Source organism: Prinia subflava, chromosome W (assembly GCF_021018805.1).
Source record: "Prinia subflava isolate CZ2003 ecotype Zambia chromosome W, Cam_Psub_1.2, whole genome shotgun sequence".
In the NCBI taxonomy this organism is placed as follows: domain Eukaryota; kingdom Metazoa; phylum Chordata; class Aves; order Passeriformes; family Cisticolidae; genus Prinia; species Prinia subflava.
In genome coordinates this window covers 4,277,545-4,421,055 of record NC_086282.1, presented here as the reverse complement: position 1 = coordinate 4,421,055, position 143,511 = coordinate 4,277,545, and the positions used below count along the sequence as shown (strand labels likewise).

The following is a 143,511-nucleotide window of genomic DNA, read 5'->3' as shown; positions in this document are numbered from 1 at the left end:
CACTGTTACTGTACTTTATCACCTCAGACTTTCTCAAATCAGGGGGCTTTCACTGCACTGTGCACTTGTAGCTGAAGGGCTGGACTGGCAGCTAAACGTATGAAAGGTTCTATAGCCTTGACTGAAGAAGTCCTAGTTAAATGCTGGAAGAGGCACAAACTGCTTTCCACCCTGCAGCTCAGCCTAGCTAGGCTTTCCTGTTTCTGAACACAATTTAGCCATGCCTGTTTGTGCATTTTTATCAATGGATAAATTATGTTCTTGCCTAATTAGGTATGTGCTAAACCTTCCCTGATTCATGACCTACATCACAGGTGTGCATACACTTGCCTTCAGATTTCATTGAAAGTCTGACTGTAGTACTGTGGGATGTACATCTGGCAGAATCCTTGAGGTTCTTTCTCAGGGTTGTTGATTCCCTGAGATTCTCCTTGGGGTTGTTGTTCCCCAAGGTAATAAGGGTTCCCCCGAGGTTGCTGTTCCCTGGGAGTTTCCTCTGGGTTGCTATTCCCAGAGGTAATAAGGTTTTCAGTCTTCTCTTCGCCCTTGGTGTTTCACACCGAAGCCAGAGAAGACAAGTTGAGTCCAGCAGTTCGTGTTATCAAGCTGTTTATTCTTAATTATCTATCAGTTCTTGTCCAGCTTTGCAAGGTGTCCCCAGCAAAGCAAGACACGCGGCTGGACTGGCTGGATCAGAGAGCCCCGCACCTTAAGTACGGTACCCTTGACCCAACCACTGTCTGAGACGTACTTTTTATTTACAAAATTTTACCAATACCTACTACCTATACTAACATGTCAGTTCTACTCTAAGCCAATCTCTAAAACCCAACTCAGCAGAAGATGGGGGACGAGAGCAAGAACAAGGAGGACAGGGGCCACTCCCCAATTCCTCCATCTTGCCTCTTCAGCCCCATATACTAAGAATCCTAATTTCTATATTTATATTCTATAATAAACCATCCACTACTTATTTTAAATTCTTAGGATTTGTGATTCTTCCTGTATGTGAGTGTTCACTCCCATGGACAGGAATCAGAGTCAGTGTCCTCCTGGGATCTGTGTGGGTCTAACTGACCCCCCTGTACAGATCCCAGACCCCCCTGTACAGTCTTCAAACCCTCCAGGGCGGCCAGAGGGATATCCTGGAATCCAACAGTTCCTCATGTAAAGTGACATTAATATGAACTTTGTACAAGAAAGTGTTTTAAGTACCAGTCATGAAGAGATGTGTCTAAACCAACAAGCATTCACAAAGTGTCCCCACATAGGTGTAGATCTCTTCAATTTTACAGGCCTTGCTGCTGCTGACCTGAGTTGTATTTCTCTAGGGAATGGTTCCCCCCCCCCCCCCCCAGAGACCCCTGGAGTCTGTAACCATGTAGTTTAACCTTTCCTCCCTTTCTTGACCCTATTGGCTGAGGTCCAACTATCTCTCCTTAGCAGGAGTCTAGATAAGGCCCTGTCTTTCCTCGTTCGTCCTCTTTCCCCCTTGGAAACCTTCAAGAATAAACATCTTGGACTACATCTGGGGGTTAGAGCTTCTTTTGGAATCTTTTTCCTTGTCCCTGAAATATTTCTCCAAAGCCCTCTAAGATCTGAGCTAGCCTAGGAACTCCAGGGGGCTGCAGGGGGAAAATTTCAGTTGGCATCCAATCGTAGGTTTTTATCAAATATTAAAAGCCCACGCAGAAGCTGGAGCCCATTTCTGGGGGTCTCCAAAGCTCTTTGGGAGGTTCAACTACCCTGTCACCTATCAGCTGCTTTTGTGTAACTATAAGTGTTGGGGAAGGGTCGGTAGCTTGCTTGGCACCTGATGCAAGTTGACCAAGGGCAAGGACTCCTGACGCTGCTGGCATGACATCCATGGTCCTAAAGGACAGAGGTAAGCCCCCTCGTGTTGCAGTTGCCCCGGGGAATAACCCCTAGCTGGGGGGGAGTTTTACCATTGGAATCGTGGAAACTGCAGCTGTGGGCGTGCTAAGACCCAGCGGTTGTGGGTTTGTGTTAAACGCGGTTTGGTTTTTTTTTCCTTTCCTTCTGCCCGCCGGAGCTCCATGGTGACGGAATCTGTGTTTTGGGATGAACACAGAAGAGGACAGGTCCCAGAAGCCAGGCTAAGGTGGCGGGACATCCCCCAGTGCCACCGGACCTGGGAAAAAGCGGCAAGAGCCACACCCCCCGGCACCGTGGTTCCCCCCACCCGTCCCTGCTTTCTGGGTTACAGTGGGGATCAGGAACAATCGTGCAGTGTTTCTTTTGTGTCTGGAGGTAGATATTTGACAAATAGCTTTTAAAATATCAGAAATATGGAAGTTCAGCTATCTGTTCACCAAAAGAGTATATTAAAACAGCTTAAAAATATTTTAATTAATGTTACAATCCTTAAAAAGTTACTAAGACATTTTGTCTGCTGGCTGTCAGCTGAGCTTCCAGAGTCTGCTTTTGAAAATATGGATTCTGTTTCATTTTGGGATCAAATTGGACAGTTACTGACTTTGAAAGTCGAAAATGGTGATAAAAAAGCTTCTCTATTTATTCCAATATTTTTACAAGCTCGCAAGCAGCTGTTAGAAGCAGAAAAAAGCAGACAGCCACAGATAAATTCTCCAAATAATCCTTTTTCTGATTCCCCTGCTCCCCCACAGTATCCTGGTTCTGATATCAGAATATCCCCCCGTACCCTTTTACCACACCTGGTTTTTCTCAAGAACACAGTTCTGACTGCTCCAAAGGTGAAATGCCCTCCTCCCAGAGCCCTGGCAATGTGGCAGGCTCCCTGGGAACTGCAAAACACGTGCTGGAGGGCAATGGTGAATGCCATGTGCTTGCTCCTTCTTCCCATAATCCTTCCTTCCCCCCAATCCCCACCCCTACTCCATATCCCTTGCCCAATCCCTTTGTGCCTTTGGCAGTCCCTCCCCATCCTTCCTCCCAGGGCCTCCCTCGGAGCTGCTGTGGGAGAAGGGAAGGGGGCGGGCCCCGTGCAGCCTCTAGCCCCAGTGGCGATAGGGGTGGGCAACCCTCAGCCCACAGCCCCGGCAGGGGGGGCGATTTCCTCACGGCAAGGGGACATGAGCAGCCTCTCCCGGGACCCCAGGAGAAAGGGAGAGAGCTGCCTCGTGCCAGACCCCAAGGTGTGGGAGAGAGTATACCCCCTGCTTCCCTGGGCACTGGGTGAGCAGCAGAATTTTTAGGAACTCGGAAAAATGTGGATGAAAGCATTCCCTCTCTAGCACCTGTCATTTATCTTGCTAAGAGAAATGACACAAAGCCTTATCAGCCGTTATCCTATTGAAATAAAAAGGAGATCTGTAAAATACAGCGAGAATTTGGGAGATCCAGTGAAATTTTCAAAGGAATTAGGGCAACCTTTAATTCATATGAGATGGTACCCAGCGACATCAAAGACTTATTTAGATGTCTGTTATCTCCCTATGAGTATGATCTGTGGGAAAGCATGTGGAAAAGAGCTTTGCAAACAGTGTTACATGAGATTCAACAAACTCCCGGTGAAGCAAAAGACAGTGATGGACATGATATCACACCTGATCACCTGTGTGGTGAAGGTTTCTGGCACTGTCCAGAAAAACAAACTCAAGTGTTATCAAAGTCAATTTTAGATAAGATCTGTAAGGTTGCAGAAAAAATGTTTTACTAGTTACCAATAATTGAAGTTAAAGGGCAGTTATGTTAACATTAAACAGTTTCCTTAAGAGAATTTCTTGCAGTTTGTGGACCGTCTGAGAACACAAGTGGAAAGACAAGTACAGGATCCAGTCGTGCAGGCAGAATTGATGAAGGAGATGGCTCAGAGGAATGCTAAGGAGACCTGTGTAGAATTATTCTTAGCCTTCCCCTCGAACCATCCCCAGTCTGTCACAGATGATAGAAGCTTGTACCAGGAAAGCAGAACTATTCAGTGCACCTGAAAGGAATCCAGGACTGGCACACACACAGCCTACGGCAGCTGCGGTACCAAATCCAAGGAGGCAACCAATGTCACCAGACCAGCTGCAGCACATCAACTGCCTCTGCTGCAAGAAACCATCACACTTTGCCAGAACCTGCCCCTAAAAAACAGAAACAGAAGTTCAACAAACAAAAAAACTGAATTGACAGTGCGTACCTGCTGTTAATAAAACTACAGGCAAAGATATAAATATAGCGGGACCCACACTGGCAAATGCCTCTCTCTTAACAAAAAAGGTGGAGGACGGGTCACACGGTGTGGGGATGCAGAAAAATAAAAATGTCAAATGTTCAACTAACAAGGTTTGGTAGCTGCGAGGCCAATTTAGGCTTGTGACTACCAAAGCTTTTCATTTCAGATCTACTGATTGGAAAGTGATTACAGTAGACCTATCAAACATCTCACAGGACCTGACGGTTTACCACATGGGACTGGACAGTAAGTATTTTGTTATTGGGGACACAGCACACACACCCTTGGAGACTGAGGTAGCTCCCATGACCATTAAGGGAAAGATAGCAGGCCTCATGTTGTTAGCACCCTGCACACACCCACCATTTTACCTGGTAGAGGGGCAAATTCTTGCCCAGGCCATTCCCATTCCAGCAGAGATCACAGCAGAAGGAAAATCACTGGAAGTCTACTGGGCAGAGGTGGTGGGAGAGCATGAACCCTCTATGGCATGCAACCTAGTCTGTGGGTCAGACTGTCTCCATGTGGAGGGCGTCCTGGACACAAGCGCTAACATAACGATTATACCTAAGACCATGCGGCCATCACATTGGGAGTTACAGCCTGTGGCTGGCAAACTTCAGGGCATAGGAGGAATCACATTGGCAAAGACTTCAAAAAGCATCGTGCAAATTGAGGGACCAGATGGAAACATGGCAAGTGTCCATCCATTCATTGCAGACTATAAGGCCCCCCTGTGGGGGAGAGGCACCATGTCCCAGTAGGGAGTCCAGTTGGTCATTCCTAAGACACCCCAGGATTTTTTAAAATAGCCACTGTGGAGCGCCCTACCCAAAAGTTAAAGTGGTTGGAGAATACCCCAAGGTGGGTAGCACAGTGGCCTTTGAGTAAAGAGAAGCTCAAGGTGTTTGAGGAGCTCATGGAGGAGCAATTGGCTCAAGGACACATAGAAGAGACAACAAGCCCCTGGAATTTCCCAATCTTTGTGATAAAGAAACCGGGAAAGGACAAGTGGAGGTTGCTCCATGATCTAAGAGAAATTAATAAAATAGTAGAAGACATGGGACCCCTCCAACCAGGGATGCCCACTCCAACAATGCTCCCCCGAGATTGGAAATTGGCTGTCTTAGACATCAAGGACTGTTTTTTCCAAATTCCATTGCACCCTGAAGATGCCCCAAGGTTTGCTTTCTCAGTTCCCACTGTCAATAGACAGGCCCCAATGAAGCGTTATCACTGGAGGGTCCTTCCCCAGGGTCTCAAATCGAGTCCTTTCATATGCCAACAATATGTAGCCTCATTACTGTCTCCAATAGGCGCACAGAGAAAAGAAGCCATCATCCTTCACTACATGGATGATGTGCTTGTGTGTGCCCCCAATGACCCTATACTCCAACACACGCTTGACCTAGTGGTTAAAGTTTTAACCTCTGCTGCATTTCAATTGCAGGAAGACAAACGTCAAAGGATGCCACCTTGGAAGTACCTGGGCTTGGAGATCCCTGCGCCGACCGTTGTTCTGCAGAATTTAGAAATTGACTGCAATTCCAAAACCCTAGCAGATCTCCACTCCCTGTGTGGGTCTTTGAATTGGGTAAGACCCTGGCTAGGCCTCACAAATGAGGATGTAGAACCCCTCTTCAATTTATTGAAGGGGGAGAGGGACCTGGCTTCTCAAGGGAACTGACCCTAGAGGCAAAGACGGCAATCAAAAAGGTACAGAAGGCCTTGTCAGAGAGGCAGACTCATCAGTGTGAGCTGTCACCATGAGATCTTCCTAGTTTGCTGAGCGTTCATACTAAAGTAGAAGCGTGCAGCTTCTCACACTCGTTAATGTAAACAGAAGATCGTGTTTTGTAACTATTGCCATTGTTATGAATTCCTTCTCCAAGAGAAGGGGGGTTAAATGACAGCCTCCTTGACCAATGTGGGTAAGAGGTGGGAATGCCCACTCTCCAATCCATGGTCACCTTGCTCAAGTATAAAATAGGAAGGAATAAACAAGCCGGGGATTTTCTGCCCTGCTGCTCTGATCAACCCAAGCTCCAGCTCTGTGCATGTCTTTCTGGCTAGGCTCACAGCGACTGTGAGTCAATTGTGCTTTTCCATTTCATTGTTCTAGGAAAGCTGCCACATTTCCATGGTTTGATTTTCCAATGGATCGAGGAGCAGAGAGAGTCACTCTTGATCATAGAGTGGGTCTTCCTCTCTCACCAAAGATCCAAGACCATCACTGAGCCATAGGAGTTGATGGCTCAGCTGATTCGGAAGGCCAGGGTGAGATTGTGTGAATTGGCTGGTTGTGACTTTGCATGTATTCACCTCCCAGTCAGACTTTCAGAGGAGGGAAAGAACTCTCCTGAGAGATTGACCAAAGAGATGTTTGAGCATTTGCTCCAGAGCAATGCCAGTCTCCAATTATCTCTGGACAGGGGGACAAATATCAGTCCATTCCCCGTCCCACAAGTTGTTAAATGAGGAATTCCACCTCATTCCTCGTGAGGAGTCGGAGATCACTCAAAGCTCTCACAGTTTTCACGGACGCATCCAGGGCTACCAACAAGTCGGTGATGACTTGGAGGAATCCATGGACTCAGCACTGGGAAGCTGATGTTGAGTTTTTGGAGGGATCCCCCCAAGTGGATGAACTGGCTGCAGTGGTAAGAGCTTTTGAGAAGTTCTCAGTTCTCAGAACCGATTAATTTGGTAACAGACTCTGCCAGCGTGGTGGGGGTAGTGTCCAGAGGGTAGCAGGCCGTGTTCAAGGAAATAGAGAATGAACATCTCTTCAGATTGCCTTCAAAGCTAATTTGTTTCGTTTCTCATCGAGAGCATCCATTCCATGTTTACCCTCACTTTTCTGAATTGTTCACTTGAAAACATGAGTCCACCTGTGGTACGTCATTTTAACAGTGGCAATCAGTTCAAATTGTCTCAGCGTCCACCTGTCTTGATTAGGGATCCAGAAACTTGGAAATCAAAGGTCCCTATGAACTCGTGACCTGGGGTTGTGGCTATGCATGTGAGGCTACTCCCTCAGGCGCTCGGTGGATTCCCCAGAAGTGGGTGAAACCTTTTGTCCCCAAAAATCCAGCTCAAGCAGAAGGGGATGAGAAGCAAGTAACCGATGCTTCAAAGAGAAGACGCTGCCGGATGGAAGAGAAAGAATCTTCCTAGGTCTTGATTCCTTCTGGCAGAAACAGAACCTTTTAACATGTTTTAAAAAATGTTTATTTTTCCCTTCTAGAGAAAACCTACCTCCCACTCAACCCTAGGATGAACCCCATCCAAGCTGTCATCCTGCTAATGCTGAACAGTCTGGCAGCTGCATGGATCATCCCTCAGCCGCGTCAGAACGTCTGGGTGACCCTGGCACAGACACTTCAGCAAGAAAACATATGTTTGTCCACTACAGCAACAAAGAATCCTATGTCCACCTGTCTGGTAGGAATTCCATTGCAGGCTGGAGAATTTCCAGTAGGTTTGAACAAATATAGGTCCAACGAAATTCCAGAGTCGCACACCCCCTGACCACACAAAGATCATCAGAAGCAAGCTGTGGGGATCGTGAACCCCTTAGAGGAGTGGTTGCGAAGTTTGCCCAAGAAAGCTCAGGAACCCCAAGAGTTAGGGTTATTGGGTTCTTCCCCTGCGACATACTCCATACATTTTTCTGTCCTCCCAAAACCTTCTAGAACTAATGAGTACCACCTCATAAGACAATATCATGGAGAGTTTACTGCAAAAAGGTGGTATCATAATATAAGCCATATTGCAGCAGACAACCCATCTCACTCTAGTCCCAAAAAGCCTCCCTAAGGGATTGTTCTTGATTTGTGGGGATCGGGCATGGGCAGGAATTCCGTCTTGGCTTTTAGGAGGGCCATGTACCATAGGGCGGTTGTCCGTATTGACACCCAACCAAACTTTAATTGGTGAATGGACTCACAATAACAAATTGGCAAACAAAATTCAAAAGAGGAGTGCTGACAATTTGAACACAAATTGTAATTCAAAAATTTTTCATTGAGCAAAGTCAAAAAGAGTTGCTGTGTCCCTGTTCCTTCTGTGGGTGGCAGCAGCCAAAGCTCTAGGTGAATTGGGCCATCTAGAGTGCTGGGTGGTCAAACAGGCAAACTTGACATCCATCACCATCAGCTCTCTCCTAGAAGATGGGGAAATTACTAGACAGGCCACCATCCAAAACCACACCACTATTGATTTTCTTTTGTTACTGCATGGACATGAATGCCAGGAATTTGAAGGACTGTTGCATGAACCTGACCTCAAAAGCTCCAAACATCCATGCTGCCCTCCGAAGCATTAACAACATGATCGGACAAGTGAAGCAAGAATCTGAAGACTGGATCAAAGAACTGTTCAAGGGTTGTGGATTTCTATAGTTAAAACAATTTTGTTATTTCTTGTTATTCTTTTCCTTGTAACAATAGCGTTCGGGATCCTACGTTGTTTAATTTTCAAGGCTATCAATAGCCTCATACCTCCTACCTCAGAAGTCAACCACATAGAGTTGGCAAACCTAAAGCAGTCTGACTTCCCTACCAATCGTAAGTGGTGGGAAAACCCACACTCCATGTCAAAATGAACCTAATGGTTATTTTGTAACCTTGTTAAACAGAAATGGGGGAGATGTTGTATTTCTCTGGGGAATAGTTCTTCCCCCCCAGACCCCCCTGGAGTCTGTAACCATGTAGTTTAACCCTTCCTCCCTTTCCTGACCCTATTGGCTGAGGTCCAACTATCTCTCCTTAGCAGGAGTCTAGATAAGGCCCTGTCCTTCCTCGTTCGTCCTCTTTCCCCCCTGGAAACCTTCAAGAATAAACATCTTGGACTACATCTGGAAGTTAGAGCTTCTTTTGGAATTTTTTTCCTTGTCCCTGAAATATTTCTCCAAAGCCCTCTAAGATCTGAGCTAGCCTAGGAACTCCGGGGGGCTGCAGGGGGAAAAATTTCACTGCGTTACTTTCATAAAGCTGTGGTCATCTTCCTTCTTAAAAGGAATGACTGATCATTCCTGTGGTGGCAGTCCGTTTTCTTTTGCTTGTGTAAATCACTGAGGGTGCATGTGTAAATATTTCAAAGTGAAATAACAGCATTTTTTCCCAAGTCCAGAATTAAATGGATAAGCAAAATTTATCTCATTATTTGTTTTAATCAGGAAATGCTAAAGGCTTTTGTGGTTTATCCTTATTACTCTCATTCTGAGATATTTCAGAAGCTGGTGTAGATTGGTGTTAGATTAAAGCTGAGTTAATCTATCTGCATGTACTCACGTGAATTTTCCTCCCACTCCGGCTTATTTTCCAGTGCATCCCAATTCACCTTTTGTTCCAACAACATGTCCCATTTCGCTCCACTGTCTAACATAAATGGATATCTTTTCTTACCGGGTCCCCTTTTCACTTCCTCTGATGGTTGTTGTAATGGTTTTCTGTACAAAGTACAGCAAAAATACTTTTCTCTTTCATGGGAGGGTTTCTCTTTCCCCCTGTTTCCCCCAGACTACTTTTTCTAACGTACCCGCTGTCCCACCCCGAATCTCTCTCAGGTTTCCTTGGGCCTTATTCAAGGGTCCAAGTGCCAGCCAGAGCTCCAACCGGTGTATGACTATTGAATTTATTCTTCCCTCCCTCCTTTTTCTTACCCTTCTTTTCTTTTTCCCTAAAAGTTTGCGTCGGAGGCCAGGATACAGGGTTGGTATGGGTGTGTTGTTCAGGACTGGAAAAGGGGACAGGGTTCTCTTTCGGAGGTCCCTTTGGGCAAGAGGGGGTTTGGGGCGGCCGCAGAGCTAGAGGCTTTGCATAGTTCTTGCACGGCTGAGCTAACACCGCCGCTGAGGTGGCCGAGGAAGAGGTTGGATCCTGTGTGGATCCCGAGGAAGGAGTGGGGGTAGGGACAGACAAAAGGGGTGGTCACTGGGCAGGGAGAGAAGGGGCTCCTCAAGGGATCCCGCCTCTCTCCTTTTTTTTCTTCTTAGTCATTTTTCTCAGGATTCAACTTAATTCGAGCACTATTCCACAACAGAGCATATTCCAATTCATCTGGCTCTTTTATTTTCTCAGTTTTTACTTATATGCACAGAGCCTCACAATCCTATTCATCAAATATACCAAACACAGGCCATATCAGATTCGATCTTACTTCCTTCCCTTCCCAAACCTTTGTGCATACATAGACTCATCTAATTCCCTTCTCTCCTTGTTCTTGACATACCTACACAGAGCCTGACAAGTCTATTACTCGAACGTGCCAAACATCGGCCAAATTACATGTTTCTCTATCTCCTTCCCTCCTCACACTTCCACACAGCAATAAATTATTCTTTCCTTTTACTTCCCTCTCCTCACCAGACACTCTTACCAACAACCATCCCAAGGAGCTTCCCCTCGGGATCTCGGGAGCCATCTCCACAGAGGCTTCCCTCAAGAGATCTTCCTAACTTTTACTAAAATATGACCCCATCACATGCTTCCCTCTTACCCCACCACTACCCTTGCGGGACAATGGAACCACGGCTTTAAGGTCCGCACTCGCTTCGTGATTTTATCACTTCTCATTCACACGCACATTCGTACACTTGGTCACCCCACCCAACCACATGATACTCACGGTCTCCTTTTTTCACGTGGGTTCTTCGTGCAAGTCGATTTTTACGAGTGAAAATCAAAAATACCGCGGTTCCAGAGACACTCCCCTTTAGGTCCCTGCCGAGTTCCCAGAGCCCTTCCCCAAGCTAGCTTGGCCTACCCTCCGCTGTTGGGGTTTCTTTTGTTTATGGGTTCTTGTTAGCCAGTTGGTTCTGCTGGACTTACCCCGATCTGCCAAGCCGCTTGTAAAAGCAGGGCACCCCTCGGTCAGAAACGGGGGATCTGCAGATCTCCCAAAAGTGGCCCCACATTGGGCACCAAAATTGTTATAAATGCCAATACAGTAGTCCAATTAGAAATATAATTTTTGGTTTATTACAAAGGATTGAATTACAGAATTTCGGCAAAACCTTCCCAGCCGAGTTACATTGATGATTGACCCGGGGAATCGTCAAGGGTGAACTGGGACGCAGTATCTGGCACACTCCCATCCCCCCTGAGTTCACAAATTGGCCTTGTTCAGGGCTTAGATTTTATACACTTTATTCCTCCTCTGGCAAAAATTTCCTCATAGTCCTTTTGTTTCCAAGCTAGTTATTCAAATTCATAGTCGTCTCCTGCTGAACTGAAAAGAGTTTCCTGCTCCTTTTTAAATTTTCAATGTTTGGTTTCCCATGAGTGAAGAGACACCAAAGTTTATGAATGGAAAGAGTTCATCTCTGGAGATTTTGACCATGATTGTGCTCTGATGGTGGTGCTCCGATGCTCTGATGATGGTGTTCCGATGGCTGATGATAATGATCTGATGGCTCTGTCGTCCATGGGGGAAGGACTGATAGCTTATCTTAATATGTCCTCCTTTCTGATGCCAAAGAGAAGGCCAGGTTTTCCCATAAATCCTTTGTCTCCTTTCTAAATGGAAATTCCAGGGTGGTGCCTGCCTCCGTCTCAGTGAATTCCAAGGCAGACTAAGACTATATTCTCATATAACATATATACAGTGGTTTTTCATAATTTCTAACATGTCATAACCCATAAGAACACGAATTAACATCCCATATTTTTCACACTTGTCATCTCTTCTCTGCATTTTCTCTTTGGAGTCTGACAAGGCATGGATCTGTCATGTCATTACTGGATGAGGGACAGAGTGGTGGAAACTCGCAGGAAAGTCCTGTGAAGGCTTTTGGAAGTGCCCTATAGTACCCTCAGCTAACAGTTGCACTGAGGATGTGCAGGTTACACATCTATAGATCAGTGTGTTTAGCAGAGAAGGATGGTGTGTTTTGGTTGTGAAGTGGAAATCTGAGTACCTCATATAAAAAATAGCATTCCTGATAAAGACCCTTGCAATGACTGGTTATTGATCTCTGGAAAACTGCCTAATCTTACACAGATAACATTGTTCTGGGGCATAGAAAGCAGTTTTAGGAGTGTTGTTGCAGTAACTTGAAGTAATGGGAAAAAAAAGATTTTTCAGAAAAAAAAAAGTCAATTTTTTTTTTGTCAGAAAAAACGTTATTCATGTGTGGAGATAATTTTAGGTGTTACCCTGGTTCTTTCCAGATGTAGTTAGAACTTAATTACTGTTTAACCTCTGTTGATTTTTTTTTTTTTTTTTTTTTTTGCTTTAAAACTAATTTGATTAACAGTGGAGAATGGAAAGCAATTGTGCTTTCACTTGTGTGTGTATACACATTGATAAACCCCCACATACAGAATAGGTATGCACTGGGAGGAAAAAGGTAACTCAATACTCCTTTTGAGTGCTTTATTTAAAGCAGAAATAATGATATTGTACAAGAAATAATCATTACTGGATGTCTACTGTAATGGTAATAATAGCTACTGTAAAAGTTGAAACAACTATAGCATGTTTACTGCATATGACAGCAGAAGGCTTTAAGAGTAGTCTTGATTTCTGTTCTGGACTGTCTGGGAAAATTGCCTTCACGAGCAGTGAGACCACATGTAAGCAGATGGTTAACACAAGTACATATGGACTTCAGAATTCAGCTAAAGTCACACAGCAGATAAAGTTACTGCTTTACATTGATAAGAGGAGTGTCACCATGAGATTTTACTAGTTGCTGAGCATTCATATTAAAGTAGAATGTTTGCACCTTTTCACGCCCCTTTCATGTAAATACCAGCTGTGTTCTATAAACATTGCCATTGTTTTCACATTCCTTGCTGGGACAGACAAGACTGTGTGACAGTCCCTTTGACCAATGTGGTTGGGAGGAGGGAATGCCACTCTCCAATCCATCGGCACCTTGCTAGAAGTATATAATAGGAAGCAATAAACAAAGCAGGGGATTCTCCCTGCTGCTCTCTGATCTCCCCAAACTCCGGACTCCATGTGTCTTTTTCTGGCGAGACTCACAGCCACAGAGGAGCCCAATTATATTAGCAGAAATGGGGTCTAGATACTAACAAAGGCAAAAGTTAGGACTTCTGCACTGGTTTTGTAGCTTCCAGAGTGAAAAGTCTATAGCAGTATCTGGAATGTAAGGTGCTTCTTGAATGAAGCAGCTACTTCTCAGTTCCCTTACAAGAGGAAAATATTGTTTTTCCGGGACTGTTAAAGTTTTCAGGGTTTCTTCTTTTGAAGTCAGCTTCTAACAGTTGTTATAACCTATTTGCAAGATGATCAGACTGTAATTGTTATTTACAGAGGGGAACGGTGTAATTGTCCTTCTGTGAGCAGGGTTAGATGTTGAGAATTTCCAAGACAATATGTGACAGTGTAAGATTTCCTGTTGAAGATGACTCAAATCAAAGATTAGGAAATTAAGAATTTTACAGTAAGTTGTCTACTGTCTTCAACTATAAACATTTAGCATTTTCATTCTGGATACTATTTCTTACTAATCCTTTATTTGGATTGAAGATTGGAAACCTGACGTTAAGTCTTTGAGTGGTTTGTTTGTGATGTGTGAGTGTCAACCCAAGAGGGATCAGTGGAATTTTTAACAGGGGACAATTCAAGAAGGTTAAGAAGGTGCATCCAGTCAGTTTATCAGACAGGCTTTCTTCTTTATTCAGCCTTTTGTTTAATTCAGCCCTAGACAGATGAACTGGGCTGAGAAGTAGTTCAGAAATCATGATCTGGCCATAAGGAGAAATATAATTAATTTTTGCACAAAGTGTGTAAATTGTTATGTGAGAGTAAATTTTAATACCTGTAACATGTCTTCCTCTGCTGAGTGTTTTGGATTTCTGTTGAGAAGCTAAGGGGGAAAATCTTGTTTCTAACATTTAAGACTAATTTGTCTGCAGTGCTATGCACAGTCCTTGTAATTAAGAAGTTCAAGGCAAATTACAAGTGGCTGCAGAATGCCTTTCTCTATTTTTGTAAGGAACTTAAAGTCTGGGTGGAACATCTGTTTCCCCCTTCCCACAGCTCATTTCAGAGATTATTATGATTCTAGTGAAATCTCACAGTAACTGCTGCTGTTCAATGAAGATGTTTCAAACACCTACATAAAACCTAATTGCAGCTTCTGCCACTTACTGCCTCTACTGAAAAAAAAAAAAAAAAAAAAAGAATTTCAAAGTTTTATGAGCTAAAATGGGAGTTTCCAGTCTGAGTTACACTTACAATAAGAAGTTGTGGCAGAAAATACTTAAAAACATGGAATTTTCTAGGTCATGTCACATATGCTGAGAGATTATTGCCTTTGCAAATATGACTAAGCTTTTGCCATTCATTTCTGTCCTCAACATGAGGACTGCAGAAATTGTGGAGTTTAGAGGGGAGATATATACACAGAGATACTTTGGTTTGAATCCCTTTCTCCTGCACAGATTCTCAGTGTAGTTTTTGAGAATCAAAAATTCAGACTTGAAATACATTGTCATTTCTGTGCAGAGATTAATTTTCTGTATCTCTACAATCCAATAAAAATTCAGATGTTGGTGAGAAACAGTGATGGGTGCATGCCATCTGAAATTTCAAACCATCTAACTTTCCATTTTTTGCCTCTCCCTGTGACTGGGTGCAGCGTCCTCCTCTGTGCAGAAATGTTTATAGAGTGCTTAGAGTGATGACAGAATCTATTTCTGTGTTTAGAGCATTTTTTGGGCCCAGACTCCTTGAAAACAAGTGAAAGGCACCTCTGTGATCTGGGCTGACCTCTGGCTGGGCGAACAGGTTGAACTGAGGTTGAAGATGTTTTTGCAAGTGAAGACTTTTTTAGAATTAATGTCCTTTTCCTCAGCCACCAGACTAATCACTGCATATTTGTTACAGCTTCTCTTTGCAAAGAGACTAATACTACTTGATGCAGCTGACTGCCGTGAAATACAGAGGTGTTTTCATCAGTTCCTGGAAAAAAAACCTGACAGTTCAGTTTGTCTTCATTTCAGTTGGTGTGAAACCGTGTTGGTCTGGTGAAATCAACAGAATGGTTGTTAGGAGTTACCATCCCTGGCTTTCTGGTACTTGCCTGTGCAGCTGAGATGCCTTAGCTGTGAGCACTTTTGGTGTTGATTTAAAGTAATTGCTTTTTTTGACACTGACCTGGATTGGGACTCCTTTTACAAGCATGCCTATGAGATAGGAGCACAGTAACAGCTGTATATTTAAATGTCAGTCACTCTAAGGCAATGCCACTGAAGCTACCAGTACAATTTCATAAGACAGATCCAGAGGGCAAGCAATGAAAGCTTCTTGTCAGAATGCCTCCAGTCATTATGGTAAAATCCCTGTGAAGAAGGTTCAAGTCCCCATGGTCTCAATCCCTTACTATGAAAATGGTGTTTCAAAGGACAAAGTAGCTCTGTTAATTTACTGTCCTGAAATGTTTATAAAGATGCATCTTTGATGGGGGGATTTCAAACCAGAAAACTATATAGAAAAGAGATAGTACCCTGAAGAGAGAGATACTATATTTTCGTGAAGATAGCTATCTACATACACATATATTCTAAGGTCAACATTTGAAGAGCTCTTTGCCCAAAACTCAAATCTGTTGCTGCTTATAGAAATGAAATAGTGTGTTTATCTAAGCCATTGAGATGTAATTTCAGTTTATACTATGTTAGTACAACTAATCCTTTCACTGATGTTCAGCTTCTGCCAATTCAGTCAATGGACTAATTGTGTGAAGGAAAACATACAAGCACAGCAGTGTTTTATGTACTACATCTCACCACTTCCTGACCCTGTCTCCCTGCACACTACCTTCTTACAGTCTTCTAGCCAGATCTGTTGTACAGGTAGAAATGCCCAGATTAATTTTCCCTGCTTTGACAATCTCCTTTACATTTCAGGAGGCCAACATTTTTAGTGCATCCATAGGAAGTGTCTCCACTACAGGCTTTCACCACACGAGAGAGACTGAAGATGTAGGCAGCTGACAAATGTGAAAGCAATGAAGAGGTGTTCTGAGGTTGACAGTGCTTTTCATAGGACACGCATTTTCTGGGAAAGGCATAAGAAGGGAGATAAACAGGCTATGATTTTGGCAAGCTGAGAGGAAGCTGCAGCAGACCAAGATGTTCCAAAGAGATCACATCAAAAAGGTAAGGGTGCCAACTTCATCCTGTCCTTTTCTCCTGCTGCCTGAATATTTTCTTGAAAATCAGCAAGTCTTCCTTTGAAAATGCTGACATTTTCTGGAGAATCCTACAAATGCTATAAAAATAATTTAACATTACTTTGAAAAAAATACAGTACTATTTTTATGGCTCATTCCAGCCCCCTCAATTCCTGCTTGAAGTTGTTTTTTTTTTTTCCCAGAAGCTCTGAAAACTGATAAAATAATAACAGTCCAAACATCAGAAATATCTCTGTGTAACTGCTGCATATGGAGTAATAGTCAGTCAAGATGGGGGGGGGGGGGGAGAGCCACAGAGCAGTTTATAAAAAGTCCTACATAAGACTTTGATTTGAGACTAGAAATAACAGAAAATAACTCTGAAAGTCTTATTCTTAGTCAAACTGTTTTTGCTTAAGGGTGTGCCAGCAAGGATGTATGCCTAAAAGGACTGTGACTCTGTCAAAATAGTGTCATGATGTCATGCATGCATGCAAGGGGAGATCATCAAGGGGTTAATTTGAATCATCAAGGGGTTAATTTGATTGTGTTTGTGTCTAACAATGTGTAATCTAAGACGTTACTCAGCCTTGACCTAAGTGTACAGTCATCTGAGTAAATGATGAAGTTCCTTGCACCAGCATGGGTTTGGGCCAAACTCAAGGGATTTTGAAAATTCCTCTAGTAATGTTCTCAGCACAATTGTTTTAATGTAGCTTGTAGCTAGATCAATATTCAACTTCAATCATCTAATTTTTTTTCCCTTTTCTATATATACTTGAAGAAGCTTTATTAAAAATTATAATGTTCCCAGTTCTACCTTCTCTGTGGTCTTTAGTCTTGGGCAGACTGGAAAACACAGTTGTACTGTACATTTTTGCACAGCTTTTCACAATGTTATAAGAAACAGAAGAGAGTCTTGAAATGTTAAAATAGTGTGCAATGATGACAGTTTCAAAATTGCAACAAAGCTTCTGCTAATTTTGAGTAAAATCGGTCTGTGTGTTGCTGGAAAATATCCTCTTCCTCATTATTTGGTTTTTATGGGAGCATCTGGTAGGATATGTCAAACAATGATAGTTGCAGTAATTGGCCTTGATAACAGTTTTTAGTTTTCTAGTTATAAGATTTCTCCTCTGGGTCAGGCTTCATATGTTCAAATGGACTATCTTTGTCACCTGGTGTTTTGGAAAAACATGCCTGGAAGCTAAAATGTATGTGGTGGCTGTGAGACTGAATGAAACTTGAGTGAACACTCCAAGATTTGAGAACATCTGAAGGGCCATCAATGCTTGGATGAACTGAGCACTTCAGCATCTGACTACTAGACACTTAGTAATTCTGAAGCACGGGAGTCTTTGAGGCCTGGACTAGTTTTCCATAGGCAATGGCCCAAGCCGTGTTATTAAGGCTGAAAGGTGTCGCCATGACAATTTACCAGCTGCTGAGTGTTTCATACTAAAGTAGAAGTTTGTACCTTCTCACGCTCTTTTCATTTAAACACCAGCTATGTTCTATAAACATAGCCATTGTTTTCACATTCCATGCTGACACAAGCAAGACTGTGTAACAGTCCCCTTGACCAATGCGGTGAGAGGTGAGAATGACCACTCTCCAATCCATGGTCACCTTGCTAAAAGTATATAATAGAAAGAATAAACAAGGCAGGTCTGCTTCTGCCCTGCTGCTCTGATAAACCCAGAACTCTAGCTCCGAGTGTCTTTCTGGCTAGGCTCGCAGCGATAGAAAGGGATACTTATGGGATGTTCCACATAAAGATCTTGACATCTTTAGGGTCTTAGCCCAAGCACTTCACAGCTTTAAGATCCGCTAGAGCAGCTGAGAAAAAAGTTAAATTAGAACACTAAATGGTCTGGACTGAGTGACCAAATTCTAACTTGTCTGTCATTTATCTTTCAGGTCCTCAGGCTCCATCAGCCACCATCTGTCGGAGTCTAGAACATCCCTCTGACCACCCTGGAGGGTTTGGAGACCGGACAGGGGGGTCTGAGATCTGTACAAGGGGGTCAACCAGCCTCACACAGAGCCCAGGAGGACACTGCCTCTGATCCCTGGCCATGGGAGTGAATGCCCACATTGTATGAAGAATCACAAGCTGAGAGAATTCAAAAGAAGTAGTATTTAGTTTATCATAGAATGTAAATGTAGAATCTAGGATTTTTAGTATATGGGGTTGAAGAGACAAGATGGAGGAATTGGGGAGTGGCCCCTGTGCTCCTTGTTCTTGCTCTCGTCCCCCATCTTTTGCTGAGTTGGATTTTAGAGATTGGTTTAGGGTAGAAACGACATGTTAGCATAGGTAGTAGGCATTGGTAAAATTTTGTAAATAAAAAGTACGTTTTGGACGGTGGTTGGGTCAGGGGTACCATACATAAGGTGCGGGGCTCTCTGATCCAGCCAGTCCACCCCGTGTCTTGCTCTGCTGGGGATGCCTTGCAGAGCTGAGAAAGAACTAAGATAATGTACCCTGCCAGGGAGGCCTGGCAGAGCTGAGAAAGAACTGAGACATAATGAAGAATAAACAACCTTGGAAACATGCACTGGCGGACTCAGCTTGTCGTCTCTGCCTCCGGTGTGAAACACTTAGGGCAAAGAGAAGATGAAAAACCTTATTACCTCGGGGAACAGCAACCCCGAGGAGACTCCCAGGGAACAGCAACCTTGGGAGAAAACCTTATTACCTCGGGGAACAGCAACCCCAAGGAGAATCTCAGGGAACAGCAACCCTGAGAACCGTCTGGTCACATTGCAACAACATAGGTGTTGCTATGAGGATCAGGAGGTGTCCTGTCTGCTTCACAACTTGTCTTTTGGTCCTCATGGGTATACACCAAAGAGCTCCATACAGAGGCAGAGCACACATTTCAAGAGAGCTGAGAAACCAGTTCCTGCACGTACGTGCATCTCTGTAAGAGTACTCCAAGACCAGAGGCCTCTGTGTCACTGCATGGATATAAGAACTGTTGCATGTATGGGGTTAGACTCTGCTTTTTGAGATATGATGTTCCGACGAGGATTTATTCTATTTCTTCCTCAACTTGTAAACCTGCTGGTGGTGGCCTGTTGCTCAATGTCTGTTGTTTATACATTGGCTTGCACACCCAAGGGTGACAACCACCAGCTTACCTTACCCAGGGTGCACAGTCCAACTGTCAAGGAGGGATATGAAGCCATTCTGCAAGAGCGAGAAAAGCAACACCGCAATTACATCATCAGCTTGAAGAAACAAATTGCCCAGTTGAAGGCTGAGCTCCAGGGCAGGACTGAGCAGCTTAAGAACATGCAGAACCAGTATCCAGATTCCTTGGACATTCAGCTTGACCACAGTAAGCCAGAGAAGGCCCAGGCCAACCTGTTGGCTTTCCTCTGTTCCCAAGTAGACAAAGCAGAGGTGCACAGAGGTGTTAAGCTGTCCACAGAGTATGCGGCAGTGCCCTTTGAGAGCTTCACCCTCCAGAATGTGTACCAGCTGGAGACAGGGCTGACACAGCACACAGAGGAGAAACCCGTAAGGAAGGACTAGTGAGATGAGTTGATAGAGGTGATCGAGTTAGTGGGGAGCTTGAACAAGCCAGATGGGGTCAGCAAAGCAAAACCCCATGTATACATAGCCTCCGACTTTGTTGAAGGTTTGTATGCAGCGAACAGGTTAGAAGGTCCACACGGTGTTTGGGAGGAGTTCTGGTGTGACTGAGTTCCTGAGGGAGATGGGAGCTGTGTCAGAGCATAGATGTCTGGGATGGTGTTAGTGCTGTGACCTAATGATGCTGTCTCAGGCACAACTGCAAAATGGCAGTTTTCCTGGGGAACAGGACTTTGTGACAACAAAGCCTGGCAGTCTCCTGTAGTGACACCAATGTGTGCTCACAGCTCTCTAGTCATGCATTTGCCTCAAAATTGACAAAGCAAGGAGTGACTGACCAGGCTGCAATCCCAGATCTATTTCCAGTGTTAACATTGGCAACTGCAGTTCAAATACATGCTGCCATTCTCCTCCTTTCTGTTTGTTGTTTAGTTTATCATTTCAAAATACATTTCTACAGTTTTAATAGGTGCTGAACAAGCATGTATGACTGTTTGGCACTAGCTCTTCCATGCAAGAGGGTGAGAAGATAGATGTTTCCTGCCACACATTGCTTAATATCAATTAAGCTGTGAGCCTGCCTTTATGCACAGTCAAGAGTCTGACTCAGTACCAGTGCTGTGCTTGGGGAACAAGTGCAGAAAGATGTGGGGAAGAGATGCACACTAGTGCTGGCTCTGTGGAGGTTCATGCACTAATGGTCTTGCTGGCTTTCTTATACCATGGTGAAATACTCCAGAGGGAGGAAGCCTTTCACGTGACTCGGAGCTCAAGAAACTGGAGGCCTGTCTGCACCTCAGTCTGAGCTCAAGGAACCTTCCTTGTGTCCTCCCCTGCGGGGCAGGCCCTTGCTTCTGTAGGTGCAAGAGAACAAATTCTTATTCTCACTCATCAGTGCAGACTGATTTGTTTGCAAATGCAGTGATCCATGTATTGAGGCTGGAAACAAAGAGACTTGGCAGAAAATTTCCCTGCCAAATCCCTTTGGAGGTCTCTGTCACCTCTTGTCACTCTCTTTTCCCCCAACTTCATTCTCCCAAGAGTGGAAAAAACTGCCAATCAAAGGACAAATCCATTGCTCTGTGTAACTTCAGTATGTGTAGCAAGAACTGAGTTATCTGTTCCAGTTCTGCATTTCAAGTATAGTTTCAACTCTGAACTTGTTTTGGAAACAGTGCTGTGCAGGTTCTATTGCCTACACAATAAGTGAGTAATAAGCTGGATTCTATGTCAGCTTCTGGCAACTGAGTATAAATCCAGCAACACAGCAACCATGAGTCCATTAACCCAGCCACCAAGCCAGCTGTTTTCATTTTCTGGAACTGCCATGGGCAGCTGGAGATTTCTGAGAGTGCCCAGATTTGCACTGGAAGTAACAGCACTTACCCTCTAAGTGTTTTCCAGCTGCTTTAGCAATAACAGCACACAAAAGCTGTGTGCCTCTCTAATGTTAAATGTGGGCCTACCACTCTCATCTTAAGGTTGATCAACTGGAGAGATGTGCTGGGATGAAAATCAGGTATTCAGGGTCAGCAACAGGATTTAAAATCTGAACTGCTGCTGTCAGTATGTGGGATTTGTGTCCTTGTTTCTGCTCTATTCAGAGATGCCTTTGACACCAGCTTTACTCAAGTGTGTTGCTGATCCTGAGTCTTGCTAGAACAGTTGTGCACAGTAATCTTGTTTTCTTGGGCCTCCTGTGTGGATTTTTCTTTTCTTGTGGATCACATCTGGCACCTGCTATCACTTTTAGTACTAGTTCATTGCTAGCATATGCAAACAGGCAGGGGAGTGGTGTTTGCAGAGGGAAATGTTTCTTCAAATACTTCTTGCATTTAAGGAGAAATGTTTTGTCTCTGTGGCTGGGGTATCTTAAAATTAGTGTTGCATCCTCTGCAGTTTCTAGACAGAATTACTTGTGCGTGGAAGTTAGACTATGACCCTAGTTAAACTCCTTCTCAGCAGATTTGCTGTTACATATTTCGATAAGATTCTCAGTTCTCCTTCCAGAGTAATAGCTGACACGTAGTGGAATTTTCCATTCCCCCCCCCCCCCCCCCCTTAATCAAAGCCAAGAGAGCCACACCTTCTCCCTGGAGCTCGAGATATATCCATCTGGCTGCTGCTCTGCTTAGCTTCTCTCTTGACAGAGGCACTTGAGCTGTTCAGCTGCTATAATGCTCCCCTCTCCCCCTTATTCTTCCCAATTATGTACCAAGTTCACTAGCTTTCTGCCAAGGGGAGTCAGTAAGAAACAGCATGGGAAAAAACCCAGAAATTTCCGTGTATTATAAGCAGGCAAATGACTGTTCTGTTTCCAGTAGAAAAACAGTTGCTCAGAAAGCAGGATAAGAGGTCTGGTCATTAATTTATGTAAATAGCAGCACAGCCAAATAGATCTGGGATTCGTTCATTTTCTCAGAGATGGAGATAATAATTCAGAGACTCTGACAAGCCTCAGTAGTGTGTTCCATAAGTGAATGGAATCACTGCCTGATGATATTCTTTCCTAATATGAGCAGTTCCAGAAAATCCCTGGATTGCTTAAGAAATGCCCTGCCATAACACCTTCAAATATGCTGCATCATAAGTTTTCCTACTTGAAGTATGTGGCTGTCTAGTGACTGGAATTTTAATCAAGGTCTCAGAGGCAAATGAAAAAGGAGTAGCTTTGCTTTCTCAAATGGGCAGCTACTGGTAGTGGTCTCTGATGGAATTTTGCCATGGAAGCTTATTGGGAGAAAGGAATGATGCTTTTCATCAAAGGATAAAATGTTGTATTTGTCAGCATGTGAAGGGGGAAGACCACTGTATTACTGAGTTAAAAGGGGGACAACAAATTCTGATAAATCCTCATAGTGGTTCCTACATTGTCTAACAGAAAGGAACTAATGAACATGAGTCCAAGGAGTGTTTCTAGTGACACTCAGAGACTTGAAGCCTGTAGTCTGTGGAACTGAGGCTAGAATTGTCATCTACTCAACAGTATTTTGTTAAGAATATATGGCTGTTTGCTAGTTACACATTTCATGTAGATCCACGTAGATAACATTTGTTTGCCTGCCCTGATGAATAGACATCAGGTGTTTTCCATTTCTTTAGAGAGCCCTGGGAGTTGCTGCTCTGAAGACTGGAGACTTACTGCTCTTTCATCAGTTCTTCAGCCAGGCCATTTTTGCTTCTCAGTTGTCCTTTCCTTCATCTTAGGGCCATTCTATCTGCTGACACAGAGCTCCTGTTTACTTTTTTACATTGGGTTTTAAAGGCTTTGACTTTTCTCCCTGCCTCTGAAAGGAATGGTGCATATTCTGAAAGATATCTGTTGTAATGGAAGCAATAGATGATCAATTAACTGTTTTTTATCCATAATGAATATCTAGCCTTTCCAAGGCTTTCATTTCAGAAGGAATCTTTTAAGGAAAAGGGTTTTTTGTTTATTTTTTTGAGACTACTTTTTTCCTCTCCTCATAGCTCATATCTTGGAATTGAGGCTCCTTGACACATTTCCCTGAATCATGTAGAAAGTCCTGGTGGCACAAATAAAGTAGAGCCTTTGGAAAGGGAAAAAAAATGTAAAAGGCAGGATGTTCTGCTGGGTGAGTTGCCAGAGTGACTCAAGACATTCAGACTCATTTCCAAGGCTCACTGCCTGTCCTTGGACAAATCACTTTGTTCTCTGCTTCTAAAAGAAGATACTTTAAAAGGAAAGAATATGCTTAAAAATGGAAAACAAATAGTTTAAATATGCATCAAGAATAGCCATATTTAATTAGAGGCATGAAACTTGCATACAGTTCTCTTCAGTATAAAACATTAGGATTATAAATTTTGGATTACCATTTTGCACAAGGAAACCTTGCCTTCACCTAAGCTACTTGTTTTCAGCTGTAGTAGAAGTACTACACAAGAACAAAACTACAGCATTAGAAGCAGCCTCTGTGTGTATAGCCCTAGGAGGGACCCCAGTCAGGTCACAACTTGCATTCTTATTTAAGGTACTTCTTATTTGGCAAGGCTTCCTTTATTGTGCAGTATATCTCTCCAGGGAAGTGGCATTTGTGGGGTCATTGTTCCTTGGCTACGGTAGGTAGAAGAGAATGTAAAAGCAAAAGCTGAGATGTGTAGTAGATACTATTTGATTTGTTAATTTAATTTAGGGGTTTTTTTATTATGAAAAATGTCAGTTCACTATTTCAAACAGGTGAAACAGTTCTATCAATTTATCTCTAAAGAGAATGCAAATCAGATTTAATTTAGAATTTTGTTCAACTGAATGTTGAAAGGGTGCCTTTCTAACACAAACGTCTTTGGTAAAACCTGTGTTCAAAAACTGCCTGAGCAAACGAGTGCACTCAACAATGCACTCAGATCATCAGCAGGCTTTCTGTAAGAATAAATGGGTGAGCAGAATTCAAAGGCCCAGATTTCTATTCTCTGGCCACCAGGAGGAGGAAATCAAGAGACTATTGGGTAACAATCCAGATGAGCTCCAGTTCAGTAATAGGTGTAGTTCATGGTCTGCAGCTTAGGCAGACTTTATGAAAAAACTAGGAGTCAAGAGGGGTAAAAGATTAGCAGTAAAAGAATTATGGAGCTGCTATCTCCCTAGATTTATTTGCTGTGCTAGAAGGATAATTGGAGTATTTGTTGAATCAGCTTATATTAAAAATACAACATGAAGTTGTCTTGGTTTGGAAAGACAACTATCTGTCAGGGAAAACTGCAGTTTCCCTTGGAATGGAGAATGTAAAAACCCCCTCCCTCCAAATTATTACAATTTTGCAATTAGGAGCTTTCAGGCTAAAATATGGGAATAGGAATAACAGTTGTTTACTAGGAATATTAAAAAATACAAATGCAGTAGTACAAAAAAACAAACAAGCAAGCAAACAAACAAAAGTCCTAGAAAACCCTGATGGAGTCAGGAATACGACCTGACACCCTGTTGTCAGGGTGTTGGAAGCAGTCCAAATGAGTCTTCCTGGAGTAACAGATGTTGTTCTGTGAACTAGAGATGATCTTGTAGAAAAAAAAAAGGGTCCAGTGGTGGCAAGATGGGTCCAGTCTTCCTCCAAGAATGCAGTGGAAAACTGGCTAAATTGGTGTTTGGGATTGCTTGTTTTATCCCGGTGGAAAGGCTTTGGCTCCTCCCACTGAGTGGAGCATCTCACAAAGGAATGAAGTAATGGTATCAGTCATGTGAGAGGCCTTAAATGGCCCATTCACAGGTGATGTCCCTCAGAGGAGGATGGGTGGAGGAAGAGATAAGAAGGCACTGCTTTATCTGGTGTTATCAGTTGTCCCATTAACAGAAAACATCTGCCCCCTTCCCCCCCTAGAGTTACAAGAGATAAAGAACAATATCTCCCAACTGGTTTCAACAGATGAAAATAGAATACACATTTTTGGTTACATTTTTCAACCCAAGACAGAAGTGAATAACAAATCAGTAAATCTGCATATATTATTACCCACTTGAAGTGTTCATTAAGAATAAAACACTTGGAGAGTGATAGTGAAGATAAGACAGTCCATGGAACTCTCTCCAGATGAAATCGCTCCTCATTAGTATTTTGATTATACCAGTGTAAAAGCTGCAATACAAGATGAAGAGATTATGTCACTTTGCTCTTTGAAGAAAACTTTGACCCAGACCTTCCAAGAAATAGAGACAGAGCTGATAGTCTATGGATCAGATGCCCAGCAATGTTACACATCAGGGAATAACCAAGATTTTAAAAATAAAGCAAGCCTCATTTTGGTCTTGTTTTTCACAACCAGAAGAAGCTATGCTTCCTAGCCAGATGGAGAGGAAAAGAAAAGAAAAGAAAAGAAAAGAAAAGAAAAGAAAAGAAAAGAAAAGAAAAGAAAAGAAAAGAAAAGAAAAGAAAAGAAAAGAAAAGAAAAGAAAAGAAAAGAAAAGAAAAGAAAAGAAAAGAAAAGAAAAGAAAAGAAAAGAAAAGAAAAGAGGAGTTTTTTCAAGACATTTGTGCTTGTCTCAACTTCTGCAAGAGATGAAAGGCATTGCAATTATACCCTTGTACTGATTAAGTTGTTAAGATGTTTACAGTGGCTTAATGAGTAGTTAGAATTAGCATTAATTTTTCTTTTTTAAACCTAATGGATTTGCCAGGGAAAAAGCTTTATTTCAGTATACACTATAGAGATTGGAGTATCATTTAGAGTGGGTAAAATCTATAGCCTTTTGCCAACTTGATCTCATTTAGGATATTGTAGTATTTCAGTGGGGCATGATCAAGGCCATTATAGTTCCTGCTGGCCCTCAGCATGAACCAAATCAATTTCACCCATCAAATATGGGTGCAAGAGTTCCTTCCATATAGGAAATAAATACATGATTGTATGAATTAAGTATCCTGGTCTAGCCTCTGACAAACAGTAGTGTCATCCTTGCAGACCATTACTTGACCAGGAGTGGACTTTCATGAAGAAAAACTCTTGAGAGTTGAGTAAGAAGAGAGTTTTGTCCTGACTGCCAGTGAGTGAAGTTGATGGCTGGGGCCTGGTTGGATAGCTTTATCAGGACACGTTCCAGAAAACCTCCCAGTGCTCATCAGGAAATTGTCTTTCTGGGAGATGGCCTAATCCCTCCTGTTGCAGAGAGGCAGACTGCCTTTGCAGTCCCTCTGCATCCCATTACCATGCATGTCTGCAGTGTGCAATTGGAGCAGTCTGAAAAATAAGGACAGTATGTCTGCTGAGTTATACTGACTGAGCAGTTGGTAACCTTCAGGGGTTTGTAACTCAGCCAAGCCTTGGAATGTGGCTGCAAGAATACCAAACAGCTCTTGCAACCCAGGGCTGTGTCCCTGCTACAGTGATGGCCTCCTCCGAACGATGGTGGACTGTGTATTGGTTTAAAAGTAAATATCTCATTGCCTCTGCTGCATTTCCAGCTTAGGTGTAGCAACTTAAGACTTTCTCCTTTTTTCCCCCCAGGAGCCCATCTTTAATCTAAAAATCTCTTTGTTTTTGTTTTCATGCAGGGATCTACCACAGGAAAAAAAATAAAGGCACATTGTACAAGCTGACTTTCAAAGGAGATGCAAAACATCAGTTCAAGAAGATTGTTTTTGTCATGATCATGTGGCAGCCTTTTGCTTGTCTTCTTCATGTAGGAAGAAGACTTATATAGATAGAATAATGTAACCACAAGTAATTGAAATTTGCATACTGAAGATATTTTTGTTAATCTAAACCTTGTTGGGATTTTTGTGAGATCTGTGAGAAACAAAGTCTGTGACAGGAATGCTAGTGTGTGAGTACACAGATCAAGCTCTGAACGTAGATAGGCGTTGTGGTGGTGGGTTTTGGTTAAGCTGTTTGGAGTTCTGTATTTCAATGGTTCCTCCCTGTTTCCCCCTGCTCGAAGGGTCGGGTGCTGCCCAGGCATGTCCCCCTTTTTGTGTACCTCTCCTACCCCTGCCCTGTCCCTAGAAGCTTCGGTCAGCTGTCCATCTTTCTCCTGACCCTGCCCTATGTTATGGAAAAACCCCTGTCCATCTGTCCTGGGATCAATCACCTGCTTGTTCCAGACCCCCCACCCCTCGGGATTAAAAGCAGGTGAGGGCTTTGTTCTTGGCTCATTTTCGTACCCCCTCTGGGGGAATAAAGGTCTCTGAGAAATAGTATGAAAAGGAGTCTTCTCTAGTCCTTGCTCTGAAGTCTAGGCACCGTAACACCTGTTGCTGTAGAAGAGCAGCCTTGTTCTGCACCATTACCTGAATCTGCTGGCAGATTCAGGAACGGCTCTTGGCACAGCCGGGAAGCAGAGCTAGCTGGGATTTATCGGCCGTGTTGTGAAATGCAAAGTTATGTTTTGTGTCAGGGAAATGAAGAAAATCTGTGTAGTTGTAATTGTAGAACACGGCCATGGGACAGTTATAAAGATGAGTTCTAATAAACAACCGAGGAAAGCATGGAAGGAAGTTTTTGAATAAATCTTTTGCTTGCAATTACCTATTATAAGTCTCAAGCTATTCTGTAATAAGTGTATTTTAATTAAAACTTTAGAAGCTTGCTTTGTATTAAAGAATTCTAAACTGTAGTTTTAGAATGTAAAAAGGCTTTTAGACAAAAGAAGGAAATAAGAAGGGCCCCAGGCCTTTCACAGAAGGTTGGGAAACATCCTGGATACGAAAAAAGGATTTCAGCTCACTGATTTATGGTTCTTGAAGAGGGAAATTGGACATCACTATCGAAGATTCATAGACCTGGAAAATAGAAACTGGACCCCCACATCTGGAAGCTGGACCCCACCACCTGGGATACATATCCTGGATGTGCATCCTGGAATATTGAAATATCGAAATAGATCACAATAGCGTATAGAACTGTACAGGAATCAAACATGACCACTATGGATTTATGATTGTTAGGTATTGAATAGTGACGTTAAAAATTAGAAATGGAAACTGCTGAGAAAGCTTATGAATATGTATGAATATAGCAAATAAAATACCAGCAAGTCCAGGAATCAGTGTGCAATCGGAAGGGAAAACCCCTACCACTGTACCCAGTGCTGCCTTTGCTCACACTTTACCACGCTAATTAATTAATCATTAAATTGAAGTGCTGCTTGATATATTGGCCGTGTAAGCGTCTCATTTCTAACAATTTGGTGGAGGATGCAGGAATCTCAATCCATTGAGGCAGGCCCCTGATCACAGGGAGGTGCCCCACCTTGGAGGCTCTTGCCTCAGGTTGCCCTGAGTGACTGGGGAAACTTTCAGGGAAAAGGAGATCCTTGAGGTAAATTGTGAGCAAAGAACTGTGAGCTCCCGGATAAGACTGCAGTAAAATTCACCTGTAATAACTCGTGCACAGAGACCCAGGCGAGAAAAGGAGGCTTTAAGTATTGCTTGGTTAGGGGGGATAAAAAACAGGTGCAAACGTGAAAATGCGAGTGGTGTGTGTGTGAGACGTGGCCTGGCCACAAAGTGATTGTGGAGTTCTTCTAACCTCGGTTCTGTTTCCCCGCGAGGGGACCAGCAGGTGAAGGAACGAAGCGAGTGGAAGTAAAAGGAATTCTTTTATATAAAAAGATCGGGGGCTGGATGCGGCAATAGTTGGGGAGGATTTTTTCATAGTAAATCAGAGGCAGGAAGTGGTACTGATTGAAGGGACTTTTTACTAAAGAAATCCTAGACAAGTGAGAAAACAGGAAGGCCTTTTATTACTGAAGTCAGAAAGAGTGTGGTCGAGGCAAGTGAGGGAATACCTGTTTCTTAGGATGGGTCAATGCCAAGTCAAGGACCATGGGGTTGGTATAAACCAACAGGAAAATAGAAGTACTAAAGGTACTGGGAAAAGAGGGAGCTTTTTACTGGATATACCACAGGACAGTCCCCTGGGGTTAATGTTAAAATTTTGGGATGAATGCGAATCCAGGAAAGGAAAAAGTAAAGAGAAAATGATGCAATACTGTATGATGGAATGGACTAAAAAAATTATACGACCTGATAATTTGGACTGGCCAATATACAGGTCATCTGAGGGGTGGATCTGTTGAGCCCTGAATGCCTATGTAAATAAAAAAGATCCAATTAACCAAGAAGAGATTATGCTGCTTTATGGCATGGGTCCTGGTCTTCTCCCCTCTATGCTTTAAAAACCAAAAAGGAGAAGAATCCGTGGGACCCCTTAGACCACCTTCCCCCCCCTTATCTACCACAACCAGCTGCCCCACCAGAGGTGCCTAATCCAGCACTCCCTGCACCTCAAGCCCCTACGGCACCCCCTGTGCCTCAAGCCTCTATGGCTCCATCTGCTCCCCCAGAGGTACCTAACCCAGTACCTCAAGCCCCTATGGCACCTCTTGCACCTCAAGCCCCTATGGCTCTGCCTCGTTGTCTTGGGTTGAAAAATGTAACCAAAAATGTGTCTTCTATTTTCATCTGTTGAAACAGGTTGGGAGATGTTGTTCCTTATCTCTTGTAACTCTAGGGGTAGAAAGAGAGCAGATGCCTTCTGTTAATGGAACACCTGATAACACCAGATAAGGCAGTGCCTTCTTATCTCTTCCTCCACCCATCCTCCTCCGAGGGACATCACCTGTGAATGGGCCATTTAAGGCCTCTCACATGACTGATAACATTACCTCATTCCATTGTGAGATGCTCCACCCAGCAGGAGGAGCCAAAGCCTTTCCACCGGGATAAAACCAGCAATCCCAAACACCAAGATAGCCTGTTTCCACTGGATTCTCAGAGGACAACTGGACCCTTTCTTGAGGATCATCTCTACTTCAGCGGAGCCACAACTGTCACTCTGGGAGGACTTACTTCGGGCTGCTCCCAACACCCTGACCAACAGGGTTTCAGGTTTGCATTCTGACTGTCAGTGGTCCTTTGTACTATTGCATTTATCTTATTTTTATTTTATTCTTATCTTTCTTGTTGTTCTTTCTCTCTCAAATTAATTGTATTTCTGACTTGGAGTCTCACTGGTTTTGCTTTCAAACCAGCACAGTCGTCCTCCAGATTCACCACTTGCACATAGAACAAGAAGCAGGGAGAGGGTTCGGGCAGAAAGGTGCAAGGACAGTGATGATGAGACCGAAAGGGGTCAGTTGTATCCATTAAGGGAGGTACCAATGGCAGGAAACCAAAGGGGGGCGGCTATTGGATATGTATCAGTACCACTGAACACTGGGGATGTGAGAGCTTTTAAAAAAGAAATGGGGAGATTACTTGAAGATCCCCTGGGTGTGTCTGATAGACTAGATCAGTTCCTGGGACCCAACACCTACACCTGAACAGAAATACAGTCAATTCTGGGCATTCTATTTACCACAGAAGAAAGACAAATGATAAGACAGGCTGGTATAAGGATTTGGGAAAGAAATCATCAGCCGGGACCCCTGGGAGATGTGAAATGGCCAAATGTAGCCCCTAACTGGGATCACAGTAACGATGACCATAGGCAGAATATGGTAGATCTTAGGAATATGATTATTCAAGGGATAAGGGAAGCCATCCCTAGAGGACAAAACATCAACAAGGCTTTTTGTGAACACCAAAGGAAAGATGAGTCACCAACTGACTGGTTAGAGAGATTGAGAAAAAATATACAGATGTATTCATGCTTGGACCCTGACACAGTGGTGGGAGAAGCATTAATAAAAACCCAGTTTGTAGCAAAATCGTGGGGAGATATAAGGAAGAAACTAGAAAAACTGGATGATTGGCAGGAGAGGGCATTGCAGGAATTGCTGAGGGAAGCACAGAAGGTTTATGTGCGTAGAGATGAAGAAAAGGTAAAAGCAGAAGCTAAGGTTTTTGTGGCAGCAGTTAGGGAAGCACAGAAGTTTTATGTGCGTAGAGATGAAGAAAAGGTAAAAGCAGAAGCTAAGGTTTTTGTGGCAGCAGTTAGGGAAGCCCAGAAGGGGGGTTCATCCCCAGGGAATACTAAGACAACCCCTATTGGGACAACAGGGGTGGGCTTAAAGAAACCTGAAAATCTTACCTCAATGACTTGCTTTTACTGTGGGAAGAAAGGACACATAAAGAAAAATTGTAGAAAATGAGAGGTGGATCAAAACCTGTTTGAGCAGGAATAGAGATGTCAGGGGCTCTATATATTGGGGACGAGAACATCTCAGGAGCCCTTGATAAAATTAAAAATACATCCCCAAGAAAAATTTACATTTTTAGTTGACTCAGGGGCAGAACGGTCAACAGTTCAAAGGCTACCAAAAGGATGCAGAATTAGCCGAGAAACAGCTCAAGTAATCGGAGCAAAGGGGTAGGCCTTTAAAGTCCCCATTATTAAAGATGTATTAGTAGAATCAGAGAAAAAATAGAAATTAGCAATTTGTTTTTAGTTTCAGAAGCCGAATGTAATTTGTTAGGTAATGATTTAATGTTGGCATTGGGAATAGGCATTAAACCTCAAGATAGTCAATTACAAGTACAGCTGTACAAGCTGACTGACTAAGATGAGGAGAAAATATGCCCTAGTGTATGGCATACCCCTGGGGAAATCGGTAAGCTACCTATTGAACCTATAAAAGTTACCATTGTGAATCCCAAATTCCCAATAAGGGTAAAACAATATCTCTCAGGGTTGCTGTTCCCTGAGATTCTCCTTGGGGTTGCTGTTCCCCGAGGTAATAAGGTTTTTCATCTTCCCTAGCCCTAAGGGTTTCACGCCGGAGCCAGAGACAACAAGCTGAGTGTGCCAGTGCATGTTTCCAAGGTTGTTTATTCTTCATTATCTCTCAGTTCTTTCTCAGCTCTGCAAGGTGTCCCCAGCAGAGCAGGACATGCGGCAGACTGGGGCAGATCAGAGAGTCACGGATCTTTTGTACCATTTCCCTGACCCAACCACCGTTCACAACATACTTTTTATTTACAAAATTTTACCAATACTCACTACCTATGCTAACATGTCATTTCTATTCTAAACCAATCCTTGTAATACAACTCAGCAGAAAATGGGGGAAAAGAACAAGAAAAACAAGGACAGGACCACTCCCCAGTTCCTCCATCTTGCCTCTTCAAACCCATATACTAAAAATCCTAGATTCTACATTTGCACTCTGTGATAAACTAACTACTACTTATTTTGAACTCTCTCAGATTGTGATTCTTCATACAATGTGGGCATTCACTCCCATGGCCAGGGATCAGAGGCAGTGTCCTCCTGGGCTCTGTGTGAGGCTAGCTGATCCCCTTGTACAGATCCCAGACCCCCCTGTCTGGTCTCCAAACCCTCCAGGGTGGCCAGAGGGATGTTCTGGACTCCGACAAATATCCTATCCCCCTGGACGGCTGACAAGGACTTAAGCTGGTGATTGATGATCTGGTGAAACAAGGAACTTTGGAACCATCTATGTCACCACACAACACACCTATACTCCCTGTAAAGAAAAACAATGGGAGCTATCGTTTGGTCCAAGATTTAAGGGCTGTCAGTCAGTGGACAGTCACTCGGTTTCCTGTTGTGGCTAATCCTTATATTTTACTGAGTCAGATATCCCCTGAATTTTTGTGGTACAGCGTAGTGGATTTGAAGGATGCTTTTTGGACCTGCCCCTTAGAGCCCTTAGCTTTTATTTCCAGGACCGTCAGTTGGAGAGTTGCCTGACCGCGCAGCAGAGGGGTACGGGTGTCTTCCCCAAGGGAAGGGGGGGGCACAGGGTGCACGTGGCGGACCCATCGCGGGCTGCCAGGAAAGCTGCGGAGTCGGCTGCATACCCCGAACGGAGTCCCTGGGCTTACCTTTTGCTTTTGTGTTCTCATTTTACTGCAAGGGAGGGAGGATCAGTGATTCTGTAGATGCAATGGGAGCCAAACACTGCAGAATCCAGAGAAGTGTTTGTCCAAGTTAAAGATTCCCTGGTGGTGGGAAAAATGCATTTTTCTCGGGCTTTGTAAAAAAGTTTATTCGCTGGTTGTTTCTTCATTTTTTAAGTGTTTCTCCTAAAGATGTTAAAAGTCCAGCTTTTTGGAATGTTGTGAATTCAAAAATGATTGATTAAACCAAAAAAGGGGACTCTTCTGGGGATGGTTTCTATTCTTTGCTTGCTAAAATCCAAGCTGTAGTGAGTGAGCAAGAAAGGGAAAAAGACACAGAGAAAATGAAAAACAACCAACCCAGTGTTCCCCAGTTCCTTCTAATATCCCTCTTTCCCAAACCCCTTGTCCCAATCCCTCTTCCCCAAAGTCTTCTCAACACCCTTGCCCCTGCAGCAAAGTGCCCGCTGCCAAAGAAATTTCCCTAAAGCATCTACCTATTTCCTTTGTCCCAGTTCAAAATCCCCAAATTGAATCTAGTTTGACTTCCACCCTCCAAAATGCCTCCTAAGGTGAACAAAATGGCCGAGGCCTCATGGCTTGGTCTCAGCCATGTGCTCCTTCTTCCCACAATCCCTTTCTCCCTGTCTCCTCCCCTCCGACCAACCCCTTCCTTTCACCTAACCCCTCCTACCTTCTGGGTACCACCCCTTCCTTTGAGTCAGCCCCTTCATCTCCTCCCCTTATGTCAGTCAACCTGACTCCTCCCCTGGCTCCACCCAGGGTTCCACCCCCCAATGACATCACTGGGAATCTCTGTCCCCATTGGCGACTCTGCCCATGTTTCTGCCCCCCTTTTGTGTAGCTCCGCCCACCAACTTCCTACTTACGGTTCCCATGGTCCCACATCCGGTTCCCACGGTCCAGAACCCAGAAGTGACTGGCCCAAAAGCCTAAACCCACAACAAGAATTAGAAGCCATTCCTTTTGCTGCCCCTGTTACATACAGTCAAAGGGCAAACCATCCAAAATGGGAACCTTTCTCTTACCAAAGCAAAAAGGAGCTTTGCAAACCTCAAATAGACTTTGGTAGAAAAAGTGAATTTTTTAAAAGCTTATTAAAAGCCACTGTTTCATCAAATGTGTTCATTCCTAGTGACCTCAAAGATTTATTTTCATGCCTCCTTTCCCCACAGAATATATTCTGTGGGAAAGGACATGGAAGAGGTTGTTAAAGGACCTCCTTCCTGAGCTTTTGCAAATCTCCAAATGTGCAGTTGATGCACAAAACCACCCAGTTACAATAGACCATATAAGTGGCGAAGGAGATTGGGGTCAAGCACGCAAGCAAGCTGGAGGTATACCTCAGCCTGTTCTCCAACGTGTGAAAGGAGCTGCTGAAAAGACTTTCCAAATTATGCCTGCCAAAGATGCTAGACAAAGTTATATTTCTATTAAACAGTCTTCTTCTGAGCCCTTCCTAGATTTTATAGACAGACTTCGTGCTGTGGTGGAGAGTCAAATAGAAGTCCTAGAGTTACAACAAAAGATGATCCTAGAAGTGGTGCAAACCAATGCCGATGAGGTTTGCAAGAGAGTCATCCTGGGAGTCCCTGTTCATCCACCACCGTCCCTGGATCTCCTCATTGAGACGTGCACGAAACGAGCCATCATAGACCCAGAAGAATTGCGAAAAGGACCGGGGCTCGTAAGCAAGACTGCAGCACCAGCCACCATCCCACCTCAACCACCAGTGGCTCGGAGAGTCACATGTCACCAGTGTGGGCGGGAGGGACACATAATGCGGTTCTGTCCTTTCAAAAATAAAACATCACATATACCAAGGGGGGAGAGGGGAGGAGGAGGGGAACCTGCTCCAACATCAAAAAGCTAAAAGGGGAGCATGAACCTCTACTGCGCTGTTACATCCCCCTGGGGAAATGGTTTCTTCTCCCTCAGGGACCCCTGGAACCCCTGTCATGTAGTCTGACCCTTCCTTCCCCTTCTGACCCCATTGGCTGTGTGCCAGCTTGCCCCTCCCTCAGAAATCCTGAGAAAAGACCCCTGTCCCCCGGGATCGCCCTCTCTCCTGGGACACCAACCTGGAATAAAGATCGCTGCAGCAAAAAAGGGTGAGAGCCTCTTTTGAATCCTTTTCCTGTCTCTCTTGATATAATCCTCTTAGGCCTGAGAAGGACTGAGCTAGCTTAGACCCTTGAGGGGAATAAGGAGGGTTATTTATCAATTGGCCCCCAACCTGGGTTTAAATATAGAAACCCATGCGGAGCTGGAGACCTTTCAGGGTCTTAGAAGCTTTTTGGGAAGTTCAATTACCCTAGCCACTTTGGCCACACTTTGTTGCTATAGGTGGGTAGGGATAAGCTCGTAGCTTGTGATTTTGCCCAGTCACGAGTGAGCTAAAGACAGGACCTTCAGTTGCTCCTGACTCAGCATATGCTACCACGGACCAGGTAAAGACCTCCGTTTGATTGGTACCGCAAACTGGGAGGGCGTAATTTTACCTTTGCAAGTAGCAGCGTGTGACTTTAGGACCCAGCGGCTAGGATTTTTTTTCTCTTTTTTTTTTTTTCTCTTTCGTTTCCGATTGCCGCGGCCCGCCGGCCCGTGGAGCGGCTCCGCACAAGGAGCCCGGGTTTTTGGGGAAACCCTGGCCCGGCCACGTATCCCATCAGCCAAGCAAGGCTGCAGGGACCCCCCGGTGCCACCGGGGCTGGAGAAACGGCGCGAATACGCGACCGCAGCCCCCGAGTTTTCCCCGCCTGTTCTCTCTGGTTATAGGAGACACAGGAGTCACATACAGCTGACTGAAGCAACTGGAGGCTGGATTTGAGCAAATAGCTTTCAGTAATATCGAATCATGGGCATACAGCTATCTGCTCCTCAAAAGAGTGTATTAAAACAACTCCAGGACCTTTTAATTAACGTTAAAATTTCCAAAAGGCTACAAAAAAAATTTGTTCGCTGGTTAGAACATGAATTTACTGAAGCTGAATTGTTACAGATGGATACTGTTTCCTTTTGGGACCACGTGGGTACTGTGATTACAGACAAAGTACAGGATAATGATCACGCTGCTTCTGTATTTATTCCCATATTTTTACAAGCTCGTAAACATCTTCTAGAATAAAGAAAACCTACCCAGGAGAAAAAACTTCCCCCAAGTCCTCCTCTCTCTGATCCACCTTTATATCCGGGTTTACCTTTGTCCCGGGATCCTTCCAAGAAAGACAGTTTCTCTCCGACTGATCTCGGTGGGAGGGCAGCGGCGGCCCGGGGCTCCTGCCAGGCTGCAGAGCCCCTGGGGGTCCCTCTCCACATGGCAGATAACAATGGCGGCTGCCATGTGCTCCGAGCTTCCTCCCACAACCCCTTCTCCCCCCTACCCCCTCCCTCTGCCCCCGCCCCCGCCCCTGCCCTCTATCCCTGTGCCAACCCCTGCTGGCCTCCGGCAGCCCCGCCCCACCCCTCCTCCCCCTGCCTCCCTCCCGGCTGCTCCGGCAGCACGGAGGGGGCCGGCCCCTCCTCCCCCTGCCTCCCTCCCGGCTGCCCCGGCAGCACGGAGGGGGCCGGCCCCTCCTCCCCCTGCCTCCCTCCCGGCTGCCGCGGCAGCACGGAGTGGGCCGGCCCCCCCTCCCCACACAGCCACGGCGGGGGGTATGATTGCCACACGGCGGGGGGAGGGAGACAGCCTGGGTTGCCCAGCCAGCACGGAGAGAGCATGCCCCCCCTCCCCAACCCCCAAGGGACTGCAAACGCTGTAACTTCAGTGTCCCCAGGCACAGGGATACCGGCAGCAGTTCCCAGACCCTTGGCAAATGCAGATGAACACATTTTCTCTGTTGCTCCTGTTACATATGTTGGTAGAAGGCAAGGTTCCAGGCAATAGCAGCCGATCTCCTACCAAGATAAGAAAGAGCTGTGCAAAGTACAGCGTGAGTTTGGGAGGGACACTCCCATCTTTAAAGGGATGTTTAGAGCCACATTTGATTCTAATGAAATGGTTCCTAGTGATATTAAGGACTTATTCAGATGTCTGTTATCTCCCTCAGAGTATGATCTGTGGGACAATATGTGGAAAAGAGCTTTAAGAACAATTTTACAGGAGATTCAGCAAAACCCTAATATGGCTAAGGACACAGAGAATAATGATATTACATTTGAACATCTGTGTGGTGAAGGTGCCTGGGCTTGCCCCAAAAAACAAACCTGAGTGTTATCCAAACCAATTTTACTTAGGATTAGCACTGTAGCAGAGAAAATGTTTTATCAGCTACCATCAAGGGAAGGGAAAGGAAGTTATGTCAATGTTAAACAATTTGCTACGGAGAATTTCTTACAGTTTGTTGATCGTCTGAGGACACAGGTGGAACACCAAATACCAGATCCCGTGGTGCAGGCAGAGCTGATCAAAGAGATGGCTCAAAGAAATGCTAATGAGACCTGTCGTAGAATTATCCTCAGTCTCCCCTTAGACCCTCCACCTACTCTGTCCCAGATGATAGAAGCTTGTTCCAGACGGGCAGAAATGTTCTGCACATCTGAAAGACATCCTGGACCAACACACCCACAGCATACAGCCCCTGCAGGACCACACCCAAGCAGGCAACCGATGCCACCAGACCAGCTGCAGCGCATCATCTGCCTCCGCTGCAGGAAACCAGGACACTTCACCAGATCCTGCCCTCAGACCCAGAAGCAGAAGAAATCCCACAAACAAAAAAACTGAATTTACAGCGCGTGCCCGCTGTTGACACTACAACGCGCAAAGATATAAATATAGCGGGACTCACATTGGCAAAAGCTTCTTTCTTAAAGAAAAAGGGGGGGGAGGGAAGGTCACGGGGTGTGGGGGTGCAGAAAAATGTAAATGCTAAATGCTCAACTAACAAAGTTTGGCAACCACTTGGCCGTTTTAGACTTGTAACTACCAAAGGTTTTCATTTCAGATCTACTGAGTGGATGGTTATAACAGCTGACCTGTCTAACATCTCACAGGACCTGACGGTTTACCACATGGGATTGGACAGTGAGTATTTTGTTATTGGGGACACGGCACACACACCTTTGGAAATTGAGATAGCTCCCATGACCATTAAGGGAAAAATAATAGGCCTCATGTTGTTGGCTCGTTGTATGCACCCACCCTTTTATCTGGTAGCGGGGCAAATTCTTGCCCAAGCCATACCGGTTCCAGCAGAGATCACAGCAGACGGTAAATCACCAGAGGTCTACTGGACAGAGGTGGTGGGGGAACCTAAACCCTCTATGGCATGCAACATTACGTATGGGTCGGAGCGCCTCCTAGTGGTAGGAGTCCTTGAAACGGGCGCGGACATCACTATTCTGCCACAAAGCATGTGGCCTTCGAACTGGGAATTACAGCCGGTGGCAGGCAAACTTCAGGGCATAGGAGGAATCACAATGGCAAGGATTTCGAAAAACGTGGTGCAAATTGAGGGACCTGATGGAAAGGTGGCGAATGTCCGTCCTTTCGTAGCAGATTATAAGGCCCCCCTGTGGGGGAGGGACACCATGTCTCAGTGGGGAGTCCAATTGGTCATTCCTAAAACACCCCAGGATTTTTGCAAGTAGCCACTGTGGAGCGCCCTACCCAGAAGTTAAAGTGGTTAGAAAACACCCCCAGATGGGTAGCACAGTGGCCTTTGAGTAAAGAAAAGCTCAAGGCGCTGGAAAAACTCGTGGAAGAGCAATTGGCTCAGGGACATATTGTGGAGACAACAAGCCCCTGGAATTTCCCGATCTTTGTGATAAAGAAACCGGGAAAGGACAAGTGGAGGTTGCTCCATGATCTAAGAGAAATTAATAAAATAGTAGAAGACATGGGACCCCTCCAACCAGGGATGCCCACTCCAACAATGCTCCCCCGAGATTGGAAATTGGCTGTCTTAGACATCAAGGACTGTTTTTTCCAAATTCCATTGCACCCTGAAGATGCCCCAAGGTTTGCTTTCTCAGTTCCCACTGTCAATAGACAGGCCCCAATGAAGCGTTATCACTGGAGGGTCCTTCCCCAGGGTCTCAAATCGAGTCCTTTCATATGCCAACAATATGTAGCCTCATTACTGTCTCCAATACGCGCACAGAGAAAAGAAGCCATCATCCTTCACTACATGGATGATGTGCTAGTGTGTGGCCCCAATGACTCTATACTCCAACACACGCTTGGCCTAGTGGTTAAAGTTTTAACCTCTGCTGGATTTCAACTACAGGAGGACAAGGTTCAAAGGATGCCACCTTGGAAATACCTGGGCTTGCAAATCAGTGCAAGGACTGTTGTTCCTCAGAGCTTAGAAATTGGTTGCAATCCAAAAACGCTAGCAGATCTCCACTCCCTGTGTGGGTCTTTGAATTGGGTAAGACCCTGGCTAGGCCTCACAAATCAAGATCTAGAACCCCTCTTCAATTTATTGAAGGGGGAGAAGGAGCTGACGTCTCCCAGGGAGCTGACCCCAGAGGCGAAGACAGCAATCGAAAAGGTACAAAAAGCCTTGTCAGAGAGACAGGCTCACCGGTGTGAGCCAAAGGTGCCTTTCCAGTTCATTGTTCTAGGAAAACTGCCACACCTGCATGGTTTGATCTTTCAATGGATCGAGGAAGAGAGAGATTCACTGTTGATAATAGAGTGGGCTTTCCTCTCCCACCAAAGATCCAAGACCATCACAGAGCCACAGGAGCTGATAGCGCAGCTGATTCGGAAGGCCAGGGTAAGATTGTGTGAATTGGCAGGTTGTGACTTTGCATGCATTCACCTCCCGGTCAGACTTTCAGAGGAGGGAAAGAACTCTCCTGAGAGATTGACCAAAGAGATGTTTGAGCATTTGCTCCAGAGCAATGCCAGTCTCCAATTATCTCTGGACAGCTACAGGGGACAAATATCAGTCCATGCCCCGTCCCACAAGTTGTTAAATGAGGAATTCCACCTCATTCCTCATGATAAAAGGAGTCGGAGACCACTCAAAGCTCTCACAGTCTTCACAGACGCATCGGGGGCTTCCAACAAGTCGGTGATGACTTGGAGGAACCCACAGACTCAGCATTGGGAAGCTGATGTTGAGTTTGTGGAGGGATCCCCCCAAGTGGCTGAACTGGCCGCAGTGGTAAGAGCTTTTGAGAAGTTCTCAGAACCAATCAATTTGGTAACTGACTCTGCCTATGTGGCGGGAGTAGTGTCCAGAGCGGAGCAGGCTGTGCTCAAAGAAATAGAGAATGAACATCTCTTCAGGTTGCTTTCAAAGCTAATCTATTTGGTTTCTCATCGACAGCACCCGTTTTACGTGATGCATGTGAGGTCACACACTGATTTGCCAGGTGAGATCGCAGAGGGGAATCGCCAGGCAGACTCCCTTGCTGCACCAGTTGAAAAGGCACATCTCCCTGATGTCTTCCAGCAGGCAAAACTGAGTCACCAACATTACCATCAAAATGTGCCAGCCCTGATCTGACAATTCCAGCTAACACAGAGCCAGGCTCGAGCCACTGTAGGTACCTGTCCGAACTGCCAGCTCCAGGTCATGCCATCGATGGGCATGGGGGTTAACCCCAGGGGCCTGGGCAGCTGTGAGGTATGGCAAACAGACATCACACACATTCCTAGTTTTGGTCGCCTCAAATATGTTCATGTGAGCATTGACACATATTCAGGTGCAGTGTATGCCTCTGCCCACGCAGGAGAAAAATCCATACATGCCAAGCAGCACCTAGTGCAAGCCTTTGCAGTGTTGGGAATTCCAAAAACAATCAAAACTGATAACGGCCCAGGGTATGTGTCCAAGGAGTTCCTAGAATTTGTCCAGCAGTGGGGAGTGGAGCATAAAACTGGCATCCCTCACTCCCCCACAGGTCAAGCTGTGATCGAGCGTGCACACCAGACGCTCAAACAGGTTCTGGCTAGGCAGAACTCCTTGGCTTCATGGATGACACCACAGCAGAAGCTCTCCAAAGCCATGTTCACCATCAATTTTCTGAACTGTTCATTTGAAAACATGAGTCCACCTGTGGTACGTCATTTTAATAGTGGTAATCAGTTTAAATTGTCTCAGCGTCCATCGGTTTTGATTAGGGATCCTGAAACTTGGGAAACCAGAGGTCCCTATGAGCTGATGACCTGGGGTCGTGGCTATGCATGTGTGGCTACTCCCTCAGGCCCTCGGTGGATTCCCCAGAAGTGGGTGAAACCTTTTGTCCCCAAAAATCCAGCTCCAGCAGAAGGGGATGAGAAGCAAGTGACTGATGCTTCGAAGAGAAGACGCCGCTGGATGGAAGAGAAAGAACCTCCCTAGAGGTGGATTCCTTCTGGCAGAAACAGGAACCTTTTTAACATGTTTTAAAAATGTTTATTTTTCCCTTCTAGAGAAAACCTACCTCCCACTCAACCCTATGATGAACCCCATCCAAGTTGTCATCCTGCTAATGCTGAACAGTCTGGCAGCTGCATGGATCATCCCTCAACCACGTCAGAACGTCTGGGTAACCCTGGCACAGACACTTCAGCAAGAAAACATATGTTTGTCCACTGCAGCAGCTAAGAACCCTATGTCTACCTGTCTGGTAGGAATTCCATTGCAGGCTGGAGAATTTCCAGCAGGCTTGGACAAATACAAGTCCAACGAAATTCCAGAGGCACACACCCCACAACCACACAAAGATCATCAAAAGCAAGGTGTGTTCGCCATGAACCCCTTAGCGGAATGGGTGCAGGGTTTGCCCAGGGTAGCTCATGAACCCCAGGAGTTAGAACTATTGGGTTCCTCCCCTGCCACATACTGCATCCAGTTCTCTATCATCCCAATACCCCCTAACACTGACGAGTACCACCTTATAAGGCAGTTCCGGGGAGAATTTACTGCAAAGAGGTGGTGTCATAATATAAGCCACATTGCACCAGACAACCCATCTCACTCCAAACCCAGAAACCTCCCTAGAGGATTGTTCTTGGTTTGTGGGGATCGGGCATGGGCAGGAATTCCATCCCGGCTTTTCGGAGGGCCATGTACCATAGGGCGATTGTCCGTGTTGACACCCAACCAAACTTTAATTCGTGAATGGACACACAAAAACAAATCGGCTGACAAAATTCAAAAAAGGAGCGCTGACAATTTGGACCCAAATTGTAATTCAGACATTTTTCATTGGGCAAAGTCAAAAAGAGTTGCTGTATCCCTGTTTCTTCCGTGGGTAGCAGCAGCCAAAGCTCTAGGTGAATTGGGCCACCTAGAGTGCTGGGTGGTCAAGCAAGCTAATTTAACATCCATCGCCATCAGCTCCCTCCTAGAAGACGAGGAGATTACCAGACAGGCCACGATCCAGAACCGTGCTGCTATCGATTATCTTTTGCTATTGCATGGACATGAATGCCAGGAATTTGAAGGACTCTGTTGCATGAATCTGTCCTCAAAGGCTCCAAACATCCATGCTGCCCTCCGAAGCATGAACAACATGATCGGACAAGTGAAGCAAGAATCAGAAGACTGGATCAAGGAACTGTTCAAGGGCTGGGGATTCACTGGGTGGTGGACTTCTGTAGTCAAAACAATTTTGTTACTTTTTGTTATCCTTTTCCTTGTAACCATAGCATTCGGGATCCTACGCTGTTTGATTTTCAAGGCTATTAATGGCCTCATATCTTCTACCTCAGAAGTCAACCATATAGAGTTGGCAAATCTAAAGCGATCTGGTCTCCCTACCAACCATAAGTGGTGGGAAAACCCACACTCCGTGTCAAACAGAATTTGAGAATTTCACTCTGTATCTTTTTAAACAAAAAAAGGAGGAGATGTTACATCCCCCTGGGGAAATGGTTTCTTCTCCCTCAGGGACCCCTGGAACCCCTGTCATGTAGTCTGACCCTTCCTTCCCCTTCTGACCCCATTGGCTGTGTGCCAGCTTGCCCCTCCCTCAGAAATCCTGAGAAAAGACCCCTGTCCCCCGGGATCGCCCTCTCTCCTGGGACACCAACCTGGAATAAAGATCGCTGCAGCAAAAAAGGGTGAGAGCCTCTTTTGAATCCTTTTCCTGTCTCTCTTGATATAATCCTCTTAGGCCTGAGAAGGACTGAGCTAGCTTAGACCCTTGAGGGGAATAAGGAGGGTTATTTATCACTGCGCGACAAAAAAAATGGGACAGGTTGCCAGGTTGTAGAAGTTGAAAAAGAGAGTGATTCTTTAAATGTGCAAGATGTTCAAAAACCTTCAGGTTTCATTACCACAAAAAGTAAGTGTGATCCTTTTAGGCTTGAACTTACTTCTCCCATGGTCTTTTCTTCACCTGACTGACACACAATAATATTTGACCTTGAACAGGTTTCCATCTTACACCAGGCTGACAATGACTATCTTGTTGGAGACACAAAACACACACCCTCTGAGATCAAGATTGTTCCTGGCATTTTACCATCACAGTCAGAGCAAATCGTTCTCTGGGCACGTTGTGTCCATCCTCCTTTTTTCCTTCCTAAAGGTCAAGTAATAGCCCAGGCAATTCCAGTTCCTGGTTTACTGCCATCAGCACCCAAACCTCATGATGATACTGATCTTTCTGGTCATTGGGCTAAGGTTATGGATGAATAAAAGCCTTTGATCTGGTGTGTGCTCAGAAAGGAAGGAGACCTTGTTCAGATGTGAGGAAGGATGAACCCAGGGTCAAATGTAACTCTTATTCCACCACACAAATGGTCATCACACTGGGAGCTGCAACCCATGGCTAGCAAGGTTTCAGGTGTTGGGGGGACAAAATTGGCCAAGAGATCAAAGAGCATTGTTCAAATTGAAGGACCAGACAGTAAATTGGCTTCTTTACGTCTATTTATTGTCAATTCTGGTTATACCCTCTGGGGAAGAGATGCCATGTCTCAGTGGGGGGTTGAATTACAAATTCCAGAAAAACCCCAGCATTTTTAGTTGCAGCCACTGAAGAGTACCTCATCCAAAACTGAATTGGCTGACATATACTCCAGTTTGGCTGGACCAGTGGCCGCTGAACAAGCAAAAATTGAAGGTGCTCAATGAGCTCGTGGAGGAGCAACTAGCTAAAGGCCACATTGTCAAAACTAACAGCCCATGGAATTCTCTGGTGTTTGTCATCAAAAAAACAGGGGAAGACAAGTGGCGCCTCCTCCAGGATCTGCCAAAAATCAATGAAGTCATTGAGAATATGGGGTCCCTTCAACCGGGTATGCCATCTCCTTCAATGCTCCCCCAAAACTGGAATCTAGCGCACACAGAGCACACAATTATTTAGATGAAATGGGACAGCACAAAGCAGCCTTCATAAAGTCAGAACAGTATCTGCTGCGTTGGCCCACCTTCCTCCATCTTGCACCCATGCTGGGAGCAAGTAGTCTGTCCCAAGCATCCCCCTGCTTCTGAATATGGCTTGCCTTAAAATTGCCAGAGACAGAGCTGGCTGGAGCCCCACTGCAGTGAAGTCCCCATGCACTTTCAGTAGGAGGAGCTTGCAAGGAGCTTGGAGCAGGGGGAGGAGCTGTAGGCAGGGAGACATATTGCTCTTCAAGGACCTCAAGGCAACAACAGAGCAGATCATGGTCCCAGAAATGCATTGTCTGCAGCAGAGGCCAGGAGCAAGAGTCCTGGGGAGGGTGCAGTGACCAGGAGTTGGTGTTAAGTCTTCTCATTTCTATTTTGTTTCTCTGATTATGTAATACTTTCCCTATTAAAAATGTTAACCTAATTCTAGAAGGAAACATGAAACTGCTGTTCCAAATAGGTATGGATTTTGTTTAAGCAAATTACTTTCTTGATTTAAAAAAAAGTTTTTAGAGGACGTGATCTGACTTGAGCAATGCTTTCTGAGTAGCCCCCTGATTCTTTTCAGCTCGGCAGCCAAAGGGTCTTGGGCTGTCCTTGAGCCATGGAGGTGGCAGCTGAAGAGAGAGAAGAGCTTCCTGGGACATGTCACATGAGAATCCATCAGCAGAATGCATGCAGCAGCATGTCCATGCTGCTCTGGCTTCTCAGGAGTGGGATTGGCTTTGCTATTGTAATAAATGATTAGCCAATTTTAAATTAGTACAGGATTTTATTAATAAATTAATAAACAGAATTTCAAGAAAGCCAACAATCAAGGATCAGTGTTGAGCCCGGGATTGGCACTGGGTGAACCTCAGCTTCGGCTTCTATTGCACCAAAGCCCCCTTGGTTCACAAATTCAGTCTCTGGGTTCTGCTTATATACAGTTTTTCAGCAGGACAGAGTATTACTTCATACTCTCTTTGTCTTTCCAGTTTTTCTATATTCATGTAGTCTTTTTCCCTGCTGCTGGGTCAGTTGAATAGGTCTTCCGAGAAGAGATGAATATCTGATTCGGTTTCTGGGAACTGTGCATTGAAATGCACACCCCGGATGGTGGGACAAGATCCATATCAAGCGTTGATCGCTGGGTGGTTCTCAGCTTCATCTGGGAGGTGGCCCATCTTCCTTGGAGCCTCCCTCCTTTCTGTTTCAAATTCCAGCCTTTCCTGAGTTCCCAGCAGAGTTAATTCCAATTCCCGAGTTTGTTTTGTCCCCGGACCTGAATGACTTTTTCATTTATTTTATAAGGTACAACTCATTTTATATCACATATGTATTACAAACATGAATTATCCCATGCCATTTATCACACTATGGCATTTACTTAAAAGGACGTGATGTGCTCTGCCATGTGCCATGGTGACAAATCGGTCCCTCCTTCCATGCCTGGGGACACAGTGTGTTGGCAAGATGGAAGGATGCTCAGCAAACAAGTTTCACAGTACTGATGCAGTTTTGCAGAGTTGGATCTCATAACATTGGTTGTAAGAGAAGATTTATAATGCTGTATCCCAAAGGTACCCTTTAAAGCACCAGCTATTTTAACACTGGGAAATGACATAAGCATCTCGAGAGGTTTGTGATATTTCTGCTTTAGCAGTCACTTCATTAAAGATCTAGGAGCTGGAAATCCTTGTAATCAGTCATATACTGTTCCCAAAGTCTGAATCAAAGCCATGTTACTGACACCTGGCTGGAAGTGGTTTTGCAGATGCTGTTCCAGCTGTAAGCAGTATATTTACAGCTCAAACCCAGTGAAACCAAAGAATGCAGTAATGGCAGAGAGACCTCCAAACAGGTAATTGGCAGGACTGGTAGAGGTCTGTCGGAGTCCAGGACATCCCTCTGGTCACCCTGGAGGGTTGGAGACCAGACAGGGGGGTCTGGGATCTGTACAAGGGGGTTAGCCAGCCTCACACAGAGCCCAGAAGGACACTGCTTCTGATCCCTGGATATGAGAGTGAATGCCCACATTGTATGAAGAATCACAAGCTGAGAGAATTCAAAATAAGCAGTAGTTAGTTTATCACAGAGTCCAAATGTAGAATCTAGGATTTTTAGTATATGGGTTTGAAGAGGCAAGATGGAGGAATTGGGGAGTGGTCCTGTCCTCCTTGTTCTTGCTCTCGTCTCCCATTTTCTGCTGAATTGTATCACAAGGATTGGTTTAGAGTAGAAATGACATGTTAACAAAGGTAGTAAGTATTGGTAAAATTTTGTAAATAAAAAGTACGTTTTGGATGGTGGTTGGGTCAGGGAGACCGCACATAAAGTCCTGGACCCTCTGATCCAGCCAGTCGGCAGCATGTCCTGCTCTGCTGGGGACACCTTGCAGAGCTGAGAAAGAACTGAGAGATAATGAAAGAATAAACAACCTTGGAAACACAGACTGGCAGGCTCTGTTTGTCTTCTCTGGCTCTGGTGCTGGATCTTTTGGACAGGAAAAGCTCAAAAACCTTACATACCTCAGGGAACAGCAACCCTGAGGTGTATCTCAGGGAAAAGCAACCCTGAGAGAGGTCCTGTTAAAGTTTCTACTGTTTGCAGTTTTTTCCATGGGAGTGCTAGGTGGGAGCTGGTTTTATGGAGGAATAGAGATGGGAGTCGCCAAAAATAGCAACAACTACGTGAGGGGATGTGGGATGCCAAACCAGAGCTTTGGGGCTCTGCCACTCATATATAAGATATTCAGCCTGAAAGCCATAAGGGTAAACACAATTCAAAGGCTAAATGATTCTTCAAAATGCAAAGTCACACCTCATTTAAATGTCCTACTGGAGAGCAGCCTCTGCTCTGTGCTCCTGTAAATCATCTACCATGAACAGGAGAAACAAGTCTGTGAATACACATGAAAGTGCCATAGCTTTGAGAAGAACTGGCATGAGCTCCTGCTCATGTGTGCAGCGGGTGACACATAGGACACAACAGACTCACAAGACACTCACACCTGGCCATACCAGTCCTGGTTCTCACCATCAGTGCTGCCAGCAGAGGGAAAGTTTCTCCAAGAAAACAATAGACAGACACAGAAAATCATAGATATGGGTTTCACCAAGAAATCAAACAGGACAGTGTAAATGTGCTCATTTTCAGGGAGGCAGCTTATTCAACCTACTGCACACATGTCCACTGTAAATGTGACAGCAACTGTAAACTAAAAATAACCCAAGAAACCCAACAGTGAGGAGGAAAGTGAACACAAGAAAGGCTGCTTCAGGGTACAGGCTGATGACCTAAGAGGATTTCTATTGTCATAAAGTAGTTTTCTCCTTAAAAGGAAGATAAGACCACTGCTCAGTAAATGGTGGAACTATATTATTTTGAGTCAAGAGCTTCTCCTTGGAGATGATTATTTGTTTAGTGAGAAGTGGCTTCAGAGACACCATTGGGAATTCTTTTCTCTGATCAAGAGGCTGGACTGTGAGAATACAACTGAATTTCCTTTCACTTGCCAAACTAAGCTTTGCAGCACTAGGAGGCTCAGGTTTTTCTGGATTTCTCCAGTTCCAGCCACTCCAATGCCCTAAGCTCTCTGCCAGACTTTATTAAGGGGTTTCTGATTTTTTCAGAAGTGAAGCAAAGCAGAATTGCAAAACCCACCTGAAATCAGTGCAGCCAAAAGTAATCACCTCCCCAACCTTGCTCTGAGTACACAAGCCTTCATGGGTTAACTGTTACACATTGGTTCATAACATCCACTTGTGTCAGAAAACATTTATGTTAGCAGCTGCACCAGCAAGGTTAGTACCAAAATATCCTTCTGTTCATTTGTTTGTTTTTTTCCTGTTCTTTGGGGGCTTTTTAAAATCCTTATCCTTTTCTAAATAGGGAAGTGATTAATTCCTCTCTTTCTGTTTAATTTTGCTTCAGCCAACCTTTTTTTGGTTGGTTTTTTTTTTTTAGGCAGAAGGAAAACTTCTAGTTTGAGTACAACACAAGGAAAACACAACTGCACAAACACAGCTGCCAAAAGACAGAACCAGACCTGTTTGTATCTTAGAATTATAGAATGGCTTGAGTTGAAAGGCACCTCAGAGATCATCTAGTTCCAATCCCCCTGCCATGACAGGGCTACTACAACAGGTTGCTCAAAGCACCACCCAGCTTGGTCTTGAACACTTCCAGGGATGTTCCAGTGCCTCAATTTCTTCCTAATAGATAATCTATACCTGCCTTCTGTCAGGTAGCCATTCCCCCTTGCTCCATCACTCCATGCCCGTGTCCAAAGCCCCTCTTCAGCTGTCTTGTAGCCTCTTTATGTACAGGATTCTGTGTAAGGCTGGCATATAATGCTTGAAAGAACAAAACCAACGAAGTCACCACAACATAAACCACCTTGAAATGACCTATAGCTGAACTGACTTCCCCTGTAAGGTCCCAGATTTTGCTGGAGAGGGCAGCAGTTATCTTGTAGCAGGTATGAATGGATGGCAATGGAAAGAAGGAAAAATAATTTGACACAGCAGCAGCCACTGAACAGTCTGAGGCTGTAGGGCTCTGCTTTCAAGGAAAATGTATCTTCCCTGCTAGAACAATGTGCAAACATTTCTTGGATCATCTTCCTATATCAAAATTACTGAGGGAATTAACAGTGTGGTAAAAAGGGTGAGAGCTTCTATAGGTTAACACACAGGATCAGATACTCAGCCAAACTCAGTCACTGTAAAAAAGATTTCTCTAACTTATAAATACCAATTTCATTCCAATTAATATAATATAATTATATTAAAGAATTACAAGACAGAAATTTAGGCAAAACCAACAATCGGAAGTACAGCACCGATGCCCAGGATCGATGCTGGGTGAACCAGTTACAGCCTCTATTGCGCTGTAACCCCCTCGTTCACAAATTGGTCTTTTTTGGGGTCCTTGTTTTATACAGTTTATTTGGCCCACGGCAGAGGATTTCTCCACAGTTCTTTGTTTTTGAGGTGTTTTTTTTCACATTCATATCCTCCCTGCTGAATGGGGCTTCCCGGCAAAAGAATGGGTGTTAATTTCTTCCCTCCATTGTATGAATGGGAGACAAATTTCTGAATGGAGAGGCATCCCCCTGATAGTGTCTCTGGTGATGGCTTGGCATTTCACAGTTCTGCTGCCCCTGGAGGACTGATTTCGATCTTGATTTGCCTTTCATTCTGATGTCAATAGCGGAGTCACGATTCCCGGCAAGGCATTGTCCTTCTCTGAATAGTGGTTCCTGGGTGTTGCTCGACTTGAGATTAGCTGGTTTCATGCCTGACCTGCTTGCATTTTTATTTTACAGAACATATTTACATTCTACATACACCAAAACATGAATTAATGTACCATATTTATTACATAACCATGACACTTAATTTGATTTACTGTTCTGCACAGAAGGAGGTGCTGGGTGGTAAATCCCAGAGCCAGCACCCCAAGGCACAATCTTGGGCTATTAAGTCTTACTTAAGTCACTACTTGGCTTAAGTTGTTATTGGCTCCTCCTTTCTCTACTTCACATTAAAGCCATTGTGTCCCAAGAAATCATAGCCCATTTTTGGTGAGTGGCGGTCTTATTGTAGGGCGAGGTGCTGTCACAATCCGATGGACGGTTGTGATGGTTCATTTTGATTTCAAAGTGCAAAAAGAGGCAATGAGAACTTAGTTCAAGTAAAATCAATGTATCTTTATTGATACACACAATATGCGATAGAAGAGAAGGGAAAGAAAGAGAGAGAGAGAGAAAAGAGGAAAAGGGGGATCATAGCTACCAACAGCAGACATGAGTCCTCGTGACACTGGAACCAATAGACCACCTTCACAGTCCTCGTGGCATGAGTCAATAGATATGTCTTGTCCGTCGGGGAGGCCTCAGAGACTCTCCTTCTCGGGATGATTATTATAGTTCTTTTTCAAGGCAAGGGGCAACAAGCCAAGGAGGAGGGGAGTCCTCATGAGTACCGCAGGTGTTCTTCCACAGTGAAGGAGTGGGGCAGGCTGGGCTTTGCAGCAGGTACAGCACAGTCAGTCAGAGCAAACACAGCCTCCACAAACATGGCCCAGGAACCGTAACAGCCCCCCATTGTTCCTGCACAGGTTTCTGAGGAGGGCGTCTTGGTCCAATGGGTGCACCTGCAGGGAGAAACCTGGGTCCCACCTCAATCAGGCCAGAACTCCTGTGCTGCGGCCCAGGGGTGTTTTTCCCCTTCAAGAACTTGGACCATCAATTTTCTTCCACATTACTGTGATTATTGTTCCCATTGCTTAACCACTTTGTTCTTTATCTTGTTTGGAACCTCACTCCAGTTATTCATCAAGGTGATGAGAGGAAAGTTAATGTCTTTACAAAAAAAATGATGGATGACAGTATTGGTGTTAACGTCTTTGAAATGGGTCTTAATGTCTGTACTAACTTTGGGCAGCAGGTTTGTTGCAAAGACTGGATAGCTTGACTCCTGAAACAAACAAGTGGGTCTGCACAAGCCTGAACTTCTGAACTTTGGGGTAAAATAGTAGGTACAAGGAAAGATTAAAATGTGGTAGGTGGCTTGGGAAGGCTGTACCTTCCTATTACCTCAGCCAATGGGGAAAGGAAGAGGGCAATTTGCGGCTGGGAGTTTAGGCTAGAGGCCCAGCCTTCCAAAACCTCGAAAGAGAAAACTTTGAGGGCTTGTGCCCTGGTGGACTCTCTCCCTTTATTTGAATAGTTACAGGACTCCTCTGTCTCCTTTATGGACATAAACTTCTGGCGTTTGTGGATTTTCCTGACAGTGGGAACTGGTATGGGGGCACTTGTGGGGAATCCCACTGGAGGTTGAAGGTCTACTTGCATCTACTTGGTCCAAGAAGCTTAGTCCATCTTGGACAACATACAATTATGTCCGTTCATATTTGAGTTTTGATTGTGATTGATTTGTGGCTCTGTCAAAAGCCAAGATCATTTGAAAAAACACAAGCTGTAATGAGCCAGAGCAAAAATGAACTGGAGCTACAGACCAACCGAACATGGAAACAAACTGGAGCTGCAAATAAGCTGGAGCCAAAATGAAGTCGGGGAAGGTGAAACCAATTTGGAGTCTAAAACATTACAAATCTCAAGCTATTCTGTAATAAGTCTTTGAATTATAACTTTAGAAGCTTGTTTTGTATTAAAGAATTTTAAACTGTAGTTTTAGAATATAAAAAGGCTTTAAACAAAAGAAAAAAGTAAGAATGATCTTAAGACTTCCTCACAGAATGGTGAAAAACATCCTGGATACAGAAGAAGGATTTCAGCTTGCTGATTAATGGTTCTTGAATAAGGGAAACTGAACATCACTACCAAAGATTGATAGACCTGGAAAATAGAAGCTGGACCCCACATCTGGAAGCTGGACCCCATCACCTGGGATACATATTCTGGATGTACATCCTGGAATATTGAAATCTGAAACAGATCCCAGTAGAGTATAGAAACTGAACAAGAACCAAACATCACCACCATAGATTTATGATTGTTAGGTATTGAATAGTGACATTAAAAACTGGAAATAGAAACTGCTGAGAAAAGCTTATAAATATGTATGAATATAGCCAATAAAATACCAGCAAGTCCAGCAGTCGGTGTGCAGTCGGTAGGGAGAACTCTCACCACTGTACCCAGTGCGCTGCCTTTGCTCATACTTTACCATACTAATTCATCAATTACTAAATGGAATTGCTGCTTGATCTATTGGCCGTGTCAAGCATCTCATTTCTAACACGAGCTCCCCGCAGCATCTCTGTGTGGGCTGAGCAGGTGGGTGCTGGCAGGGCTGTGCTGAGGGCAGGCAGCAGCAGCATCGTCCTCGGTACTGAAACATGAGATTGGAAACTAGAGGTTATTAGCCATAGAAATTAGAAGGTATTTTTTAGGAATAGGCATTCAGATGAGATGTGTTGCTTAATATTTGCTGCTCTTTGTTCTGTATCAGTTGCCTAAGGAGGGAAAATACAGATGTGCAGGAATAATAAGGAGGAAGGCAAGGATGTCTGACAAGGGGAAGGATGTTTACCAGAACAGGAGACAAGAATACAAGATGACCAGAGATACTGAGATAACGAGGCTCCTCAGGCCCCAGGACCAGATAAAGACTGGTTTCATAGCTTGGACTATGACCAGAGGATCAGTGAGCATGCGCAAGGCAGTGGGGTCAGAAGTTCATCTCGAGAGGAAGACTTCTTCCTTCATCCGGGAGACCCCCGAGACGACCACCAGAGACCACTGTGCAGGCGCAAAGGACTGATAAGCTAATTAGCATACAAAGCGGAGAGGGGGGGAGCCAAAGGATGAATATGCATGAGGGTATTGTGAAACTTGCTGCATATGTAACATTCTAGAGGATAAAAGAAAACGGGAGTGAGCAAGGGGTGCACATGCCTTTGGGAACTATCCCACATCGCTTCCAGTGCTGAATAAACTACATACCTACTTTAAAACTCACTTCGGCTCTGAGTTTTAGAGTTTTTCCACAGGTCAGTGCAGGCATCCTGGCGTCTTCCTAGGGTATCCACACCCGGCGCGGGTCGCTCGGGCATGAGTGGCTCCGGGCGCAGCCAGTTCAAGCTATTCTGCTGGGTTACAGCAGAGCCAGCGCGGGGCCGAAGGATTTGTCCTGCCAGCAGTGGCTCGGGAAAAGAGCTGGAGAGAAGAAACCAGGTGAGGCCAGGTGGCAGGAGGGTTCGTCACTGGGGGGACCTGCAGCTGCTCCCCGGGATGGGACCCCCGGGAAGGGCCCCTCAGGCTCCCATGCCCTGGGTGGCGGTGCCCCCTGGTGACTGTGGCGGGTCTGTGCGGAGCAGTGGCGCTGCCGTGCCCCTGTCCCACACCAGGCACTGCCTGGCGGCCCCAGCACAACACCCTGCCCACACCCATGGAGGTGCAGCTCTGGGCTATGTGCAGCAAGGTTGCATGAGGATGAGGCTGGCCATCCACTCCTGGGGGGCAGCACCAGAGAGACAGCTCCGGGAGGGACACTGTTAGGAAAACGAATCCACGATGTCAGAGGTTTATGTCCAAAAAGGAGACAGAGGAGTCGTGTGACTTTATTCGAATAAAGGGAGAGGCCATGGGAATTTCCCATCCGGTCTCTCAGATTTTTGGGGGAGGCAGCCCCCTTTTTTATCCTAAGTTCCTGGCTGCATCACCCTCTTCGTCTTCCCTATTGGCTGAGGTACTCGGAAGGTACACACTTCCCAAATTGCCTATTCTATGCCCCCCGCTAGTACACACCCCCTTTTGTTATGTAAAAGAAAGAAAAAAAATAAAGCTATTCATAATTCTACTACGTCTTTGTTCTTTTTCTCTAGGTTCAGGAATTTAACATGTCCTTGGCTAAGCAACAGTCCGTGTTGATTAGTAACATTTTCTAGAACTAATAGTTTCTTCTGTTACTTCCCTATCTATAAATTCCTGGCCCTATCTACAGTTCACACGGTCTGTTTGTAAAGACACATTCATCTTATTCCTTTCAGACACCATGCCTGGGATGGACATCGTAGCTGGAATATGGACACTGTCGTTTGAATATGGACATCACAGCTGGGATATCACATCCCCAAACATGCCCCAAACACAGCAGAAAGACCCTCCCACCCTCCTACCCTCACCTTCAACCCACTAATAACCAGCCACAGCCATAAAGAATTGGTGAAAAACCAGCTTTGCCACTGAAGTCACTTGAAGCAAAAAACAAGTTTTCCACGGCTGGAAAGGTCTCATGGAAGAGTCTCATGTCTCCACCCAGACATGTCCTTCTCCATGGTCCCTCTAGCCATGCTCCTCCCCTCCCACCATGTCCCCTGTGGCAGCCACACACTCCTCTGTATGCCTCACTCAAGACAAGCACCTTTCCATGCTGTCCCTGGCCATGTCCCCCTGAGCCACCTCAAGCCACATTTACCCCCATGTCCTCTCCCAGCAGTGTCCATCCCATGCCCAGCGAAACAGACTCCCTCCTGCATTTAGATCTCAAAACTGCTCTGCTGCCACTTTGAGCCACAGAGCCTGTGCTGCATTCCCAGTGAACAAGTACCAGGTTGACCGCATAAAGGGCCCCCTCCTGTCTTATTTCAAGTAATTTGTCCTGCTCTAAGACAGCTGTGGTTTACGCTGGGGGACAGGAGGGGCTTCACCCCAACTTAGAGCCAAGGTTTGGGCACTGTGAGCTGGGGAGGGTGCGGAGTGTTTTTTGCACACTCTGTTAACTCCTTTGGGAGAGAGAAAAACCCCGGTTCCTGACCTATTGTTATGAACAAGTTTCCCGGTCAAAAAAAAAAAGGCTGGGCTGTCCCTGTCCTAGCCCCGTGGCGGGACAGCTCCGTCCCCCCCGGGAGCACGCATTGGCATGTTGGGAGAGCTCTGGGAGTGCGGCCCCCCTCCTCCTGGTTTGTGCCATCACCCAGCCTTTTGGAGGAATGGGGTTTTTCCCTGTTTAACCCCCACACCCCAGCCAGTTTGAGTAGGGAGGGAAGCTGCCCTGAAGAGGAGTTGCCTGGCAACACTTTCCTACCTCATTAAAAAGTGAAAAGGAGCAGCTCGGGCCTTAATTGCCTGGTTATTGTTCTTTGTAACTACCTCCCTCAGCAGGAGTGCCTCTGCTGCGACCAGGACAAATGCATATGCATTTGTATATGCAGATAGGGCCGCCTGGTGGATCCTGGGAGGGCTTTTTGGGGAAACTGCACCCCGGGAAAGGAAGCTGGATTCGTCAGAGGAGAATTGGATAGTGCCCTGGCCGAGCGGGGAGTGGATGCACCCTCTGACCTGGTTTGAAGATTTGCCATGACCTGTGAGGAGCCTGAATGGAATGGGAACTGGCCAGGTGAGCTGACTGATACAGACAATGGGAAGCTATCGAGAGTTTTCCCTGAGGGCAAAGAGCTGACTTTGCATGCCAGTGTCAGACTGCTCACCGCCCTGCTTGCTGATGGTTGACCAGAGAGAACTCCTAGCTGTTCCTATGGGAACAAGGACTTGCCATCTACTGTTTGCAGTGGAACGATGAACTGGGACAGCACCTGCTCCTTCGGATGGCTGCAGCAGCGTGGAAAGCTCCGATCAAACACTGCAATCCTTCTGATGACTTTAATAATGAGCTGATCACTTTAATAAAGAGCTGAATATTAATAAAGGCATATGCCCTGTTCCTTTCACTATGAATGCTCCACAATGCGGCTGCAAGGGATGTGTGGGAAAAGGGAGAGCGGCAGCCAGGGGTGAGGGCTGGGGCGATAGGAGCTTCCCTGGGAGGCTGAGACCTCACCCAGGACAAGCACTGGCCCTGAGAGCTGTCCCTGCGCGGGGGGTGGCAGCAGCGAGGCCCCACGGGAGCAGCAGCTAATCTGGACCCCAGGCAGGCAGCACGGCGGAGGCTCAGAGCTCTGCCCCGCTCTCGGTGTCAGGGCAGCGTGGCCGTGCCCATGGAAACACCCCGGGGAGGGGAACAGGGAGCAGGAGCAGGGGTGGCCGCGGAGGGGTTGCCAGGGGTCCCCCAGGGGACAGCGCCTTCGCCCAGGCTGAGCCGCGTGGCCTGTCCCCGCCCACCTCCCTTTGCCTGCCAATCAGGTCTCTTTGCCCGCGAGCCTTGGTCAATCGTGACCCGCTGCCTCCAGGTCCATGTCCGCCCATTCATGGGACCCACCCTTTCTGAGGATGCTGGGCTTGGCAGGACCCCTGGGACCCTGTTCCCCCAATAGAGGGGTCACTGTCCCTGGATGAGGTGAGGGTCCTTAACATGAGGGTCCCCCTTTTCTCTTCCAGACAAGTGGCCTTCCAGTGCCAGCTCCTTCAGTCATCCTTGGGACGCCCATCCTCCCCACAACTTCCCTGGCTACGCGATGAGCTGATGTCACTCCAAGATGCTCCAGGGGGTCTTTTCCAGATGCTCCCTGGAGACCCATTCCCTGAACAGGTGACGGTAGTGTGGTTATCAGTGCTGGCCCTCGCCTTCTCCTTGGTTTGTGAACCCCAAGAGACTCTGTCGTTGGCTGAGATGACCCTGCGGCGCCTGGCTCCCCGCCTGCTCCTCTCCCTGCGCCTCCTCGGCCCCGGCATTGACATCCTGCTCTGTCCTGATGCTACTGATGGCCTCCTGGACCATCTCCTGCCCCATGGGCATATGCTTTTTCTCAACGAACATTTCCTCCAGGCAATGGACCGAGAGCTGGGTATCAAAGCATCCCGCTGAGCTACAGATGACATTCCTGCCTACCACCCCCAGATATTTTTGGGGGATGAGAGACAAGGGACGGATCTGAGATGGTCGCCAAGCCTGTGAAATACAAAGTTGTGTTTTTGTCAGGGAAATAAAGAAAATCTGTGTAATTATAAGTGTAGAACACGGCCATGGGACAGTTATAAAGATGAGTTCTAATAAACAACCAAGGAAAGCATGGAAGAAGGTTTTTGAACAAACTTTGTTTGCAATTACCTATTATAAGTCTCAAGATATTCTGTAATAAGTGTCTGTTAATTATAACATTAGAAGCTTGCTTTGTATTAAAGAATTTTTAACTGTAGTTTTAGAATGTAAAAAAGCTTTTAGACAAAAGAAGGAAATAAGAAGGGCCCCAGGCCTTTCACAGAAGGTGGGAAAACATCCTGGACATGAAAGAAAGTTTTCAGCTCACTGATTTATGGCTCCTGAAGAGGGAAACTGGACATCACTATCGGAGATTGATGGACCCAGAAAATAGAATCCGAACCCCCACATCTGGAAGCTGGACCCCACCATCTGAAAACCATATCCTGGATGTACATCCTGGAATATTGAAATATCGAAATAGATCACAATAGCCTATAGAACTGTACAGGACAAAATATGAATTTATGACTGTTAAGTATTGAATTGTGACGTTAAAACTAGAAATGGAAACTGCTGAGAAAAGCTTATGAATATGTATGAATATAGCAAATAAAATCCCAGCAAGTCCAGCAATCAGTGTGCAGTCGAAAGGGAAAATCCCTACCACTGTACCCAGCGCGCTGTCTTTGCTCACACTTTACCATATTAATTAATTAATTATTAAATTGAATTGCTGCTTGATATATTGGCCGTGTCAAGCGTCTCATTTCTAACAAGCCCCAGTGGGATGGATGAGAAACACAGTTCAAGAATAAAGAGCAACAAGCCAGCTAAGAGCAGGGTTTAAATCCATTTATCCCCCAATACCATCATGGGAGAGCTCACAGTCATCCCCATAAATCCGCCTGGAGCTGGGACAGTGCCAAGTTCCTGTGCTATTTTCCTGCACTGCATTCCTGCACCATGTGCACGACAGCGAGTGGAGGCTGCATGTGGCCGTGAATGGACGCTAAAAGAGGGACCCTGGGTTGTGGTTACCTCAGCTGGGCACTGTGGGGCAGGCAGGGGGTCCCCAGCAGGGGAGACATGGCTCTGGGATGGGACCTTGGCAGGGTACTTGGGGCAACCAGGGGTGTGCATCTGGCCATGGGTCATTGGGGTCTCTGTGTGGGGAATTAAATAAATAGGTGGTGGGGCAGGATGTAGCCATGTGCCTGGCACAGCAGGGTGGTTGTCCCTAGATGGTGCTGCTTGGGGCCAGGGGACCTGTGTGATACCCTAGGAGACGGCAGGAGCTGGCACCCACCTACCCAGCTCTGCAGGGTGCAGTGGGGAGCAGGGTCCTACCCTAGCACTTTCTGGGTGCTGGGAAATCCAGGGAGCCAGGAGCTGGCATGCACAGCTCTTCCACCAGTGTGCCAGGAACAGGCTGGGCACTGCCAGGCCGTACAGAGGGGTTGTCAGGGCCAGACCCCAAAGTGCTTTCCCTTGTAACTGCACCAGTAAAGCTGGAGCACTTGAGGAGGGGTGCTGGGCACTGAGCTTCAGCCATGATGGGTCTCTGGCTGTGCTGGGGGATCTCACTGTGTGCTGGAGGTGTGGGAGCATTGGAGCCCACTGTGGCATCTCACCCTTAAGGGGAAGGGAGCACTGTCTTGACATCCCATGTGATAGCAGCTGTCACATACTGCACCCACAACTGTCTTGAATACAATTAAAAGCCAGAGACGTTATCCTGGAGTGTTTAAATGTTGTTAGCAATTAACTGTTGATGAGAATCAACTGGAATGTGAATATATGGGCCATTATTGTGTATGCACAATATCTTTCCCAGATACCCCACTGACCTGGCCTGGGCCAGGCACCATTTGGCTTCTGCTTCTCTGTGATGTCCTCCTGGAGCAAGAGCAGCACCACTCCATCATGGTGGGTTCCTGTACTGCACAACCTGCTGGATTAGATCATCCAGGGTGAAGCAGATCAGCTCATTCAGCCCTTTCCTACAAGAGGCATCAAAGGAGCATCCAGAAAGGCAGAGAGGGAGGCACTCCCTACTTGCAGCACCCCCAGCTAGGTCCTGGCCAGTCTGGTCTCCAGGAAAAGCAGGGACACTGCAGAACAACACAGCGCTCATGAAACACGTGGGGAGAGGGAGGCAGAGCCCACTCCAAAACCATCTCAGGCCCCAGCTGCTGGCACTTTGAACCTCCTTCACATCCTCTGCTCAGTAGCTTATCTGAGCTGGCTCTCATTAACCATTACAGCTTGGGTGTGGCTGTGGCTGGAGGGTGGAGGTGCCAGGGCTCCTGGGCACCAGAGCACACAGAATCCTGACAAGTACGGCTGCAACGGGGACCCTGGGTGGCAGAGCTGTCCCTGCAGTTCCACAACCTCCTGGTACTCATTAAAGGGGCTGTAGCTGGGGGAGAAGTGCAGACAGCTGGGAGAAAAGGTGGTGCTGGGCTCCTTTCCTGACTCATGGCTTGGGCTTAGTGCATGGCCAGCATCTACGTTAGGGCAGTATCCTACCAGGGATCAGGGCATGCTCCTGTGGCAATGGCAACACCTCTGCCATGTGTGATCTGGGGTGGACTTTGCCTGATGGGGCACTGCCCTGGGCACAGTCCTGGCACAAGATCCAGTACTGCCCCAGGCAGTCCTGGCATAGGAGCCAGCCAGTCCCAAGGTTGTGGAGGCTGCCAGCAGGGAAGACAGCCAGGGCTGTGTGGACCCATTGTCAGCCATGGAGCAGGAAGATGCAATCAGGCAGGAGCTGGGAAGCCTCCATGGCATCCCCCTCTGCAAGAGCTTCATCGAAGGCTGGCCACAGGTGAAGGCTTTCCAAGCCCGTCCAGACGACCTGCTCATCTCCACCTACCCTAAATTGGGTGAGTGGTCCTGGGGAAGGGTTCAGGGGGGATAGGTTGACACCAGCCTTTGCAATGCTGTCCCTGTGCTGCAGGCACAAGGTGGCTGAGTGAGATCATGGACATGATCTACCACAATGGCAATGTGGAGAAGTGCTGACGGGATGCCATCTACAACCATGTGCCCTTCCTGGAAACGAAGATCTCCAAGGGTCTGAGTGGTGAGCTTTCCCAGCCTGGCTGCCTGGCTTGGGTGGAGGGGGAACAGAGCCAGCCTGAGGGTGAGGGTGCTGGGGCTCACACCTCTAAGTCCCCTGTGCCACAGGCATTGAGCAGCTGGAGAATACCCCATCCCTGCGGCTGGTAAAGACCCATCTCCCAGTCCAGCTCCTCCGGACCTCCTTCTGGGAGAAGGACTGCAAGGTAACATGGCAGGTGGCCCCTGTCTCTCCCCATCTGGGTTGGTGGGGAGGAGGCACCACTCTTGTACCTCCCAAACACATCCTTGGCTCTCTCCAGATTATCTACATGGCTCGCAACCCCAAGGATGTTGTCATCTCCTACTACTACTTCCACCAGATGACCAAGCTGCACCCTGATCCTGGCACGAAGGCTGAGTTCTTGGAGAACTTCATGGCTGGCAAAGGTGTGGGCAGAGCCACAGGGTGCCCTGTGGGAGAAATGCTGGTGGGAAGGACATCCCCTGCTACCCACCTTCTCAGTTAATCCCTTGACCATATCCCACAGTGGCCTACGGGTCCTGGTACGACCATGTGCATGGATGGTGGGAGAAGAAGCAGAAGAAGATACTCTACCTCTTCTATGAAGACATGAAGAAGGTGAAGGTGGGATGGAGGAGAAGGAGCTCTGACTGCCCCCCAGCTTTTTTGGCAGCCCCCTCATGTCAATCACCCTGCAGGACCCACGGTGGGAGGTGCAGATGATCTTGCAGCTCCTGGGAAAGGAGTTGGCAGAGGGAACAGTGGAGAGGATCCTGCACCACACCTCCTTCCGGGAGATGAAGAAGAACCCTGCTGCCAACTGAGACCATGCTCCCCACCTTCATGGATCACAGTCTCTCCCCCTTCCTCCAGAAAGGTGGAGTTTGGCTGGTGGTGGAGGATTTGGGAGGGATGTCCCTGGATTGTATTTCAGCCCCCATCTGTGCCTACAAATATTTCATGTGTGTGAAGATTTGCTCAGTTATTTTCTTGCCCCCAGGGATCTCTGGAGACTGGAAGAACCACTTCACTGTGGCCCAGAATGAGCGCTTTGACCAACACTACCAGGAGCACATGGCAGGCTCTGACCTCCACTTCCAGATGGAAGTGTAAGGGGCTTGTCTCCCTTCCCAGGAGGACTGTGGAAAATGGAGATTCTTGCACTAATTCGCTTTTCCTCCTGCAATAAATTGTTATAAATGGAGGTTGAGTCATTGCCTGCAGGGAAAATGAGGGTAGGGCCTGAACCCCCTGAATTCTAGGCAGTGTCCAGGAACACCTTCATGGTCATTAGGAGAGAGGGTGGGCACACAGTGGATTTTTAGCTAGTGATGGTCAGGCATCACCAGGAGTGGCTACCCTCCCAGAAACCACCACTGGCCCCTGTCAGCTTGGGCTGCCCCAGCCTACCAAGGTTCTTGGAGGGAACAAAGATCAGTGACAAGGGGAAAATCCCCAGAGCACCAGTGAATCCAGTGCTGCTACAGCCCTTGTGTGCACAGCTTTCATGCCTCTGGGTTGTGGCAAGTTTCTTGACAGAGCTGGTGGTGGTGAGGCTCTCCTTGGCCCAGCTGGAGCTTGGCAGCCCATGGTCTGTGGAACGAAGGTGAAGGGAAACATCTCCTTGCTGGCTTGTGGCCAGGCTCAGCAACATCGCTGTCCTTGCTGGATTAACACCCTGCAACCTCCAACCTGGTTGCACCTTGCCCTTGCTCTGTGGGATGCCTAGAGCAAGCCAGTCCCTGTCCCACTGGAGGCAAGGGTGTGCTTTGGAGCCCCAAGTTCCCCATTTACGCCCCATTTTTTGCTGATTCTTGAGATTCCAAGATTACAGCTTCTTGGCAAGACAGCCTCATGGAGTTCTATCCCCAAAGAGATGCAGCCCAGATCCAACTGCTAAAGAGCAGCAGTGCTATAAGGGGACCTGCCTCACAGAAATAAATCCTTTTTACACATTCATTTAAATGCCACTGGGGATGTCTTCCACTGGAAGATGTGCTTCCCCAGCTCCTGGCTCTACCTGCCCTGTTTGCACATGCAGCCAATTTTGCTGGCATATGAACAGCAAAACACCTGAACACCTGCCATGACATGCCATCTCACCAGGAACTTGGCTCTGGAGACAAATCAGGGACGTTTTTCTCAAGGCTGCCAACAGCTGAGCTGCTGGCCCTGCCAGCTACTCTCCTGCCCTTCCCACTCCCTCCCGGCTAACGTAAGGAAGAACATTTCACCACCACTGGCACCTTTAAACACTTTTTCCCAGGAGCACTTGGGCTTTGCAACCCCGCAAACTTTGGACCCGTATTTGAGTGGAGTAGGGCTACGACCAAAGCCTGAACCCCACATGATACTCGCAGTCTCCACATCGGTGTGAAGAACTGGGGATGTCCACGCAGGTGACTCTTGGACTAGGACAGGGTGATGTTCAATCTCCCGGGATGTGGGTTGGGATTTCCTCCCTGTGTTTACCTCTGCAGGTGGAAGGGGAAGCTGTGATTTCCACTCCCGCTGCCCGTGTGCGTCCGACGGGTGCTGAGCATGGACAGCTCATCACAGGCATCTGGGGACCGTCCTCATCCCCACTCGCCCCTTCCCTGCTGTTGTAAATATAAGCCAATTTTAATTAATAAAATAATTTTTATTAATTAAAGAAATTACAGAACAAAATTTAGGCAAACCAGCAATTGAAAGTGCAGTGCTGATAACCCGGGATCGGCACTGGGTGAACCTTTGGACACAGCCTGTAGCGCACTGAGTCCCTCCCCTGTTCACAAAAATCAGCCCATTTCGGGGTCCCCTTAAATACGCTTTATTTTGCCTGCGGCCCCCAAAGTTCTTTGTTCTAGTCTGCCACCCCGTCTTCTGAATAGGCTTTCCGGGGAAAGATGAATAATAACTTTGGGTTTTCGTTCGGCCATCCCGTATCACTGCGAGCCTAGCTAGATAAGGACACTCAGGAGACAGAGGTCTGGGTTTAGAGAGCAGCAGGGCAGGAGAGCCCTGCCTTTGTTTATTATTCCTATTATATACCTCTCACAAGGTGACCATGGATTGGAGGGTGGTTATTCCACCTCTCACCCACATTGGTCAAGGAGGCTGTCATTCAACTTCCCCTTCTCTTGGAGAAGGAATCCATAACAAGGGCAGTATTTACAAAACACGATCTTGTGTTTACATTTACGAGCATGAGAAGCTGCACACTTCTGCTTTAGTATGAACGCTCAGCAAACTAGGAAAACTCAGGGCAACATTCCCGTCTGCAGAATAGATTTTCTGGGGAAAGATGAATAATAATTTTGGTTATTCAGAGTGTCTGAATAGGGAGTCGAGAGGGTGAGTAGAGGTGGGTCCACTCCGATATTGATGTCGAGATATGTATCTCTTATTAATGGCTGGTCTTTCTTGTCTTTCTTGCCCAGAGAGGGTCGGTCCACCCTCCTTTCTTATGGTTAATGGCGGTGCTTCTCGCTTCTACAGCTCCACCTTGGGTTTCCCCAGCAGCAGCTTTTGTTCTCTTTGAAACATAATCGCTACAAGCCTGGGCTTACTGGTTTCACTGCAACAAGCCCAGGCTTGTTCTGTTACATTTATTTTTATATACCAGTAACCTTATAACACAAACAATCCCGTTTTATAACTATAACACAAATTATCTCATGGCATTTATTACACCTGCACTCCTCCCGCCACAGCACCGGGACGAGGTCTCGCTCCAGGCTCCTGTTCCAGGGCTGTCCCCCACCTCCCTGTGCCTCCATCTTCCATGCAGGGGAAGGAAATTAACAAATCCCACCCTGTAAGCATCGGGCAAAGCTTTGCCTTCTCCCTGCCAGAGCACCCGGAAAAGACACAAGTAACCAGGGGGCTTTGGCCCCGGGCGTTTCGGGGTGCCCTGGCCTCATAAGCAGGGGACTGCGGGGGTGGGTATGGTAGCTCCATGTCCCTGGGAGGTGGAAGCAAGACACCAAGCCTCTCTCCAAAAATCACAGCTTGGGAGTTTTGCAACTGGCATGTCCAACTTTTCTGTCCTGGGTGGTGAGTGGAAAGGCTTCCTAGGGAGAGAGTCCTGATGATTTATTAAAATATGAATATTGATCTAATATCAATATCCAACTGTGATGGACAAAAAAACTCTCTAACAGTTAAAGTTAGAAAATGTATGTTTAATGCGACCCTGGGCAGTGCATGGGATAGCTCCCTAATGCGCACTGCAAAGATCACAGGTAATTACAAAGCCTTTTATTTACAAAAATGTTGAATACACGAAATACAAATGTATATTCATACCCCTGTCACTTCCTCTTCTCCGCTTCGTATGCTAATTGACAAAAAGGCTATTAAGCATGCGTAGTTTGTTCCCTGAAATGGATCAGTGGTCCTTTTGTGAGGAGTGGTCACCAAAAGGAGGAAGTAAAAGGAGCCTTCCTTGTTCTAAACTTTCAACCTTTTCAATGCAGATGTGATTGATGGATGGTAGAACTCCCTGTTGCCTGTTTTCCAGGGCTATTTCAGTGGGTTTCTGGAAACAGGAGGTCTTGTGTTGTATTGATTAGTTTCTCTGTTTGACAAGCAATGAGTTATTAGATCTGGGGTAGCTTATCTTAAATCCGGTTTCTTGTGACCATCCTCTAACTTTTAACTGATTTCAGGAAAGCTTATCTATTCATTTCAGCTAAATCAGCAACATCTATTGTTAACTGTAACCTTAGCTTTTCTCAAAGCTTCAAAATTAGTGTCTCACTGAGAGTCCTGCTGCTCGTTCCTGTCTCTGTCAAACCCTAACTCTGAAAAGAACAGGGCATATGCCTTTATTAATATTCAGCTCTTTATTAAAGTCATCAGCTCTTTATTAAATTCATCAGCAGGATTGCAGAGTCCGACAGGAGTTTTTCACGCTGCTGTGGTGATCCGACGGAGCAAGTACTGTTGCAGATCTTCACTCAGCTGCCCCCAGTAGGTGGCGAGTCCTTGTCTCCACTGGAACAGCTAGAAGCTATCTCTGGTCAACCATCAGAAGGCAGAGCGGTGAGGAGTCTGTTACTGGAGTGCAGAGTCAGCTCTTTACCCTCAGGGAAAAACCTCAAGAGTTTCCCGTTGTCTGTCGCTTAAGCTGGCTGGTTCCCATTCCATTCAGACTCCTCATAGGTCATGGTGAATCTTCAAACCAGGCCAGGGGGTGTGTCCACTCCTTCCTTGGCCAGGGCACCCTCTAATTCTCCTCTGATGCATCTAGTTTTTCATCTTGGGGTGCAGTTCCTCTAAAAAACTCTCCCAGGATTCACCGGGTCGGTTTTATTTGCATATAGAAATACATATGCATTTGTCCCGGTCGCAGCATACGGTATCCTTGCTGAAAAAGGTAGTTACAGCGAACAATGACAGGGCTATCTAGACAGGATCTGCTCCTTTTCACATTTTAATGAGGTAGGAGAATGTCACAGGGCAGCTTCCCTTCATCCTCAAGCTTGCTGGGGTGTAGGGGGGTACCTCTAGCCTAGCCTGGAAGGGGGTCAGCGGCTTTATAGGGACAGCAGCATCACCCCAGCTATGGGGTTTCTCTGCAAAAGAGAAAAACCCCCATTTTTCTAAAAGGCAGGGTGACAGCACAAATTGGGAGGAGCGGGGGTTGCATTCTGAGTGCTCAGAGCTCTTTTAATATGCTAATGGATGCTTCACATTTTCCTCTGGGGTGATGGTGCGGCTGTCTCAGCTGTCTCGCTATGGGGCTAGGACAGCGATAGCACAACCCCTCCTGACCGGGAAACGCTGGGGGTTCCAGTGCTACCCCCCCATCCACTCTGCCCAGAGCCTGGCCGTGGCTCCTGCCAGCAGCGACTGCGCCCGTCAGGGCCACACGGCGCGGCCGTGGCTGCCCGGCGGCTGGTGCTCCAGAGACACAGCTCTGCCCCCCTCCCAGGGCCACAGCAGCAAACACGGGCAGCTTTTTTTTTGAGCCCTCATACCCACTGGGAATTCATTCATAACAACTTAAGCCCCCTGAAAGCAAGGCTTCCCAGTCTGCCCTACAACGGAGAGATGGAGAGGAAAAAGCAAAGAGAAAGCAGCCTGCAGCTCCAGCCAGGAATGCCCCTGAGAGTTTTAACACCCAGGAAAAGCACTGCTAGCTTGGTATGGGCAGCTTCCCACTGCCACTCTGACCTGAGCTGCCCAGTGATACAATCCTGTTACCCTCAAAGGGTCTCAGCTAGCTCAGCCCTTCTCAGGCCTAGTAGGATTATATCAAGAAAGACAGGAAAGGATTCAAAAGAGGCTCTCTTACCCTTTTAGCTGCAAGTCCTTTATTCCAGGTTGATGTCCCAGGAGAGAGAGCTCCCGGGGGACAGGGGTCCCTTTTTCTCAGGGTCTCTGAGGGAGGGGCTAGCTGGCACACAGCCAATGGGGTCAGAAGGGGAAGGAAGGGTCAAACTACATGACAGGAGTTCCAGGGGTCTCTGAGGGAGAAGAAACCATTTCCCCAGGGGGATGTAACATCTCCTCCTTTTTTTGTTTAAAAAGATACAGAGAGAAATTCTCAAATTCTGTTTAACACGGAGTGTGGGTTTCCCACCACTTATGGTTGGTAGGGAGACCGGACCGCTTTAGATTTGCCAACTCTATATGGTTGACTTCTGAGGTAGAAGATATGAGGCCATTAATAGCCTTGAAAATCAAACAGCGTAGGATTCCGAATGCTATGGTTACAAGGAAAAGGATAACAAAAAGTAACAAAATTGTTTTGACTACAGAAGTCCACCACCCAGTGAATCCCCAGCCCTTGAACAGTTCCTTGATCCAATCTTCTGATTCTTGCTTCACTTGTCCAATCATGTTGTTCATGCTTCGGAGGGCAGCATGGATGTTTGGAGCCTTTGAGGACAGATTCATGCAACAGAGTCCTTCAAATTCCTGGCATTCATGTCCATGTAATAGTAAGAGATAATCGATAGCGGCACGGTTCTGGATGGTAGCCTGTCTGGTAATCTCCTCGTCTTCTAGGAGGGAGCTGATGGCGATAGATGTTAAATTAGCCTGCTTGACCACCCAGCACTCTAGGTGGCCCAATTCACCTAGAGCTTTGGCTGCTGCTACCCACGGAAGAAACAGGGATACAGCAACTCTTTTTGACTTTGCCCAATGAAAAATGTCTGAATTACAATTTGGGTCCAAATTGTCAGCACTCCTTTTTTGAATTTTGTCAGCCGATTTGTTTTTGTGTGTCCATTCACGAATTAAAGTTTGGTTGGGTGTCAACACGGACAATCGCCCTATGGTACATGGCCCTCCGAAAAGCCGGGATGGAATTCCTGCCCATGCCCGATCCCCACAAACCAAGAACAATCCTCTAGGGAGGCTTCTGGGTTTGGAGTGGGATGGGTTGTCTGATGCAATGTGGCTTATATTATGACACCACCTCTTTGCAGTAAATTCTCCCCGGAACTGCTTTATAAGGTGGTACTCGTCAGTGCTAGAGGGTTTTGGGATGACAGAGAAATGGATGCAGTATGTGGCAGGGGAGGAACCCAATAGTTCTAACTCCTGGGGTTCATGAGCTACCCTGGGCAAACCCTGCACCCATTCGGCTAAGGGGTTCATGGCGAACACACCTTGCTTTTGATGATCTTTGTGTGGTTGTGGGGTGTGTGCCTCTGGAATTTCGTTGGACTTGTATTTGTCCAAGCCTGCTGGAAATTCTCCAGCCTGCAAAGGAATTCCTACCAGACAGGTAGACATAGGATTCTTAGCTGCTGCAGTGGACAAACATATGTTTTCTTGCTGAAGTGTCTGTGCCAGGGTTACCCAGACCTTCTGACGTGGCTGAGGGATGATCCATGCAGCTGCCAGACTGTTCAGCATTAGCAGGATGACAACTTGGATGGGGTTCATCATAGGGTTGAGTGGGAGGTAGGTTTTCTCTGGAAGGGAAAAATAAACATTTTTTAAAACATGTTAAAAAGTTCCTGTTTCTGCCAGAAGGAATCCACCTCTAAGGAGGATCTTTCTCTTCCATCCGGCGGCGTCTTCTCTTCGAAGCATCAGTCACTTGCTTCTCGTCCCCTTCTGCTGGAGCTGGATTTTTGGGGACAAAAGGTTTCACCCACTTCTGGGGAATCCACCGAGGGCCTGAGGGAGTAGCCACACATGCATAGCCACGACCCCAGGTCACAAGCTCATAGGGACCTCTGGTTTCCCAAGTTTCAGGATCCCTAATCAAAACCGGTGGACGCTGAGACAATTTAAACTGATCACCACTGTTAAAATGACGTACCACAGGTGGACTCATGTTTTCAAATGAACAGTTTAGAAAATTGATGGTGAACATGGCTTTGCAGAGCTTCTGCTGTGGTGTCATCCACGAAGCCGAGCAGTTCTGCCTAGCCAGAACCTGTTTGAGCGTTTGGTGTGCACGCTCGATCACAGCTTGACCTGTGGGGGAGTGAGGGATGCCAGTTTTATGCTCCACTCCCCACTGCTGGACAAATTCTAGGAACTCCTTGGACACATACCCTGGGCCATTATCAGTTTTGATTGTTTTTGGAATTCCCAACACTGCAAAGGCTTGCACTAGGTGCTGCTTGGCATGTATAGATTTTTCTCCTGCGTGGGCAGAGGCATACACTGCACCTGAATATGTGTCAATGCTCACATGAACATATTTGAGGCGACCAAAACTAGGAATGTGTGTGACGTCTGTTTGCCATACCTCACAGCTGCCCAGGCCCCTGGGGTTAACCCCCATGCCCATCGATGGCATGACCTGGAGCTGGCAGTTCGGACAGGTACCTACAATGGCTCGAGCCTGGCTCCGTGTTAGTTGGAATTGTCGGATCAGGGCTGGCACATTTTGATGGTAATGTTGGTGACTCAGTTTTGCCTGCTGGAAGACATCAGGGAGATGTGCCTTTTCAACTGGGGCAGCAAGGCGGTCTGCCTGGCGATTCCCCTCTGCGATCTCACCTGGCAAATCAGTGTGTGACCTCACATGCATCACGTAAAACGGGTGCTGTCGATGAGAAACCAAATAGATTAGCTTTGAAAGCAACCTGAAGAGATGTTCATTCTCTATTTCTTTGAGCACAGCCTGCTCCGCTCTGGACACTACTCCTGCCACATAGGCAGAGTCGGTTACCAAATTGATTGGTTCTGAGAACTTCTCAAAAGCTCTTACCACTGCGGCCAGTTCAGCCACTTGGGGGGATCCCTCCACAAACTCAACATCAGCTTCCCAATGCTGAGTCCGTGGGTTCCTCCAAGTCACGACGGACTTGTTGGAAGCACCCGATGCGTCTGTGAAGACTGTGAGAGCTTTGAGTGGTCTCCGACTCCTTTTCTCATGAGGAATAAGGTGGAATTCCTCATTGAACAACTTGTGGGACGGGGCATGGACTGATATTTGTCCCCTGTAGCTGTCCAGAGATAGTTGGAGACTGGCATTGCTCTGCAGCAAATGCTCAAACATCTCTTTGGTCAATCTCTCAGGAGAGTTCTTTCCCTCCTCTGAAAGTCTGACCGGGAGGTGAATGCATGCAAAGTCACAACCTGCCAATTCACACAATCTTACCCTGGCCTTCCGAATCAGCTGTGCTATCAGCTCCTGTGGCTCTGTGATGGTCTTGGATCTTTGGTGGGAGAGGAAAACCCACTCTATTATCAACAGTGAATCTCTCTCTTCCTCGATCCACTGAAAGATCAAGCCATGCAGGTGTGGCAGTTTTCCTAGAACAATAAACTGGAAAGGCACCTTTGGCTCACACCGGTGAGCCTGTCTCTCTGACAAGGCTTTTTGTACCTTTTCGATTGCTGTCTTCGCCTCTGGGGTCAGCTCCCTGGGAGACGTCAGCTCCTTCTCCCCCTTCAATAAATTGAAGAGGGGTTCTAGATCTTGATTTGTGAGGCCTAGCCAGGGTCTTACCCAATTCAAGGACCCACACAGGGAGTGGAGATCTGCTAGAGTTTTTGGATTGCAACCAATTTCTAAGCTCTGTGGAACTACAGTCCTTGCACTGATTTGCAAGCCCAGGTATTTCCAAGGTGGCATCCTTTGAACCTTGTCCTCCTGTAATTGAAATCCAGCAGAGGTTAAAACTTTAACCACTAGGTCAAGCGTGTGTTGGAGTATAGAGTCATTGGGGCCACACACTAGCACATCATCCATGTAGTGAAGGATGATGGCTTCTTTCCTCTGTGCGCGTATTGGAGACAGTAATGAGGCTACATATTGTTGGCATATGAAAGGACTCGATTTGAGACCCTGGGGAAGGACCCTCCAGTGATAACGCTTCATTGGGGCCTGTCTATTGACAGTGGGAACTGAGAAGGCAAACCTAGGGGCATCTTCAGGGTGCAATGGAATTTGGAAAAAACAGTCCTTGATGTCTAAGACAGCCAATTTCCAATCTCGGGGGAGCATTGTTGGAGTGGGCATCCCTGGTTGGAGGGGTCCCATGTCTTCTACTATTTTATTAATTTCTCTTAGATCATGGAGCAACCTCCACTTGTCCTTTCCCGGTTTCTTTATCACAAAGATCGGGAAATTCCAGGGGCTAGTTGTCTCCACAATATGTCCCTGAGCCAATTGCTCTTCCACGAGTTTTTCCAGCGCCTTGAGCTTTTCTTTACTCAAAGGCCACTGTGCTACCCATCTGGGGGTGTTTTCTAACCACTTTAACTTCTGGGTAGGGCGCTCCACAGTGGCTACTTGCAAAAATCCTGGGGTGTTTTAGGAATGACCAATCGGACTCCCCACTGAGACATGGTGTCCCTCCCCCACAGTGGGGCGTTATAATCTGCTACGAAAGGACGGACATTCGCCACCTTTCCATCAGGTCCCTCAATTTGCACCACGTTTTTCGAAATCCTTGCCATTGAGATTCCTCCTATGCCCTGAAGTTTGCCTGCTACCGGCTCTAATTCCCAGTTCGAAGGCCACATGCTTTGTGGCATTACGGTGACCTGAGCTCCCGTGTCGAGCACTCCCGCCACTTGGAGGCGCTCTGATCCACAGGTGATGTTGCACATCATAGAGGGTTTAGGTTCCCCCACCACCTCTGTCCAGTAGACCTCTGGTGATTTACCGTCTGCTGTGATCTCTGCTGGAACTGGTATAGCTTGGGCAAGAATTTGTCCCGCTACCAGATAAAAGGGTGGGTGTGAACAACGAGCCAACAACATGAGGCCTATTATTTTTCCCTTAATGGTCATGGGAGCTATCTCAATTTCCAAAGGTGTGTGTGCCGTGTCCCCAATAACAAAATACTCACTGTCCAATCCCATGTGGTAAACCGTCAGGTCCTGTGAGATGTTAGACAGGTCAACTGTTATAACCATCCACTCAGTAGATCTGAAATGGAAACCTTTGGTAGTTACAAGTCTAAAACGGCCAAGTGGCTGCCAAACCTTGTTAGTTGAGCATTTAACATTTACATTTTTCTGCACCCCCACACCCCGTGACCTGCCCTCCTCCCCCTTTTTCTTTAAGAGAGAAGCTTTTGCCAATGTGAGTCCCGCTACATTTATATCTTTGCGCGTTGTAGTATCAACCGCGGGCACGCGCTGTAAATTCAGTTTTTTTGTTTGTTGGATTTCTTCTGCTTCTGCGTCTGGGGGCAGGATCTGGCGAAGTGTCCCGGTTTCTTGCAGCGGAGGCAGATGATGCGCTGCAGCTGGTCTGGTGGCATCTGTTGCCTGCTGGGGTGTGGTCCAGCAGGGGCTGTATGCTGTGGGTGTGTTGTTCCAGGGTGTCTTTCAGATGTGCAGAACAGTTCTGCCCGTCTGGAACAAGCTTCTATCATCTGGGACAGAGTAGGTGGTGGGTCCAAGGGTAAAGTGAGGATAATTCTACGACAGGTCTCATTAGCATTTCTTTGAGCCATCTCTTTGATCAGCTCTGCCTGCACCACGGGATCTGGTATTTGGTGTTCCACCTGTGTCCTCAGACGATCAACAAACTGTAAGAAATTCTCCGTAGGAAATTGTTTAACATTGACATAACTTCCTTTCCCTTCCCTTGATGGTAGCTGATAAAACATTTTCTCTGCAACATTGCTAATCCTAAGTAAAATTTGTTTGGATAATACTCGGGTTTGTTTTTCGGGGCAAGCCCAGGCACCCTCACCACACAGATGTTCAAATGTAATATCATTATTTTCAGTGTCCTTAGCCATATTAGGGTTTTGCTGAATCTCCTGTAAAAGTGTTCTTAAAGCTCTTTTCCACATATTGTCCCACAGATCATACTCTGAGGGAGATAACAGACATCTGAATAAGTCCTTAATATCATTAGGGACCATTTCATTAGAATCAAATGTGGCTCTAAACATCCCTTTAAAGATGGGCGTGTCCCTGCCAAACTCACGTTGTACTTTACATAGTTCTTTCTTGTCTTGGTAGGAGAGTGGCTGGTATTGCCGAGAACCCTGCCTCCTGCCTACATATGCTACTGGAGCTACAGAGAAAATGGGTTCATCTGCATTTGCCAAGGGTCTGGAAGCTGCTGCCGGTCCCCCCGTGTCTGGGGGTACCGGGGTTACAGTGTTAGCAGTCCCTTGTGGGTTGGGAAGGAAAGGCGTGCTCTGTCCGTGCTGGCTGGGCAGCCCAGGCTGTCCCCCTCCCCCCGCCGTGTGGCAATCATACCTCCCGCCGTGGCCGTGCAGGGTGGGGGGGGCGGCCCTCTCCCTGCTGCCGGGGAGGCAGGAGGAGGAGGGGCCGGCCCCCCCTGAGCCGCCGCAACAGCCGGGAAGGAGGCAGGGGGAGGAGGGGTGGGGTGGGGCTGCCGGAGGCCAGCAGGGGTTGGCACAGGGGTATGGGGTGGGGGCGGGGGCTGAGGGAGGGGGTTGGGAGGGGAAGGGGTTGTGGGGGGAAGGTCGGGGCACATGGCAGCCGCCATTGTTATCAGCCACGTGGAGGGGGTCTTCCTGGGCCTCTGCCGCCTCACAGAAGTCCCGGGCCGCCCCTGCCCCCCCGGCGAGATCATGAGGAGAGAAACTGGCTTTGTTAAAAGGATCCCGGGACAAAGGTAAACCCGGGTATAAAGGTGGATCAGAGGGAGGATTACATGGGGTAAGTTTTTGCTCCTGGCTGGGTTTGTTTAACTCTAACAGATGTTTACGAGCTTGCAAAAATATTGGGATAAATACAGAAGCGGCGTGATCATTATTTTGGACTTTATCTGTGATCACCGTACCCACGTAGTCCCAAAAGGAAACAGAATCTATCTGCAACAATTCAGCTTCAGTAAATTCATGTTCTAACCAGCGAACAAAACGTTTTTGCAGCCTTTTGGAAATTTTAACGTTAATTAAAAGGTCCTGGAGTTGTTTTAATATACTCTTTTGAGGAGCTGATAGCTGTATGCCCATGATTCGATATTATTGAAAGCTATTAGCTCAAAATCCAGCCTCCAGCTGCTACAGTCAGCTGTATGTAACTCCTGTGTCTCCTATAACCAGAGAGAACAGGCGGGGAAAACTCGGGGGCTGCGGTCGCGTATTCGCGCCGTTTCTCCAGCCCCGGTGGCACCTAGGGGGTCCCCGCAGCCTTGCTTGGCCGAAGGGATACGTGCCCGGGCCGGGGTTTCCCCGAAAAGCAGGGCTCCTTGTGCGGAGCCGCCCCACGGGTCCGCGGGCTGCGGCATTCAGAAACGAAAGAAAAAAAAAAAAAGAAAAAAAAATCGCCACCGCAGGGTCCTAAAATCCACCCGCTGCTACTAGCAAAGGTAAAATTACGCCCTCCCAGTTTGCGGTACCGATCAAACGGAGGACTTTACCTGGTCCGTGGTATTATATGCTGAGTCAGAAGCAACTGAAGGTCCTGTCTTTAGCTCACTCGTGACTGGGCAACCACAAGCTACGAGCTTATCCCTACCCACCTATAGCAACAACATGTGGCCAAAGTGCCTAGGGTAATTGAACTTCCCAAAGAGCTTTTAAGACCATGAAAGGTCTCCAGCTCCGCATGGGTTTCTATAATTAAACCCACGTTGGGCGCCAATTGATACAATCCTGTTACCCTCAAAGGGTCTCAGCTAGCTCAGCCCTTCTCAGGCCTAGTAGGATTATATCAAGAAAGACAGGAAAGGATTCAAAAGAGGCTCTCTTACCCTTTTAGCTGCAAGTCCTTTATTCCAGGTTGATGTCCCAGGAGAGAGAGCTCCCGGGGGACAGGGGTCCCTTTTTCTCAGGGTCTCTGAGGGAGGGGCTAGCTGGCACACAGCCAATGGGGTCAGAAGGGGAAGGAAGGGTCAAACTACATGACAGGAGTTCCAGGGGTCTCTGAGGGAGAAGAAACCATTTCCCCAGGGGGATGTAACAGCCCAGAGCTGGCCATGCCCTTCCACTCTCCCTGCACTGCCACTTGCACCCTAAAATCCCCACAGAAAACAGGTGCCACCTCCTGTGATGCCAGCAAGCAGGGCATGGTTTCCTTCCTATGGCCAGGATGGCTGGGTTCAGCAGGAATTTTGGGGCCCCCAGGGAAGGAGGTGGCCTGTCTTGGTTTGGAAAGACAGCTATCTGTCAGGGAAAACTGCAGTTTCCCTTGGAATGGAGAATGTAAAAACCCCCTCCCTCCAAATTATTACAATTTTGCAATTAAGAGCTTTCAGGCAAAAATATGGGAATAGGAATAATAGTTGTTTACTGGGAATATTAAAAAATACAAATGCAGTAGTACAAAAAAAAACAAGCAAGCAAACAAAAGTCCTAGAAAACCCTGATGGAGTCAGGAATAGGACCTGACACCCTGTTGTCAGGGTGTTGGAAGCAGTCCAAATAAGTCTTCCTGGAGTAACAGATGTTGTTCTGTGATGATCTTATGTGAAAAAGGAGTCCAGTTCTGGCAAGATGGGTCCAGTCGTCCTCCGAAAATTCAGTGGAAAAACAGGCTAACTTGGTGTTTGGGATTGCTGGTTTTATCCTGATGGAAAGGCTTTGGCTCCTCCTACTGGGTGGAGCATCTCACAAAGGAATGAAGAAATGTTATCAGTCATGTGAGAGGCCTTAAATGGCACATGCACAGGTGATGTCCCTTGGAGGAGGATGGGTGGAGGAAGAGATAAGAAGGCACTGCTTTATCTGGTGTTATCAGTTGTCCCATTAACAGAAGGCATCTGCCCTCTTTCCACCCCTAGAGTTACAAGAGATAAAGAACAATATCTCTCAACCGGTTTTAACAGATCAAAATAGAATACACATTTTTGGTTACATTTTTTCAACCCAAGACATGGCCCCATGATGCTGTTAGCGTAGGAAAACATATGACCACACAAAGGCAATCATATGAAGTTCTTTATTTGAGCGCTCGGGACACAGGGGCATGGAATGCCCAGATCTTGTGCCCAAGAATACAGAATTACTTTGTGATTTTATAGCTTCAAGTTATACATATGTTAACTAACATCCACCCCTAGATACTGGTTATCCTATTTCTTACTTACTATCTTAAATCATACCTTTGCTTTACCCTGAGTTATACTTGATTTGGTTAAAACAATGGTTCTCAATTATCTCCTGGACTGGAGTCACACTTGATTCAATTAAAACAATAGTATGAGGCTGGTTGCAGAAAGCTGACGTTTGTTCCAAGGCCAGGCTGCATCAGGTTTCAAGCCGTGCATCTTCTACCTTCCCCCCACCACCCGCAGTTAGCTTATACAGAAATTATTATTTTTTAACTCTCCACTATCAATGCTCCTTGCTGCCAGCCAGCCATGCCCCATGTCCTTGTCCCCAGCAGGATGGCAGATTTGGACACCTACCTGCAGCAGCCCTGGCGCACCATGCATGGCATGCCCATGGTCAGTGCCTTCACCCTCAACTGGGAACGAGTTGACAGTTTCCAGAGCTACCCTGAGGACATCGTGGTGGTCACCTTCCCCAAGTCTGGTGAGCATCCCCAGGCACCAGAGAGGGGCCGTGCTTAGGGAGGTACCAACCTGCAGATGCCTGGCCTGGGACCAGGGGCATGCCAAAAGGCAACACTGGTAGATGGTGACCCTCTCGTGCCTGAGATGGGGCTCCAGTGGGAATGGCAACAGCTGGACACCCGATGTCTCCCTGCCAGGCACCACCTGGGTCAGTGAGATCGTGGACACGGTCCTGAAAGGTGGTGATCCAGAAAAATGCAAGCAGGATGACATTGTGAACCAGGTGCCCATGATGGAGTGTGCTGCTCCTGGGAAGTTGCCAGCAGGTAGTGGAGTGGCAGAGGGTGGTGGATGGGGACATGTTTGGTTTTGTATGGGAGGGCACCACAGTGGGATCACTTGTGGGAGAAATCCTTACAGGCACAGAGCAGCTGGAGGCCATGCCATCCCCTCACATCATCAAGACCCACATCCCAGCTCACATCTTGCCCAAATCCTTCTGGGAAAACTGTTGCAAGGTAACAGGCTGGAATGAACATACTGGGAGGGATCCAGCAGCCATAAGGGGGCTGCCTGCCCCGTTGGGACTTTGCAAGTCCCCGCATGCCACCAAGGTTTTGCAGATGATCTATGTGGGGCTCAATGCCAAGGACGTGGCTGTCTCCTACTACCACTTTGATTTGATAAACAAGTTGCTGCCGCACCCTGGGACATGGGCCCAATACCTGGAGGAGTTCATGTCTGGCAGAGGTGGGACAGGGCACCCCTGGGTGCATGTAGGGGACCCTGTGGGGGACTGTCACCCACTGACTGCTCTCCCCATGCAGTGGCATATGGTTCCTGGTACAACCATGTCAAGGGCTACTGGGAGCGCAGGAAGGATCACCCCATTCTCTACCTGTTCTACGAGGACTTGAAGGAGGTGATGGGGTGGGGTGGATGGTGGTATGGGGTCTGGGGGTGGAAGAAGGGGTGAGTGTTGGCCTGTGTCGCACAGGACCTCTGCCGAGAGATTGCCAAGGTGGCCCAGTTCCTGGGGCAGAAGCTGTCGGAGGCGGTGCTGGACACCATCACCTGACACACATCCTTCAAGGCCATGCGGGACAACCCTGCCACCAACTACAGCAAGGTGGCCTCGGACATCATGGACCACAGCATGTCCCCCTTCATGCGCAAAGGTGAGCGCCTCCGGAGGGCCTCTGGCGCACTGTCCTCCCCTGGTCCCTGCTGAGCCCCATCTCGCCTGGCCACAGGCACCACCAGAGACTGGAAGAACTACTTCACTGTGGCCCAGAACGAGTGCTTTGACCAGGACTACGCGCAGAAGATCTCAGGCACAGACCTGTGCTTCCGCACTCAGATCTGAGGAGACATCACCGGACACCCCTTAAATCCGCCCTGTGCTGTGATGACACTGCTGCCATTCCTTCCTCTCCCCTGACACTGCTGGAGAGAAATAAAATGTGCTCCCTGACCCTGCCATGGTGTGCTCACTGCCCTGAGCCTCTGCTGATCCAAACCCAGCTGTCCCCCTGGGGCTGCTGTCCTCTTCTTGGATTGGGGACAAGCCGGTGTCACCCCTCAGCCTCTGTGGTGAGAGAATTGCCAGCAGCAGCTCATGGGATCGCAGAAGGTTTTGACAAAACTGCATGTGGGGAAGGTGTTGGGTTTCTCTCCACCCTCACACATTGGGATGTGGTTTGGAACCTGTGGGGGAGAGCGGGACTGGTGGAGCTGGAGATGTCCACTGTGGCCCTGCCTGCAGGTCAGTGGCTGCCGGTTTCTCCCTGCACTCGCTCCTCCCTCCCTGCAGCCACAGCACTGGCAAACATTCCTGTCCTCTCCTCCCTGTCTCTGCCTGTAAAAACTGCTGCCGTCACCCTCCTGTTGTCACTGTCCTGGTGTCACTGTCCCGGCGTCACTCTCCCGGCGCAGAGCAGCAGGTCTTAGGTGAGACGGGTATCCCTGGGTGCTCTGCCCATGCTGAGCTGCACAGAGCTGCATATGCGGGGGCCCAGGGTGGTGGATTTGGGGTACTTTGGGGTGCAATCCACACCCCTAAATCTTCCCCTGATCTGAGGTCTGCTGCAATAACCCCAGGGACCCAGTTCCCTGCTCCCCAAGGGTGCTGAGGCAAGGGGAGAGGTGCTTGCTCTGGGTGATGCTGGCACACTGTGGGCACCCCTGCCCTTGCTGGGGCTCTGGGTGTGCTCCTGTCCCCACAGTTGGGACCCCTGTTCCCTGCGGTGGGTGCAGCGATGGCCGCGGTGACCTCTGATCTGTGCCCTGGTGCTCTCACTGCCGCTGCCTGGGCAGGAATGGTGCCAGGTGACAAGGCTGCCTTGGCCATTGTAGCCTGCCTGGTCTTTTCCTAGCTCCTTCCTGCCCCAGCAACAAACTCCCACTAAAACAAACCATTGGCAGGATTACTGGGAAAGTCACAGGGAAAGGCTTGACATGGGAGCACGAACAGCTAACATGCGTGAAAAGGTGGAATGGAGAAAGCAACTGCTTTTTCGGCTGGTGAGCCATTAGATGAGTCCCATCATGTCCATACCCATGGGATTTGCAGATTTGCCCATCACCATAGCACACAGCTTTCCCAGGGAGGTTGGACAGACATTGGCAAGACAGGAGTGTGCCACATCTGCAGGGAGCTTGGGCAAGTCTGCTGCTGCTCCTCACTGTAGAGCTGACAAGGATAGGGTGCAGTACCTATTCTTCTACCGACAATGCAGATTCCCAGCAGGGACACCAAGCTTAGCCTGAACCTTCTCTCATTTCTTTAATGTTTTGGCTTTGCAGAGTGGAAATGGCTCCCATGTCAGCCACCCTGATGGCTGTTGTTTACCTGCCAATGTTCCCCTGCAGAATTTCAGCAGCAGTGAAGAGAGTTTGTAGAATCTTAAAGTGAATCAAAAAAATCCAAGTGCAATGCTATAAACCTAGCCCTTTTTTTTTCATCCTGTGGTAACAGTGCAGAGGTATAAAGATACAATTTATTCAAGAAAGATGGTCATGGTGAGGCTATTTCATCTCATTAACTTTTGCCGGAGTTTCCCTATACCCCTGGGGATTACAAGGCTTTTACTGAGTACACGCACATGTGACTTTGCAGACTTGCCCAATCCTGTCACTTCTGCATGTAGGGATGAGCCAACTTTGAAATTTTCCCAATCTAGTATCCTCCCTTTCCCTTGCCAACCTCCCCACTATCCAAAAGAACAACAACAAAAAAAGATAGTCAAGACTTTTAACTCTGCTTTCAGACCAGAAGCTGCTTCATTGCATTAAGTGAAAGGGAAAGCACAGAATCATTTGGTGCTTCTTCAAGGCAAAAGCTTCCCTTTTCCATCTTGGCCCTGAATTTCTGAGGTGCTGTCTGGTATCAAGGTTTCCTAGAAATCGAAGTGCCATGCACACTGCAACCCCCAGCCAGCCAGCACAATGGTGAAGAGACCCGTGTGTGGAAAACATCAGTTTGCATTGCCTAACTTTTGCATGAGGGCCTTAGCCTTGAAAAGCCTGTTGTTTTTTAACAAGGCTAGAGGTTGCATCACTGTCTGCAGCACTTCTGTTAGTAATGTTAGATGTGTGGAATACAAGCACTTAACACCATCTACTTTCTTCTGCCCCGCTTCTTTCTCATTTGCTGGATTTTGTTCTTTAATCCTCTAAAAATGCTTATCTTCTCTGATCTGGGTAATCTGTGTATCATCTTTAGAGCTGGCTATGGAAACAAGACAAATTTAACTCTGGTTCCCCTAGCAATTGCTCTCATTTGCTATGGAGGAATTTGATACTAAGGGGTTGGAAACAAAAACCAAATTCCCATCTAAATTTTTATCCAGGGAAGTGGTCACAGCACCAAGCCTGAGGGAGTTCAAGAAGCTTTTGGACAATGCTTTCAGGCACATGGTGTGACTCTTGGGGCTGTCCTGCGCAGGGCCAGGAGCTGGACTTCAAGGATCCTTGTGGGTCTCTTCCAGCTCATGATATTCTATGATTCTATGATCTACTCTAGCCCATGTGAACATGGCCTTTCAATAGTTGGTGGAAAAACTTCAAGTTTCTTACAGGACTTTACAAAATAAGCTAAATTAGCCTGAAAAAAAAATCTTACTCTGGATACAAAGATCTGTAGAGAGACTGTAGTGAAATTCCTGGCTGTAAGGTCAAATTATGGTTGAAACATGCTGGCATAATAGTCCTGGGTTCTGAAGATTTAGAAAAAGCCCTGTTGAATATTATGACAATACTTAAAAATCATTGAGATGCACCTTTAGATTCCTATATTTTCAGGTTACTGAGCACTTGCCTAGATCTCCAGAATCAAGGGCAACAGAGACAACACAAGTAACACACCAACTTTTGGAAACTTGCAAACAGCAGCAACTTTTGAAAACCTCTGCAAACAAACCACAAGACTCACTCTTTGTTCCTGTTGACAGTTTATAAACATATCTACTATGTAACAAACAATTTTGTTTTGCCACCTCAGACCCTAAAAGGAGTAAAAAAGTCTTTTTAGCAGTCAGACACCATATTTCTTATCTCTAGCATATAAAGTCCTCCTAAGAACCTGGCTCTGTAGTAACATTATAGTATATCCTGGCAAGAGAAAGACCATCTCAACCATTAATTTCCCAGAGCATAACAAAGCGATGAATAAACACAGAATACATGCCTTGTTGCCTGTCACCATGAGATTCTCCTAGTTTTCTGAGCGTTCATATTAAAGTAGAAGTGTGCCCCTTCTCACACTCATTCATGTAAACAAGGAGATTGTGTTTTGTAAATATTGCCATTGTTTTGAATTCCTTCTCCAAGAGAAGGGGAGGTTGAATGACAGTCCCTTTGACCAATGTGGTTGAGAGGTGGGAATGCCACCCTCCAATCCATGGTCACCTTGCTAAAAGTATATAATAGGAAGTAATAAACAAAGCAGGAGATTCTCCCTGCTGCTTTCTGCTCTCCCAAATTCTTGGCTCCGTGTGTCTTTTTGAGTGAGGCTCACAGTGACAGTTGCCATCATTCCGTATTTCATTACTTCCTCCTTTTGAAAAGTCCAGTTCAGAGGGTAACTTTCTTAAGCTCCTGCCTGATAACCAATCCTCCTGGAGCAGCCCAGGCACAGAGGAGGGAAGCAGCAAGGAAAAGCAACAAACTGGTGTAGTAAATTGCAACTTGCAACTCAGAGAACAATGTTTATGTACCTTGGAAGACTCTGCTAGGTAAGAGTTTTTTGCTGCATGGCATTTGTTTCTCAAATTGTGTTGGATGGATTGAGTGTATCACTATACATGTGGGTTTAGTCATCATTTTGGCTCCAGGTGGTTAAAGAACTGCTTCCAGGTGTTTATATTCAAGGAACAACTTTCCAAGTGAGAGCTATCCCAGATGATGTAGGTTTTGCTCTTTAGCACCTTTAGGGCCCAGAAGAGGCCCAGACCCATGTTTAGACACCCAAACTGAGCCCACAACATGATCAGGTTGGTGGTGATGTGCCACAGGCAGTAGCAATGGACTCACTGTGTTAAAAGTTGTCTGGGAGCAGTTGGAAGCTACCGGTGACCTATTAGGACAAATTGCATGTTATTATTTGCATTATCATCAACCAAATGAAGGATTTGTTGACTTCTCTCAGCATAAGAAATATCAGCACTTTTAGGATCTCACTGTAAAAAAGGATGCCACTTCCAATGTGGCCTCTCATTCCTTGGCCTGCCTCTGGCATTTCTAGTTCATGGAAAAAATGCAAGCGATTTGTTTTGAGTCTCAGAGCTGTCATCTAGGGGACTGGCTCCTTTGACAGCAGTGAGAATTGTTGTCATCCTCCTAACAAGAGAATAGAACTCCCTCGGTGGGAAGCTAACAGGGTAGAAGGCAGAAAGGGAAAAATGAATCACCAAACATATTTTTTCTTTTCAGAGCTTAGACAAAACACAGGTTATAAAGGCACTACCTGTGCAACAGCAAAGTCTCACTTCTGCTAAGAGTGCTAGTGAGGAGCCATCAAACAACACAGAGGTGCAACACTCCCAACTGGAAGGGAAAATTCCCAAACTATCCAGCCCTAGGCTCTGCCATGGCCATGAAAACAATCGGCTCAAAGAAATACCTCCAGCTGCTCCTTTTTCAGGTTGTTCTTCTAGGGCCTGTCTTCTGTGGGAAGATACTGGTTTGGCCAACAGAAGGCAGCCACTGGCTGAATATGAATATAATTATACAGGAGCTCATCCGCCGTGGGCACAGCTTTACAATCCTGGTATCCAACGCTACCCTCTACATTGAACCCAGGCCTAAGGCCACGGAGAAGTTTGAGACCTATAACGTGCCCTTCAAGAAAGATGTTCCTGAGAGCCTGATTAATGGAATAGTGGATCTATGGCTCAACAACAGGCCAACTGTCTTGACCTTCTGGCAGTTTTACAAGGAGCTGGGAAGGCTGTCCGTAGGCTGGCAGGAGATGAACAAAATGATGTGTGATGCAGTGCTGACCAACCAAGAGCTGATGGCTCGTCTGCAGGGGTCTGGCTTTGACCTGCTGCTGTCAGACCCTGTGACCCCCTGTGGGGAACTCCTGGCTCTCAAGCTGGGAATTCCCTTTATCTACTCACTACGTTTCTCCCCAGCCTTCACTCTGGAAAGGCACTGTGGCAAGATCCCCACCCCACCATCCTACACACCTGCAGCCCTTTCTGAGCTCACTGACCACATGTCTTTTGGGGAGAGAGTAAAAAACTTTGTGTCTTACCACCTGCAAGACTACGTTTTCCAGAGCTACTGGGGACATTGGGATATCTACTACAGCAAGGCCTTAGGTAAGCCTTCTGATACTTCACTTCTCATTATACAGTCTGTCCTTATGACTTGCAGAGCTAGGAACCCACCAGGGTTGCAAAGGCAAGAGACAGGTCAGCGAGAGTTTGTCATTGTGTCCCTAAGAAGGGGCTGAGGCACTAGCAGTCAGGGTGCTGCTATGCCATTGCATCAAGACAGGATCAGGGTCATCCCAGTTGATGGATTTGACTTTTGTCATAATTTTAGTGTGGAGTTTGATACGACTTCCACACCATATAGGGCGCTCAGCAAGGGTGACTGCTTGCACAGAAAGCAGCCAAGAACAGAGCCATTTTCCTTATCCAGAGGACCATAACAAGGAGGGGGGAGCTGGTGAATTACAAGCCAGCCTTGTCACCCTCAGTAGCAATATTTAAGTGCATTGTGGCTTTGTAATAGGGACTTTACTTATGTCCCTGGTCATATAAAACCAATTCTCTCTGCACAAAACAAGTTTTATTCAGAACATACCCTCCCACCCACAAAGCAAACAGTGAAAACAAAAAAAGCTTTCTCTGCAGGCTTTTCTTCTGGACTGTTTTGAGTGATCATGTAGAAAAATATGTTTATTATTAATAACATGTAATTTCTACTATGTTCCCATTGAGCTCTTCAAAAAAATCTCTTGCAAATCTCTCAGGGTTCAATTGTCTGCAAATACCTGCATGATGCGAGACTCCACAAGTACACCAAGCTGGAGTCAGTGTGTACAGTACATGAGGTATCTCAGCTTGGCTCCTTACAGTCCAGCTGTTTCCATGACCCACATTTTAGTTCCAGAAAGGGTGCTCTAGGCAGCATGGAAACCATACCAAAAGCCTTGGATGACAACATTAGGAAACCGTTGAGTAACAGCACTGGTCAGAAACCTTATAATAATGATTTTTAGTACAGAAAAGAGAACTTATTCTTATGAGAATTAATTTATTAATTGCACATCAGGAGGGACCATATAAATAAAACTGTTTAATGGATTTTCTGGTTCAATTTATAGTGCATAATTGGCACTTAGTGGCAGGCAGGAAGCCTGCACTATCCCCTCCTGGTCTCCCATGGTTCTCTGTAAGAGGCAAGTTCACATGAAGACAATCTTACTCTGATACTGGAGTAGTTTGCTATGTAATTTCATTCGTTTCAAGATGCAACTCTTTAGCTGCAGCCCCAGATCACCACTTTAGGTGTGTTCTAAAGAGACGCTTAGTGGCTTTATAAAAGCAAAGAGGTGCCCACACAGTCAGTGAACATCTTAGTTGCCTACCCAGCTGTGTTTCAAAGAGCCAGAAGAATGAAAAAGTCACCTCTTATACCAAACAAGTAACACAGAGACTGTAGTTAGATGGGCAGGAGGGATGGGATTACCAACAGGATACAATCTTTGCTGGACTGAGACCACCAGGGCTGACAGCTCTCCTTGCTGCTTCAGAGAAATCACATCTTCCAGCTTCAGCAAGCTGTTTACCACCAGAGGGTGCCAGCTAGTGCCAGTCACCATTTTGTGCCCTAAGAAAACATGGTATTAAACATGCTATTATCCAGTTCAGGATTTCACACTGCCTACCTTTGGCTCCCTGCCCTCAAGGCAGTGTCATGCATGCCCAGCCCAGTTCAGGAGTGCCTCTGCTCCTGGTGAAGGAAGACCACGAGGGCATTGCCACACAGGGCAGGCTATGGCAGGGAAGGAGGTGGCAGTGCTGTTGCTGCTGGTCGTGTTGGGCTTGCAGTCTGGGGGGAAGGTGTTGGTCTGGCCAGCTGACAACAGCCACTGGCTGAACATGGAGCACATACTACAGGAGCTTGTGGTCCAGGGCCATGAGGTGACCGTGCTGCTGCCTTCATGCTTCCTCATCCTCAATCCCATGCAGCCCTCACCCTTCCAGTTTGAGGTGATTGAGGTGCTAATCACCACAAAAGAGATGATTGACTTAATGGATGAAACTTTATATTTTTTTAATGAGGAGAGAGAGCTACCTATCTGGAAAGGTGCTTACAAGATAGCTCAAAAGATGTTGCAGATGAAGAAAACCAAAATCATTTGTGATGGAGTTGTGAAGAATGAGGCCCTGATGGAAAGACTGAGGGCATCCGCCTTCAATGTCCTTTTGGCAGACCCGCTATTTCCCAGTGGGGAGCTGGTTGCTGAGAAGCTGGGCATCCCCTTTGTGTATACCTTCGGGTTCTCCATGGGCAACACGGTGGAGCAGCTCTGTGGAACACTCCCAGCACCTCCTTCCTACATACCAACCACCCTAACCAGCCTAACAGATAGGATGACCTTCTGGCAAAGGCTAGAAAACTTCCTCAGCTACACTCTGCAGGATTTCATATTTCATTATGTTCTCTGGACCAACTGGGATAAATACTACAGTGAAGTTTTAGGTAAGGCTGCTCCACTTCCAGAAATTACATCTGCTGTACACACAAGAGTAAATACCCAGAGATGAGAGGTTAAGGCACAAATCAGGAGCAAGACAGCCCCAAATTCACTTTCCTTCCTTCAAAATTCCTGCATCAAGTCAAACAATCCAGGCAAGTACAATCATTGCCTGTTAATCCTGACCTGCTACAGTGGTAGAGCTAAGTCTGTACAGGTACTTCCAAAATATGTAAAACAGTGCTATTGCACTTGAAACAAGGCTTATTAGTGATATTCATAGATGAATCATGACAAACACTAAGAACAGTAAAATACTGTATGCCCACCAAACACTATTACTTTTTCTCCCATAGCACACTTCTTACTTGCTACCTTGTCTCAAATTTAGAGACAATATCCTCCTCTGGACCTTTAAAAGCCTGGGATATCAGATGAGCCCCAATTCACAGTGATAAAAGGCCCTCTGCAGAGACGTGGTTCTTTGCTTTTCTTAGTGTCTAAAAACCTATTCGATTATAGTTATATTTGTGGTTTTTATTTTTTTTTTTAAATAATAATTGTATAATTGTTTTCCCATTTTTGCTCTAGGTGATTATAGTAATGCTTAAAAGGAAACTGGCTAAACATATGCATTGCTGGTGGGGAGATAAAATGGGTATTTCAATATGAGACTTTAAAGTGTTTTTATTTATATTTCACTAGTAAGGTGTAATTCTGTTGAGAGCTAAGTTAAGATATCCTACTCTTAGAGTACCTAGCTGTGTGTTTGTGTTGCTTATCATGTTATGATGACAGAGACTAGAAAATCTTGTGCTGGCTGAAGCATGGTTTGATGTCTGTTGTGTAAGCCTCAGAGCTGTTTGGATCTTGTGGTGTCTTTTTTTATTGTGAACTGTGGGGTTTAGCATTTAAGGCTCCATGTGCAATACCTATTTTGTTAGCTTGCATGGGCTGCATGGTGGATTTGTGCTGAAAAGAGTTTTGATAACACAGGGATGTTTTAATTACTGCTGAGCAGTGCTTACAGAGTGTCAAGGCCTTTTCTGCCTCTTACTCCACCCCACCAGAGATCAGCTGTGGCTCTGCAGGACACTCCAGAACGGAATTTGCTGCTTGCCCAGTCCTCCCATGAGTGTTGTTTTGTGTTAAGACATTCCCTCTCGCCACGTTTGCCAATCTTGTCACGTTTGCCAGTCTAGTCACCAAACAGATGCCACTTTTAATTGGTTGGCTCTACAGTGTCTGCACAGTGAAGCAGTGAACTGCTTCCAGTTTGGTCAGACCAGAGTTGTACGTGGAATGCTGAGATGTTGGGGCCAAAGTTCTCCTGGCTGCTCTGGGCCTACACATGCTGCTGCAGCACCAGTTTTTGTGGGAGGGTGGTGGTCTGGCCCACCGATGCCAGTCACTGGATCAATGTGAAAGTGCTTCTGCAAGAGCTCGTTCTCCAGGGTCATGAAGTGACTGTGCTGGTGCCCTCAAGCAGTCTGCTCATCAACTACCCGGACACCTCCTTCCTTATCACTTTTGAGGTCCTGCAAGTCCCCTTTAGCCAGGAGACCCTGGATGCCTCCATGGAGGACTTCCTCAATTTCTGGATGAATGAAGCCGCTAATCTCTTCCCCTGGGAGATCACGTGGACGATGCAGGTGCAACTGGAGGTCTTTACCAATATGTCAAAGCAGACCTGTGACACCTTGGTGATGAACTCTCACCTGATAGCAAAGCTGCAGCAGGCCAAGTTTGATATTCTGATCGCTGACCCCCTCTCTGTAGGTGGGGAACTTGTAGCAGAAATCCTAGAGATCCCTTTTGTCTACAGCTTCCACTTCTCTGATGGGAATGTGGTAGAGCGGCTGTGGGGTGGGCTCCCGTCCCCACCTTCCTATGTGCCTGCTAGCACAATGGGGCTGACACACCAGATGTCCTTTATGGAAAGACTACAGAACTTCCTCTTTTACATTTACACAGATTTATTTTTCATGAAGTTTTGGTGAGATGAATGGGATGAGTACTACAGTAATGTCTTAGGTAAGGCAGCTGTTGAGTGGTTTCTTTTCTTGCATAGGTTGTGCCTTTTGAATGCTTTGGGATCACCATGCTGTTGTCTCAAAATACTCCTTCTCAAAGGCCAACAGAGGTGGCAATCCTGAAGTATCTTGCAACTGCATAGTGCAGGATGCTGAGTCTGAGTTCAATTCTCAGCAGTGAATGCTGTCACCTTTCCCCTTCATCCACCATTCAGAGTTTGAAATAGTCTCATTAAACTACATACATACTTGAAAATTTTGCTCCAACGTAGTACAACTCAGGCATGATTCAATATTTAATGAAGAGACCTTTTAGTTCAGTGGACTTTGAATCTTGTCCAGGGTATCTAAGTTTAGGCAGATAATGAGTGAACAGCAAACACAAGGGCATCTCTTCTGTTGCTGTCCAATCTTTTCCTGCATTTGCAAAGAATGCCTTCATGCTCTGAAAACTAGACTCTCTTCACTGGATTGGATTTTTAATACTACATAAAGACTTAATTACACCTTTGTATCACTCTACTTGTAATGCAAACTTGATTTTCACTTCAGCAACTTTGTAACTGACTCATTGCTCTTTAATTTAAAGAAAAAATTACTGGTGTAGATTATTATACTGATCAAGTAGTATAAGAAGATGCTCTACAGATAATTTTTATCTTGCTGCATATTTAGCTTGATTCCTGCTTGCATTAGACTAGCTTTGGAAAACTATTTATCAATACTTCTAACCCTTTTACTCCCCAGTTTCACTCGGTGGAGAAAACACTGCAAAGACAACTTGCAACATGTACCTAAGATTATATATTTTTTCAAATGGTAAACTATAAAACATCAGATTACCATTAGATTCCAAAATATTGGATTTTGCATAGAATGGCATTAAAAGTATCTATGGAGTTGGCCATTTTTTCCCAATATGTGTAAGAAGCAGCCGACCCAGTCCTCAAGAAAACTAGAGATGTCTGTACCTGTCTTTTATTGTTGTCTGAGCAGCCACTAAATGAGTCACCATCTGAAAAATGCTATAGAACTTGGTTTAAAAACTTTCTTCCTCCCTGACAGGCAATCATCACTGTGATTCATTAATTTTTTTATTTGGAACTAAGTTTTCTGATTGTTCTCTTCCCTAAGTGTTCTCTGTGTTTTTACTACAAGCACAGGTAATAATTCAGCACTACTAGAATTGCACTTCTATATTAGATACTAAATGCTTCTCGCTTGTATTTCTCTAAAGTAATCATGAAGGTTCAAAATCCCTTTAAGGATTGTACCGCCTTGCTCATGGCCACCTGCTAAAGCTGAACACAGGACAGGGCAAGGAATAGATCCAGATTTGTGGATGTTTTCATTTTATGCATAGTTTGATAAACTACACTGATTGGGAGTGCCAAAAGACAAAGGTAAGGCTCCTGTTTCACAATCTAGAGCAAACAAGGTCACTCCCATGCATGTTGTAAACCTCTTGTACCTTGTCCACAGGAAAGCCCACAACTCTGTGTGAGACGATGGGGAAAGCAGAGATTTGGTTAATCAGAACATACTGGGATTTCGAATTTTCACGCCCTTTCCTGCCCAACTTTGAGTTTGTTGGAGGACTTCATTGCCAGCCTGCAAAACCATTACCAAAGGTATCCCAACTTCATTCTGCCGTTGGCTGGTTTGTTACAAAGACTGTTTCTTTCCCTAATAACCATGCAAGCCATGTCCTGAGAAAGGTCATTCTTAAAGAAGATGCTCTGGTGCTGCTGGGGAGCAAGGAACTATTTAGCATCCATCCATACTTGTCCAAACTGAGGACTGGTTTACAGCCTGCTGTATTAAAAGAGGATAGCTGATGTCAGCACGGGGTAATAGAGTGTCTGTTTTAGGAAAAATAGGTGCTACCTCAGGGTACTTGAATGTAATATTTAATTCTACAACATAGACTTGCAGCCTATGGTAACACTGAAATACCTGATGCCAGAAGGCTCTGCGACAAGACAAATTCTTTAGGTAAAATGGGGTCAAAACTTGCAGAAATAGATGAGTGATAAACACTTTTTCTATTGTACCTTAGTTTAAGACATCTTAAAGGGAGTAAAACAGTGAGCATCTCCAGCCTATGCTATGCTGTGAATTGCAGTATTCAGGTAGAATTTGAAACTCCCAAATACTGAAGATGACAACAACGACAAGCTCTGATGTAGATTATCATTCCTGTAGGAGCCTTGGAAGATATAGGTCATCTTCAGTGCAAATTGTCTACTAAAAGTAACCTTCTAACTCTCTTCCCACTCCCCTGTAGCATGGGTTGAGCTTAGGGAAAATGGATAACCATTCTCTTTTGCATGTTACTGCTCCAGTTCACATGACACTAACTAATAAAAGGAACAGGAAAACCTATTGGTCTGATTTGTAGAAAATGTTTTGAGCAATGTGGTGCATTATAAGAAATGAGAACTGTCTGACTAGCAAAGTGACTGCACCAACTTGGTGAATCTGTGATTAGGATGCTGAAACACCCTCTCAGGTTTCAGCAGAGCTATATAACGCAAAGTACTTGTTCCAGGAAAATCCAGAACCATGACCATGATAGGGAGAGTGTCACAGAGTGCGGCCTGCTCATGATAATGCCAGGATTCATTCCTGCTGCTTGAAATGTATCCTGAAACTTGCTTTCAAAAATACAAAGAATCTGTCACCTGTCTCAACTTGTCCTGATCATCATTGGGGAGAAACCGACTGTTTTCCACAGGGCCAGGTCTGTCTTTGTCAAGCCCTTCTGTCAGGAGGTGCTCACACCACCATTTCCTAAATAAGATGAAAAGGTTATGCTCTCTATTTACAGAAATCTGTGTAATCTGCATTGTGTAATTACCCCGGTATGTCTTCTGCCTCTCTAGGAAATGGAAGAATTTGTTCAAAGCTCAGGGGAACATGGTGTCATTGTATTCACTCTTGGATCGATGGTCTACAACCTAAGTGATGAAAAAAGTAATGTGATCGCCAAAGCCCTCAGCCAGCTTCCACAAAAGGTGAACTTTTCAAGCCTAAAACAAGTTGCCCTGTTGCCTTGCTTTTTTCACTCCCATTGCTCTCATTGAGCCTTTTATGTTTGGAGTGGCCTGTTCTTTACCTGCATCCCTGATGGATGTGATACAGCCAGGAAGCTGGGCTCGCTCAGAGAGAGAGACAGCTGAGTTACTTCATGGGGAGTTCTGCTGTTTCACTTCCTCTGAACCAAATTACATGGAGGTGTGTCTACAGGGCAAAATACAAAATTCACTCCATGCATTTTTTATAATTAGCACATAATAACCCATCAAAGAGTTCAACTGGAGTCAAAGCTATTTGAATTACTGGGAAAAGGTATGTGGGTTTGAGATAAAGCTCTAAATTACGTGTAATAGTACAGAAAGGCACATCGCATGCACCATGTTTATCTTATTCTTCCTTTGTTCAAGGTCCTCTGGCGGTACAAAGGGAAAAAACCAGAAACTCTGGGCTCCAACACCAGGATTTTTGACTGGATACCACAAAATGACCTGCTTGGTGAGACTGATTCTATTTGGGATGGATGGCACCCTTGGAAAAACTGCTTCCTTTGTTTTTCCACTAGAATGGTTAATTCAGGCAACAGAACCATGTAACACTTGTGGATAAACTTCGTTTCACAGCCTAAACTGCAAAACTTTGCTCTTGGGAGCCTTAGGTTCCTAAAAGGCTCTGACTTACAGAGCTTGGTGGCAGTTGTCTAGAAGGGCTCAAAAGCACCTGTAGGCCGGAGTAAATACCAAAGCAGAGATGTACTCTGGAGCTGGATTTGGCATCTGCAGTTCATCTCCAGGGCTCATTCTTCAAAATGCTTGATCTAAGCAAGGCTGAACAACAGGGCTGTTTTGAACCTGATACCATGTGAAAACTACAACTGCACAATAGCGGAAGGGCCAAAGTATCTGTGGGGTAGTCTGGCAGGACACGCTGATTTGCATGTTGCGTTAAAATACGTATGACTGTGCGAAAGCTAAGCGTGAAGCTCTGCTGCTGATCCAGAGGTCAGGGTTGTTCCCTTCTCTAGCAGTGCACTGGCCCCTCTATGCAGTGCTCACATCCCAGTGAATGCAGTCTGCCACAGCTACTGTAACATGCACCTCTCCTTCCCTGTTCCAGGCCATCCCTTGACTAAGGCCTTTATTACACATGGTGGGACCAATGGGCTCTATGAAGCCATCTACCATGGGATCCCCATGGTTGGGATTCCCATGTTTGCTGACCAGCATGACAACATTGCTCACATGGTAGCAAAAGGAGCTGCAGTTCAGGTGGATTTCAACACAATGAAGATGCAGGACCTCGTTGATGCACTGAACACAGTCATTTACAATTCCACGTGAGTTTTGTTCTTGCCTTACAGTAGGCTGAGGTTATTAAATTCCTGGGCTGCTGATGTGAGAAATTCTGGTGGCTCTTCTGAGAATGGAAAATGCAGAGTAGCTGAAGCTTGGATTTCAGATGAAAACCACCTTTCCTGTTGGAGTCCGTGTTTCCATGGATCCTCCACAGAGAGTGAAATGTGAAGGGATTGAATTAAAACCTTTAGAAAAATTAGAATATATAAAGCTATATATGCATAAAGTAGAAATCTAAGCCTCAGTTTTAAGCTTCACATGCCCTAAGTGCCTAGTTGTTAGTGTAGAAGTACAGAGCTTCAGGCCTAGTGATAGAGTTTAGACACAACAAAAATAGAGTACTGTTTATAATTTTGGGTATGAATTTTGTGCAAATAAGATAAAGTTTTCTACGTATGTTAAGATAGAGTTTTTCACATAACAAGATAGAATTTTTGCGCACAATAAGATAGAACTTTTATGCTAGTAAGATAGAGTTTTTGCACTGATAGATATGCTATATGCGTAGGTTTTTGATGTTGCTTTTCGTAGTTTTACGAACTTAGAAAATTGCACCTAGATTGGGTAGTGTGTAGATAAAGATATGAATATGCATTTGTAACTTATGGATAAAAAGCCTCTGGGCTGAAAGTGAAGGTGTCGATTGATCAACCCAATCTATCGATCCAACCTCCACCTTCTGCAGCCTGGAGAAGGAGCCCTGCCAGGGAGCCGAAATGGGATTCTAAAGGTACCATCTATTGTAGCCTTTGTTGCTGGGATCTGGGCCCTGGGGTCCCGTCCCTCCCTTCCCTTTCCTCCTGCGGTGTTTGCCCCGGAACTCTGTTCGGGGCTGCTGGGGACTCTGCGAGGGTTCGGGACCCCGGGACCCTTTCTTGCCTCCGCGACCCCGGGACCCCTTCTTGCCTCTGCAACCCCAGGACCCCTTTTGCCTCTGCGACCCCGGGACCCCCTTCCTGTCCCTGCGATCCCTGCGGCCGGGAACTCTGTGTGAGTTCGGGACCTTGGGACCTCCTTCCTGTCACTGTGATCCCGCAGTTGGGAACTCTGCCAGGTTCGGGATCCCTCCATTGTCACTGCGGCCCTGCGTCTGGGAATTCTGCCGGGTTCGGGATCCCCCATTGCCACCGCGGCCTCACGGCCGGGAACTCTGTCTAGTTTGGGATCCCTCACTGCCATCGCGACCCTGCGGCCGGGGATTCTGTGTGGGTTCAGAATCTTGGGACCTTTTCTGTCACTGTGATCCCTGCGGCCGGGACCCCTGTCTGGGATTTGTGATTTCGTGATCCCTTTCTGTTATTGCGACTACATGGCCGGAAACCCTGCTTGGGGTCAGGAATTGAAGGCTGTTTTACCTAGAGGCTGTGATGTCAAATTTTATGCTTTGATTATTGTTTTGCTAGAATTTTGCTTGTTAAGAATTCTATGCTTTGCTTATTGCTTTACTAGGATTTTGCTTGCTAAGACTTATGTTTATAACCGATTGTGACGTTGTAAGACCGCTCATTTAGAACTCACGCACCTTCAGATACATGCTTTCATATAATAAACTACTCTGTTTAGACCTTAAAATGTTCTTAGACCTTTAAGACCTATAACCCGTAAAACGGCCTTGGCACTTTCCTTTCTGAGAATCAGCATTTCTCAAAAAGGAGAGATAAGTAATTTGGGTTTTCCTTATACTCCATTTTATGAGTGCTTTGAGAAAAATAGTTCTTGGAAAGTTCAAAGGAGCTTTTGAGAGTTCTCTGCTAGTGTAAATCCTCTGGAGGGTCTGAATGACAGTTCTAGTTTTATTAGGTCTTAGCTGCCTTTAGTCATAACAGTTCCTTCTCCTACACCTGACTTAGCAGTATCCTTAGGTTACTGTACCTATGAGTCAGGACTTGGAGGAGAAGGAAGCCCAGGAGCTGGGATCCCTTGCTAAGGATAAGAACACTGACAAAAGGATTGGAAAAATGCAGAAGTCCTTAATCTTTAGCACCAATTCCCATCCTGTGTGAAGGACATATATTCCTTCAAGTAAGAACCTGCAAACTCCTGAAGCAAAGGGACTAGCACTGATGGAGGTATCTAGTATCTGAGGGAGTCAGCCATGGTGGAGGTGACCTGTAACAATCTGGATGGCAGCTGGTACATGTGGCCTCCCTAGCCTTCCCCTTAAGTTTTACTACTGAGCCATGACACCATGGGGGTCTGGGATCAGCTTTCCTTGCTGTGTCCCAATTCCTTGTGCAGCCCCAGCCTCCTCGCTGGTGGAATGGTGTGAGAGCCAGAAAAGGCCTTGACTCAATATAAGCTCAGCAGTAAGGAAAACATTCCTATTTTATCAACACTGCTTCCAGCACAAATCCAAAAAATAGCCCACACCAGCTACTATAAAGAAAGTTAACTCTATCCCAATGCAAATCAGCACACTATTATATTGGAGCAGAAATGCAGCAAATGTTTTCATGTTGGTTTTTTTTAAGAGTATCTGCAATAATTTTGAATAAGTTTTTTTTGCAAAATATTGGCTTTCTCTATTACTATTCTTAACCCAATTTTATGCATACAGGAATAAATTGGACCAGTTTCAAATATATTTAAATAAGATTGATGAAAGTAAAAGCAGGGCTGTCTACCCTCCTCAAGAGGGCTGCCAGGTGCTAAATGGTTTGTTTCAGGAATAAGTGAGAAATCTCTTTGGTTTCTTCTTTTTTTTCCCCCCCCCAGCTATAAGGAAAATGCTCTAAAGTTATCCAAGATACAGCATGACCAGCCTGTTAAGCCTCTGGATAGAGCTGTCTTCTGGATTGAATTTGTCATGCGTCACAAAGGAGCAAAACACTTGAGACCAGCTGCTCACCATCTCACCTGGTACCAGTACCACTCCCTGGATGTTCTGGCATTCTTGTTCACCTGTACAGCCACTATTGTCTTCATTCTTTTCAAGTGCTGCCTATGTTGCTGTAGAAGATGTGGCAGAATTGCAAAGAGGAAGAAAGAATAGACACCTTGTTCCCAGCAGCAGTTTTCTTCTCCTAGGCTGATTAAGTAAGGCATTTAGGCATATTATTTGGAGAACAAGTTTATTGGGATATGCCTTAAGCTGGGCATATCATGAATGCACCACAACAAAGCTGTTGTTGGGCAGAGCTGCTTGCTTAGCCAGCAAATTCTTTCTGGTCTAAATAAAATTGAATTATAGTTACTTTATCCCTCGGGACCATGTTAGCTGATCACACATGGTCCTTGCCATGGAAATTGTTGCTCTAAGTTTTCAAATATCTCAAACATTTTGGTATATTTTGTAAATTCAACCTGTGGGTCTGCAACTAGGCTCCTTATCCTAACTCTGTCCTTTCCTCTAGTGTCATGCAGGCTTGATCACTGATTCACAACCAATCATGCCTCCTCTCCTGTCAGAAAAGCTTTCTCCAGACTGGACAGTGAATCCAAGATCATGGGCTCCTAAAAAATGCCCATCTGAATGGCCATGATCATGAAAACTGGGAGATGCAAGTTGCAAATGCCCTGACTACTTGGGGGCTGAGGGGAGACTTGAATCCTAAGACCATAAAAAAAATACTTTCCTGGGAACCATTTCTTTCCCATTCAGTTTGGAATTCCTACTGCACAGGCCATCATTCTAACTGCAACACTGCAGGCATGTGAAAACCACTTCTGTCAGGAACTTGCCCATCTTAACCCCCAAACGCCTCTGAGCCATGCTAATTGATAAATGCAGGAAAAGATCTAGAGAGGGAACTTGCAAAGAGATAACATTCCATGTGGGAACAGCAAAATAGCCCCTTGCCTTGCCTGAAAAGTTGGACAGAAAATGGTGCTGCACTTGGGTCAGATAAGAGAGGTAGTAAATGTAATACTTCTTCAGGTGGATAAAGATGCCTGTAAAACGCTGCTAGTCCAGGCCTCCTGTTCTAGGTAAGGTTATTTCACTGCTGTGCCAGCTTACTCAAGAAAAAACCTGTTAGAATTTTAACTGATATTTTTAAATACTCTGGAATTGTTTTAAAACAGAACATGATTATTTGTTTACATAATAAAATTCCTTACACCACATCAACTTTTTTTTTATTAGCACTGTCATGTTTCAACATCTGCTTAAACTTCATGCTAAAACATGTACAAAAGCTCAACCATTTCCTAACTCAAGAGGGGTTACAAGAAGACTACTGCATCTCATGGCAATTTCTGGTGTACTGTTCCTGTTGTCGTGATGGGATCATAACCAGGAATATGCACAGTGAATAGAAAGGAGCATGAGACTAAGGCTCCAGATCAGAAAGGAGTTGCTGTAACTGTTAAGAATACTAGGTGGGTCTCTAGGCACAGCTCCACCAAGCTGTATCACTACGAGCCCCTGTCACCCAGTTGCTGAGATGTCAGTTCAGATGCCAGAAGGCCAGCAAGCCTCCCATCACAGATAATGGTCAGACAGGGCTAACAAAGGACACTGGAAACAGGATACATGGGAAAAGCTGAACAAAGTTGCTGCACAGTCACTGTAAGGAGGTGCTTCGTTTCTGTAACCTACTCAGAGAGATTTGGTTTATCTAGTATTGAATTTAAAAGTAAACAAACAAACCCAAACAAAACCAACACCCTCTCTTCATTTTAGAGTCTGTATATAATGCAGAGAAAGCTATCAAAGTATGAGGGTGGTCTATGATGCATGTCTCCAATTAGACATAGAATGTATTTTAAATAGGACAGACTGATCTAATCCTCCAGCTAGCAGGCAATACCTCTCTGTGCACAATAAACTGTGTTGAGGAACCCAAACACATATTCAGCCTCTTGTACTGCTGAAAGAATCCAAACATACTTGTACATTGGAGGTCTAACTTTTTGTTTAACACATGTAGATGTTTACTGTAATTGTAGACTAAAATAAACAGAGCAAAAATTATTGCCAGATCAAAAAGCCACATTTCCACAAATGCTACACAGTGGCATATTATAGTCCTATATTGCCTTTTATAAAATTAGCTGCAGCACCCAGCAGGGTAGAACCGGAGGTGTTAAAAGCACAGTCCAGATTTGTTACGTGAGAAGACACTGAAGAAAGTTTATGAAGAAGTCCACCAAGGCAGTGCTACTCTTACAAGTTTTGGAAAGTTGGAAACTGCTGGATAAACTGAAGAACTTTAACTACAAGTTTTACTCCCCCTCCCCTCACAGTTTTAACATTGGCATTTAGGTTAAAATATTTGCTATTTAAGAGAAGTAACAAGTGATTACTAAAAAAAACACATGTGCAGACTCTGGATCTTGCAGGACTAACACATTCCTAGGACAGGTATGTTGTGGCTGAGGACAGCTTCTCAACAGCTTGAAGATCATATGATTAAGTTGAACATATAGGGCCTTAATAACTCTGATGAGCTGCAGGAGTTATTGGCTACTTCACTAAGGAAATAGAAATGCAATTACCTTTTATATCAGCAGTCCTTTCCCTAAATTCAGGCTTCAGATCAATTTCACTTACCACAAAGAATATTTGAACTATTTCTGAACATAGATCTTTTCCTAGAACTGCCAGCATCTAGCAAAGCTGTCAAGCTTCGAAAACCAAGAAACCCAACATGGAGTTTGAAACATTTCAGTAGTTACCAATTTATTTATTTATTTATTTATTTATATATATAAATGGTAGCAATGTAGAATACAGCAATATTTTCTGGTTTCACACACGCAGGTTGTGAACATTCCAAGCAATGTGTACATTTTGGAAAGAGACTAGACAACAGAATTGACCAAAATGTTACTGAACACAGGAAGATTTTTAAAAAAGGCTAAAAATCAGGTATCAATAGTGTCTTCTTAATATTGCTTTCCTTACTGAAGACTGAAAAAAACCCACTTGACTTCACAGATAGGGTTAAAAAATGGTGGGAGGAAGAGGGGGGGAAAAAAGGCCGCTACAACACTGCCATACCGTCAAAAAAAGAAAAAGAAATCATACTTCAATATTTGCATACTTGATAGCAGCATTCTCCCATCGAACCATATGAAACTACAGGAAGAAAACATCAAAGCAAAAAAAAAAAAAAAAAAAAAAAAAAAAAGGCAGTTATCCATCAGTATTCAAAAACCTAGAATGAAGTCACTAAGTAGATGAAGACTTATTGAGAATTAATCAATATCTACATTCTTAGCTGCTTCCAACTCTGTTCCAATAGAAACATGAAGTTGAGTGTCAGCTTTGTGTATTTTATTTTTGGCCTATTTGGGTTTTTCCAGTTCATAGTTCACTGCATGCTTGGAATAGAGAGGGTCATTATAAATCCTTCTACACAATGAACTTTAAGTAGACAGCCGAAAATAAAAGGTACTACTTGTAAACACACAAAAAAATACAAGCTTTTTTTGTTTCAAGTGAGCACTGGTTCCAGATAGATTATCTTCGGTATCTACCTCTTTCACCTCTGTCTCTGTCCCGGTCACAAATCCTCTCTCTCTCCCTTTCCCGATCACGGCCTCTGTCACGTTCTCTCTCTCTCCGATTATCTCGAGGCCGGTCGCGCTCCCGCTCTCGGTCCCTCTCCCGGGGACGGCTTCTCCGACCACTGACAACGGCTTGTGTGCGGCGAAGGAAGTCGTCTACTCTCATGTCATAGTCGTGCTGTGATGAAAGGACAGCTCTGCTATTTTCTTTCCCAGGTCAGAATTCCCTCCCTTATCTATAGGGCTGGCTGTAACTCTTCAGAAAGCCCAGTATTTAAAAAAAGGCAAATCCAACCAAACAAGTGTCCAGCATCCATGTGCAGAATCTGGGGTTCAAATGCCAGACACCAGCAAGAGACCTGAAAGCTAAGGAGCCTTTCAAGCCAGCTAACAAAAACTTAATAATCTGCCCTGTTTTCTGATGTGCCTATAAGAAGTTTTTAAACAAAATTCTGCTGATAAAAAGTAATTTGTTGTCCATGAGCACAAGCAAAGTTACAGGCATGTAATTCAAACCAGGCTTCACCATGAAAATGTTCAGAGGTGGACAGGCTGGAAGCCAATTTAAGCATACACTTCAGTTTAAGAGTCTGAGAATTTTTCACTTCTACCTCACCAGGGAGAGAAAGGCTTTTCAAGTTTGCTGGAAGTGTGCAGTCAATCTAAACAACTGATCTTTCCAAGGAACTCTAATGCACATCATAAACATGCCGTTTATCAAAGCCAACAAAGCTCTGGCTAGGCCACCCCTGGACTCCAGATTCCTACTCCAGCCTGCAAACTTGCATCTCCTCTATGTGGACACTTACTACTCGTTTGTCTCTGTATCTCGCTTCATGGGGTACAGGATGATGTCCTGAGTATGGAGGGTGAGCTTGAGGTGGAGGTGCATGGTGCTGATAGTAAGGGTGGTGTGGTGGTTGCTCCATACCTGGATACGGTGGCTACAAGAAAGTTACAGGAAGTTTGTTGAAGCAAAGGAACGCACACAAGGAGTGTACCATTCAGATGGAAAACACAGCATCTAAATGAATCTGATCACAGCCTCCTAACTGAACAGCAGACTACTTTCCATGAGGCTGGCATGCTTTACTACCTCTCTACCATTGCTTGGAGAAGTCTGGTAAACATCCTCCCCACAGCCCAATATCCCTTCCTTCCTTATTTATCTGCCTTAACATGACACCGTACATAAAACTTCTGCTACTTAAATATGGTAAGTTTTAGTTTTGGATTTTTTTAACCTTTGCATATAGAATGTCAATTCTGTCCAAACCAGTGAGCTCTTATAGAACCAAGTCATACTCATTCCTTATAAATATGTTTCTATTCTAAATTTTAAAAAAACCCTGACTTTGCAAGACAAATTATTTGACAAAATGCTCGTGGATTTTTTTGTTTTTAAACAAGACATATTTTGCCTGATTTCTTGCCATTTCTTCAATCAGTAAGATCTTCCTTTGCCATAGTACCAAAGCATCTTTACTTGCATTTTTGTTACAAAGAAAGTAAACGGAAGCACTGGATTCTAGGACAACTACTTGGACTGCATGCAGAAGAGGGGAGGAGAAATAAAGAGGGAGTTTCTTGAAGCTTAACTGTGTTTGAAAAACTCTTTTCCTCCCCATCTGACAACACTGTTTACTTCCTTCAGTTGTAGAGAGTTGTTTCAGCTGAGAAAAATGAGAGGCTATAGGAGCATCTCTACATCTGCCACTGCTTTTTGCTCATTGCCAGTACAAACAAGAGCCAAAAGACTCATTACAGTTATGCAAAATCAGGCCAGACTTACTAAACATAACCAAAATGACCTCCCTATGACTGCTTCTCCTGACATGAAGGGAAAACCACAACTTGTACAAGTGAACTATCTACATAGTTGTAGATATGTACACTCATGTATCTGTTCATCTGACTGGGAAAAAAAAGTGCATTTCAGTGGAGGCTGTAATACAGGAAGACTTAATTAGGTTGTACAGCACATTTTGCTCATTTCCTGCATGCTTCATTGCCATAGCCAAAAGCAAGCCACTGCACAATGCCAGAGCCCAGCAGTCCATTCCATGAGCCTCTTCAACAAGTCGACCTGTTTATGCATTTGCTGTTCGAGAGCCAATTACCATGATTCAGCAGAATACAGCATGTGATCACACTCCTCCCATCTAGGATAAAGGAGGGTTCTGCTATTTCCTCAGAGCTTACTAAGAATGCCAGACTACAGTTGAGAGTAAATTTCAAAATACTTGCTATCAGTATTTTCCCCTAAAATTTTTACACTGTTACAGCAAAGATACATTTTAGGAAAAGCGAAGAGTTGAGAGCACACTGAATATGCCAGGCTCTGTTAGGGGGAAACAAAAAGAAGCTGTATGCTAAGGAGAAAAGTTGAATTCAACAAGACACAAACCATTCCTTGCCATGGTGGTGGTGGTCCCATGTTGTGGAACTCCCTCACATAATCATTGTAGGACTAAAATGAAAGACAGTAATATTAAAATTTGTGTTGAGTGTTCTTTGGAAGTGCAGAAAGATGAATATAAAGTTCCCCAAAAATTTGCATGCAACAACTTACCCCATTTAAAAATACATCTCGTCGAACTCCTGAAAATCGTCTGTTGGGAATAAAAATTTGTAGAACTAAATCCAACTTATCCATGCAGACAAGTTACCAGGACATAAAATGAATAACATGAACACACCTTACCTGTCTACTTCAGGATATCTGGGATCCTTTATATACCCTGTTCGAACATCAAGCAGTATTAATTCAATTCATCATCTCAATCTCAAAATTTATATTCATTAGAAAGTGTCCTTTCATTTTGTGCCAGCTACAAAATTATGTCTACCTGCCATTACCCTCACTTTAAAAATAACTCTTGAAAACTTACAGCTTCTAATAGACAATGCAGACAAGTAATATAATGTAATAACAAAAAAGTGACATTGATAAACCCATAAGAACTTGCACACAGTACCAACAAATATGCAAGAGGGAAACTGTGCAAATGAAGACTTGAAATTTAGTCAAATGAATCAGGAATGCACATGAATTTGAAGAGTACTGTTTCCAGGCAGTTAGCATGTGGCTGTTACTACTTCCTAACTGTGTATGCAGTAGAATATGTTCATCTGGGCAACACTAAAAGCTCATTTCTTCATATGTTCTGGATACAATGCCACACAGGAAATGAAAAACAAACTAAAAAGTATCTGGAAAAGCCCCACAGGGCAAAGAATTCTTACAGCTTCAGTAAATCCCTTTAAAGAGCTCAGCAGAATGGTACAAAACACCAGCCATGCTTGCGCTAAAATAAAATAGTGCTTCTGAGCTTCATTATTTTTAAAAAATCTTGTTCTGCTTTTTAAACAATGGCCTTAGAAAGATGCAGAGCAGCAACAACACTTTTTGCATGAAAGAATGCAGGTTTTGGAGACAAGCTGGACAGATAAAGGCATATTCATAACAGGTTTAGAAATCTACAACTGAAATAGTGGAATGCGCTTTTCTAAGAGATGTGAAGCACAATTTGGTAGACTAAAAGTGACAATTTCTTAATAGCTGCTTTCTGAAGAAAAAAAAAAAAAGCTGCACTACCACTGCAAACATTTCTTTCTAGGGAACAACAAATTTCCCTTCATCATTAGATCCTCTTGTACAATGCAGTGCAAAATCCCTCTCCCTAACTCATGTCAAGCTTGTAAAAAAAATTCTCTCTGAAAACATAACAATATCTACCATCATCTCCACACAAAGGCTGCTAGTCAGGCAGTCTCAGCTGACATTCCCAGGTGGAAATTTCTCAAACATTTTCATTTGATGATTAGCATCTTGATCTATTCTTGTGCCCACATTAACAAATCACTTGTGAGGATCATTCAGAACAACGTACACAATTCAAGGCTCTTGGAAAGGGCTCAGCCTAGGTTAACTCAGCTCTCAAACCAGTGAAACAGCATCACTGACTTCTGCGAGAGGTGGGTTAAAGCAGCAGGCAGCACTTGGAACAAGTCATTTTTGTATCCCAGTTATATCAGTATTTTGTTTTTGAATTAACAAGGATATACTAAAAGAGAAAACACTTGTGAATTGGTGCACACAAATCTTCATAGTAAGATATTAACCTGGTCTTTGGTGAAACTCAGGGGGATAGTCAATCCTTGGTTTCTTTCTGCTGTTATGAATATCATAATCTTCTGGTCGACGCCTACACAAATTAGATATCAAAGATTAAACAAGGTTGCTTGGAGCATTTGTCACAGCAGAAGAACTCACAGGAATAGTCTGAGCTGCCCAGGATATCAATGTAATCATTCTCAACTCTATTTGCTTAAAAATATTCTACAGCTTTAAATCTGAACTGAAAGAATCAGAAATAGCTCAATTACATACACTCCACTGTTACTTTTTGTCTACAGGAATTCTGGTAGTTAAGGAAGGAACTCTACCCAACTGTACCTTCATACCAAACAAAAGGGAACAAATTTGTCTAAACCAAACTCAAACTTAGGCATTGACATTACGCTTTCCAGATTACATTTTGAAACAAGCTATTGGACAACAAAAATTGCACAAAACATTGCAGTCAGGGGGTATGAAGACTACTGCATTTGATAGCTATAGGGTAAAATAAGTCTTTAAAATATCTACTTCCATAACATATAAATAAAACTCTGCATGCGTTGTGAAATTGGAACTTTAACTGTGACTTTCCTAGTTGAACAGGCCAATTTTATTATTTCTAATCATTTCTGTTCTAAGCAATTTACTAGCAATGCACTGGTGCATTTTACAATTTAATAATGCTCAAGCTTCCTAATAATTAAAATAATTAGGGCTCTTTTCTATAAAAACAGCTCTTTGATGGAAGAGATATTAATAACTCTGTTCTTCCTTATAGAGTTATATTCCAGTTGCTGTTAGGCTTAAAAAAGAGCTGCCAAACTGGCTGCTTATTTTGCTCCAAGGTACATAAACATTACTGTACTGGGAGACTCCAGTGCTAATGTAACAGTGTTTCTAAACACAAAGCAGCTACAAAACCATTCCCTTCCCATGCCCCTCCCCAACAGTATAATTCCTTATGACAAGACATTAACACTTTCTTAAATTGCTTAATTACTGTGCAACTTGCTGCCTGAGTAACAAGCTCATATAGCTTTTGGTTTTATAAAAGTGACTTCTCTCTCCCTTCCCCAACTTCAGTCTTTAAAGCCCACCATACCCAGTTACTAAGCTTTTTAAAACGGAAGCAGATTCTTTAGTATGAGCAAAAAGCCCAAAAACCAAAGCAGTTGCATCTACAGCAAATTCAAAGAAAATAAAAGCTGGTGTAAAGAATAAACATACCGCTTTCTTGTAGTTTTGAGAGTGTTTACGATCGGTATAAAATATGATAGAAACAGTTCATATAGTAGTCCAACTACTGACTTTAAGCTGTAAGCCACATACATAAATGGAGGCCCTGGCAGGCTTGAGAAGGTGTGGTGGTGTTATATGTATAGTTTGCAGTCCATTGCAAAACCTTCACTTGTATATACTTTATTGCACTGGAAATCTCTTAGCTTAACTCCAAAAGCCATCTTGGTGCTCAGTCCTTTAAAGCCAAAAATAGGGGGGCGCTGCCAGGTTTCCTCCTACCTACTTGTTACAGTGTCCTTTTTTTTTTTAAGCTCAAGGAAATGGGAACTCTTGTTGGGGCTCTGTACCTACCACAGGACATTTCCACAAAAAGGAAACTTAACCAAAGGTTTCAGCCCAAACCACACATCAGTCTGTATGCAAAGTGGCTACCACAGGGAAAAGGTGTTTGGCAGAAGGGCTAGTATCAGTTCTTTGCAAAGACTTCTCCAATTCTGTAACAAGTTATACCCCCTTTTTTCTGGAAAATGATGTTAAGTTCATATAGCAGTGATCAAATACCATGTCGATCCTCTAAAAATACTCAAAGTCCACAGGTACTGCCAGCATCTGGAAAGGTTGTATATACAGACACAGCAACAGCCATTCTTTTTGGTTTGTTGCCGGGTCTCCAAGGGCCACTTGATCCCTTTTGGAAAGAATCTACTGTTTTCAGAAGCTCAGCAAGATGTGTGAATTCAGTGGTTACATGTTAGAGAATATTTGGCAATAGGGTTAACACATCACGGTGACACAATTTTGAAACAGTCCCAATAATGCTCCTCTTGAATATCAAAATAACTTAAATATTTTATCCTCAAAATGAGGCGGCATCTTCTGCAAAATTCTAAGTGATCCTTATAAAAGTCCCATATTTGATAAGGCTTATCCAGAGACACACCTGAAAGAAAAGGCTTTTACAAGATATTAACACATTTTTGGCATATAAATATTTCCTCCTCTCCATCTAGCCTGCTCATAATCAAGCCAAGCTTACCTACAGCTAGCATTACACATTGCATTAGCTCAATAAATGATCTAGTCTAAACTAGAGACAGAACTTTAAGAGCTTTTTTCTGCAAAAGCAAAGATCCCCATTTTCCTCTTGAAAAATGACAGACCAGGGAACCATGTGAAATCCTCAATGAAGCCACAAACTTGTCCATGCAGCTTGATTTGAGGATTTTCTCTCTTCTTTATCGCAGGGAAAGCTTTGACGAATCACATTCCTCCATCACGTTATTCTGACACATGTGCCTATTATCAGTCCAAAGAATGTTTCTAACCTTCCCACATCCCGAACGGGGTCTCGACGGGATGGGCGTCCTCTTGATCGGGGTTGTGAGTGCATTCTTCTCTTGTGCCTCATTTTATGAATGACTTGATACAAGTCAATACTTTCATCAGGAGGGAAGAGAAGACAAAGTTGGGTTCCACATTCCGGCTCAATTTCCTAGAATTAGTTAGAAGTTCAGTAGTGGTTCATAAACTGAAGGAATGAAACTCTCCCCAAATACACTGACAACATACATTCAAGGAAAAAAAAAAGACACTTCAAAGAGATTTCAGTATCACTAGACACAGCAAAATTCACTTATATTACCTTTCACTCTTTAGGCACTACTTAGAATTTTCATAAAATAGTCCAACACTTTGGGTAACCATATCTTCCCATGAGACACACAGGCCACATCACTGTTTTGCTATAAAATCAGAGAACTGTTTTTCATCACAAAGAAAATGATCAACTATTACAGAAAGAAAAGTGACACATGTAGAAAAAAAAATCCATCCCAGCTTCACATTTAAAGTCATGGCCTGATGAAGTTGACTACTACCACTCAGTATGAGTTCTTCATTGTATGGTAGACAGGTCCATGAAAATACCAACTCAATGTCTGACCGCACTCAAAACAAGGAGTTTGTGCGTTCGGAGTTATTAGGAAAGGAACACGGAATAAGAAAGTCATTGTATCACACTAGAAGTTAATGTTCCACCCACACCTTAAATACTGCGTGCAGTTGTACCCCTGCATCTCAAAAAATAGGGGGACAATAGAAATGGAAAAGCTTCAAAGCAGAGCACCAAGAATAACTGAATGCGTGCAACAATTCCTACATGCAATGACTGAGCAGGTCAGTTCTCCCCAGCCTAGATTAAAAGAGAAATATGCAGTATAAGGGGAACAAGATGGAGATAATGGGACTGTTGAACACCACAAGTTGTCTGGAGGAGAAAGGGACAGACACCAACTTGCTGACTCTCTCTTCCAGTACAAGAACTTGGGCCATCAAATAAGTCTAGCAAGAGTCAGGTGCAAAACAATCCCAAAAAGTGCTTCTTCAAACTGGTGACTGCAGGCCTGCAGAACACCTTCCCAAATGATGTCCTAAAGGAAGAATTTCAGTGTACGCATCCTCAGAAGAGAGATTCATTCAGAGTTGTGCAAATATAAATGGATAAATGATAACCACTTCAGGAAATAACCAGACTTGAAAAGCACGGAAAGCAAGCATCAAACCAGATGCTTATCCTGAACATAACAGTACAGTAATTTGATGAAAAAAAGCTGAAACTCACATCCAGATTGCAAGTCTATTGTGGACAAAACATTAAAAAAAAATTTTCCTTGACCATTTAACAGAAGCTAAGTTAACTGAAATCCTTTTTTTTTTTTTCGACGTTCACACTAAACTAAAACAAGACCAAAACTGTTGTTTTTCTCCTGCTACACAACAAAGCAAACATATCTGTGGCCAAAACAATACAACATGGAGTTGACATTTTCCATACAGTATGGAGATTACCTCCCACCTTGTCTTAAGAAAGCACAACCTGTTATTTTACCCACAGCTTGGATATGTGATGACAACAGCAACATACCTGCACTCTGGAATGTCTGACAAGATAAAGAGCCAGCTCCACTTAAAATTTGCTTAGCATATATTCTGTAATGGGAGTCTATGCCTTAAGCAATATAGTATATATAAAAACATGCAATGCAGAGCACAACTGGAAATACCAGAACATTTTCTTAAAATCTGATGCTATATGGTTTGTACACCATACAATGCAAAGCACATTACATTTCAAATTCAAAATATCAGTTTTGAAGCAAACACTGTTTATCATGAATATGACAACAGAATTGGCACTGTATTGTTTCCTTTTCCTTCTTCCACAACGGCATTAGAAAGCAGCACAGTGCCTTTACCACAGCACTCTACTGCAAGTAACTGCTCTAAAAACATTCCTAATCTCCTGCACATTCAAAGCTGGAAGTAAGCACTAGAGGATGCCAGTTATAGAAAAAAAGTAAGAATTAACAAACCTGTCCATCGCGTCCAATCTTTACTGGCTTATGTTCGTTCCAAGGATTGGTCAGGTGAGCAGACTTAGTGAACGGCAATTCCCGCCTAAATATGCAAGTGGCACCATTTATAGTTTTGCCTCCGTTTTTTTATTAAGAAAATAATTTAAAATGTATACAGCAGGAGATTACAAATAAAATAATCCTGTTATTCTTTGTACTGTCAGGTCTTTGAACTTATTCTTATGTTCTACATATTAGTAACTGAAGATTTCACTTTGACTTATTCCAGTAGTAACTAATACAGTCCATACTATGACAGGCTCTCCTTTTAAAAAAAATATTTTGGTCTTTGTGCAATATTTAGATTGTGCTTGTTCATATCTCACCACCAGAATACACTGACCAGTATCTACATGTGGTAGCTCTTGGCACCTACTATAATAAATCCCTGAGCACTGACCTAACTATGAAACAAGTGCTCTGAGCTGGAGGTGGGAGTCAGTAGCTTCAAGAGGACCTTTCCAACACAGATTTTTCTCTAATTCCAAGTCTCACTTTTCCTGTATTTAGTCTTTCTGGCAGTCCACAGTACTTGTACAACTATGCAATGTGTTTCACAGGACTGCTGTAACTTTTTTCCTTAACAGAGATTTAAAATCTTTTCTGTAAGAACATACTCAGTTAAATCAATGAATATAATGCTCACAGCCTATACATCTTGCAATACTTGCACTATTTCATCTGTCGTTTTAGAACAGTAATATTTTCTTTGTTCAGTCAGATCAAGACAGATTTGTCCTTACAGGTATTTTTTTTCTTTTTCATCCACAGCTGTCTATTCAAGTGAGCAGTGAGGATAGATCTCTGGTTGAATCAAGTTTCAGAAGGATGTTGTTGGCACTTGAGTAACATGCAGAAATGATATTATAATGCCTTGTTACTAACAGCAACATAAATGCACAATTATTTACCTGCAAATCCAGTCAATTTTAAAGACACCTCCCAACATTTTTGCATTCATTCCTGCAGGCAGCACCCAATGTATAGGTGATCCTCCATGATGGGACTCTGAAGATAATCTTGCAAACCCTAAAGGATTTTGTATGAATTATAACAAAGATACAACAGAAAGGCTATTGCACATAAAACTCACTTTCATTCACCTTGACAATAGCTCATTTTTCCTTACCTTGGAATTTGCCACTCTCTCTTACAGAAAATATCAAAATAACACTCCTTGCTGATCTAAATGCAGCATTAAGCTTCTTTTCATTCACTGGAAGTGTTGACCATACTCCCTAAAACAGAAAAACACCAACCTCATCACCAAAACATCAGAGTTCATCTCAAATGATTTAGCTAACATAAATATATAATGTAGCTGAAGAAAACAAGATCAAAATAATGTACTGGAATAGAAGATAATAGAAAGAAAAATGTATAAGAAATATTTTAGCCTGCCTTATGCTAAAACTTTAAAACACTAGCTTTTCAATCTTTTTTTGAACACTGAAGATGCATTTAGACCATCTATATGACTTCCACTGTAATTATAATGATGGGGAGACAACTTAAAAATAGTAAGGGTGAAAGTTTTCATGTCTGTTTCAAGTGACTTAGGGAATTTATGTATTATCTAACACACAGAAATTATGAAAACCAACAGAAGATATACAAAAAGGTGGGCAGGCAGAGTTGAATATAGTATTGCAGATTTGTTGAGGACACTTTGCAGACTTTAAAACTCTTTCAGTGAAATGCCAGCAACATGAAAGACACCAGAATAACACTTTATATTGGCAAGACAAATAACTTTGTTTAGCCTTACACATCTCCTTCTACTACTAAGTAGTATCTTTTCCCTTTCACCAGCCCTTATGGAGCCATACAAAATAAAACCCAATCTGTTTCAAGGAGCTAAGATACAGAATAACAGTTTATTCAATTACTCCTCCATCCATCTTCTGGGCAAACAAGCTTCAACCTCAGAATGGGATCTACATACCAAAGTCAACGTTCCTTCCCTAGCGTTTTGTTAGTGAAGGTAAGTCTTCATGCCCTATTCTGAACTCAGATCAATGTTTATCTGATTCTGGTAATTCATTATAGCCACCAGAGAACTATTTGGGGGTTTTGCTAGCTTTCAGTCAGATTACATGGCTTTTGGCTGCTTGTAAAGCCCTGCTGTGAACTCAACAAAAGCACCACAAAAGTGAGTTTCATCGAAGTCCAACGTCAAAGCACTGATGCCTCTAAACTGAGAGACAAAGCATCCACTCCAATAACTTGAGGAACAAGGATACTACTGCAGCTCCATACATGGATGGAGAACAAAAAAGAATAGACTTTTTTACAGAGCTAAAGCAAACACCAGTCAGAATGGTGTTCACTGGACCTTCAAAGCTGGAAGGAGGGGTGCAAACCAAACATGCCCAGGACTTGGAGATCTGTTTAATCATTTTAATTCTATTTTCATCCAAATTTTAAAAATCTTCATTAATGGAATCACCTACTTTGTGCATATTGTGTAACAGCAAATTAAGTATTTTCTCTATAACCTGTTCCAAAGAACACGTGCCAATACAAAACCACCGGAGTGGTGCAATACACACCTAGTGCAATTCCTCAACAGCTGAAATCCAGTGCTCTGGAATCCTTCCCAAAGAACTCATTCATATCAGCACTGCCAGGCATACATTTCCACACAACCTTCTGAACCTTCTCGGAGTACAGCAATATGAACAGATGTGCTGATGGAGGGGAGAAAATATCACCCCAGCATTCCTGATGGAGGTTGGCTTAGGATGTTATCAAACAGACCCTAAGGTCCCTTTTAACTCTATTCTTGCCAAGATAAATGGTCAATGGTCTAGGACCTTTTCTAGGTTACAGTGGAAGCAGAAGAACCAAGGCACAGTAGCTTTTGTTGCTGCATCTGCCAAGATCCAAGCGATAAAGAAAATAATACATCCAACCACACACTCTTCTAAACTAAGGTGGGTGTGTCTGAAAACAAAGGGATCAGTTTGAAGAAAATTCAACATACCTTTGCCTTAGCAAGTGATACATTTTCATGGTTATTACTCTTGATGAGAAAGAATCTTGCATCTTGGAGAATGTATTTAAGTTTACTTGTTTGGTCTGAAAAGAAAACAAAGTATCAAATAAGCTGAACTGTAAATCCTTGCCAAACATGTTGCTTTGAATACAGATAGTTGTTTGCTTCCTTCAAAATACACAGTATCGCACCCATTTCCTATCTATGTATTATCAGTCAACCACTCAACTTGAAATCCAAGCTGCAGGGCACAAAATGCCAGGGGAAACCAAACCAAAACTAAAACTTAGATATCCAAGTAAAGAAAAAAGTAAAATAAAAATCAGCATGATTCAGTGATGTTCCGATACTTAGGACTGATTTCCTTGTTTAAGGATCTTCCCATAAATGAGGGTAACACTTGTAACAAGCACAAACTGTTCAACAGAGAATGGTGAGTGCTGTTCCTCTTTGCAGTTTTAAGCACTTCCTTTTTAAATTTGGTACCTCTGCAAAGAGCAAAGTGACTGAACTTTTTTCATATCGCTCTCAAAACATGCAAAAGTAGCTCAAGATTCAATTATCATGCTAAGAACAATAACGGGCTCAAATTGATTTATATCAGAACATCACTACTTACAGGTAATTTAATCAACAGAGACAATGGCTTGCTATGGGGCATACATTAAAAATTCAAATTTAAATGATACCTTTTTGGACAGCACGAACGGAAGATGATAATTTCTCATGCTTCTTTTCTGAACCTGTGTTTAGCCAAAGTACATTTGTTCAGACTGAGCCTTAATAGAGATAATATACAATTTCTACAGCCTTGTCCCATACAATTTTCATTCATGACAAATTATGCTTTCTGGTGCGCACCCACACTCACAAAAAATACTATTCAATGTGCACGAGTGTTTTGGTTTTTTTGGGTTTTTTTTGGCTTTTCTGTTTTGGTTTTAGGTTGTTTGATTTGGGTTTGTTTTTTTAAAATAGTATTTGAACAATTTCTTACTCAGAAAACTTGTCACTGAATCATCATCTTCCAAGTTAAAAAAAAAAAAGGTGAAATTTCCATTTAAGAAACAGAATAGCATTAAAGTAACAAGAAAGCCTACTTCCCCCAAAAGGTATCCACACACAACATGCCAGAAATCAATACTAAATTATACAAAGCTACATACCCCATAAATCTCTACAGCCAGTTACATTTATTATTTTAGATTACACATTAGGATTTGATGCAAGTCACAATGACAAGCAATGAAAGGGAAGAATACCTGCATATGATTCTGATGCAGAACTTGCACTTCTGTCAAAAACAATTGGAGAGATACCTCTAGCTCTCTTCCTCTCCTTCTTTTTCTCGTCTAAAAGAAATGATAAAAAATAAAAGCCATATTTTAAACACCGGCAAAGTTGAGATTAAAAAGTAATGAGACAGGAAAATAGCATCAGTAAAAGTGAAGTTACTATTTGGTTTGCACATTAAAATTGTGGTTGTTGCCATAAAACTATCATGCACAAAAGAACCAAATGCTAGGTTACTCAAACTTTTCATTCACAAAAGGAAGATGAATGGCACAAATCTAATAAAACTGTGCAATGTTTAGAGACAGAATTTATTATTATTATATTTTTAGTAAGCATGGGTTAGCACTTCTTTCCAGCCTTCACCCAAATGTGCAACATCTAGCACAAACTGTGTAGCGATAGTGATATGAGCTCATTTGCTCAGAGCTCAAAAAAATGGTAAGAGACAGGAAAACAAAACACTGTGGCACACAGGCAATTATTTCCACTCTTAAGAAAGTGTTTTGTTATACCACAGAGCTTTTTAGAACAGTTATTACAGCTTCACTTGTCTTTAGGTTACACCTTGCTGTCTCTAATTCCAAACAGCAGAGCTGAGCTAAAAAAGGCAGCATATTAAAGCAGAATGACCACCTATGGAGACTTCAGACAAGGAAGATACACAATAGGAATCTTAACAGGATTGCAAGCTGCTTTCCTAGAAAAAACAAACGACGAACAGCCAAACCCAAAAGTATTTACATCATTAGCACTTCACATCTGTAAGTTAGGACCAGTTACAATATACAAATACAAAACAACTGTTCCTAGTTTCTGCTTAAAACATTTATTTCATTCCAAATTTGCCCTAATAGCTAATAATTTCAACTTAGGTTTAGATTTCCAATGCTGAACACAGCCACTATTTAAGATTCAGCTATCCTTCCCCAGGGATATGGTGGTTTTACTACACCAGTCTACCTGGTCACTCATCTAGATGGATACCAAACAGCTCGACATTAAATTAAAATTAATTGTCTGGAAAACTAAGCCATTAGATACCCAAGAAAATACTAATTTTAGTGTTTCAAAGCATTGAACAGCAATGCCAAAGCAGTCAAGAACACAGTGAATCCTCAACACAGTAATCTGGATATTCACAATTTTGCTTCAGCACTTTCCAGTACATTTTTTCCTTGCCTGTGGTTTTTCATAATTAACATATTCCTGACTTCTGCTACCACAGCTTACTTTTGACATGGTCAGGAAGTGGTTATTTTTAAAATTAGCCAAACTTTCAGTGGCAAGGTATTTCACATTAGCATGCAAGATGCTGCCTACCTGATGCATCTGAACCAGACCCAGATCTGACTGACCCATCTGTGAAAGAGGCAGATTCAGAATCAGAATCGCTGGCTTCACTCCGTGTGTCATAGTCATTTCCTTCCTTCTGATCCCTCTCATCCTGTTCATACTCTTCATCTTCCTCCCCATCTTCTTCCACCTCTTCATCCTCCTCCCCTTCATCATCTTCCTCTTCTTCAATTCCTTCCTCCTCGTTCTCAGTGTTGCCTTGTTCAGAGGAACCACTACTGCCAGTCTCGTGATCTGAACAATATTCCTCAGAGTTCACCTCTTCTTTAGAGGAATGGCTAGATCTGCTTGGTCTTCTATCCACATCATGCCTGATTTTCTGATGTTTAAAGAAAAAGTGAATCAGCAGTCATATAACATTGTCAGGATGCACACACAGTCCTAAGAGAATGTGCCTTACAAAAGTCTCATAAAATTGCTTTATTTATAAGGCAGCAAGAATACTTAATACCTCTGAACCATCTGGTGTAGGAGACTTTGCCGTTTTGTCACTATCCCTCTTCCTCATGTAAGATTTTTCTGGTTGTCCTTTATAAGGTTCCCTGGAACTGCTTGGCATTCGCATCTTTCGATCATCTGGGTGCTTGTTTCTGTCAGATCTCTGATACTCCTCAGTCTTGTACTCCGACACTGGCTTTCCTTTCGTATTCACTATTCTCTTGTTATTGCTAACTGATGAACTGGGAGGCTTTGGCATCATCTGCCTCGAGGAATGAACAGAAGGTTTTTGCCTCTTGCTTTCAGCATTTTCCATTCTGTCAGTTTTTCTTTTTGATCCTTAAACAGAAAGAAATATCAAGTTCAGTGTTATTTCCGATATCAAAATAAAAACTGTACAAAGGCTCCTACTTTCTCTATTTTAGGTAATTACCCTGCTGCAGTCATAGGGAGCATCTTCCAGTTGTAGGCTTTGCAGCAACACTTGAAACTGCTTCTTAGGAACAGCTCATGTTCTAAAATGTACTTTACTTCACAACAAGTACGTATTTCTTAGATTTTATACATGGAAATGCTAAATTAAATGCTTATGGGGTTGGCCTAAAGCCAAATCAAGAACTGAGCTGGAATCAGACTTTGCAACCCCTTTGCTCCACTTCCATGTCACTTCATTGAGCCAAAAAGGACAGTCATTTTCTACCAGCGAATGAATTCAGAACAAGCCAGACTCAGCAACTGCTCGAGACAAAAGGAAATGGGTTTGACTGTTTGCTTGGAGGGTCAGGTGAAAAAGCACATATCCATGAAATAAAGACTTTTGGAACTCATACACTTTTTGAATCAAGTTATAAAGTCCACTACCTCAAAGACTAACTGTAATAAGACAGACATTTTTTTACCACTTATGTTCCTGCAGGACATCCACCACTAAAGTCACATACCCTTTTTCTCACTTTTGTCTTGCTCACTGTCGGGGTTATATAACTCATCATCCTGGTCAGGAGCATCAGTCAAAATGTCATCCAGAACATTCAGTTCACCATCTAAGAATAGACAAAAAAGTCAAAACCAACCATTAAAAGTCTGGATTTGTAAACTACAGAACTAGTATTTACAAACCTAAACATTCCCTTCAGGGCTACACATCTGCAATAAAGCAAAAATTGATATCATCTTGATTTATTTCCACACTTTAATTTGGAAGGATCAAGCACAGCAAATAAAAGAATTACAATATATCACAAGATGCATTTAGACCTCTAACAAGGTCCAAGTTGGCTCCTCATGTCACAAAAGCTTTGCAGGAAAGCTGACCTACAAATGAAAGCTGAACATAAAAGCCTGTATAAAAATTTAGAAAAAGGGAGACCAGGAGATAGTCTGAGTGCCATTAGTAAAGAGGAGGGACCCTTATCCCTGCAAAATTCTGAAGTTTGCATGTTGAATTATCTCTCTTCCACTATTTTTGTTGTCATTGCTGTGTTAGAAGGGTGGGCTTTGTCATTCACTTATGTAATAAATGCCAAGCCAATTCCAAATTAATAAATGATTTTATTAATTTTAGAAAAATAATTGGACAGAATTTCGGGTAAGCTAACAATCAAAGAACCAGTGTCGAGTCCCGGGATCGGCAATGGGTGAACCTTAGCTACGGCTTCTATTGCACTGTAGCTCCCCCTGTATACGCTTTCGGTTCTGTGAACCCAGTTTTTATACAGTTTCTTTAGTGGGATGGAGCATTACTCCATGCTTTCTTTGTCCGTTCAGTTCTCCTTCATATTCATGGGGGTTCATCCTTGCCTCTTGGTCAGTTGAATCAGCTTTCCTTCATATTCATGGGGATTCATCTTTGCTGTTTGGTCCGTTGAATAGTCCTTCTGTGGGGAGACGAATATTAGGTATGACTTCTGGGACTCGAGTACTGAAATGCCTGCCCCTGGTGGGGAGCACGGCCCATCTTGGTGGTAATAGTTGGGTCCTTCGCAATCCCATCTCTGTCGAGGACCCATCTTCCTCAGACCCCCTCTCCTTTTCTCTTGTAATTGTGGTCATTCCCCGTTCCCGGAAAGGGTCGTTCACAAATCCGTCTACCTCCCTCCCAGCCTTATATGATTTTAGCGTTTATTTCAAAGGGCATAACTTGCTTGATATTATACATACACTATAAACACTGTAATAAATATGGTACATTAATTTGTGGTTTGGTGTATGTTATAAACATGGAATGGTTAATTCATGTTCTTATGATAAATTAGAAATTCATAAAATTGTATAAAGTGATATCAGGTAAAAGTTTATGTTTTAAGAGATTTTGCAGCAGATGGTGAAACTGACCACCCGGAGGTAGCTGGCGCCCCCATTCAGAAAAGAACAAAGGAGTTTTCCGGGAAAGCTTGCAGCTGCCCCCAAGCACCGGGAGGGGACCCCCAGAGATAAGCTGGCACCAGCAACTCACACCTTGGGTGCCACCTTCACAGACCATCAAGCCACATCTTCGATATCTCGACCACTCATCAACTATAAGGACCTATAGAAATTGGACATTAACATTTGAACTGGGAAAAAGAACTCTTTTTGCTTGGTCGAGGAAACTCCTGGATTTGTATAGTTGGTGGGGAAACAATGGGAAATATGGGGAAATATTGCCGAGGGCAGAATAAAGTGTATAAAAACCAAGCCCCGAACCGGGCGAATTTGTGAACCGTTGGGGGAGATAGCAGGCTGCCAGACCCTGTATCTCACGGTTCACCCTTGACACTTCCCGGGAAAACTCTGTCAAGTTTCTCTGCTGGTGGTGGGTTATCGAAATTCTGCAATTTGATTTGTTATTAATAAACCAAATTATTATTTAAAATTGGAATATCTGATTGGCATTTATAACAATATGGCGCCCTAAGCGGAGCCAGTTTTGGAAAATTTGCGGACCCCTGTATCTGACTGAGAGGCGCCCCGCCGTAAAAAGCGGCCCAGCAGATTGGCATAACTTCAGCAGAACCTACTGGCTAAACGAACCCAAAAATACCACCACAGCGGAGGGGTAAATAGGACAAGCTAGCTTGGGTGGGCTCGGGAACTCAGCAGGGAAGTATCCCTGGTAACCGCGGCTTTATTTCACTCATAAAAATCTACGTGCATGAAGAATCCACGCAAGAAAACCGGATCATAAGTATTGCGGGGTTGAGTGGGGGTGACCTAGCGAATGAGAAAGTGTGTGTGTGTGTGTGTGTGAAAGAGACGTGATATTATCACGAAGCGAGTGCAGACCTCGAGATCGCGGTTCCGTCGTCCCGCGAGGGGCACGGCCGATCGACAGGGAAGCGAGTGAGTTTGCGAAATCTGTGTGTCTCCCAACGGGGAGGTTGATGGTCACCAGGAGTCTGGAAGGAAAGAGGACGTCCCAGTAGAGTTCGGGGAAGAGTAAGCCTTCTTGACTGCGACCGTAGGGTCCATTAACTTTTTCGGTGGCGGTGGTCGAGCCCGCCGTTAAACGAACCTCCCCAGATCGATCCTCTGGTGGACAACTAAGTTAACGGCACCAAGGTCGGAAAAGACTCGGGATTTAACTTTTGTGTAAACCCATCGAAACTTCTGAGCCACGGGAAGGATGGGGTCGAATCTTGAGGATTCTGTAAGAAAAACCCCAGCGGGAGCCGTTCCGGAAATACCCCGGAAAAGTCCGCTGGGAGAAATATTGCAAGGATGGCAACAATGCCCAGTTAGGAGATGGGCATCTAAGCAACATATGATTCATCTGTGTATGAATGTTTGGGGAAATAAGGAAATACGGAAAGATCTTGTATGGCCTGTGTTTGGTACTTTCGATGAATGGGCATGGGAAGCTCTGTGGGTATATGTGGCTAGGAAGAGAACGAAAGAACACGAGGAGCTATCATATGTCTTATTATGGTGTTGGGTACGGTTAAAACTGTATTCTGACAAAAGGGAAATGGTAAATAAATTAGCTTATGGGAAAAGCCTCTCTCACGGCTCGGTGGCCCAAGCCCTGTCTATTCCAACCCCCGATTCCTCTTTGGCCTCCTCGGAGACGGCATTAGCAACGTCATACAAGACCCAGGCGGAACCACGAGCTCCGCGGCCGCCCCCCTCCTCTCGCTCAAGGGGATTCCCGAGAGGAAACCCGGTCCCCGTTTCTGGTTCCGACCTCGAACCCTGGCCACCGACGCTAAATTACAGAGAGAAGGGAAGAAAGGGTAAGAAAAAGGAAGGGGGAAGGTATAATGTAGATAATTATACACCAGGTGAAGCCCAGGCTGAGACCTAGACCCCCGAGGAAGACTTAAGACTCGAGGAAGATTAGGGGTGGGATAGTTGTTGCGGCAACGGATACAACCCCGGGAAAAAGATGGAAAAGAGAATGGTTATGCTAGACAGTGGAGCTAAGCAGAAATTACCTAAAGTAAACTGGAACGCACTAGAGAAAAACTGGTGGTGTTGGGACGCTTACAAATCAGATTGGGAAGTTTATCGCAAGCCAGTCAAAAGAGAAAAAGAGAGAAAAAGGATGTAACAGAATCTTATTAACTCTTTCCTGGGTGGAAGTAGATCTTTGTATTTCATGCTAGGATGCTTTTTGGGAATTGTGTTAGTTTTGTTGTAAGATCGTTGAAATGTCTCAGATATACGGAAAAGAGACAGAACCCCCGGTGAGGCGAGTGCAGTTGTTAAGGGATAGAAGCGGCAGGTTTTTTTTCTCTTCCTTTTTTTTCAGCAACAGAAAGACAGGTGGCAATCCTCTGTCCAAGACGGTAAACAATCCAGGACAGGAGAGTGGAGACCCAAAATGAGAACAATAAAGTTAGAATGAATTAAAGATTGGGAAAAAGGAATCAAAACTAAAACTGAGTTGCTAGAAAGGGCATTAGTGTTTTCTTTTTGCTGTGTATTTCATGAATATTTCTATTTTGCCGTGATCTGACAGAAAATTTAAAAGGGTTTTTTCTCTGTTCTTCTTTTCTTTCTCCTTTTACCTCTTTCTCTTTCCTGCCTCTGAGTTAATTAGATGATAAGAAGTGCAGAATGCCTAAATAAAAATTTTTAAAAAGTTAGGAAACTAGTATAATTAACATAAGTAAATTTTGGGATTTTTGGGAACCAAGGTGAATAAGCAATTCACAGCGGCTAAATTATTGAATTTTTAGGGCTTTACAGAAAAACAGAGAAAGGTCACATTGGTTTTAAAGATACAAGAAATGCTTTTGAATATAGGTATGAAAGATTGCCTTATGGGAAGAAAGTTGTATTTATGTGTAAAAGGTATCCACGTGTCTGGTGAAGTTTTTTATATATTCCTCAATTACCTGTTTGCTATAAAATAGGTTTTTAGTGTGATAAAACGTGACTCGTAGGTTTGAAATGATTGCTGCAGTTTGAAATCAAGTAGTGTTCAGATTGGAGCTGCTTGTTACAATCAGGAGGCTAGAAGTCAGAGCTATAGTAGTAAGATCAATAATTTAGAGCTTAGATAAAAGTGGTGGCGTGGTCATAATAACTAATCACAGTTACGCCTACTGGACAGGAGCTGAGAATTAAAGTGTTTGTTTTTTTCTTCTTTCTTCTTTCCTTCCTCTCGAGTATTAATCTCTGTAGAGGGAAACAGACTTCGAAGTTTTTCACAGGCCACATCTGGGCATGGGAAATTTTTGCTTAATTGAACTAGCTGTGATTTTTCTGCATTTTGTTTGATAGAAACAGAGATTTTTCTCTCTAATAGCTAATCTCTTGGAGGGGATGGTTGATGTTATCCCTTTGGTGTTGTGTCTTTTTGTTTGTTCCTGGGTTTAGAGGGTGCAGGCCTCAGAGCTGTTCTAGTGCTTGTATTACTGAATGGTGAATGATTGTGTAGATTTATCTCTTTCTTAATGTTTGTCAGCTGAAGAATAGCTAAGCTGTGGATTAACTTCTGTGATATTCCTCAGGAAGTTTCGTGTTTTCTGAACGTTGTTAGCAGTACATGCAGGGAAGAATTTATACTAAACAGCTCTTCAAAAATAACTGATATGTGTGAAGACATTTGTGTTTGGTAGATACAACAGAAAAAACTGGTTGCCTAAGTTTCAACTATTTGAATAGTCAATGTTTTGATGGGTAAATATTTATACACTAAAGGCATCATTAAATTATTTATTAATTTGATTTCTAAAGGAAAAAGTAATTTAAAACGGACCAGTTTAGATCTAAAAACAAATGGTTGGCCAAAGTAAAAGCTAATTTTGTAGAAGCTCTTTATGACAGACAGTAGTGCCTATGTACTAGTATCCGTACTGGGAATCTGTATTGAGAAAGGCTGCACCTTCAGTAAGGTTACTGCTCCGATGCCCCTTGTCTATATGTATCCTGAGAATGTTCTGTAGGTGGTGAAGGAATAAGTTCTATTCTTTGTGGTATCAGTTTTTTCTATTTAGTGTGCCTTGGTTTTTTTGTGTCTTGTTGGGGTACTCCCCCGAGATTGTAGGGGGAGTTTTGGGGTTTTTTTTTCTCTCTTAGTTTGTATTAGGAACAAGTGTTGTTTAAGGTTATCCTTCATGGAGTTATGCTGCTCACTGATTGTTTAGATTAGCTCCCTGGCAAGTTGGGGAGGTCACTTCAGCTGCTACGGCGAGATTGTATCTTGCCACGCTGAAATAAAGGTCTGCAACTGATCCTGCATGTGAGAAATGGTTTGTAGGCAGATCTGCACAGTTAGCTGATAGAACTGACCTGGTATATTACCTGGGGGTTCCAGCTTTGCATAGATGTTAGCAATCACACAGCATATGGAGCTCTTACACGGGAGTGGGCAGGAGCCAGGAAACCGGTAGGTATGTTTCAGAATTATTAGATCCTGTTAGCCGAGGATGGTTCACATGTTTAACAGGCAATTGTGGCCGTTGCTTTAAAGGTAGAAGAAGCAGAAGAATTAACTTTCAGTGCCCCTTTAGTAGTGTATACCCTTCACGATGTGAGGAGTATATTGCAACAAAACGCAAATAATTAGCTATTACAATATGAAGCAATTCTGGTAAATTCCCCCTAGTTAAAACTCCATACTGCTAGGCTTAAAACCCCGCCCAGTTTCTAGTCAGAGAAGGATTGCTCCGAGGCAATGGAATTACAAACCTAAGTAATAAGTGTCGTCATTAGACTAACAGCAGAGCTGACAGGGCAGGTCGATCAGTAGGTGTGGCTGAAGAAAAGGTGAAAAGCTGTTGTCAAGGCAAATGTTTTTTGGAAACTGAGTGAGAATGGCCACGGCTGAGAGTACATCTAAAAATAGAGATAGAAGATAGTTCAATTGTCTCGCTAGAATTTGCTTTCTTCTTTTGGCTATGTGGCTCTGAAAATGTGCTGAATAGGGATCTGAAATGAGAATTAGTAGTGCAGTTAAGTAGCAGTAGTGCAGACTCATCGCACTGGAACTGCAGAAACTGAGTGAGAATGTGGGTAACCTTAACAACTAATCGTCCTGGAAACTGCTGTAGTTACTGAGCTTTGTAAGATGCTAGATCTCATGAGTATTTGTCAGTATAACTACTCACTCTGAATGTACTGAGTTAGATTCTGGAAATAAGCCTGAATTGTTTGTGCCTTTCTATGATTTCTTTAACTAGGAATTTTTTCTTTAAAGAGCTGAAACCTGTATTAATACTGTAAGATTTAGAGTTGTCTTATTGTTTGTTGTTCACTTGCTGTGTGCTCAGTAGATAGTGTCAGAAGTATAGATGGAACCTAGAAAGAACTGTTTGTCTGTTTTAGTATACACCTCGTTCAATAAGAGGTAGAAATTCTTTTTGTTAATTTTAGTTTTTTTGCAACAGGATGAAAAAAAGATTCTTGAATTTAGCATTGAATTATTTAAAATCTAGATAAAGAATTAAAATCATTCATACATGAAAGATTTTGAGAATTGTGTAGTAAATTGTTTTGTAATTGTTTTGTATAGGAATAATGAGTGACTTAAGAACTAGAAAAGTCCCATTAAAATTATTCAGATTGTCTGAATAACAGTGGAAACTAATTTTCCTCCTGAAAAGTAATCCTGAAGATTTTTTTCAAAAGTAATATCCAAATTTAAATTTACATTATACCTAGATCTTAATTGATAAGTTTAATCTGAAGCAAACTATGATAAAATCTCAAAGCGTTAATTTATACAATCAGATAAATTCTAAAAGAAGGAAGTCTTTCATAAGAAAGGCGTAGTCTGTGCTAACCCCTCAGTTAGAGAGTTCCCCTGTTTTTGTTTTTAACAGGTGCTAGTGCAAAAAAACATCAAGAAAGGTGAATCCAAAGCTCCAAAAATTAAAGGAGAAGGAATTCCACCCCCGAGAGATCAGAAAGTAGAGAAATACCTCAGTAACAAATGGCAGAAGAAATATCCATTCGCTGCTCTGAACCTGGATGCCCCTGCAATCCATATATCCATTTCAAATGCAATTATTGTCTTGAAATTTGGGTAGTGCACTGCAAGTGGGGGTGGAGACCGCTAGGGTTATGCCACAAGTGTTCTGAAGAAGAACAGACTCTGACCATGCGATTCTTAGACTGTGCCACACGTTTGAGACTGATAGAACCAGATTCTCCCAGGTAGTATTCAATATACAAAAAGGGGTTAAAGAAAAAATTAGATGTAAAGGCCCAAGTGTTAGCCACTGAGTGCCGTCGAACTAATGTAGTGCCGTGTGTGGCAGAGCCGGTAAAGGTATCTCGGTGGGGAGCTTTTAAAAAGAGGTATGCTGTCCGAACCACCCCGAGGGTCCGAGCAGAGAGCCCCTGCTGTCGCGAAGACGGACTTCCCCATTGTTGGTTGCTACCCAACAGACGCTGGGCTAGACAGAGGGACGCTTCTGCGGATCACTCTAGAGAATGTGAACCAGGCTGTGTGCTCAGTGAAGGGCCAGCCCTGTGAAATATGGCTCCTCCAAAGGTTACCCCTTTTAAGATACAAGTAACTGGCAGACACTCAAAGGCAAACAGAGACATGAGAATTAGAAAGATCAGAGGAAAAAGCATAAAAAAGTAAACATAGTTCAGGAATCGCTGGTCAGGTGTTTCTCCAAAGAACAAGAAACTCAAAAGAAGAATTTGAAGTAGATTTAAATAAAAATCTACAAATGATGACAATGCAAACACGAATTAAATAGTTAATAAAAGAAAAAAAATAGGGGAATTGTTATAAACATGGAATGGTTAATTCATGTTCTTATGATAAATTAGAAATTTATAAAATTATATAAAGTGATATCAGGTAAAAGTTTATGTTTTAAGAGATTTTGCAGCAGATGGTGAAACTGACCACCCTGAAACAGCCAGCGCCTCCATTCAGAAAAAAACAAAGGAGTTTTCCAGGAAAGCTTGCAGCTGTCCCAAGCACCAGGGAGGGGACCCCCAGAGATAAGATGGCACCAGCAACTCACACCTTGGGTGCCACCTTCACGGACCATCAAGCCACATCTTCGATATCTGGACCACTCATCAACTATAAGGACCTACAGAAATTAGACAATTTGAATAGAAATTCTGCAATTTGATTTGTTATTAATAAACCAAATTATTATTTAAAATTAGAATATCTGATTGGCATTTATAACAGTGTATGTAGAATATAAATATGTTATGTAAAATAAAACTGCAAGCAGGTCAGGCAGAAACCAGCTAATCTCAAGTCGGGCAACACCTAGGAACTACCATTCAGAGAAGGACAATGCCTTGCCACACCCATCCTTTCGCTGTGAAGCCCCATTCCGGCCGAAGAAGCCCCATTCCGGCCGAAGAAGCCCCATTCCGGCCGAAGAAGCCCCATTCCGGCCGAAGAAGCCCCATTCCGGCCGAAGAAGCCCCATTCCGGCCGACAGGAGGGAGGAGATGAATGTGAAAAGCCACCTCAAACACAAAGAACTGTGGGGAAATCCTCTGCTGCGGGCCAAATAAACAGTATAAAACAAGGACCCAGAAACAGACCAATTCGTGAACGAGGGGGTTACAGCACGCTAGGGGCTGTGACTGGTTCACTCAGTGACGATCGCGGGTATTGGCGCTGTATTTCTGTTTGTTGGTTGTGCCTAAATTTCTGCCTTGTAATTCTTTAATTAATAAAATTATATTTTATTAATTGGAATAAAATTGGCATTTATAACAACACGAACTCCCCAACATCCTTTATCACACTTACAAATAGAAAAACACAATGGGGAAAGCAGTACTTACTTGCTGCATCATTAAGTCTGAGCTGTTCTGAAAAGACACCCCATAACTTGATCAAAAGGGCAAGTGTTAAAGAAAATTCATGCCAGAAGCAGTAAATGACCACACCTGCTCACAAAACTTTTAAAATCTGTCACCATTTCTGGCTGTTTGACTTTGCCTGAAACCAAAGGGGATATATGGTGATTCTATTAGAAGAAGGCATCATGAGCTTTAGGGTAGCAGATCTATATTCCAAGCACTTTAAAAAGTAAGAGTGAACTAAGCTTAAGCATGCAAAGGGAAAAATAAAAAAGGTATTAATTTTGGAAACTCTCCCTAATTCTTAGTTCTTTCCACTTTGTGATCAATTGCATTTTCTGTGCTCAGGAAAAAGAAACTAGAGCAAACTCCAAGGATTCAACTAGTTTACAATATCCATAGCAGACGCAGGTAAGGGCTCCTGTACTGCATGAAACTGAGGTAATGCAGCAAATTAAGTCCTCCAGAGCTTGGCAGCTTGTCTATCTCAAAATATTGAGCTGAGCCACAAAAGAAAAGCCCAAAACATAATCCACATTATATATATAAATATAAAATTAGTATTATAATTGTCTCTCTACTATATACTACCAAATCTGAAATCAGCATACACACTAAATTTCCTTCTGGCACTTCTCCACATTTTCAGTGGTAGGGGAATGTAGAAGTGATCCCTGAACTGCTCAGTTGGTGTCTGTACTGCAAAGGAAATGGTGCAGAGAGAAGTGGATCAAACCTCTCCCTGGCAGTTCACAGTTAGCAGGCATTTAAATGCAACACAAATGTGCATCGCAATTCTCTTGGGAAGAGCCCTTTTTTTTTGCAGACACCTATACATCCACAGCAAATATTCTTGCTGTGACTGATAAATATATGAGAGCCAGATTCATGGCCGTGCAACTGCCAAACATGGGATGCAATTTCCTGTCTTGCATTCTGCTTGCCCACAGGAAGCCTGGGAAGTCTAGAGCACAAGGTTTTTTTACTGGACGCTAATAAAAAAGAAGTGCACCAGGATTAGAAAACTAAACATATCATCCATCTCAAATCACACATATTGAACCTTAGATTTGTTTCCCTCTTGGTGAGACAATAACATACTTGAGTAAACTACATTTAGCCTACCTACTGCAGCAGCATTCAAAGGTGCTAAAAGACTCCTGTATCAGCTCATTCAGAAGTAAATGAGAAGGAAAACTTAACAGAAAAAGAAAGTCTGATACACACTCTCTCCCAAATCCCTTCCAGGTTAGATGGGCCTCATTTGCAGCTGAAACCTTAAAAAGGGTGCAGGAGACAGGAACAGGATGAGTTACCCCATCCCCTTCTACAGGCACATCAAACTGATTTGTTTACAAACACATTTCCAGATTTATTTAGCAGCCTGCTTCCTGTCTCACACGGGATACACTGCTTGACTGACCAGCACAAGATGATTCCTCTCTCTGAACTGCCACTGTCAATGTTCAACCTGAAGAGCTAAATTATCTCAGCGAGGTATCAGGAAATAAACAAAAGCAGAAACAGAAAAATGGCAGAGGACAGGTACTTTATAGTCCATTACCACTGCAGAGGGAGAGACCAAGTGAGTTCTTTCTGTGACAGATACTCCCAACAGGGCTCTCCTGACACTTGTCTTTTGTGAGATCCTTCCACGAACAAATTTAACTCACCCAAAATAGCAGGAAGGTAGCCTGGGAGGCCATTTCCTCTGCTGACCAGGAGAATTAGAACTATTGGAAGGGTCCAAGCAAAAATCCGAGTTGGCACACAAAAGAAATAAGACCCTGTGATTTCAAAACAAACAGGTCTGCAAGCTTCATTTCTGCTTTTTAAAACTGGCAAAACAGCATTTCTCTTCCAATGGAAGCACAGCAGAAATCAGTTCGGCTGCAAATGTGCATCAACACCTGCTATTCAGTCAAAACAACCCCTTACATATGAGAAATAACTAAAAACTAATTAAAGTAAAAATATAACTTGACCACTAGCAGTGATTAACAAACAAAAATAAATAAAATTCAAGCCCAACTGGATAAATAATTATATTAATAGAAATTTATAAATGACAACAGCAAACATTTCAAATTCAGTTCATCCAGAATGTGCGATCAGGTCTGTTTCAACACAATCTGATCATATCCTAATCTACCAGTCTTACAATTATACCATTAAGAATCAAGCACCACTAATAATTTTATCTATCAGTTCTAACAAAATCTACTGGGAATTTTCCATGTCATATAGTTTCACAATAAATATTAGACAGTAAACCTTTACCACTCTGACAAAGCCATTTTGTGGACACATGTCCTGCAAAAGGCTTTACACGAAGCATTATTCTCCACAAAAATCCAAACGAACGCAATCCAAGCCACAATACCCTAGTGATACTTTACCCTTTTTATAACTCCGCAACTCTCTGCACTAACCACCAAACGGCAATCTGCTACACTTAATTTTGGTTTTGGTTCCTAAAGAGGCTATTTGGTGAGGACTGATTAATATAATCTCACAGATAACATACAGATCACTTCAGCTTCCGTGAATAGCGGTAGTTATGAGAGCTGTGAGTCTATTATTCGACACTAATTACACCACATTATTATTATTATTCCTGAGTAATGACACTGAAATCGTCCGATTCCTCTAACTCAAATTTATTTACCCACAGTGCCCAGAAATCACAGCTGACTGCAAAAAGCTGAGCAACAATTGCCAAAATAAGATTCCAACACCAGTTTCTGCTTATTAAAGTAACTACATTCGACCACAGAAAATCGTGCAAAAAAAACCCAAACCAAAAAGGCCTAGCGATCCAAGCAGAAACAAAAAACCGCAATAAAAATAGCAAATACTTCCTGCGAAAAGACAACCTGCAGTAACTCCCTGTCGATAATGTTGAACTTACGGCCCACGAACTTCTCCCTCTTCCCGCTGCTCGAGTCACCTTGCCCCGAGCCCGCTACCGCCGGGACACCAAGGTATGAGGGTCCCTGTTACCTCCTGCTCCCCAACAAAACACAGGGAGTGCTTCCGCAAAATAATCATCCTCGAAGGGTCACTCTTGACCCCGACACCCCTCTGGAGGAGACGTTCGTCTCCAGGGCTGAAGGCCCAGCACTAGGTTCCAAGGTGGCCTCGGGGAAGGCTCGGGCGGGGGCCAATTCCCACCCGAGCCTTCCCCCCTCCCCGGGGCCTAACGCCTGCCCCCCTCTCTGCCGCCACGTACCCTTCTCCTCCCGGCTATCCGTGGCCATCCCGCCGCCGCGACGAGCACCTAAGATGGAGGCTCCCTCTTCCTGCACGTAGCGCTTCCCTCTTCCCCCAGGGCGCCGCTTTGTTTACGCTCCCCGCGTCAGAGCGCGCCGCGGGCGGGCGGGGGCGGCGCATGCGCTACGCGGGGCGCTGAGGGTACAGCCGCCATGTCAGTCCCTGGCAGCGGGTTGTGCTGTGTTTCCCTGGCTGGGCAAAGAGCTGTAGGGAAAGGAGGAGGTTTCTCTGCTCTCAGAAGCGCGGGAAGCTCGCATTTCTCGATGTCCCCGTGCTGTAGTGACAGCTGTGTGTAGTGTTGGAGCCCTTTCTGAGTCTTCAGTGGGGCAAAGTTAACAGTACTTAACCCCTGGTGTTTGGCGTTGCTGTTCCCTGGTTTTCTCTTGTCTTTTACCTTTTTTCCCCCTTACATTGTTTTTTGGTTTTTTTTTTTTTTCTTTCTCCTGGCAGTCAGGCCACTTCAGAGGAGGGTTACCAAGCTGATGAGGGGGCTGGAGCACCTCTCCTATGAGGAAAGGCTGAAAGAACTGGGATTGTTCAGCCTAGAGAAGACTTCAGGGTGACCTGATTGTAGTCTTCCAGTACTTGAATGGAGTCTACAAGAAAGATGGTGAGAGACTTGTTACAAGGATATGTAGGGTGAGGACAAGGGGGAACGGCTTCAAAATGTGAAATACAAAGTTATGTTTCGTGTCAGGGAAATGAAGAAAATCTGTGTAATCATAGTGGTAGAACACAGCCATGGGACAGTTATAAAGATGAGTTCTAATAAACAGCTGAGGAAAGCATGGAAGGAAGTTTTTGAATAAATCTTTTGCTTGCAATTATCTATTATAAGTCTCAAGCTATTCTGCAATAAGTGTCCTTTAATTATAACTTTAGAAGCTTGCTTTGTATTAAAGAATTTTAAACTGTAGTTTTAGAGTGCAAAAAGGTTTTTTTAGACAAAAGAAGGAAATAAGGAGGGGGCTCAGGCCTCACACAAGGTGGGAAAACATCCTGGACATGAAGACAAGACTTCAGCTCACTGATTTATGGCTCCTGGAGAGGGAAACTGGACATCAGCATTGGAGATTGATGGACTTGAAAATAGAGATGGAGGACCCCACATCTGGAAGCCAGATCCCACCACCTGGAAAAACATATCCTGGAAGTACATCCTGGAGTATTGAAATATCAGAATAGATCACAATGGTCTATAGAATTATACAGGACAATCTATAGATTTATGGCTGTTAGGTATTGAATTGTGACGTTAAAACTAGAAATGGAAACTGCTGAGAAAGCTTATGAATATGTATGAATATAGCAAATAAAATATCATCAAATCCAGCAATGGGTGTGCAGTTGGAAGGGAAAACCCCTACCACTGTACTCAGCGCTGCCTTTTTGCTCACACTTTACCATGTTAATTAATTAATTATTAAATTGCTGCTTGATATATTGGCCGTGTCAAGCGTCTTATTTTTAACAATTTGGTGGAGAATGCGGGCACCTCCAATCCATTGAGGGAGGCCCCTGATCTCGGGGAGGCGCCCCACCTTGCAGGCTTTTGCCTCAGGTGGCCCTGAGTGACTGGGGAATCTTTCAGGGAGAAGGAGATCCTCGAGGTAAATTGTGAGCAAAGGATTTTGAGCTCCAGGATAAAGCTGCAGTGAAATTCACCTGTAATAACTCGTGCACAGAGACCCAGGCGAGAAAAGGAGGCTGTAAGTATCGCTTGGTTAGGTGGGCTAAGAACGGGTACACACGTGTGAGAGTGTGAGTGGTGTGTGTGTGAGACGTGGTCTGACCACAAAGTGATTGTGGAGTTCTTCTAACCTCGGTTCCGTGTCTCCGCGAGGGGAGCGGCAGGTGAAGGAACAAAGCGAGTGTTGGTAAAGGGAATTCTTTCATATAAAAAGGTCGGGGGTGGGATGCGGCAATAGTTGGGGAGGATTTCTTTACAGTAAATCAGAGGCGGGAAGCGGTATTAGTTGAAGGGACTTTTTATTAAAGAAATCCTAGACAAGTGAGAAAACAGGAAGGCCTTTCATTACTAAAGTCAGAAAGAGTGTGGTCGAGGCAAGTGAGGGAATACCCGTTTCTTAGGATGGGTCAATGCCAAGGCAAGGACCCAGGGGTTGGTATAAACCAACAGGAAAATAGAAGTACTAAAGGTACTGGGAAAAGAGGGAGCTTTTTACCAGATATACCACAGGACAGTCCCCTGGGGTTAATGTTAAAATTCTGGGATGAATGTGAATCCAGGAAAGGAAAAAGTAAAGAGAAAATTATAAAATACTGTATGATGGAATGGACTGAAGAAATGACACGACCTGATAATTTGTACTGGCCAATGTACAGGTCATCTGAGGAGTGGATCTGTCAGGCCCTGAATGCCTGTGTAAATAAAAAGGATCCAATTAACCAAGAGAGCGATTATGCTGCTTTATGGCAGAAGTCCTGGCCTTCTCCCCTGTATGCTTTAAAAACCAAAAAGGAGAAGAATCCATGAGGCCACTTACACAACCTCCCCCCTTATCTACCACAACCAGCTGCCCCACCAGAGGTGCCTAATCCAGCACCCCCAGCACCTCAAGCCCCTATGGCACCGCTTGCACCTCAAGCCCCTGTGGCTCTGCCTCGTCCTCCAGATTCACCACCTGCACATAGAAGCAGGGAGACAGTTCGGGCAGAAAGGCGCAAGGACAGTGATGATGAGAGCAAAAGGGGCCAGTTGTATCCATTAAGGAAGGTACTGATAGCAAGATACCAAGGGGGGAAGGGGAAGACAGCTATTAGATATGTATTAGTACCACTGACCACTGGGGATGTGAGAGCCCTTAAAAAGGAAATGGGGATGTCTGATAAACTAGATCAGTTCCTGGGGCCCAAGAGAAGCCACAATTAAGCTATTACACTTCTTAGAGAAAAAGGGTTTGAAAGCTTCAATGTCCAAGTTGCAATTTGTAGAAGCAGAAATGAAGTATTTGGGTCATTAGTTAAGTAAAAGAACAAAGAAACTGGACCCCGAATGAGTATCGGGCATACTTGCCTTACCTTCTCCCAGAACAAAGGGAGAGATAAGACAGCTGGTAAAGCTATTAAAGTATTGTAGGCAGTAGATAAAAAAAGTATAGTCAAAAAGCAAAATTTTTATATCAGAAGTTAACTGGAGAACAGATTCATGATTTTGTAGAGTTAATTGAATTACAAACTAAAGTAAGACCAGATTTAACTGAAATAAAAAAAAAAAATTAAATTATCTGAAGGGGAGAAATATTTCATCAATAGCTCCTCCAAAGTATTAGAAAGGAAGCAGAGGTCAGGATATGCAATTGTAAAGGGAGGAAACATGTTGATAGTAGAAAGGAAAAGGTTAAGTTCCAGCTGGCCCGCACAAGCCCGAGAGTTATATGCGTTATACCAGGCTTTAGAACTGTTAAAAGACAAAGTGGAGACTATTTATACAAAGTATACTTTTAGAATTGTACATACTTTTAGGAAGATTTGGAAAGAGAGAAGTTTGATCAATACTCAAAGAAAATGGTTGATCTATCAAGAATTAATACTTAAAGTGCGTGAATCATTAAAAAGACCAGAAAAAAAAAAATAGCTGTTACACATGTAAAAGGTCACCAAAGAAACACAAGCTATTTAGCAAGAGGAAATGACATAGCTGACCAAGCTGCAAAAAGAGGCAGCTTTTGAATTGAAAGAAACAATTCAGTTGAATATTATAACAAAAGTTCAAAGAGAAGTCCAAAAAAAATTTTATAGCTCCCAAGAAGCTATAAAGAAATTAGATACTAAGAAAGAACAAAGAAAAGGAGTACTCTTAGATAGGTGGGAAATTTTGTCCAAAGCCTATGCACAAAAGATTTTGAGCCAATTACATCAGCATACTCACTGAAGAACCAGAGCCTTGTGTGATCATTTTTTAAAAAATATGATGGGTGTATTGAGATTTTTTTGAAATAGCAAAGCAAGTAACACAGAGGCGTGTTACTTGTCAGAGAGTCAACAAAAAGGTAATGAGGCAAACTTCAGCGGGGGGGGGGGGGCGGTAAGAAAATAGTCTATGAACCTCTTGAAAGAGTTCAGGTGGATTATGCTGAGCTTCCAAAAGTCAGTAAGTGGAAGTATCTGTTAGTAGTAGTAGATCAACTAATTCGCTGGGTAGAAGCTTACCCAGCTGTAAGGGCCACAGCCAAATTTGTAATTAAAATACTACTAGAACAAATTATTCCCCGATTTGGGGTTATTCGAGCCATTGATTCTGATCAAGGCTCCCATTTTACCTCTAGTGTCATCAAAGGGGTAACACAAGCCATGGGTATTTCCTGAGAACACCATACCCCCTTAGCACCCTCAGAGCTCTGTGAAGGTAGAAAAGAAGGACCAAACTATAAAACAGCATTTAACCAAATTAATGACTGAAACCAGAATGTCCTGGAAAAAATGTTTACCTTTAGCATTGCTTAATATAAGAACACTTCCTAATGCAGATACTGGGCTATCAGCATACGAAATGCTTTATGGAATGTCATATTCCCAGGAGATACCCCAAACATCAGTAATAGTTGAAGATATGACTATTCAGAAAATATATCCAAACAATTAGACAACATGTATTAGAGTTGAGAGAAAAAGGAATATTGGCTCAATCTACCCCTCTAGGATTTAGCATACATAAAATAAAACCAAGTGATTGAGTGCTGGTTAAAAGCTGCAAAGAGGAGACCTTATCTTCTAAATGGGAAGGCCCATATTTAACCCCTTAACCACTGATACAGCCATCCGGACTGCAGAGAAAGGCTGGACCCACACATCACAATTAAAGGACCAGTGGGACCACCAACAGAGGCACCGGCCGAGCTTCAGTGGAACATCTCATCTGCTCCTGGAGAACTGAAAATAAGACTTAAAAAGGATTGATGCATGTTTCAGAAACTCTTGTACCTGAGGTTTCAGAATCAAAACCTTCCAAGGAAAGTGAAATGTCCTACCCAAAACTGTAAATGTTTTCCCTGGGGTTATTTCAGGTGCACTGAGTGTCAGAAACTGTGGTATACAAACTTGGTGCGGGCAAAGATCCCTAGTACCCTTTGCTAGAGTTGTAGAGATGAGATAGAGAAAGAGACAGGTAGAACACTAAGGGCTGCAGTAGAGAAAGGATACATTAAAGTAGGTGATAAGGATTGGTAGAGGACCTGGCTGCACAGGACACAGGCTGGGATTGATCTGCAGGAAGAAGCAAAAGCAAAATTTGAAAGAATTGAGTGTGATTACAACAATTGGATACCAGACAGATACTGAGGTAAAGTAAAGGAGTGGCACAGAGCTTCAGTGGGCCTGCCAACAATTCTCAGGTAAGAATAAATAGAGGGCAAGACCAGATTGACCTCTACCTTTGCCACCAAGAAGATGAAAATCCCAACTGTTGGCAGCAACCCAATAGGTTGGAGGGGTGGAAAGGCATGTCATACTGGACCTCTCATTATATACCTGATCATGTGCGTAAGCACTGCCACGGCAATTGACAATTGTCACCCATGTCACCAGTCAGTGAAATGGAGAGGAGTCACAACGGTATCCTTTGTTGGTCACACCCATATAAACAAAGGTGGTTATGATGAAAGTCAGTTAAGTGTTTGTGAAGAGCAAGGGAGTTTTGGATGTAAAGGAATTTAAGAGCAAGAAGAGGAGCTGGCTGTAATTACCAGACATGTCCAAGAAGAGAAGAATATATATGTTGTACCAAAGCAAGTATGTGGGGATACACTGATGGGGGAGGAGTTCAATATGGGGAGAATTTAGTGCAGAAAGCAGTAGAAGGGTTGAAAACCCACTCTGAATCTAAAGTTGCTTCCCCAAATTTGTATGAGAAATTAAAGAAACAGCTGCCAGAGTTAGACCTTTCCACTTTTGGAGAATTTGTTTATGGATTTAATGCAATGAATTATAATAGAATTAAATATTTCCAAGTGCTGGATTTGTGGTGGGACCCAAATGACAGGGCAATAGCCTTAGAGAGGAGAAGGGTTAGAAGTAGCACAAATTTTAAAGTAGAAGCGAACAGGAATTACAAAACCTGAAGAATGGACAGAAGGATGGGTATTGACAAATGTAGTGATAGGCCAAGAATGCATAGCCAAGAAAGGGAAAGCTTTTGGGACAAAGGTAGGGGAAACCCCTTGCAAGAAAATGTATACCACAAATTTCTCTAAAATCGGTAGTAGCCACAAAACCCAAAAGGATATTTAAGTAACAAACAAATGCCTGTTCAACAATAGAATTCTATCCTTCAAGCTCCATGGTGAGACCAGTTGTTTGGAGGGGGGGCTTGGTAGAAGAAAATAGTATTTATAATATTATGTTCATTGACTAGATTGTTGTTTTTACCTTGCTTAATTCCATGCTTTGTTCGGCTTATCCACTCTGTGATACATGGTATGCAGGTCGCTGTGATGCCAGTAGCTACAGGGGAATTTGGCCATTTTGGGAAAACATCTAAAATATCCAAAATAATGAAATTAAAGAAGAAGGATGAAGAGGGAAAAGTTGCTAAAGTTTTGGCCAAGTTTGAAACCCAGACACGAATAAGCAAGATAAATAAAAATTTATACAAGCAGAGTGGGGACTGTGAAATACAAAGTTATGTTTCGTGTCAGGGAAATGAAGAAAATCTGTGTAATCATAGTGGTAGAACACAGCCATGGGACAGTTATAAAGATGAGTTCTAATAAACAGCTGAGGAAAGCATGGAAGGAAGTTTTTGAATAAATCTTTTGCTTGCAATTATCTATTATAAGTCTCAAGCTATTCTGCAATAAGTGTCCTTTAATTATAACTTTAGAAGCTTGCTTTGTATTAAAGAATTTTAAACTGTAGTTTTAGAGTGCAAAAAGGTTTTTTTAGACAAAAGAAGGAAATAAGGAGGGGGCTCAGGCCTCACACAAGGTGGGAAAACATCCTGGACATGAAGATATGACTTCAGCTCACTGATTTATGGCTCCTGGAGAGGGAAACTGGATATCAGCATTGGAGATTGATGGACTTGAAAATAGAGATGGAGGACCCCACATCTGGAAGCCAGATCCCACCACCTGGAAAAACATATCCTGGAAGTACATCCTGGAGTATTGAAATATCAGAATAGATCACAATGGTCTATAGAATTATACAGGGCAATCTATAGATTTATGGCTGTTAGGTATTGAATTGTGACGTTAAAACTAGAAATGGAAACTGCTGAGAAAGCTTATGAATATGTATGAATATAGCAAATAAAATATCATCAAATCCAGCAATGGGTGTGCAGTTGGAAGGGAAAACCCCTACCACTGTACCCAGCGCTGCCTTTTTGCTCACACTTTACCATATTAATTAATTATTAAATTGCTGCTTGATATATTGGCCGTGTCAAGCGTCTTATTTTTAACAAAAATGAAAGAGAGTAGGTTTAGGTTATATATCAGGAAGAATTTTTTTATGGTGAGAGTGATGAGGCACTGGCACAGGCTGCCCAGAGAAGCTGTGTGTGCCCCATCCCTGGAAGCATTCAAGGGCAGGTTAGATAGAGCCCTGAGCAACCTGATCTAGTGGAAAGTATCCCTGCCTATGGTGGAGGGGTTGGAACTGGATAACCTTTAAGGTCACTTCCAACCCAAACTATTCTGCAATTATGTGAAATATCAGACAAGTTTGCTTTATCCACCCACACTGGGTTTTAAATAAATTTCAGTTTAGAAACTTTTCTACCATAATGTAGGTGAAAACTTACCACCTCATCTTAATTGCCCTTTTGGGCAGCTTATGAAGAAGCTTGGGCACTAAGTTGCATTTGCTAGTTTATCAGTATGTACAACAGAACCAGGGGATCAGGCCACAGCATGGGTTTAGGAAAGGCAGGTCCTTCTTGACTAACCTGATCTCCTTTTATGACCAGGTGACCTGCCCATTGGATGAGGGAAAGGCTGTGGACTTGTCCACATGGACTTCAGTAAAGCCTTTAGTGGTGTGTCCCATAGCATTCTCCTGGGAAAGCTGGCAGCCCATGGCTCACCCAAAAGAGCAGGAGGCTTAGGGGAAACCTTGTTGTTCTCTACAGCTACATGAAAGAAGGTTGTTGTGTGGTGAGGGTTGGCCCCTTCTCCAGGCAAATATCAGCAGGATGAGACAAAATGGCCTCATGCTGTGCCAGGGGAGGGTCAGGATAGATATTTGGAAGATTTTTTTCACAGGAAGGTTAGTTAAGCCTTGGAATAGGCTGGCCAGGGAGGTAGTACAGTCACCATCCCTAGAGGCATTCAAAAAATGACTGGACATGGCACTTACTGCTACAGCGTAGCTGACATGGTGGTAATTGGTCAAAGGAGGGGGAGGTCTTTTCCAAGCCTGTACTGGTTTGAAAGCAAAACCAGTGAGACTCCAAGTCAGAAATACAATTTAATAGAAAGAGAAGAACAAATAACAAGAAAGGTACAAATAAAGTAAGATAAAGTCAATAGTACAAAGGACCACTGACAGAGTCAGAATACAAACCTGACACCCTGTTGGTCAGGGTGTTGGAAGCAGCCCGAAGTAAGTCCTCCCAGAGTGACAGTTGTGGCTCGGCTGAAGTAGAGATGATCCTCAAGAAAGGGTCCAGTCATCCTCTGGGAATCCAGTGGAAACAGGCTATTTGGTGTTTGGGATTGCTTGTTTTATCCCGGTGGAAAGGCTTTGGCTCCTCCTGCTGGGTGGAGCATCTCACAATGGAATGAAGTAATGTTATCAGTCATGTGAGAGGCCTTAAATGGCCCATTCACAGGTGATGTCCCTTGGAGCAGGGTGGGTGGAGGAAGAGATAAGAAGGCACTGCCTTATCTGGTGTTATCAGTTGTCCCATTAACAGAAGCCATCCGCCCTCTTCCCCCCCTAGAGTTACAAGAGATAAAGAACAATACCTCCCAACTGGCTTCAACAGATGAAAATAGAATACACATTTTTGGTTACATTTTCAACCCAAGACAAACCCTAATGATTTCATGATTCTATGATTAGGACTGTGTGTAATTTGCAATTATAAAGTAAGGCTTGTTTTGCCCACTATGGTAGTTTATATGTTTATATCTGATTAGCTGATATGCTACTGTTATAAAAGCTCTACCTGTTTTTTTTTTTTTCTTCTTTAACTGGAGTAGAGGCATAGCAACGTGAACAATGCTGTAGATTATGGGATAATTTTTGTTTTAAGGCTTCAGGTATTCACTAGGGTAGCTTGATAGATGTAGCTAGTCAACTAATTGCCTTGAATTTCCCCCTCCAAAACAATGCAATTCCAAGAATCTTCACTCCTGATATTCAGTGTGTTTGCCTATGCTCCCAGAGTGGACAGGTTATGCCTGATCAGCATAGCAGCTGTTGGCTAGCTTAAGGAAGCACTTTTCCTTTCCTGTGGTGGAGGCTGGAGTACAGAAGGCACTCTATAGCACTGCTTAGTGTTGTCTGTCTCATTTGAAAGCTGTGCAAGCAAAGTCTGAACAGAGGATGAAAGCATGCCCTGAAGAACAGAAGTATTTCTGCAGAGAGAGATGATGAAAGATGGAAATATGTGACGAGGTGAAATTATGAGGTGATTGTGAAGTTTTACAGAAAGAAATAAAGGTACCTATTCTTCAACTTTGTATTGGCTTCTTGATTTGATGAAAGGTTGACTCACGGAAAAACTCTAAAACTCAGAGCCGAAGTGAATTTTAAAGTAGGTATGTAATTTTTTCAGCACTGGACGCGATGCGGGATAGTTCCCAAAGGCATGCGCAGCTCTCCCCCCCCCCCCCCCCCCCCCGTTCACTCGCGTTTTCTTTTATCTTCTAGAATGTTACATATGTAGCAAGTTTCACAATACCTCCATGCATATTCATCTTTTGGCTTCCTCCCCCCCTCTGCTTCGTATGCTAATTAGCTTATCAGTCTTTTGCGCCTGCGCAGTTGTCTCTGGTGGTCCTCTTAGAGGGTCTCAGAGATGAAGGAAGGAGTCTTTTTCTTGAGATGAACTTCTGACCCCATTGCCTTGTGCATGCTCACTGATCTTCTGGTCATAGTCTAAGCTATGAAACCAGTCTTTATCTGGTCCTGGGACCTGAGTGATTTATTAAAATATGAATATCGATCTAATATCAATATCCAACTGTGATGGACAAAAAGCTCTCTAACAGTTAAAATTAGAAAGTGTATGTTTATTGTGAAGCTGGGCAGCGCGTGGAATAGCTCCCTAATGCGCACTGCAAAAATCACAGGTAATTACAAAGCCTTTTATTTACAAAAATGTTGAATACACAAAATACAAATGCATATTTATACCCCTCTCCCTTCCTCTTCTCTATGCTAATTCCTCTTCTCTCTATGCTAATTGACAAAAAGGCTATTAAGCATGCATAGTTTGTTCCCTGAAATGGGTCGGTGGTCCTTTTGTGAGGAGTGGTCACCAAAAGGAGGAAGTAAAACGAGTCTTCTTCATTCTAAACTTTCAACCTTTTCAATGCAGATGTGATTAATGGATGGTAGAACTCCCTGTTTTCTGTTTTCCAGGGCTATTTCAGTGGGTTTCTGGAAACAGGAGGTCTGGTGTTGTATTGATTAGTTTCTCTGTTTTTCATAAAGTTGACAAGCAATGAGTTATTAGATCCGGGGTAGCTTATCTTAAATCCGGTTTCTTGTGACCACCCTCTAACTTGTAACTGATTTCAGAAAAGCTTATCTATTCATTTCAGCTAAATCAGCAACATCTATTGTTAACTTTAACCTCAGCTTTTCTCAAATCTTCAAAATTGTCTCATGAGTGTCACTGTGAGCCTTGCTCGAAAAGACACACGGAGCCAAGAATTTGGGAGAGCAGAAGAGCAGCAGGGAGAATCCCTGCTTTTTTAATTATTTCCTATTATATACTTTTAGCAAGGTGACCATGGATTGGAGAGTGGTATTCCCACCTCTAAACCACATTGGTCAAAGGGACTGTCACACAGTCATTCCTCTCCAAGGATAAGAATGTAAAACAATGATAATGTTTACAAAACATAGCTGCTGTTTCCCTGAAACGAGTGTGAGAAGGTGAAAAACCTTCTACTTAATATGAACGCTCAGCAAACTAAGAAATCTTCTGGTAACACATGAGGAGCTTCGTTATCTCACTATCTCTGGTAATCTTGTATTCTTGTCTCCTGTTTTGGTAAACATCTTTCTCTCTGTCAGACATCTTTGCATTCTTCTTTATTGTTCCTGCACATCTGTCTTTTCTTTCTTTAGGCAACTGATACAGCACAAAGAGCAGCAAGTATTAAGCAACACACATCATCTGAATGCTTATTTTTAATAAATATCTTCTAATTTCTATGGCTAATAACCTCTAGTTTCTAATCTCATGTTTCAGTCCCCTCTTTTTCAATAAGGTAGTAAATTCTTTTACTTAGTACAAATTCTAGTCTTTACAATATGTGTCTCTCAGTGGTTTCTCATGTACTTGGGATAAAGAGGTTAATATTGCTATTCGTTGTAACAGTTTCCAATTTCAGATAAGCATTACAAAGGACAACACTAAACTTATACCAACTAATATTAGTAGAACAATGATGGGGTGACATAATGTATCTAGGATCCCAGTTGCAGTGGGTGACCATCCAAAGAGTGAGTCTCACCAATTGTGACTTGCATCGTTTCACTCTTTGCAGAACCTTGTTCACCTCTTTTGTGTCACGATGGACAGTAATTAGAGTTTTCTCTTCAGTTTCCTGAATATCTTTTGGATTTTTGACAAGGTCTTGATGATTAATTAATTGTTTTACTAAAGTGAGATTCATTCCAACAGGTGTGGGTGACAATCTGTGATATATTGTATGGTCGGACTTAACTAGCTGGTGGGACACAACTGGTGCTGAATACAGAAAGTCACACCCTAAAATCTTAACAAAGTTACAAATACAATGTTAGACTGGTTCTTGATAAGCAAAGTTACATTATACTCGTCTGTTTCTATAAAAGCACATGCAGTTCTCAAGCGCACACAACCCTGACCAATATATACAAGTATAGTTTTTTGACTAGTATTTGGATGAATTTCAAAGTGACAAACACCCTGTTCAGCATCAAGACATATCTTGAGCATCAATTGTGTTATTTTCACAAATGAACCCTTGCTATTCCCGGGTAATGCAAGATTCTAGATTCACTGTTTGCCATTTCTTATTTACTCTCTGTGCCCATGTTCTGTGTTCTGAAGGTTAGAGCACTGATCTCTCATGATTCAATCTTAATGCTATAATGGGATGAATAACATGAACTGTGGCACTGTGTATAGTGAGCACAAAAGCGGTAGCCATTTCAGCAATTGGATCATAGGTAAAGTTTACCAAAGTCCACCAAGACTGAAATTTCTTTTCAAAATCAGTAGCATTGTCCCAGACAGCTTTTCGGATTTCCATCAGAAAGGCTCCTTCACTTCCTTCTCTTATAATCAAGGTAGCCGTTGATTGCAGCCATAATTGTGCTTGTACACAGCTAAAAGCTAAAGACACATTACCCTGGGCCATAGCAAGTGCATCTATGATTAACTTATGGTCTTGGTCCTCTGCTTTTTCTCAACTTGGCAACACTTTTGAAACCTGCCACTAACTGGTTCCTAATGCTAATAAAGATGACTGTAAGGGTTGTTTTAATTTTGTTAGAACACTTGTTGCAGTGGCCAATTTATTCATTAATATTTCTGAATCAATTCTCTTTAGAACTCCCAGCCCTGTCCCTAGTATTCCAGTCAGATCTCTCCGCATTCTACCCCTAGTGTATGTTTGCCTTTGCAACCATGCTGTCCAGCCCTCAAAGGATGTCTTCAGAATGGAAGAGCAGGCCGGGTCAACTTCAGAGATGTTAGTTTGCATTAGCAATTCAATGCACTTGAGACACCATTCTGGATTAGACAACAATTGTTGTTGGCCCATGTTTCTTATTACATATGGGCCTATTTCATAAATGTTGGGCCCAAATTTAGGTGGCGTGATTTAGGTTTGAGCTGGAGTGTTGCCCTGGTTTTTCTGAGATTTTTTAAAGCCTTCTACTTGCTTGTAAGATGGAGTCAGTTCTTTAGCTACTGTTGCGATATTAAGGGTCAGTCTTTCACTTTCTCACACTTTGGAACATAAACAACCCTTCTTGTTTTTGTTCACTGTCCTTTGCTTACATATTTCCAACCTGAAAATAATGTTGGTTGACAGCTGGTCTGGCCAGTGGGGTGAAGGGGTAGTAACCCCAGGAGCCAATGTGCTCCCAGACCCACAAAATTATAAAAGGAAAAGAATAAACAGGCTGGGCCCTCTTTTCTCGGTGGGGAGCAGCTTTCACTGAAGACTCTGCCTCCGTGTTGTTGATTATTGCGTTCCGGGCAACAGCTGGTGACCCCGTCTGTGTGAGAAGTCGTTTGGTGAGATCTTTCCTTTCCCTCCCTCCCTGTTGTGCGGTGGGTTTTTTTTTAGACAAATTGCTTTGCGCTACACCGGTGCCAGTGTCTACTCCCGTGCTAGTATGCAGGAGTCCGAGGCGTTGGAGTTTTGGGGGGATTTGTTGGAGCGGAAACACGCTCGGGTGTCTCGGCAGGAGCTTCGGCGTTTGTACGAGTGGGGCAGAGGGCGTGGGTTCTTTCCCACGCCAGATAAGATGCTCCGTCCAGAGGCGTGGTCCCTCCTGGGAGAATGCCTTATGGAAGCGGTCGACACGGAATATGATGTGGAAGTAGCACGCCTTTTGATGAAATGGAAGCTGTTTGAGGGGGCTGCGTTCAGGTCAACCCCTCCCAGCTCGCAGAGCTCGCGGGCTGTTTCCCCCGTCCCGAAATGGGGCGGGGAGCTGGGGGACGGCGAGGTCATTCTGTCAGACCGGGAAGTATTGTCTGAGGCCGGACTTCAGCTCCCAAGGGAGGAAATCTCAACCCCTCCCTCTCTGGTCGCTGCGCCGGGGGGTCTTTCTCCCCCAGGCTTCGGTGTGGATCTCCGGGGGGCGGGGCGCGCCCCGGGCCCCTCCGAGCTGCTCGGGCAGCAGGGGGGCGGGGCCCCGGCAAGCCCGGGGCCGGTCCCGCCTGGGCCTGCGCCAGGGCGCCGCTGGGGCGGGACGGAGGAGCCCCTCCTCCATGCCTTTCCGGCGCTGGAGGGGGACGGCGACCCGGGAGCGCGGCCCCCAGCGCTCTTTGACCAGGATTCAGTCACGGTGTGGTGTCCATGCTGTGGCACGCCCATTGCGTGCCCGGTGAAGCCGGCTGGAGCGGCACAGCCCGCTCCAGCGTCCGGGCTCGCCCCGGGGGGTGCTGCGCTGGCCACTTCTCCGCCCGCCCCGCCTGCTGAGGGCGCGGGGGGTGTGGACGCCCCCGGAGGCGGGGCCCCGGTCGGTTTTTCGCTGGACCCCGCCCCGGCGGGCGGGCGCACAGCCCCGCTCCCCGCGGGGAGGACTGTGCCTGCTGTGGGTGTCCGCCCTCCCGCTGGGACCCTTCTGGGGGCGGTCCCAGACCCTCCTCTCCCTGCGCTAGCTGCGGCAGCGGCCGGCTCCGCCGGGTTGCCGGCGGCAGGTGGGACGGCCCCGGCGGCGGCTGAGCTGCTGCTGCCGTCTCCACCCGAATCGATCCCGGGCGGTCAGGCTTTGCCGGGATGCGTGCGTGCCGCGGAGCCCTTTGAGCGGTCCCCGGCGGCCGGTGCCGCGGCGCTGCAGGCGGGCTCCAGCCCCGCGGAGGCTGGGGCGGGTCCGGTGTCGGCGGCTGGCCCCGCTCCCCCTCCCGTTCCCGCTGCGAGCGCCGCGGCGGCTGCGGACGCCGGGGTGTTTAAGTTCAGCGCCAGCGGGGACACGGCCGGGATGCGGCCGGTCTTTGATAGGAGTAAAGGGCCCCGCACTGTTGGTTCTTCCTCCACAGCCTGGTGGACACTCCCCCCCTGTCAGGTGGCAGTACGCCCGAGAGACCGCGAGCGGTTTTGGGGGGAAGTGAGAGCTAAGTCCGAACGAGTGGGTGATTGTGCTGGTGCGCAAGACTCATTGGGGGTTGAAGATGTGTACTCCAGCCCTGTTGGTATTGCTGCTGATGCTGCTGCTGGACCTGCAGCGTCGGGTGTTCAGCCAGTCCCTAGCCGAGTGCCTGCCTCTAACCCTGTGGGGCCCACAGGGCAGGATGTGGCAGGTTCTGCTGCTTCATCCGGGGGTCTTCAGGCCTTCCCTGTCCTTCAGGGTGTTACTCATAACACCCATCAACCCTTGGCTTGGCAGGCCTTGGCAGAGCTGCGTGATGCAGTCAGGAAGTATGGTCTGGGGTCGGCCGAGGTGATGCAGATCCTCTGGTTTTTCAGCGCAAATCTTTTAATACCATTTGACATAAGAACCATAGCTCGGACCCTCTTTCCACCAGTTGAGTATGACTGCTTTGAGGACATGTGGACTCAGCTGGCGGCCAGAGCGGTGGAACAGAACGCGACACTGGATCCGGCCAATCCTAGGCATACAGTTAGTACTGATATGCTGCTGGGAACAGGCAATTATGCCAGGGCCGATGGGCAGGTTGGTTTTCAGCCCTTGGTCCAGGAGCAGTGCCAGGAAACAGGCATGGCAGCCCTGGTCCAGACAATACAGATGGCTACTCCAGAAGAGTCCTTTGTAAAAATTGTCCAGGGAGCTGATGAGCCTTTTCTCCGCTTTGGGGGAAGGCTGACTGCTGCTGTTGAAAGGCAGGTGAGTGATCCTGTGGCTAGGAAGCTCATGCTTTGGTTGCTTGTTCGAAGCAACTGCAATGCTGTGTGCAGGGGGATCATTGAAGCGCTTCCTGGGGATCCACCGATGCCACGGATGGTTCAGGCCTGTGCGAGGGTGACCCCTCCCAGCCACAAGATGGCTGCTGTGGCTGCAGCCATGCAGCCGACTGCGGCTGCTGCGGCACAGCCCGCTTGGATCACTCCCCACGGTGTGCAGCGGCAGCAAAGGGGTGCTTGGGACAGGAGGAAACAGGGCAGAAAGGCACAGAAGCCTACGGCTGTCTTGTTCCTTTGTGCATGATGTGGAAGGCCGAATCACGCTGCAGACGCGTGTAAGGCAACAGTGCACGTGAATGGTCATTCGTTGATCGGTTTGGGAAACGCGACACGGAGCGCGAAGGTGAGGCGCGTGCCAACACAAATGCCTCAGCCTCAGCCCGAACCAATGGAGATCTGCTCAGCAGGCTTGCAGCCAGCACCCGTGGTTCAGCAGGAGTTGATGTCTGCACAGCCGAGTCTGTCGTAATTGGTTCGGACAAAATACACAAGGTTCCCCTTGATGCCTTTGGTCCGTTGGGTGATGGCATGAGTGCCTTCCTGATGGGGAGGTCCAGTGCCACCATTCAGGGTATCATTGTGCAACTGGGGCTGATCGATGCCGATTTTTCCGGGCAGATTCACGCGATGGTCTCCACACCTACCCCCCCTCTGACTATCCCAAAAGGCACACAAATTGCTCAACTTGTTCCTTTTAAGTCTTCTGTTTCCAGGACTGAGGACCGGTCACGAGGTGACGGCGGTTTCGGCTCTACTGGGCCACCTCAAGTGCACTGGACTGTTGCCCTGACCAAAGACCGTCCTGAGATGGTGTGTACTGTGTCCATGGCTGGTGCAACGCCGCCGGAGATTCAACTTCCCGCCCTCCTGGACCCCGGGGCCGATGTTACGATTCTCTCCCTGGCGGCTTGGCCCCCACAGTGGCCTTTGAGCCTGGTGCAGACACCTGTGACGGGCATAGGAGGAACGACACAAAGCTACGTGAGCCAGAATCCCGTTATCATTACCAACCCGGAGGGACAGACGGCCATGGTTTGGCCTCATGTTATAAACACTCCTAGGAACCTCTGGGGGAGGGATGTTTTGGCCGCGTGGGGGGTGCGACTCAGCATGGATTTTTAATGGGGGCCACTGTGATGAAGGGCGCAGAGTGTCCCACGCCTCCTTTACGGTGGCTGGTGGACAAACCCATCTGGGAGAATCAGTGGCCCCTCTCTCATGACAAGCTGGTCGCCCTTCGTGAACTTGTTCAGGAGCAGTTGGACCAGGGGCATCTGGAACCATCTACCAGTCCCTGGAACACTCCTGTATTTTGCATTAAGAAGAAGTCTGGGAAATGGAGGTTGCTACAAGACCTCCGAAAAATCAATGCCGTGATGGAAGGCATGGGGACATTGCAGGCGGGCATGCCATCGCCTACCATGCTTCCTGCGGACTGGCCGGTCCTCATTGTGGATCTGAAGGATTGTTTTTTTACGATCCCTCTGCATCCCAATGACAGACAAAAATTT

At 44.7% G+C, this 143,511-nt stretch overlaps 3 protein-coding genes and 2 pseudogenes across 17 annotated transcripts; 4 read left to right on the top strand and 1 right to left on the bottom strand.

Moving 5' to 3' along the window:
* The first annotated feature begins 55,679 nt into the window (after positions 1-55,679).
* On the top strand, positions 55,680-56,697 carry LOC134563379 (AP-5 complex subunit sigma-1-like). The gene is made up of 2 exons (XM_063421264.1): positions 55,680-55,726; positions 56,271-56,697. The coding sequence occupies exons 1-2, from the start codon at positions 55,680-55,682 to the stop codon at positions 56,695-56,697; spliced, it is 474 nt and encodes a 157-aa protein (XP_063277334.1).
* A 2,860-nt stretch (positions 56,698-59,557) lies between these two features.
* LOC134563419 (sulfotransferase 1 family member D1-like) lies at positions 59,558-61,015 on the top strand (annotated as a pseudogene).
* A 14,420-nt stretch (positions 61,016-75,435) lies between these two features.
* On the top strand, positions 75,436-77,675 carry LOC134563416 (sulfotransferase 1B1-like; annotated as a pseudogene).
* A 3,089-nt stretch (positions 77,676-80,764) lies between these two features.
* On the top strand, positions 80,765-95,398 carry LOC134563412 (UDP-glucuronosyltransferase 2A2-like). Of its 2 annotated transcripts, XM_063421322.1 has the most exons (8): positions 80,765-80,998; positions 81,696-82,588; positions 84,357-84,983; positions 88,494-88,642; positions 89,897-90,028; positions 90,458-90,545; positions 91,164-91,383; positions 94,118-95,398. In XM_063421322.1, exons 2-8 carry the CDS (start codon positions 81,853-81,855, stop codon positions 94,392-94,394), a joined length of 2,229 nt encoding a protein of 742 aa, XP_063277392.1. In that variant the 5' UTR covers positions 80,765-80,998; positions 81,696-81,852; the 3' UTR covers positions 94,395-95,398. The 2 variants fall into 2 exon arrangements, with proteins under 2 accessions (XP_063277392.1, XP_063277393.1); XM_063421323.1 differs by lacking the exon at positions 84,357-84,983.
* A 1,610-nt stretch (positions 95,399-97,008) lies between these two features.
* On the bottom strand, positions 97,009-126,304 carry LOC134563393 (YTH domain-containing protein 1-like). Of its 14 annotated transcripts, none has more exons than XM_063421295.1 (21): positions 126,169-126,244; positions 122,131-122,200; positions 119,832-119,978; positions 119,433-119,605; positions 113,657-113,758; positions 112,729-113,054; positions 112,245-112,596; positions 110,891-110,980; positions 110,318-110,371; positions 109,617-109,711; positions 107,760-107,868; positions 107,542-107,659; positions 106,589-106,673; positions 104,543-104,709; positions 101,981-102,063; positions 100,560-100,596; positions 100,428-100,467; positions 100,263-100,325; positions 98,665-98,799; positions 97,826-98,033; positions 97,009-97,424 (listed from the first exon to the last, which is right to left on the bottom strand). In XM_063421295.1, exons 6-21 carry the CDS (start codon positions 113,029-113,031, stop codon positions 97,375-97,377), a joined length of 1,989 nt encoding a protein of 662 aa, XP_063277365.1. In that variant the 5' UTR covers positions 113,032-113,054; positions 113,657-113,758; positions 119,433-119,605; positions 119,832-119,978; positions 122,131-122,200; positions 126,169-126,244; the 3' UTR covers positions 97,009-97,374. The 14 variants fall into 14 exon arrangements, with proteins under 14 accessions (XP_063277365.1, XP_063277366.1, XP_063277368.1 ...); XM_063421296.1 differs by having other exon boundaries at positions 119,445-119,605; XM_063421298.1 differs by having other exon boundaries at positions 119,832-119,898; positions 126,169-126,185.
* Between the last annotated feature and the right edge of the window lie 17,207 nt (positions 126,305-143,511).

Bases quoted from the DNA above. Each gene is read 5' to 3' on its own strand.
- LOC134563412 (XM_063421322.1), top strand. From the start codon at position 81,853: ATGGCCATGAAAACAATCGGCTCAAAGAAATACCTCCAGCTGCTCCTT. The intron at 90,546-91,163 runs GTGAGACTGATT...TCCCTGTTCCAG, and splicing joins ACCACAAAATGACCTGCTTG to GCCATCCCTTGACTAAGGCC. The intron at 91,384-94,117 runs GTGAGTTTTGTT...TCCCCCCCCCAG, and splicing joins ACAGTCATTTACAATTCCAC to CTATAAGGAAAATGCTCTAA.
- LOC134563393 (XM_063421288.1), bottom strand. From the start codon at position 126,196: ATGGCCACGGATAGCCGGGAGGAGAAGG. The intron at 107,869-109,616 runs GTATGTTGAATT...TTTCTGTTTTAG, and splicing joins TATCACTTGCTAAGGCAAAG to GGAGTATGGTCAACACTTCC. The intron at 100,597-101,980 runs GTTAATATCTTA...ATGTTCGAACAG, and splicing joins TGAGTTTCACCAAAGACCAG to GGTATATAAAGGATCCCAGA.
- LOC134563379 (XM_063421264.1), top strand. From the start codon at position 55,680: ATGCGGCTGCAAGGGATGTGTGGGAAAAGGGAGAGCGGCAGCCAGGG. The intron at 55,727-56,270 runs GTGAGGGCTGGG...TTTCTCTTCCAG, and splicing joins AGGGAGAGCGGCAGCCAGGG to ACAAGTGGCCTTCCAGTGCC.